This window comes from Haemaphysalis longicornis, unplaced genomic scaffold (genome assembly GCF_048455015.1).
Source record: "Haemaphysalis longicornis isolate Haplotype H1 unplaced genomic scaffold, Haemaphysalis longicornis Haplotype H1 scaffold_1, whole genome shotgun sequence".
Lineage (NCBI taxonomy): Eukaryota > Metazoa > Arthropoda > Arachnida > Ixodida > Ixodidae > Haemaphysalis > Haemaphysalis longicornis.
Window position 1 is genome coordinate 135795059 of NW_027526203.1, and position 144179 is coordinate 135939237.

Genomic DNA, 144179 nt, shown 5'->3' on the forward strand with positions numbered 1-144179 from the left:
CGCTTCTTCACAAAGCCGGCCTCAAGACCACCCCACCTCAAAGAAGTGGACACCGGTCCCCGTCTTCCACCACCTTAACCCACTTTATTTCTGCCGAAGTGGTTTTAACCTGTTATATGCAGAAATAAAAACGTACAAAAAATATTTCGGCTATTCGTCGTTTTATTTTTGGCCCTGAGTAACGTAGTTTTATTTTTATTAGCGGAATTTGTTGAGACATATTGTCCGTATGAAAATATTGTACTATTTGGTAGATTACTTTCCAAACGAAAGATATAGAATAGAATAATATTTAAAAACTCAAATAATTTACATACAGCTATTTTTACGGAAAATAATTACTGAAAATGGGTATTTTCTTCAAATAGTCAAGGCCTACAGCGAGTGCCCCCCCCCCCCGAAACAAATTCCTGGCTACGGGCCTGAAATGCACGTTGTCGGGTGGGGAATACTGCGACTCTTCTGACAGGAGTACCGCTGTTCTATACACGAGGGTAGCCGAATGCCCGAAAAAGGAGTGAAATATGGGACAGAAGTTTTTCTCTTAGCAAAGTGCCCAGCACTCCTCGACTTCGAACAGTGTTGGTACAAAGCGAGTCCACTGGAGCGTTTTGCTTAGGGCGGAAACAAATGGGGCGCCCAGCCCACACGGAGAAATGCTTTGTCCACGCTCGAACAGTGGGTACACAAAGACAAGCAGCACTGGGCCTGTTCACGGCAGGGTCGGCCAGTGCAGTGCTGCGCAGCTGCTGCTCCAACGGTTTGCGAAGGCAATAGTGGTCACTGTTGACCTCCCACTGGACCCCTTTCGTATGCTAGGGTGTGGTGCAGCCTCACATGGCTGTCGAGCTGTGGCTACTTGTGAACCCTGCTTGGGCCCCTACATGGGGGATCTGGTGCTCGAACACGATCTTTGCTCCATTACACCGCACTGTCATTGTCATAATCGCCCACTAACCAAAATCCCTGCTAAGACCTCATTAGAGACAAATGGGAAGAATGACATGCCCCTCTGGGGAGAGAATGGTAGCATTTTGGCTGGCGTACCCCCAAAATTTTTCCGCCGATCTGCCATGGTAACCAGATCAGGAATGTTCTACACTAAAAGGGCGATGGCAAGTGGTTTCCAGTGTATGTGACACCTTCGTCTAATGTACACAGGATTTTTTTTCTTTCTCTCTTCGTTCTCTTCCTCCTTCCCCTCCATCCCTCCCTTTCTTTCTGTCGTCCCGTCGCTGCCCATTCCTCTCCGCCCGACTCGCCGTGCGAAATGCGCGGGAACTTGAGGCCTGCGTCCGTGGCACTCACACTGTTTATTTTTTTGTTTGTTTGTTTCCATCCCATTCGCGGGTACGAAAGAGGCATGCACGCCGGTTCCAGCAGCGGCTTTGTTGATTAGCTCACATCATACATTCGCGAGTACTACAAACATATTGGGGCCCTTAAATGCTGCGGATCTGTCAGTATGCTCTGGCAACAAACCCCTCCGCGCTGGCGCCGCGGCTCAAGCCCGGGGGTGTTTTTTCTTTCGCTTCATCCCCAGGGGAGGCTGCGCACTTGTTGATGTTAAAGTTCCAAGAACGCAATTTATACCCATTCATTACAGATCTTCGTGTTCTGAATTCTGAGTTATTTTAGGCCAACGAGTGGTTGTGAGTAGATACCGGACTTAAAGGGGCCCTGAAAGGCGTTTTGAGCACACTAAATGAAGTAGCGCAATCGTTAGATTGGGTCGTCAACGTCATCTGCGCCAAGTATTACTCTTTTACGCGCAGCGGAAAGCTCACACTTTTGTCGCAAAGTTTGTCGCTTTTTTCTCACCCTTCCCTTCGTGTTTTTGGACGCCGCCATCTTCACATGTCTACATCATCGATTCCCAGATGTTCGTCATGAGCTAGACATCCTGCTATTGGGCGGCATTTTAACGCACTTCCGGCAAAGAGATGAGTCGTCTGCTCAGCGTCGGCTCGCCGGCTGATCTGCCGCCGGAGTGCCGGAGTGTTTGGACATTTTACGATAAACGAAACAAGTGCAAACAAACGCTTAACCGTTTGTATTGAATGCAACACGGCCATAACACGACATGGATATTCTCTTACCTGAGTACGTTCCATAAAGAAAGCGTTGAAACCCCGCGGCACTTCTTTCGTGCAATCGCAGAGAACGCCCTGAGCCGAATACCCGGGTTTGACGCATACATTTTATTCAATTTCAAAACAATCCATAGATTCGTTTCGAACGAACACAACGTCACAACATGCGTTGCAAGTCTGAACCGCGATTGACAGACGATGGGTTGCCTCCTCCTGCCCGTCGTAAATTCGGCACTCACCTCGCGCGCGGTTTGCGGGGACGAACAGCAAGTCACTTAACTCTGGCGCACAAGCCGAGATGGCTTTTAGCCACGCACACTGCACATACCCCATGCGAGGTTCAGTCGCACGTCACTCGAGAAAGATAATCCAGACCATGTGAAGCACTATCCACCCGCAGAAGCACAACGTCGCATTTCATCGCGAAACAAAGGCGTCCACAACACATACACACCATCGCCTCCTGTAATATCAAACGCATCTCGCACTTCCGAGCTTTTGGCCGCTAGGGGGCCGACACGGCCTCACACGCCCCGGCTTGGCTCTGGTACCTTGCATCGCCACTAGCGAACCAGCAGTGCCTGCTACCCGTTTTCCACACCAATGGTTCCGGCATGATGTAAGGACTCTCCTGACACCGCTTTCGTCAAGTTCGACCCAACAGGCGAGTCAAACTGTCCACTCAAAAATCTAACCCTAACGCCACAGCGTAAAACAGCATCGACCACACCTCGCGCCGAAGCTGTGCGCGGCCGCCGGCTGCATTCCACAGCACGTGCCGTCAGCCTTCACTCCGCTGCACGAGCGCGCCGGCCGTGTTCAGCGTGTCGGCAGCAGCATGATGGAGGTTACCGTCGAAGGAGATGACATCGCCCCGGAGGACCTCGACCACCCCTCTTGGGTGATTATTCGTCGCCGCCAACAATCCCTTCGTGGACAATCGCTGCAGGCCAATTCTGCCATCGCATCTTCTTCTCAAAATGCCTCTTCCAGCCGACGCCGCCGTCGACCGGTGCGATCGATTCCGCCGGTGCTCCCCTTGCCGGAGGACGACATTAAAGTGATCCTTCGACCGAGAGGTGGCCTAGCCCTCACCCAAGTCCCTCTGGCTACTCTGGCTGACACCGTGCAGTAGCAAGCGGGACTACCTCCCCATGAAGAAGATCAAATCCGCATTCACGCGAGGGCGAATTTCATCATCGCTAGCACCCCGGACGAAAGCCGAGCGCAGAAGTATGCGAAGCTCGAGGCGTTAACTTTGAATGGCAAAGAATACCCGCTGTCCACGCACGTACCCGCCCCATCTAATACAGCGACGGGCGTCATTTTCAATATCCCAGCCGACGAAACCCCAGAACAAATACTCCATAGTATCTGCCACTTCAACCCTGGACTCGGAGTCCTCGACGCCAGGAGGCTGAGTGACTCTAACATAGTCCAAATTCTCTTCGATGGAACTACCGTCCCTTACTGGGTTCGGTATCGCGCCGCAACATACCGCTGCAAGCCGTTTCGCAAGAAATCAGAAGCCTGCACTTTATGGTGGCGGCCAGGACATCGACGCGACGTCTGCCCAACTGGACAAGCCCTCTCTTGGTGCTCAACCTGCGGAATCGTCAATGCCCCCGAAAATCACCCATGTGTTCCGAAATGCATCGTTTGTGAGGGCCCTCATGCTATTGGAACGGCGGCGTGTCCCAAGCGCTACCAACCGCGCCGACCTGCCGTGTCATACGCTAAGGCTGCAACTTCTTCAGGGACTCTTTGTGCCACGGACTTTACACCGCTACAACCTGCCAAGGCCTCAGGAACTCTTTCCTGTGGACGACCAGATCTTCCGTGTCGCGCCGGCGCTGCACAGCTCCCTCCATCGGGCATCGACAAGACAAAGGTGAGCTGCCAGCGCTCGCCTCTCAGTGCTCCATCGCCATCATCATTGCCCTCGTACGTTACCTCCTCTAATACGCAAGCTGAAATCCTTAAAGAATTACACGCTATCAGGGCAGAAATACTAACCTTGAAGCAAGAAAATGCAGCATTGAGACGCGAAAACAGCCTCCTAAAACAACAACTGCACAATAGTCCCGCTATCCCCTCTGTGCAATCAGAGCAGCAATCAACTCCGGCCTCCCAGGAGGTTTCCACTCCCCCACCAATTAAGCGGAAAGCCACGGCTAACCCTACTACCTCCGACACTACACCCACCCTAACAGACGATCGTTTCGCAGGGATCGAGGCGGCATGCAAGACAGCTCTCGCGCAGCAGAAAGAAGAATACTTACAGCTCCACCAAATTCTCTTAGCCAACCAGGCAGCCATGCAGGCCACCATTGAATCTCTTCGTGCTGAAATACACAACTGCATGCGGGGAATCGTCGCCACTACCAGCGACCACACTTTGCCGCAAAATACCCTCCTTCCACCTAGTGAGTTTTACGATTAATAAGCGGGACGCCGAGTGTTCTGTTTGGCAGTGGAATTGCAGAGGCTTTACCCGCAAACGCCCCAACCTGCAGTTACTTCTCTCCACTGAACAAAAAGCCCCTGGTGCGATAGCACTACAAGAACCTGGACCTAACGTCAAGTTGATGGGCTATCAGGCCTTCCAATCTACGGATAACCCATTAACTGCAGTATTGGTTCAACGTAATATTCCCGGTGAACGCTCACAATTTGACAGCATTGATATTCCACATGATTTGTTTGTCCTCTACCCCCCCCCCCCCCAAGCGCAAAACCTCCCGATTGTATATTCTCAACGTGTACAGTAGCCCCCGTGCGCACTCACACAAATTCAAGCAACTTTTTCACCTTGCTATTCAGGCTTCGCAACCTCACCCTTTGCTCGTATTAGGTGATTTCAATGCCCCCCACACAGCCTGGGGTTACACACACACTACCCGCAAGGGCGCGCGCGTCTCTTATGGGAGCTCACCCAGGGTCAGCGCTTTACAATCGAGTCCGACCCCTCCACCCCTACAAGAATTGGCAATAGCGTGCAAAAAGATACTTCCCCGGACCTTACTTTCTCACGCGGGATCCCAGAAGTTAAATGGCTCTGCACACCACATACGCTCGGCAGCGACCACTTCATAATACGACTCGATCTACGCCTCCAATCTGAAATCTTGCGCCGACCCCGACAGAAATACCTGACAGATTGGGATGCCTTTAGGAAAACCTGTGCAGTGTCAGAGTCCCCTGAAATATCCTCTGAATCGTATCATACCTGGGTCAGCCAAATTCTCGATAACAAACGCACTCACGACAATCCTGTAGACCCCGAAATACCCGCTGAATTAGTAGATGCCCACCTGTATCATCTGTGGGACGCTTATCGCAGCATACAGCGTAGATGGCGTAAGCAGAAACATAATAAGCGCCTTAAAGTTAGGTTAGCCTCTCTCGCTGCAACGATAGAGACTTATACCTCTGAACTTGCTCGTGCTCAATGGGGCTAGGTATGTGAACAGATGAAAGGTAATCTCAGCATGAGGCGTACTTAGTCCCTCCTTAAACACATGTTGGATCCCAGTCACTCGCGAATAGCTACTAATAATCGGCTCATGAAAATTATTCAACAATTTCCCGGTGAAGATATACAACTCCTACACCGCCTTCGTACTCTCTACATAGCTGACGGGGATACCATGGAGCTGCCGTCATACACGGGCGATAATAATCCGGACTTAGACAGAGAAATCTCCGAAACGGAGGTCAGAGCGGCACTCATGAAGATTAGGCCTGGATCAGCTCCTGGGCAAGATGGTGTAACCAATAAACTCCTTAGAAATTTAGACGACAACTCCATCTACATCCTCACACAGTACTATAATCTCTATTGGACCACAGGCACTTTGCCTCCTTTATGGAAGCGCGCTAAAATAACTCTAATACCTAAACCGGGCAAACCATTGAAATTGGAGTATCTCCGCCCAATATCCCTCACTTCATGCGTAGGGAAAGTTCTTGAGCACATGCATGCCCGCTTAGTTCAACATCTTACCAAAACCAATGCACTTCCCCACACCATGCTAGGCTTCAGGCAGGGTCTTTCGACACAGGATCTCCTTTTGCAACTTCAACATGAGATCATTATCCCGGCGTCCAAAGTAGATACAGCTGATATTCTAGCACTAGATCTCACCAAAGCCTTCGACAGAGTTTCACACCGAGCTATACTCCAAAATCTGGCAATGTGTAACCCCGGGCAACGGGTTTATACTTATATTAAAGAATTCCTTACTAATCGTACTGCCGTGATTCACATCAGTGATTTAGTATCGGACACCATTCACATGCCCTCCTTTGGTACCCCTCAAGGTGCAGTCCTTTCTCTTCTCCTCTTTAATCTGGCCCTCCTTAATCTCCCTAAGCGTTTAGCTCAAATTCCACATCTTAGACATAGTCTATATGCTGATGACATTACTCTGTGGTGCGCCGGAGGTAGTGATGCACAAATTGAGGAGGCGCTTCAGTCAGGCACAGACATCGTCGTAGCAGAAGCGGCACTGGCCGGTCTTGAATGCTCCCCAAGTAAGTCGGAGCTCCTGACCCTCCCTGCCCCCCGCCGGTCACGATCCACTCCAGACGTAACTATACGAATACAAAATAATCCCATACCATGTGTCCCTATTCTTAAAGTCCTCGGTTTGACGATACAGCTCAACAGAGCCAATACGCGATATATCTCTCAACTCACCTCACATGTCAACCAAACTATTGGCCTCATCCATCGCATAACAGCTCGAAACAAAGGAATGACGGAATTTGAGCGCCTCCGGCTGGTTCAAGCATTCGTGCTCATCGCCTGACATACGCCCTCCCGTAGCTTAACCCAAGTAAAACGGAGCTGTCTAAAATCAACTGCCTCATACGAAAAATATACAAAGCGGCGCTTTTACTTCCTCAAAGTACTTCCACTGCCAAACTGGAACTCCTCGGCATTTACAACACAGCGGAGGAGCTCATAGAAGCCCATTCTGTCAGTCAACTTTCCCGCCTTTCTACCACTTCTACTGGCAGATACATCCTATAGTTCATCTCACAAGCTAGCTGCAGCACTGTGGAGGCTACATTGTTATCAATAGTGCGCCCACTGAAGGCGCCTAATCCGCCGTGAAGGGAGTCCTGAAAGGACACTCCCTTCTCCCCTCTCGGCAAGTGGCACCGCACGGCCCCGGCGCCTTTTGTCGCTTCCTTCGCGGTGAGTTAGGCGCCCTGAGGGGGACAACAATGTAGCCTCCACAGTGCTGCAGCTAGCTTGTGAGATGAACTATAGAGTCGCTCGGGCTTCATGCACCGATTGTTACTGACTCCAAAGTCTACATCCCACCCGACTTGCACAATCTCCTGCTTGTGCGGCCGATTCCCCGCAATATGCACCCGGAGCACAATATTAAACGCCGTGAACATCGCGCACGCGTCCTAGCCCGCAAATACCCCATGGGCCAGTCCACCGCCTATGTGGATGCCGCGGGTTATACCCATCACAACGCCTACGCAGTCACCGCCATATTTGATCCAAAAGCAACCTCTTACCATTCACTCACTATCCGAACGCGCTCCCCTGCCACTGCGGAAGAGGCGGCTATTGCACTAGCGCTCACTCATCGGCCTACCCCAACAATTGTTATCTCCGATTCGAAAACGGCCATTCGAAATTTCGCCCGGGGGATTATTTCCCCGCAGGCTCTCAAAATTCTCCTTCAAAATCCTCCCACTTCCCATGCGGAATTGATTTGGACTCCTGCCCATGCGGGGCTGGAAGGAAACGAAGCGGCTAACTTTGGAGCTCGAGAGCTAACCCACCGAGCTGCGCCAGGTCGCACCCCTTCCCATGGAGCCCAATCAACCCGCGACAGCCTCCTGACTTTCCAGGAAATTACCTGCCACTACCGCCTCTCTCGCCGGCGCTACCCTCCACCCCATTGGTCACTCTCTATTACCGAGGGACGGTACTGGCCATAGAGATAATATACTGTACTGGCGCCTTCTCCAAACCAACACCCTCCCCTGTCGCGCCAGACTACATGCAATTTATCCATCTGTATTTCCCTCTCCCCAATGTCCCGACTGTGGAGCCCACGAAACAGTTGCTCATATAATTTGGCAATGCCCTCAAACTAATTCCCTCTCATCTCTTGTGTGGAGCACTGGGAGGCGGCGTTAGGCAGTTCCGATCCGCGGGTCCAACAAGGACTCGCTGAACGAGCAGCCCAGGTCACCGGCGCCCTCCAAGCGCTGGTCACCACTCGTCGTTGAACCAACAGCTCAAGAATAAAGTGCTTTCTCTCTCTCTCTCGCACTTCCCGATGGGAGTGAGTGGTACGCCTGCAGTGCCCACATGTCGCGAGGTGGGGCCCCAAGCTGAACCGTGATCACGCAACCGTAACTGATTTCTGGAGCGGTTTGTGCCTTGTTGCCAAGGCAACCGATGTTTGAGATTGCCAAAGAAATGGCGCTCGATCCAGCGCTAGAAAGCTCAGAGCCGCGCCGGAGCATGTTTTGCCAACGTTGCCGCTCTCCACCACGCGTCGCCTCAAGCTGAACTGGTCTAAGCCTTAAACTGGTCAGATGATTGAAGCGTTTTGTGCACGGGTTCTGTATCGGTTTAAAATGTCGTTTTCACATGCCGCCGGCAGAAATTACCACCGCCGCAAAATAAGACCCGGCACCAGCGGGGCCACATCTGATACGGCGCTTTCTGGATAAACAGTGTGCAGTGCATGAAAGGGACCGAGCGCACAATCCTCCCCGAGCGGCTGCGAGTTCGCCGCCGATAAAAAGTCACGTGCCGCCGATAACTGCAGCAACGTACACCGCGAAAGGGCAAGGCCAGGCCGACTCACAAATGTGGCCAGATTTTTCGTTCGCTTTTCCAGCCTTGAGCGGAGTGCGGGATTCATGGTGTCAACAAAGCTTGTCCGTAGCAGACAGCAGTCTTAGGAGCGCCATAGCGGAAGTACGGCACCGCTGACGAGCGCAGCATCATGGGAGGGAAGGCTCTCGCGCCGTCAACAGCGAAAGGAGGAGGAAACGCGGCGCGACGATAATGCGCGGTTTTTGATTCACGATTTCTCAGCTAATACTCATCGCTTTAACAAAATTCTTGCGGGAGGAGATTGCTAATACATTGCTTTATTTGGCTACATGTACTCCATGCATCGGCGAAAGGTATTTCAGGACCCCTTTAAGGCAAATGCCTATTCTGTTCCTTCTGCTCCTATCGCAGTGTGGTATATGAGCATGAATTAGAAAATAATAACTTTTAGGGTGCCTTTATAGTGCCTATCCATGCCTATTTCGGCATGGGTGCCTAAATTACTCTAAATGGCCATAAATGCCTATTTTCAAAGCCTATTTCAATACTGTCGCCTATGTGAACACTACATTGTCTCAAGTTTCTCTTCCATGTGTGGTTTGAGATCGTTATTTACGTTACCTGGCAACATTACCTGTTCAAAACTCTCTAGGGTTCACCCTAGTGGTCTAGTTCAATCAACTCCCGGATAACAACCGCTGGCACCAGTACAACGGGACGCTCATTCTCAATGAAAGCAGGCACAATTTCAATTAAAAATATCTGGAGGTAATTATTGTTTTTTGTTGTTTCCACAAATTTTCGGTGATTCTTAGATTATTTTCCGCATGCTGTCCAAACAAATTTCTTCGAACATGTGCAATTGCATCCTCGTTTCTAGAAGCAACTCGAATCCAGCTCAATTTTCAACGCAACAAGTCAGCATCGAACACGCCTTTGTTAGCAAATCACTGCCATATTGAACAGCCAAAGGCAAAACACCACTGCGAAGATGCATTAATCCTTACACCTTAAAATTCCCGCTGCCAATGGGCTCTAACACATGATTTTCCAACGAAAATCTGTTGGGCTACTAAACATTTTTTAACGATTTATTTACAAAAATTTCAGCATTTTTGTAAAAATTTATGGTGCCTATATTTCCGATGGAGGACGCCTAAAACGCTGTTTTTCCTGCCCGTTTTTGGCGCAATCCGGCCTCTAATTATGAGGCCTTGCCAAAAAAACATGTTTATTGTCGGAATCCAACCAAATTTCAAGAACGCAAGAATATAAAGAAAAAAATTATGGAAACGAACCAACCAAATAAAAAATATGTCTCTTATACAGCTCCTACAATTCAGCCATAAAGACAAGTAAAAAATTGGGAAAACGGGCGAACTGTATAGCGCCTTGCATTTACATAAAAATGTGTAATTGGCGGAAGGAACCCAGTTAATCGTTATAAAGCATAAGTGTAAATCATGGACACAAAGAAAGATAAGGGAATTTTTGAAAACTCCAAAAACACTCAAGGTATTAGCTACTCATAACAAATTCTGGTTCTAAAAGATAAAGCCAAGCTGCCAGTAAAGATCCGTTTCCCCCAGAGTCCGGTGTCGATCAGGAACCCAATCGCCCGGGCTCCGGTTGATTTGGCAGGAGGCTGGCTGGGCGATGGTGTTGAAGTTCTTGGAGATGGCGGTCGAATGACGAACTCGAGGCGTTGGGGTTGATTAAGTGAACCGAAGAGTTTATATACTGCTATTTACAGTACGAAAACTGGGTACATGAGAAATAAAAAGAAAAACTTCAAACTTCAGCTAGACGCTAGCTCCGAGTGCGCACAAATCACTCGAGCTCCTCAGCTTCGTCTAACTCTCCTAATCTCGGAGCGTACACAAACCGCTCGAGAAACCACGGCCGAGACTCTGTCTCGCCGCAAGACCCGTCTAGTTGCCCGGTGCGGCGCTGCACCCTAAACCTCCGACGCGATCTTAACCTCAACTAGGGGGCTCACAACTCCCAACCTAGCGTTAACGGTCGAGACTCCTTGTCTCGCCGGGAACTGCCAGCTCAGCGCTCAGACAAGAACGATTTCCAACGGCCAAGTTCGGCCTTTTAAAACGATCGAGATCACCCTCTCTCGGGAACGCCCCTGTAGCGTTCGTACACGCGTATGGGAGTGCCCGAATTCACGTAGACAGCTGTCACTCAGCACGTCACGGAATATTCAATGAGGCGCCGCTATCTCAGGTCAACGGACCGCCCGCGGGCCAGAAAACGCGTACGACCCCGAGGGATGAGCGCGAAAGACGCGACTGTGCGTCATGCTGACCGGGACGTGTTAACAATAGAGACTCGTGCGGCGCTTGTCCGGACGCCGGTAATCCCACCACCTCCGCGCGTCAAGTAGACATTCCTGGAATCCGGCGCCGCAGTCTGCCTTCTCAATGGGGGATCATCCTTGTGGCATGCGGTGGGCCAGACAATCCGTCTCCCGCGCACGCCGTGACCAATTGGCGTCGACTGCAGCGCAGTGTCGGCAGTGCTACGTCGCCAGACAGAGCGGCGGGTTCTCACGCGCAGCCCGGGCGCCCGGCTGCTAATCTCGTGGACCTTACACTGCCCATTAGTAAACAGTTCTCCGAATTTCTTCACATTTTTAACCTCGTTATTTCTGTCCCCTATGAACCAGCTCAGGCAGTGGTTATGTTAATTTGGTGCTTTGCGTTTTTTTAAGAATGCTTTGAAATTAAATCTGTTCGCGCTAATAGTGCGTTCCATGTGACTGACTTTTGTACTTCTTTTAAGTTTCTTTTACTGTAAGGATCGTCATATTACAATTGGCACTATAAATAGAGGCTGCTCGCAAAGAAATGTATAGTTAGCGGACAGAAGTTATTATTGCCAGAGTATATACGGGGGGCTTTGGGCACAGCGAGCCACTGGAGTGGCGCTCGCTGGGCCGAGCGCCACAAAAACCTGGGCCGAGCTGCAGCGCTAGTGCAAAGAGGTTTGTAACCAGAGCGTACTAACAAATCCGCGGCCTTTATGGGCCCCACTACGTTTGTAGTACCCGCCAATGTATGATGCGAGCTAATCAACACAGCTGCTGCTGAAACCGGTGCCCATGCTTCTTTTGTACATTTTTTTTATTGTAGGGTTTAACGCGCCGACACAATGCAGGCGATAAGGCGTTCCGTAGTGGAGGGCTCCGGAATAATTCCGACTACCTGGGGATCATTAACATGCGCCGAAATCTATGATCATACACACAGGCGTTTTTGCTTTTTGCCTCCATCAGAAAAGCATGCCTCTTTTGTACCCGCAAATGTAATGACAAACAAACAAACAAATAAAGCGAATGCTGCAGAGTGCAGCTGTATGACTGCAAATTTGTGAGTACGCCAGCCAAAATGCTACCGAGAGAACTGTGTCGCATCTTCGGCTTCAGTGACGAGCCAAGTGCGCAGGAGGTTGAGCTTGTTCACCCCTTCCATCATTTCCTTTGCTCTTAGCCAATTCTTCGGAAGAGTGATAAAGCCGGAATTTTGGAAGTTCAGCTTTTATACAGCACCACCCATTTAATGAGACCAGTCTTTGAGCCATTCCCGTTACTCTTTCATTTTCGTGCAGAAATGTCCCTTGGCACGCGGAGAATAAATACGCAACCAGCTTTTGCCCACATGCCACTAATTTGCAGTCATTTCACTGCATTCAGCCCAAACATCTTCCCTCTCATCAACAGCCCATCCGTGCCCACAGATTTTCCAGCACTCCTCTAGTGCCATTCTAAGCACCCAAGCTCTCGTATTTCGTTCCACTATGTACTGTGTCTTTTATATTCCCCTTTGTAGGCACTCCATTAAACGGAGGGTCCACAGTTGCACCACACGAACTGCCCAATCCCACTTCTTCGCTTCATTTTACCCTCAATGTCACCGCCCCGACACAGTTTTCTCGTGCACAAGTATTATCCCCAGCTTACTCCGTTCCATAGCTCACTAAGGTTTCTTTCAAGGTAAGATCCCAAATTTGAATCCCCCAATAAACATTCGTTGTACAGTAGCAATCTTTTTAGTCACACACAATTTAATCACTCATAATGCAGTCCACCTCATCCTTGGAATCTGCACTGGATTACCTTCTCGTCATTTGAATTCGCACTAATAACTTGCCCAGGGTGGTAGTATTTGTTCATCTACCTTGCAAAGGCGTTTTGCTGCATGTTTGCTTAACATTACTACGAGAAGTTTACAAACGTCATCAGAAATGGCCATTTTGTGGACTTTGGAATCTGACAGCTGAGCAAGTATTCATGATAGAACAGTAACATTTTCCTCGTATTTTCTTTAAAACGTGCAGGTTATGAATAAAAAATGCGATGGGTAAAATTGATGTCTTGGGGCTCTTTTTTTCTACCCTGGAGGCGAGCATCTCTCCCTGCTTTGAGAGCTTGTTGCAATGGCAAGGTGCAATGTTCGCAAGAGTTGTGTCAGCTGTGACAGGGCTTCGGACTCCACCAGTGGACAGAGCCCCTCGTGCTGACATGGTGCTGCTGAATTTGCCAGTGGGCCAGGCAGTGGCCAATGAGACACACTACCAGCCAGGGAGTTGGAAAGAAAATGGGAAAAAAAAAACCAACACAGAGCAAATTACCTCGTCCTTCTCCAAACACGTTGCTGACCGTAGAAAGCCACAGCAAGGCATGCTGGCAAGCCTTCCAGGCTCAGGGGCTGACTACATTCAGAGCCACCAATGCCCCGCACACTGGTGGGACACTGTTGGGTTCTTGAACAGATGCTCAATTACCACCACTTCCACATCTGCCATGCTCTCGATTAAATTTTATTGCACTGAAACTTGTGTCTTACAACAGTGGGCAAACATTGTGTAAAAATTCGTGCTACAACTCACCTGGCAGCCGATTTCCTAGCTGCCAAATGGCTACCAAAGCAGTGGCATCACCTCATTCATTTTAAAACTGCAACTGCTAATTGCCTACCACGGCGAGTGATACAAAACTCAGTACAGTTATAAAATTGTCTCAAAAATCAAATGCAGTACACTCAAACCTCATTATAACGAAGTTGAAGGGGAGCTTTAATTACTTCATTATATCCATTATAACAGCTAACAGCAGTGCATGCTTAGTTGGGCCCACAACTATAAGCATGCAATGAAGGAAACCACTTCGTGGCCCACTGCTCGGCTACACAACCACACATGCTATGAAAATTGAATTGAAGACGAATACCTTGCTTGCTCAATGAACACACTTTCTGTTTTATTGTCCACTAGACATAGCTGGAAAAAAGTCTGCAATGCCCCTTTGTTTCGGACATCGCAAGCAAAAGACTCCCTTTCCAGTGGTGCCCACCGCATTGATGCCATTTTCACCGTCGCCATGGGCGCCAAATAAACGACACAGAAGGTCAATCACATTGATTGTACGGGTTTAACGCGCCGACGCAACGCAGGCGATGAGGCGCGCCGTAGTGGAGGGCTCCGGATTAATTTTGACCACCTGGGGATCTAACGCGCGCCGAAATCTCGTACACAGGTGTTTTTGCTTTTCGCCTCCATCAGAAAAGCGGCCGCCACAGCCAGGAATCGAACCCGCGACCTCGTGCTCAGCAGCGCAAAGCCTTAGCCACTGAGCCACCACGGCGAGTAGGTCAATCACATCGAGTGCCTGCGGTGACATTGGACCATTGAGCGTGTGTGCATGAGAGACCGTGTCTTTGTCGTCGCTTGCATCGGCTTGTCCGGAGACATCTGCGACAATAGCATCATAAGTCGGCTACTCTGTAGTGACCACGTCGGCATCGGCATCGAGGGAAACCACCTTGCATTAGTGCTCACTGTCGCCCCCAGGCCCACCTGCCTGTTCGCCCTGCCCCGCTGGCTGAGCGACGAGGATGGCTTGCTTGGCCGCACGTGGTGTGGTTGCGCATGGCCATGAGGCCAACGCGGGAGTTGTAGAACAGCCACGTCAAACGACTCCGCGGAATACTTCACGCACTGTCGTCAGGTTCTTTTTAAAGAAAAGCTTTCTACCTCTACCAGCCAACGGTTTCGCCGTGGCGGGCGTGACAAGAAACTCCGAACCAGGTTAAATAAAGCTACTGGCACCGCCAGACATCGAGCCTGGGCCCGAAAAGAAGCGGAGCGAGAGCCCGACGTCTTAGCAACTAAGCTATGCCCGCACGTGTGAGATGGGGGTACAGACGCTGGTTTTCATTCAGCCGCTGCGGAGGGGGAGGGCGCTTTGGAGGCGACACATGAAACAAGAGTGACGGGGAGGCAGTGAGAGATGATGCAGTAGCTGGCCTCCTCCTCACCCTTTGAAAGATGCTCCTCTCCATTTTCTCTGTGCCGATGCATGGCCGGGCTACAGTGGCGGCGTCCGCCGCTCTAGCTTGGTCGTGGCTGACGCTGCTGCGTTCGGCACGCCGCCCCTGCGAATTCCATGGCAACGGCTGCCAGAATCTCTGGTTTGACTCTTTGTAGAGCCACATGTGAGAATTCAAGTGACGTCGCATGGGCAATTGTTGTGGGTGTCATTTACAGCTTTGCTTTCCAACCACCTTCACCGGGTGGATTGGAGCGAATTTTTGGGGGGGAGACTAATGTAGTTCGTTATGCCCATTGGCACGTCAATTTCACTTCTCTCCAACAAGGTTTGAAATGTATGGTTCTCTGTGGAGATTTTAAGGGGAATTTCATTTACTTCGTTATATCCAATTACGTTATAACGAGGTTTCAGTGTAGCATCATTCAGCTTTAAGGCACGCATCAGGATGCAAGTGACGGCCATTTATTTCTGCGATGCAAGCTCTTGCCGGTTCGTACACACAGCCACAAGCTTGAGAATGCCTTCAGTGTCCCTTTGAAATTTAGCGCACTGTGAGCAATGCACTTTGCACGGGGAATTTTTAATCGTAGCATCGTCCAGACACTCGCAGCAGCCAAGAGCGCGTCGTCGAGATCATGCAGTGCACCCTGCTAGCTGCACAGTGCTTGGAATGGACCAAACAAAGGTGCCCACAGGCTGCATACTGGAATGGGTGCGAGAGAAGTGTGCATTTCCCTCTTTTGCAAGGCGACAAAACACAACCACTGTTGCCACTCTGCAGGAGCTCGGAAAGCCCTCCTCAGGGGGCGGCCTTGCGCAGCAGGCAGGCGACGTAGCCCTTGCTCTGCAGGAAACCCCGGCACTTGACGAGCACCGAGTAGCGGGCCACCCAGGGCGCCCACCAATGGCCCAGCTCCTCGTCCACAGCATAGCCCCGCAGCAGCCGCGCCATGCCTGCCTGGTCCAGCAGCACTGCGTACACACGGGGATGCTAGCTTACTTTCGCCCAGGCACAATGCGCTCCCTTTACTACAGCAAGGAAACTCGACAGGCAGCGACCAGCTTGGTTGAGCGCACACTTGGTCAGATCCACTAATGGAAACTGTCCCAGTCCACACCCGCTTTCCAGATCAACGAATCAAAATCAGCTTCGTGTTACCTGTATGGTCGATATGAGAGGGTGCAGGGATGCTGAACACACATTGTTCCACAACTGTGGAAAACTTTGCGAAAAGGGCACAATCATGAGACGCAGCGCCGAGTAGTAAGCTGATGCATTTGTCAGCGTGACTTGCGCTGTTTAGTTGGTGAACAAAGCGTGCAGCTCCAAGTTGTTGCGTCAACCACCAGGAATGCACGTGAGCAGTGCCCCACAGAAACTTGCTTCAGTTGCTTCTGCCGCAGAGTTCTTTTGTCAACCATCGAGAGTGAGCAGAGGTTCCATTCCATGAACACCGAAAGCTCGCTCATCTGAAGAATGCTGGCGCCTCTTTCGACCACAAACCCCACAGCCACCCCTGGGGCCATTCGAGGTAACTACGAGACACAAAACACTGTCCCACTCTTGCGAGCATACATGCCAAAGAAGTGTCAGTCTCGTGTTGACACGTGAAAGGCTCATTTTGTTCCTGCCCTGAAAATGAAACTCGTAGCAAAACCTCGATTGCGCGACTTTCTCGGGAATTGTGATCGGTGTTTCAAAACCGGTGGGCTAGGAACTACCCCATTTACTGTGCAACTAGTGTATGCTAGTTGTATAGTGTATGCCTAACTGAAATCCCAAGTTTGCAAAAGCAAAAAAAAAAAATTACTCATATTTTGCACATCCCCACGGCGAAAAAAAAAAAAAGAAAGAAAGATGGCATCCTGCAAACAGTTGTCTGAAGCTGCATCAGGAACAGCGACCCATACCTCGCTTTTCCTTTGCCTCGGCATACAGGCATGAAGCTAGAATGAAAAAAGGCCCGCAAAGGAAAACCGCAGCGGAAGGTTCGCTTGCGACGGGTGGCTGCACAACACCCGAGTTGTCCTATCCTTCACACACTCTCCATGTACGTGGGACAAGGCAGCCAGCTAGGCACATGAGAGAGTGGTAGGCGCATCGCCTACTGGCGAGAAGAACAGCAGTGGCGGGAAGTGACAAGACTTCACTGCTGTTGGAGGTGAACTGCTAAAGATTATCGCCACACATATTTCAACCTGTTGACAATTGTGTGAGCACCTTCCTTCTGGAGGCCAAAATGGCACACATTTTGAAAACAAACAAGCCATGGCTGGGAGCCAAAGTGATACGAGACATGCAGTGCCAGCCTCACACTCAGTTTGTCCTACTGCACACCAGAGGTGACTCAGATGTAGTCAAATTGATGAAAGTCAGCGGTTGAAAGTAAGCGGTTACATTATAAATGGTTTACACTGTACAATAACGACTGGTGTAGCCCGACCGATGAGGAGTCGGTGCGACAAATGCAGTGCATCGTTGACCTTGAAAACTAACCAGGCTGCGGCATGCGTATGCCGCTACGTTCAAATGGCGCCCTCGATGCGTGCAGCTACAGTGCGCACCAGTCGGGACCGCCCATCGCACCACCGCTATCCCCAAGGGTGTTGCGGGAAAGCTCGCCGCCTGTCAACAGAGCGCGAGCGGTCTGGGGTGGCAGAGTTCGATATAGGGGGTATTCGACCAGATATAGGGGAAATCCCCAAGGTGGAGCGAGTTTCTGCGAACAAAGCTTGACATCCACCTCAATGCAGCCGTACGGCTACGAAGGAAAGCTATACAGCTTCCTCAGAAACTTCGCAGTTGAAGACAAATGCGTCCTGGTTCAGGATTCGAACCCGGGACTACCGCTTAACCGGAGCAGTCGCTCTACCAAGTGAGCTAACCAGGAGGCTAGTCGTTTGTACAGTTAAACCTCGATGTAACGAAACCCTCGATGTAATGAACCACAGAATTTTTCGTAACTTCAAGTGTATGCACACCATGTATTTTCACCCTCTGTGTAACGAAGTCCCGTTCGCCGGAATTTCAATGTAACGAAGTTTCATGGAGAACTAGGCATGAAATTTAAGTTGTAGAGGTATATTTTGGGATACGCATGCGCCAAAATGGGGTCTCAATAAAAAGCGAACGGCAACACGGGCCACCCAATGCCGCGGAAGCAGCGAGCCACGGAGTCTGTGAGCGAGCCCCTTGCGTACAAACTGCACGGCGTGCATACACGGCTGCCGCACTGTTTTCTGTTTCTGCCGGAGCTTAGTCGTCTACGCGGGCATCAGCATGAACCATTTTCTCCCCGCAAAAACTCAAAACACTCCCCGCAAGCCACAGGCGCGCTGACGCAGCCACGGAGACAAGTCGCGCGATGTGGGTAGCTCCAGCGACCGCTTCTAACCGCTCGCTGAAACGCAACTCGAGGGGCAAACGAGAGGGGCACGCGAAAAAAAACGCGGATAATGTGGGCGAAATTTTCACAGTAAAACGTCATACATACGCGCCGTTTACTAAAGCGCCCATCAAATATCCTCCACAGTGCTAAGCCTAATCGCCTCTGGCGGGGCCGCCGCCGCCGCATGCCACCGCTTTGCCCTTCGTTCGAGTTCACTCATGCTTGTTGGGTTTCATCGTTCCAGCAAGCATTTCTGAATCCTTATGAGCCTTGCGCGCGTGTTTTTTTCACACCCGCATTTCTTTCACTGCGAAGTTTGATTGATCGTAGGGTTTAACGCGCCGACGCAACGCAGGTGATGAGGCGCGCCGTAGTGGAAGGCTCCGGATTAATTTTGACCACCTGGGGATCTTTAATGTGCGCCGAAATCTCGCACACATGGGCGTTTTTGCTTTTCGCCTCCATCAGAAAAGCGGCCGTCACGGCCGGGAATCCACTGCTAAGTTTCTGAGGAAGCTGTATAGCCTTCCTTTTTAGCCTAACGGCTGCATTGGGGGGGATGTCATTCTTTCCTTCATAGGTGGTACAGTCGAACCCCGCTACAACGAACGCCGCTTCAACGAAATTTCCGCTTCAACGAAATATTTCCAATTCCCCGTCAGTTAGCCATAGAAGTCAATGCAACAAAGTCCTCGCCACAACGAACCATTTGTCAGGCTTGCTTTCGCTTCAACAAAATTTTCGATGATTTGGGCTGGGTTCGAACAATTATTTTACAATAAAATAAGCATAGCGCCAGCTATCTGTAACTTTTTATACATTCAGGACGCTTAGTTTCACCGAAAATGCGCGTTGCGACCACACCGCCACCCAAAACAAAACAAAAAATAACTCATAGGCGCACGCCATTGCTTGATGGTGATAACGATGTGGCTGGCCATCTTTACACGAGGCGCAGGCCCGCTTCGCCAAGGCGGAGCCCCAGAGCTACAGCCAATCCGTATCCAGTTGAAATTGCATGAATGTGCTCCGCTGCTGGCGCGGTGCCGTCATGTATGCGTTGTGAGCAGCTGTCCTTGCCGTTTTCCTTCTACCATTCTTCATAGCCAAGAGCGAAAATCATGTTTGCGCGTTTGGTCTTGAAGCCTAGTCATCCTATCTTAGTCGGGAGCGCGCGGTCATGTTAAATGCAAGCGCGCGCATCTTGCCTGCCAAGGTCAGTAGATGACGTGCCCTGTCAGAGGATAAGATAACGGCACTGCTCCTGCCACAAGCGAGAGGGGGGCTTCCCATGGCCTAGCAGCTATCTGCAAGTAATCAGCTCGGTGGACACGCCTTGTTGTACAGCGATACGTTTTGCGCCTGCATATCTTCACACCCCTCGTAACGAGTTCTTTGGGTGGTGAAAAAACAGATAACCATTGGTATGTTTGTTATCCGAATAAACATGAGTTATTGCGCGTCACTCCTTTTTCTAAACATTGTATTATGCTGCCAATGTTGCGGAAACGCACGGGGCTATTTTTCTGGCCTTTCCGTGGTGTGTTGGGGCAGATTTCGCCTCAATGAATTTTCGCTTCAACGAAATTTTTCGCACGTCGCGTCAATTTCGTTGTAGCGGGATTCAACTGTATTCATTGAAAAGTTTAGCTGTCAATTTCTCGCTTGACAACACTGGAAACGGTCACAGACATGGCCGCTGCGCCGGGGACATGGCGCGGCTTGCGCCACTGCGCTCGCACACAGAATAAAAAAAAACACCGGCGTGCATCGTCTGCTCTGTTTCAACCCGATTCTCAACAGTCATGCCAACAGAGATGTTATTAATCGCACTCACATTGGACTCGACGCATTACTTTACGCTCGGTTAATTACAGTTTGGAACGTCCAACACAAATCATGTGCTTAGCACGGACAAGTACCGTCATCCCGCGAAGCCTGACTTAACCAGTGACGGCAGACTCACAGGGTTGCCTGAATGCGTGCCTCGCCAGCGAATACAAGGTATACCCATTTTATGTCCATCCACATTGAAAATAATCTAAAAATGCTTGCAATTTTCCAAGTGACATACAAAGCGTTCGATATAGGCAATAATTCAATGTACCTGTATTTGATATATCGACACCCTGAAAAACAGTGCAAAAAACACGGCCGTAGAGAGGTTACACAGACACGAGCGCTGACGAGCCTCGTGTCTGTGTAACCTTTCTACGTCCGTGGTTTTTGCACTGTTTTTCAAGGTGTCATGCATACCCAGCTAGCCCAAAGTCAAGCTTTATTGTGATGTATCGAGGTTTGACAGTAAATGGTCTACGCTGTGTGACTTTTTGGTATGTGCGTGCAAATAGATTTTTGTAATCGAAGCAAATAATCATTTTTGTTCCATTAGTTGTGAATCGAAGCAAAATTTAATTATCTCCAAAAAGAAAACGATTTGCAATTTCACAAGCACGCTTCAGTAACTAGCCCGTAGAAAAATAAAAGGCTCGTTTAAAATGTCTCGCAATATTTTCATGTAGCATAAAACAAACACAAAGAAGCTATTCTGCCGTCCCTAGCTTCATTGGTTATGTTCTTTATACAGGGGCAACTCTCACCTAATGTAGTGGCCTCAACCACAAGCGCTTCAGTGCCGTAAGGCTACATACATATGTCATGCTGCGATTAACGCCCTTCTCCTCAAAAAAGACAAATGTAAGCAGCTGTTCTGTGAACGTTGATGTCCATTCAAGTAAGGGAACTCAACGAATAGGGCAATACATGGCGTGAATACTTAGCCCAATTCTTAACCCTCATGGCATGGTGGTGTGATCCCCACTTTGCACTTCCCGGCACTAACAATGCCTGAATTTCATTTTCAAAAAGCACTTGTGCGCTGGCATCTGAAATACGCATTCCACAAAGGGCATTTTGCGCCCAATACAAAGAAGTGAGGCCCAAGACTGGGGACGGTGGTGAGAAACGTGATCGTTCGGCAGGCCACCTTGGTGAGGGTCAACGCCTTCTTGTCTAGAAAGCAGTTCTGGGAGCAAAAATGTCAGCATGCAGCTCTGAGCAGAAACCTGATCAGGAAGCGAAAAGAGAAGCAGGGGGAGACCAGTGGACTCCAGCGGTGCACTGTGGTATAGCCTGTCGCTGCTAGCAGAGCCCATTTGTTGCAGCCAATCACAGGCGTCTAAAGTGTGATGTATACAGCCCCCAACTACCGTATTCACTCGATTGTAACGAGAGTTGCTTTCTAGATTATGGCCGCCTAAAGCAAACCCTCGCGTTAAAATCCAAAATTGAAATTAAAGTTGTCTAAAAAGCGCAACAATACGCCCAGTTCTCATTGACGGCACCAGCTTTGGGCACCCCACGATTTATGTTGGCAACATGTGCCTGCCAAAAGCCACTTGGATCCACTGCAAGCCAATAACTCTGTTTCCACTCTGTTTCCGCCTTTTTTTTTCTCTGTAACGGTGTGCACGTTGCGTTCTTCGTGTGGGGAGGCATTGGCGACTTTGGCTGCCTTGTGTTTCGTCTCCCATCGGCTACCCTTACAATGGCAGCGTGTCGTGCATAGTACGCCCAACGCCTGCTTCAAGAGGCGTGCCATTTTATTGGCCGAAGAAATTGGCAATTCAGCCGCTGCCCGAAACCTCGACGTAAATGAGTAAACTATTCGTGGATGGCGGCCCCAGCGGGAGCAACCTTTCATGTGCAAGCCGGGCCGAAAAGGTTTCTGTGGGCCTCGCCACGGCCGCTACTTGGAATTGGAGCAGCATGTTGCTGATTTCGTCATAGAACAGCGCAACCGCCTCATGGCCGTCAGCGCTGAACTGATACAGTTCAAAGCGAGTGATGTTGAAAGGCAGATGGGCATCCCGCAAACGGAGTTCAAAGCGTCACTTGGATGGCCGCAGAGGTTTATGTGGAGGAACAGGTTTTCCCTCTGCCGGACCACCTCCATCCGGCAAAAGTTGCCACAGGAATTTGAAGGAAAATTACTCGAATTTCAGCACTTTGTGATTAATTTGCGCCGTTCTTCAAACACGCCATTGGGGCATATTGGCAACACAGATCAGACTGCTGCGTATCTTGATATGCCTGTGTCAAGAACTGTGAACAGCATTGGTGCCCCAGAAGTCCGCATTAGTACAACTGGGAAACAGGATAACAGTAATGCTGGCATGCTTGGCAGATGGCCACAAGCTGCCCCCTTACATCATTTTTCACTGAAAGACGAAAAGAAAATGTTCCCAAAGGAACATCAGTGTGCTTGATTTGATTGATTGATTGTAGGGGTTTAACGCGCCAACGCAACGCAGGCGATGAGGCGCGCCGTAGTGGAGGGCTCCGGATTAATTTCGACCACCTGGGGATCTTTAACGTGCGCCGAAATCTCGTACACACGGGCGTTTTTGCTTTTCGCCTCCATCAGAAAAGCGGCCGCCGCGGCCGGGAATCGAACCCGCGACCTTGTGCTCAGCAGCGCAACGCCTTAGCCACTGAGCCACCGCGGCGGGTGAACATCAGTGTGCATTGGCAGGAGACGGGATGGATGGAAGCATTTTTAGTTGGACTGGATTAACACAGTGTGGTGTCGGCGACCAGGTGCTTTTCTACACCTGTCATCAATCCTCGTACTGGATTCGTTCCGTGGACACCTCGCCTCCGAGGTCAAGAAGAAGTTGGCAGACACTGAAACACACGTTGCTGTCATTCCCAGCAGAATGACCTCAATTCCGCAACCACTATGTGTGCTTAACCAAGCGTTTAAGGACAGAATCCGCAAGCTGTACAACGATTGGATCCAAGAAGATCAAACCCTGACACGCTCAGGAAGAATCAAATGACCGAGCGCTTCGCTCATTGCCGAGTGGGTGTCTGCTGCTTGGTGCGACCTCCCACGCAGCATGGTAGTTCGTGCTTTCAAAAAGTGTTCGCTTTCAAATGCCCTCGATGGCATGGAAGACGACATTCTCTGGCAGGACGAGAGTGCGAAGGAGGACTCGGATTCCGAGAACTCGTCCGACAACCACTAGCAAGAACACAACATCTTGAGGCAGGTGATTACTTCTAGTCAACATTTGAAAACTAAATGCAATTTTTCATGCATGCGCTAGTGTCACGTTAGTTCGGCAGTTTTTATTTGGCCTTTTTTTTTGCCGAACGCATCTACAAGTCGCCCCTCGCATTACATTCGCGATTTATTTTTTCTTGCTGGAAGCAATGAAAAGTCACCCCTCGCGTTGCAATCATGGTCGCGTTACAATCGAGTAAATACAGTAGTTCAAAACTTTGTAAAGAATACACCTGCAATGTGTTTTAAAGGGGGCACTGCTCTTTTTCAACGAGAAGTAATTTTGCATACACCAGTCCATTGAAACAACAGACCCGTTGCATGTTAAAATAGTTAGAAATTGTTCCAAATATTTTAAGTGTTGCTCAATTGAAAGCCAAATCAAAAATCATGTCATCTGTTTCAATATTTGAAAATCTAAAACGTCCCTGCACCTCCCTGTTCCAGGTCCAAAATGACAGTGTACGGCACAACAGCCGCAATTAAGCCAAAATAACCTTAGATTGCCTGCGAAACGTAACAATTGATCTGCACATGGGCCCTCAACATGAGCCACCACTGTGTGCCCAGAACAAGGCATCCTTGCAGCTCCACACTGCAATGGCACGAACCGTGGGAAAGGAGGGCTCACATGTCAAAAAACAGTTTGGACAGCAACATTGCCCCATGGCCGCAGGTCACAGCCTGGAGTGCATTCAAACATGTACTCTTCCTGCCACATGCAGTGAGCCCTCAGGGGCAAAGGTCTTGTACTGTACAGCATCAGGCTGCATGCGTGTGGCTGGAAATGCACCCCCATCAAGTACAAGGCAGGGCAAATGCTTCGCTTGCTCGACACGCAATAAAATACCCCCAAAAAACCAGTGGACATACGGGTGCTCGTCACATTTCTGCATATAACGCTACACCTGTGCGACACACGTCATTTGCATAAACATGTCCGCTCTACACACACCCAGAAAACCAGTTTCCAGTATGAGAAGTTATCTAACCCGCGCGGTACCCAGGCTCAATGGGTCAAATCCACAACCACACTGATAAGGATCAGATTGCAGGCAGAAACTCCCTCAGAGCTGCTCACAGGGACACTGAAAGCACCTAGCAAGTTTGGTTCAGACGAAAGTCCAACTGCCCCGTAGCCCTCTCAGTGTTTATTTGGTGGAGAAAGACGCTTCAACAATAGAGAAATTAGCAGCTGAAAAACGCGTTTCTCTCTCTCTCCGTTCCCTCGCATTACTTCATGATGTTTCGCACAACAAAAACAGCAACCGGCAGCGAGTGAGGCAGTGGTTGTGGTCTAGGAGGAAAACTAAAACCTAGCAAGTGAAGCATCGGGGCCGCTGGCTACTGTAATGGCACCCAAAGGTGCATTCCACATTTCTTGGGTCTCACTCGTACCATAGCCTGAACGTACATATCGCCTGACTCTGAGGCGCACTACACTGTCTCCGTTACGCCCATGAGCAACGCTTGGTAGGCGCGCGAGCGCAACCTTTTCCTGCAAGCATTTCCCGAAGGCAGCCCGAGCCCTTGGGAAGCGGTAGGAGCAGCTCACGAGAGCGTGCCCCCCTGTCGACAGGCCGCCCACCTTTTGGGTCGCTGTGTGTCAGCAGCTGGATGTTGTTGGCCTTGGCAAACTCCTGCATCTCCTGGGGGATGACGCAGCACGAGTCCAGGTTCACCTGGTTCACGCTCGGCTTCACCTGCGGGCAGGGCATCCACAGCTGCACGTGCCGCCTCCCCCAGCCACACTACGGCACAGAGCCGCACTGTGTCAATCAACCGGGAACGCAAGTCCCCGTGCTCGGACAGCCGTCCGCCCTCATTTGGACGGGGCCAGACAGTATCGGCCAACATAAACACTCCTCTTGGGAGATCTGTGATGATGATGATGATTTCGGGCTTAATGGCTCAAGGCCGACAAAGGCAAAGAGCATCGTGACGATGTTGGAATGAGATGAGAAGGATCTGTAACAAAGGAACTAGTTCAAAAAACTTTACTAAGGGAGTCTGTGTATAGGGCCATAATGAAAACACGAGTACAGGCAACTAAGGTAAAGCCTCACATTACGCCACTGTTTTGCAACAGGTCATGAACACAGGTGAGGTTATGGGCTGTACAATATGTATTTTAAAAAGTCAACATCTGCAAGGTAACGAAAAACTTTTTCGTAAGAGAACATGCGATGGTCTGATAGGAATAACGGAGGGTGCAAGGGAATGGTATACGTGTAAGCTTCATGACGTTTCCTTTCGATGTTGCACATATCACATTCAATAAGCACATGAAGGACTTGAGAACCAGTTGGGCTTGTTGGTACATAGTTAAAATGGTTGCAGCGCAAAAACGACGACGGACGAGTGAGGAACAAACGGGATAGCGCTCGTCCCGTTTGTTCCTCACTCGTCCGTCGTCGTTTTTGCGCTGCAACCATTTTAACATGAAGGACAGATAGCTGCGTCCACATCGATGGCACTGAGGCTTGTTTTGTGTCATTTAACAAGTATGAATGTGTGATGTGTGTGTGGCCAATTCTAAGCCTGCATAAGGACACCTCTATGGATCTGGCATGTTTCTCGGCAGGTTTTTCTATTTTCGGTTTAATGATGTGTAATTTACCATCTATTGCTTTATCCCACTGTTGCAGCCAGTGGTCTCACAGCTTCCTCCTCACAAAAGGTTTTAGGTTCTGATATGAAACAAGGTTTATATCTACGGTGTCATGAAGGGCACCAGCTGCAGCACTTTGGTCAGCGGCTTCATTCCCAACAATTTCACAATGGCCTGGAACCCAGCACACTGTGACCGCAAGCTTGTGGCTATGAGCCGAGTAAAGAGCTCTTAGAACAGCATTAAAAGTTAGGTTTCTACTAGCCTTCAGAGATGAAAGCTTTGAAACAACACTCATACAGTCTGCATTTATGACTGAGCAGTCAATTTCATTTTGGAGACTGGTACAAAGCTAACCAGATACCATATGCCTCTGCAGTAAATATACAGCCAAAACTCTATTTAACGAAGTTGAGGGGAGTCTCAAATTATTTACTTAGTGCCTGCGTCTCTCTTGTCGCTTTCCTCCTTGCTCTGTCTTCACTGCTTAGCAGACCATCCAGCACTGCATCTGCTGAGATGCTATGAACCCATATTACGGTAGCTTCATGCAGCCAGCATGGCACACCCACGATGTAGCAGGAAAGAGGCCGTGGACAAGTGTCGCCACAAGGCATGCCAAGCTTGTCAGCACACTGCGTGGCACCTGAACATTGTCCGAAGTGGGTCAGAGTGCTCAAGGATTTGAGCAGCCAGTGTGAATGACGGGATAGTGCAAGCCCAAGGGAAGTGCAGAGGTACCATTTCCCAGAAAGGCACACCTAGCCAGCCAAAGGAGGTTGCTCGCATGTCGGTGACAATATGAGACCCACCGTGTTCGCAATTGACCAGCAGGAGGCATTCGCAGTATTTGATAAGCAGGAACGATCTAGTATCAGGTGTGCATCCAAGCTGAGTCAAGGCAAGGGAAGGCTCCCTCTTAGCTCGAGGTGGGACCAGGTTAGGGCACGGTGTAAGACATACTTTTAGGCAAGGACACAGCTTGAAAAACAAACGTTTACTCGTCCTAATAAAGTCACCAAACAGAAGCCACTGAGACTGTTGACTGCAGCGCCCTCTAGTGCGAGAGAAAAGAAGCTGCCCAAGTGCCAGCCATTCGGAGGTGTTCAGATCTTTTCGGCTCCTCATCAGGCCTTCTCAGCAGCTTTCGTAACCGGTCGTCAACTCGCCGTGGCTTGGCTGATACCATTGGCCGATGGCGCAGACGATAATTTGGAGAAACCTGTTGGAAAGCATTTGCCCTCACCGCAGTGTTTCAACATATTCTGTGCAGGTGTTTTGAGATGGTAACAATCAATAGAATATATAAAACACTAAACCGAGGTGAATGTATGCCGTGGTAGCCGTTGAACACTCACGCAAGTGAAATTTAATGCTTGTGAAATGAAAAAATGCGGTGTGAATGCTTTATAGAGGACTGCAATGCCAGTACACACAGCTGACAAGAAAACGTGACATTATTTAAGGTTCCCTGTGACCTTAATGAATGAATGCGTGCTCCACAGCAGTCCCCTGCAGGCAACCATGCTACTTGCAGTCGTAATTTCTGTGAGAGTGTGGCTGTGCGAAATGGTACTTTTCAGAGCTTGGAGGGGAAGTACTACTGGATGCCGAAGAAGTGCACGCTCACAAACAATGCAGTGCAATCAATTTTACCGTTGGGCTACAGCGACCCAGCTACTCAGTACAAGCAGCAGCAAAAAAGAAGCATCTGCTGGTGGAACAGCGCCCCGTAAAACAAGGAAGGCAGCTGAATCGCTGGAATGGATTAAACTAGCAGCAAGTATGCTGATGTTTCTTCACTGTTGATGATGATGATGATGGTTGTTTTTTTGGCGCAAGGCCGACTATGGGCAAAGAGCGCCAAAGAAGAAGTTATTTATTGGTTGATGAGACTACCTAAATACTAAAACCTGTGAGTAGAAGTAAGAGTCATGCAATACAAAACACGATGGAGATGGCTGGTGTATAGGGCTAGGATGATTACACGTGATATGATAAGAGCTGCAGAAAGTTTACTTCCGCTAAAAACTTAGCATGTTGAGTAGAAAACGTTGGTTCGTCGGCTAAAAAGTATGATGGGTGCAAAGGAATGTGTCATCTGTATAATTCAGGGAAATATTTGTGTCGTGTTGTGTCAAGTGCCTTGCATGTGATTAGTATGTGGTCTACGCATAGATCCCTTTCACACCTGCTACACATGGGTCGCGAAGATCCAGTGAGCAGGTGGGAGTGCGTTACATGTGTGTGACCTATCCGCAGCCTACCCAGAGCGGCTTCAGTGTATCTGTTGTGCGAGTCCGTTATGTAGCATCCCAGTTGTGGTTTTATTACGTGTAGTTTGTTGTCTGTTTGTTGACTCCAGTGTAATTGCCATGTGTTACGAAGCTGTCGTCTGATGTGTGTCTTTAGGTCGGTGTAAGGTACCGTTGTAATGTCCACTGTAGTCATGAGAGCAGCATCACCAGCCATTTGATCGGCGGCCTCATTGCCAGGGATTCCACAGTGCCTTGGTACCCAGCATATAGTTATTTCAAGATTTGAGGCATATGCAGTCATTAGTACCTTGAAAATAGCATTGATCACATAGTTTTTAGATGACGTCCCTAATGACAGTGCCTGCACAATGCTCAGAGAGTCTGTGTACATGATGGACTTGGGAATTTTATGTTTGATGATGTGGTTTGAAATGAGTAAAATGCCATACGCTACTGCAGTGTAAATTCATTGTTTTGATAACTCTAAAATTTGGTCCATGCGCTGCACAAGAGACAGTAGAACCAGTTTTCGACGCGTCGCTATAGAATTCTGCGCACCTGTATTTGTCCTGCAGGAACAGGAAGTGCTGCAGAATCGCACTCCTGGGTAGCCTATTTTTTTCTACTAGTGTGAATGACAGGTCGCATGATACGGGACAAAGATGCCATGGTGGAATGAAGTTATGAGTGGGTGTCTTGTGCGCGTCTGAAAGGGGGACATGAGTGCAGAAGCCTCCTCTCTAACTCTGAGCGAGAACGGTAAGGAAATAGATGGCCTGTTTAAAAAGAGTTGCAAATTTGATGAATCGTTGATGATGGGATTAAAAGGATGGTTGGTGAGAGACACGATCTTAGATGCATACAACAGGTCAACATACTCCCGCTGATGCCCTAGGCACTATTTGTCGCACTCAACATAAAGACTTTCGGCAGGGCTAGTGCGGAATGCGCCGCATGAGAGGCGAAGGCCAAGATGCAGCACTGGGTCGAGCATTTTCAGTGCTGTTTTTGTAGCCGACCCATACACAACACTGCCATAGTCGAGCCGAGACCCCACCAAGGCTGTGTAAAGGCGCAGGAGGAGTTGTTTGCCGGCCCCATAAGATTGATGTGAGAGGACCTTAAGAATATTCATTGTTTTTAAGCATTTGCATTTCAGTTGTCTGATATGCGGGATGAATGTAAGCTTTTCGTCGAATAAAATACCTAAAAACTTGTGCTCCTTGTTCACAGGAATCGGCACATTCGCAAGAGTGATGTCTGGGTCCGGGTGGACCCCGCGCCTCCTGGAGAACAGAACACAATAGCTCTTTGCGGGATTAAAATTAAAACCATTCTTGTCAGCCCAGCCGGCAAGTTTCTTGACGCCGAGTTGGACTTGACATTCGCAGATGGACAGGTTACACGATTTAAAGGATATCTGCACGTCATCTACATACATAGAATAGGAGATTGTAGGTGGCAATGCCTTTCCAAGAGAGTTCATCTTTACTATGAAGAGAGTGCAGCTCAACACTCCACCTTGCGGCACGCCATTTTCTTGCACGTGAACCTTTGACAGTACACAACCAACTCTGATGCGAAAGGTTCTCTCCAACATATAACTACGAAGGATGTTCAATATGTTGCCCACAATACCGATTGACTTCAGGTCACTAAGGATCCCGTACTGCCAAGCTGTGTCATAGGCTTTCTCGATTTTGAAAAACACCGTAAGACAAAATTGTTTATGCACAAACGCATCCTTTATAAATGATTCAAGAGCGACAAGTTGGTCGTTCGTAGATCGCCCCACCCTCAAGCCTGCCTGGCAGCTCTCGAGAAGACCGTTGTACTCCAAGAAGTACACGAGTCTTCTGTTGATCATCTTCTCAAGAAGCTTGCACAGGCAGCTGGTCAGGGCAATGGGTCGATAGCTAACAGGAGAGGAAGGGTCCTTCCCTTCCTTCAAGAATGCTACAACTATGGCCTCCCTCCAAGACTTTGGAATGTGCCAAGAAAGAAATATGTTGTTGTAAAGGTGAAGGAGTGTAACAAGAGTGTCTGCGTGTTGTATCATTGTATATGTGATGTTGTCTGGAGCTGAGGGTTTACAGGTACTCAGAGCACCTCTCAACTCATGAAGCGAAAACACGGAGCTATAGGATGTGGTTGATCTGTCGCTGTCATGTAAAGGCTTCTTTTTGGCTGAGACTGTATTTCATGAAACTGTTTGTGTAGTGTGCTGAACTAGACACGTGTTGGAAGTGTTGTGCGAGTGTGTCAGCCTGGTCTTCCAGTGTGTCCCCTGTTGTACAGACTAGGGGCAGGCTGTGTGTTTGTTGTCCTTTGAGCTTGCGTATACGTGTCCATACCTTGCGTGTGTGTGTATGAGTTTATAGATGTTATGAATGAGCGCCAACTATCTCTTTTTGCCTCACAGCGCACACGTTTTCCGAATGCCTTGGCCCGTTTGAACAAGAGGAGGTTTCCCGACTTGGGGTACCAACGGAGGATACCCCACGCCTTGTTCTGGGCCTCTCGCGCTCACCTACAGTCCTCATTCCACCATGGCCGCCGCTGCTTGCGCGGGGCACCAGAGGCGTGGGGAATGGACTTTTCGGCGGTGGCGAGGATGTGCGCAGTGAGGAGTTGAGCGGCTTCATCTACGTGTAGGTGTCTTATGGTTGTGTAGTGTAGTTTCGATGTCTCTGTAAATGTGTTCCAGTTAGCTCGTGCTTCATTGAACCTATTATGGGAAGATGAACTGCTTGGGCCTTTACCTATATATGTTAGTGAGGTGGGGAAGTGGTCCCTGCCATATGGGTCAGTGCCCACACCCCACTCGAAAAGAGGAAAGAGAACTGCGGAGCCAATAGCCAAGTCAAGATATGAGTATGTGTTGTGTCCTATGTTATGGTATGTAGGCTGTTTATTGTTGAAAAGGCATGCTCCAGAGGATGTAAGAAACCTCTCTATCAGGTGACCCCGGGCATCCGTACGAGAAGAGCCCCAAAGAGAATAGTGAGCATTAAGGTCGCCTGTTAAGATGTATGGTTTGGGCAGCTGGTCAACCAGCGCCTCGAAGTCAGTGCTCGAAAGTGCAAGATCACGAGGAATATATATGCAGCATACTGTTATCAACCTATTAAATATTATTGTTCGAATTGCTACAGCCTCAAGGACTGTGTTCAGAATGACAGGGTGGCAGGCTAAGGATTTCCGGGCAATTATGGCCACACCGCCAGAAGAGTGTGTGCAGCCATCCCAGTCCTTTCTGAAGACCATGTAACTATTCAAGAAATTTGTGTGCTTGGAATTCAAATATGTTTCCTGAACACACATTACACTTGGCTTATTAGCATGCAGTATTTCGTATACATCGTCAAGATTTTTAACTCTTTCGGGACCGCTCCATAGGCCTTCGATCACATATGATCGATGGTTTCGCGAGCCTGCAGAATACAAATTTTCGCTCGATGGAACACCTAGCGACATCTAGGAGATAGTTTGAAAACTGGAGTTTTCTCTTTTGTGAAGTTTCTTTTTTTATCGCCAGGCGGCAACGCGTCAGATATTTTATTCTGACGGGCAGTGGTTTCAAATGTAAACACACATGGCGTCATACTCGTGCGAGCGCGATAAGGAATCCGCCTCATCTCGTCTCGCATATCTTCGCCTTCTACTGTGGATTTTAACGATGAGAGAGGCAGTGAAGAGTCGGAATGTGGCTTTAGAGATTGGATTTCAGCTCGAGTGAGGATTCGGGTGTCGATCAGCCTGGAACATCAAATCGCGCTCAAAGGTGGGTGTTGGTTTCGGTTTCAATTGGCTCTGGAGTAAATATATGCGCTCGAAATATGTCCTGGCTGGTTTATATTTGTTCGCTAGGGTGTTAACTACCTATGGTGGTGATCTCCTGCCACCAGTGCAGAAACGGATGAAGTTTTCGCCGATACGAGAGCCCGGCGTGTACCTGGGCGACGACGTAGCCATGGCCTTAGTGCCAAAAAGATCACACACAAAACAAAAAACCAGTTACACCTAGCCGCATCAAACTTTTGCGATGAAGAAACAAAGCATTGTGTTAGATTTTGTATATCCTGAAATAATTTTATTATGTTTTAATATTTTTATATTTACGCTTTTTTCTATCTTTTTCTGTAGTTTTTTTACGAAGTTCTTACTTTCAGATTTTTTCATGGTTCTATCGTCAGTGTTGAAGTAAAACTTGGTATTGTATGTCAAAGAGCATATAATTAGCTGCATTTTGGTATATGCTAAGGCAGGATGGTGCCTTTGCTTTATGTAATAAAAAATTTGTACCGCGACCTCCCTTTTTCATCACTTTTTCCGGTGGTCCCGAAAGAGTTAAGAAGGCCTCTGCAGTTCCATTGGACTATGTTTTTTCTTCCAATTAGGAAGTGTTCGGAGCTACTGGACTGTGTTGTTTATGTGTCGTCTTTCGGGGCTGTTATTCTCGTCTTTTTTGTCTTGTCGGGAGGCTTTGGCATCGGGACGCGTTCCTTGCGGTGCACCACAGGCAAGAACGGTCCGACGTCCATTTCATCCTCGGATGTCCTCGGAGCACCTGAGGGATCAGGCTCCTTGGACCGCGGACACTTTTGGGAGCGCCTTTCCTTGCCCGCAACCGCCGAGGGTTTCAAAAAACGCCTCGGATGGCACCGGCAGTGCGGTGGGGGTGGGAGCTGCCGCTGGCTTCCCCATTTCCATCTCCGTGCCCTCGCATGTGGTTTGGGACAGTGGAGCGGAAGTGGAGGATGCAGCATCATTCGCACCAGACGTATCCACAATCGCTGCTGGCTCAGCGAGCGGTGCGGAGGCGGGTTGGGCTGCGCGAGGCAACCCAGGAGGGGGGGGGGGGGGGGGGGAGTCCGACTCGCGGTACTGGGTCCCCGCCGAAACCAGACACCACTCCGCCCCCCCCGCGAGCAGCGTCGGCGTACCTCCCCAGGGAGAAAGAGGCGAACCTCTTCCGCGCCTCTGGGTAGGTGATGTTCTCGGTGATCTTAACATTGATTATCTGCTTCTCCTCTTTGAACTTTTCACATTTTCGCGAGTACGCTGCATGGGGTCCCTGGCAGTTGGCACAGGTGAAGGTTTCTGATTCGCAGTTGTCTGAAGGATGGTCATGCTGGCCACACTTAGCACAGGTAAGCCGGCCACGGCAAGAGTTTGTGCCATGCCCGAACCGTTGGCACTTGAAGCAGCGCTGTGGGTTCGGGATGTATGGGTGGACAGAACAATGTATGTAACCGGTATTTATGGATTCTGGAAGGGTGGATCAATCGAAGGTCAGGATAATGTGTCTAGTTGCTACCTGTTTGTCATCGCGGCGTATTGATATCCGCTTTACAGCCGTGACGCCCTGATCCCTTAAGCCTTCCAAAAGGTCAGCCTGAGTCTCGGACATGAGATCAACCTCAGAGATCACACCCTGACAACTGCTGAGGCTGCGGTGGGGTGTGACCCTGATCTCCAGATCTTCCATGCGGGTTTGTTTCAGGAGGATTGTGGATTGCTGCGGAGTTTTTACTTCAACTAGCACTTCACCAGTTCTGAGCTTTTTGGCGTCGTATGTTTTGCTAATGATACCTTCAAGATATTTCAAAACAAGAAATACAGATTGAGAGGAAACTGGCTTCGATTTGTCCACAGAATCAATGATAAAAAAACGAGGGCAATTATCTGACTTTGGGAGCGAGATAGAAGGCAAAGAAGGAAAGGATACTGCGGTGTGGCCCCTTTTCAGGGACCGATTCCGTTTGGGGGGTGGTTTAGAAAATGCCATATGATATAGAAAAAAGCAGGGAACGGGGGTACTTTCTTCGTCAGCCTTACTCTGATAGCTGAAAAGGTCCCGGAGCTCCCTGCCTGGTAAACAGACAGGAAGCCCATCCGCCGGAGCTTGACCTGGGCTCCGACGGCCACCGTTTGTGGTTTCTACCCTTCACGATACCGCACATCACCACGGTTGGATCCAGCTTATGTTTGGGGGCTCGGGGTCCGCGGTGTCACCAACACCGTCACCAAGATTGCTCAAGGTGCCCTGTGCGGGGTGTTTCTTCATTGTAAATGACGTTGCACAACTTCGGTAAGTTCACGTACCAAGCAACGGAAACGAAGCAACGTTGTCGAAGTCATTGGCAGTGCCCACTGTTCAGAGGAGCTTTGGCGGAAGTTTAAATAAACTTAAAATGCCTGCACTCTCACAGATGTTTTAACAATGCGGTAAAATTATGTGTTAAGATTGCGTTGTGTGAGCCCACATGGTGAGCTTACAAAAAACAACTTTGCTTTATACGCATGCCGCTGGTGCTTTATACCACCTTGCTCCGGACAGTCATCGGTAAAGCCACGGAAGTTTACAACGCTGCAAAGTTACAAGTTCTGCCCCCAGATGACCTTCTAATCAAAGGTTTAGCGTAGCACCGCCAACTTGATTTGGCAGCTTTTTGGGCTGCTGTGTCCCCACCTAAAAGTATGTCTCACACGGTGGCTTAGGGCCAGTAGAACTCCACTTACAAAAGGCTAGCTGGCAGTAGCAAATATGTCAAGGTGAGATTCAAGTACTTTTGAGTTATCTGAATGAATTAGCACTGGGATAAGTTGGGTACCATTAGCCAAAAAGAAAATCAGCTTTTCATCATGTTGAAGTTGTTTTGTAGCAGAATCAGGTCCTGAACACTGTGTATGCAAGGATACTTGATGAAATGCCAGATGGAAGGTCATTGATAAAGAAGAAAAAGCAGTGGGCCCAGAACTAAGCTTTGTAAAGAGTGACATCACTTTAGTAGCAGCTGAATGATGGCCAGCAGCAGCGGTGAACTGGCTAGATTGATGAGAAAAGATTTTTCATGAAAGCCTTTGCAGATGGAAACAGGAGGAAGAATCAACTTTACTGAATGGACACAAAAGACGAACAATTCTGTTTAAACTGTTAGGCGACGCATTGTGTAGCTTTCCTGGCTTCTGTTCAATGACCAGCGGTGTCGTACTTGCTGAGCAATAAATAATGCAGGCTCTCTCCCCAACTTTTTCGTGAAGTCACAAAGTGCCAAGTGTGAGCCGCGGCCTATTCCCTCCACCGTCCTGACAGCCAGTGCTCATCGCAATGATTGGAAGCTGATCAAATGGACACCTGGACAAGCATATGCCACCCACGGCCAAGTGTTCCTGTGAGGCGCTGCCAGTGGGAGAAGGCACGGGAAGTTAGCGGCCGCCCCGCCCGAGCCAACTGCCCTAGCCACTTTTTGCCCCTGGCTGCTGTATACTGATACACTGGTGGACTTCACCCGCATGCCCCTCTGGGCTGTGTCGCAAGGCGATACATTTCCGCAAAACCAAGAGCGATACAACGTCCATGAGCCACCCTGGATGTGTGCCTTGCGGCATGCAGCTGGCAAGTTGGTGAGTACAGTCACACAGTAGTCTGCACATTGTCGGCTATTTCTGTGGATGGTGTAGGGAGCCCCGACTGTAGTTGATCCTTTAGGGAAGGCGAGGAGCACGGCTGGAGGCCTTTGAAAAAGCTAAAAAGGTGGTATCGGTTGGAACAAGGACACAGCACATGCATATTGGGTGGTGATGACAGTGCAGTAAGTGCGCGACGGATTACCAGCAATTTACGTTGCTTGGGTGCTGGCGTTACTATTTCGTCGGGCAGACCCAGGCTCATGTAACTGGAAGGCAGTTCCTCCAGCTCCCCTCGAGTGTTCAACCCACTGCACCTCTGGGGATCGCCAGAAGCTGGCCCTCCAGTGGACACACATACAAGAGCCCTGTGCATGGCAGCTGGTGCAGATGGGCTACAGCGATTGGACTCTGCATGAGCCACAGGCATGATGGAGCTCTCAGCACTTGAGAAAGAGAGGAGCACTCACGTGCGCCCACGAGTGGAGGTGGCGCAGCTGCGCCGTGTCCAGGTCGCTGACGCCAACCGAGAGCGCCACGCCACGCCGGCAGAGCTCCTCGGCGGCCGCCCACAGGGGCCGCACCTGCTGCTCATCCGCACCGGAGGGGAAGGCCACGATCAGAGAGTCCAGCTCCGACACGCCCAGCTCCTGCAGCACTGCAGCAGCGCCACCACCCAGCACAGTCTTGCCTTCAGCCCGCTATGGAGCATACGCCACTCCCACCAAGGTCCCTCAGGGGCCGAGGAGGAGGCACAAGAGCTCCCCACGTCTGCCCTTCCTCACTATGTGGCCAAAGTGCACAAACATCGGGCCACTCAACTCCCAGCGCCCTCTAGAAAGGCACCGTAGCAGGCCAGCACAAATCAGTGGCGTCCTGTTGCCCTCTCGTTCTCGTGGCCCTTCACGCTCGTAAGCCAATACCAACCTGCCCAAACGTCCTCAATTTAGTTGAATTTTCTCTGATTTCAATAGCATTGTAAGTTAGTTAGGCATTATTCACACTGATGAGTAAAACTGAACAAAAAATTTACGATACCTTTGTCTACAGCACTCTCCAAGGCGGCTGCATCATAGCCCCCCAGGAAGACTTTGACTGCAAGAAAAAAAAAAGTAAACGCTTGTTCATTCAAACCACAAGGGGCAGCCAACTCGGTTCGAATGAATGAAAGTTTAAAGTAACGACAGAACCGCTCTGGCTCGGAGGCAGCAGCAGGGCACGTCAACAAGTGTAGTAACGCTTGACACAGCAGTGCACGACTGCAGCTGCGGTTTGCTGTCCCTGAAGGCCAGCAGCACTTGTGGGTGCAACGCGCCTGCTCCCCAGTGGAGGAGAAGGCAGCCATGCAGCCATGACTGCGCAGCACCTGGCGACACCCCTCATACAGCAAAAGCTCATTATAGGAGGCATGGATGTAAGAGACAATCGGGTATAAGAGACACTATTCACCCAAAGGGATGGCCGCCCTATCTTTCCCTTTAAATCAAGGTCTTTTTATAACAGACATCAGATGAGAAGACAGTTGGTTATAAAGGACAAGTTATCCTTGAATTTTGGTCAACAATCTTGCTTGTAACTGACATTTTAACTTTAGATGTAGTGCCACCAGTCACTAACTGTAGTAGCTTCCGTTGTGGAAACACAGGGGGACAACAGACGCGTGCAATCGCTATTTATTATAGCTTCAGCAAACACACGCTGGTTCAGCCAGCTATGAAACAACAACCAGAAGCCCTGCCAAATGTGCAGAAGTGGTTAAAGCTTACCACCATGTACAAGTACAACCCCGCATGTGGGTTTCTGTGCAAGCCAAGAATACTGGCTGTGCCCAGTGGGCTCTCCCAATTTTGTAGCTCCCAATAAAGAAGCATCGCAGATGCTGAGTCCTGCAAGCGTGATGAATAGCCAGAGCACAGTGGAAGAAGCTGTGCGCTCTGGCTATTCATCAGGTTTGCAAAGTCGACATCTACAATTCATCTTCGCAAAAGATTGTAGAAGCTGTTGTAAAAAACAGTGTACATACAGTCACAAAGCAAACAAAGACCCGTAACTAGTACATGTATTTCATTAATTCTGGGGGCAAAACAAATTATAATAAACCTTTTGCAACATGATGTAGGGCTCCTTTGTGCTTATTTTAGTCGTACGGTGCCTACACTGAACTAGGGCTTGATAAGTTAGCGAAAACATGGTACCCTGCTTATAAGAGACCTCTCATATAAGAGACAGAAACTGCTCCCCGGTATGCGTCTCTTAGAAAGGGATTCAACGTCCCTGGCAGAGAGAGGTTCTGCACTTGGGACCTGAGAAATGATCTGTGAGCGAACCACAGACCCCTGCACTTGCCTCCACATCGACACTGTAGCACCCCAAGGAGACCAGCCGGGATGTTAACCGGAAAACCATGCTTGGCCCATTTCACCTTCCCCCTCCAATGTACTCTCCCTTGCCAAGGCAATGCTGTCTCGTGTGTAGGCAGTGGGCATGTTTCTTTGGTAGTGTGCCAGGCGCCAGGCCACTGGCACGGTGGCATGCAGTGCAAATTATTCGTCGCAGAAACCACTCGAATTAACGGGCTTGATTAGAGACAGACTTCTACGGGGCTTGGCCAGACACAATTGTACAGTTTTAATTGTCCACAAATACAAATTGGTCAAGTCTGAATTAACGAGCTTTCACTGTATGTCAAATCACACATAAAATTATCGGCTGCACCCACCATTACCCGTAAAAAAAAAACAAATTTTTGCATCACATTAACAACACTTGCAAACAAGCTTTGCCAGTTGTACAACATAACACATGCAAGCTTTTCAGTTAAAACGGACCTTCAGACAACAGGCACCCTTGGCTTCACTAAAATGTTTTGCCTCTGTTTAACGGAAACAATGCCGCAATAGCCGAGGAAAATGCGACTGAAAAAGGCCACTCCGAATCCCCCCATTCACTCAGCATAGCCGCGCAGAAGCACTGGGCGGCGACGATTCCCGAGGGCAGCCAGTGTTGGCACACATTCTGGGCCACACGCGAGGTGGCCCTCGGTCGTCCCGCTGCCGCAAGGGGAGCCCCAGCACTGGTCAGGCCGAGAACAGGAAGTACCTGTGATCTTCAGGGTCGACCGCTCGTTTTCGGCCACTCGACACGGCAGCTCCCGGTTGACGTACTGGAGCACCTTGCCGTCCTGAAACAGGCCACACTGCTGCAGCTCCTCGCACGAGAGTGCGCCCGCGGCCCCACTGAGGTGGGCCGCCGCAACAGGGCGCCCTCCCACTTGGCAACACAGCTGCTTCACCACCCACAGCGAGCCCTTCTACTCCTCCTTCAGACCCACATGGCCAGCTGCTGACTGCTCGCTCACTTACGGGGCTGCACACAGGCTCTAATGGATACGGGGTCCTTAACTTCCGTGCTGCATGTTTTCTTTGACTGGGGCCGTGGGCGGTGCAGGGGTGTGCAAAAGGTGCACTTGCCCATCCCCCCCCCTGACAGCCCAGCATAATTGCCCCGCCCCCTCACCCTCTCCCCCCTCAATACAAAGGGTGTATCTTCCTCAAGACAAAATCCTGCTGACGCCCCTGATTGGGGCCAATATTCTGGCCTCATTCTCAGCCAGAAATACAGGCTTTATTGCTTCCACCCAAACACAACATTCAGTGGCACTGACATCAATGAAGCTGCAAAAAGCTCTTGCACAGGTAATGCTAACAAGATAACTGGCAACCACTTAGTCATGTCACGACTGAAAGCCGCTTAATTTTATTCACATTATCTACGCTCAGGGAGCAAGGCATCACCAAAAGGGTTGTTCTGAAACAGCGAACAGCTACACAAGCAGTGCAGCAGGAGTCACCTAGTACACAGTTGGAAACGGCCAGTCAGCAATAATTAGGTAACGAAAGGAAAACTAAAGTGTGCTTAGTGCACTTGCCAAGAACGCTGGAAAGTGAGCAACAAAAAAAAAAAAAAAAAACAATCCCCCAACGTGACCAGACATTTCTTTCAACCACCATTCCAATCTTCTTAGGGATCAGCAAAATGAGCCAGTGTGGCTGTTGGGGTCATTGGCATGGATGGAGCGGAAAATACAATGGGAAAGGCAGTGATAGTCGAAGCATCTGGTTGGCACGACACAGCCCATGGGAAAGATAAGGACGTGATACTTTCGGGCGCACAGATAAGTGGACCACATTTTCATGGATGTGATGCTAGCAATGCACACGCAGCTTGACAATACAAAATGCTCGAATGCTAAGAAGGAGTGAGGGTCCCCAGTAAATGGTGATGCACACCCCACCTTAGGTCGCACTAATGTTTTGTACAATGAAGCATTCCATCTGACGAAGCAAGAGCAAAATTTCACCACGGAAAACCAAGTGTGCCATCAATGTTATTTGTTACTTGATATATGGATGCCAAGATATTTGTAACGAGACACTTTGGTTTGGGGAATGTGGCTGAGCACACACTCACTATATTTCTACAAGTTATTTGCATTGCTTTGCATTTAGCTGCATTAACACCAGGTTGCACCAAGGTCAGATTGATTGATTATGCAGTTTAACGCCCCGATGTACACAGGCAATGGGGCGTGCCGTAGTGGAAGGCTCTGGATCAATTTCGACCCCCTGGGGATCTTTAACGTGTGCCAAAATCTCGACACGCGGGCGTTTTTGCTTTTCGCCTCCAAGGTCAGATTGTAAAGCACCGTGATCAGTGGGACTTAAACATCCGTGACATATAACACAGTCCACGAAACACCTCATGGTAGAGGAAGTTGTATTCGGTAACCTGGTGTTGTGAGTGAAGAATAAGATGTGTCCCAGAATGGCACCATATCTTTGACCCTCACGGGGAATGACTATCACTAGCTCAGCTGAGAAATGTTTTATAACATTCACATGTGGGTTAAGTCAGCTTAAGTTTGCATCGATTTGGCCTTTGCCAAATCGATGCAAATACAGCTAACAAGTGAAGAACGACTGATGGTGCCACATTAGCCATGCTAAGAGGCCGTTTCCCCACGAGTAATTTTTTATGAATCCAAGTTGACAACTGCTAAAGAAGAATACCTTCCCAGTAGATAATGTGCTGCTTGCGAATTCTGCAAAGCATGCTGGTGAGTGACATGGGTCTCTAATGCACAGCACTATGACTCCTGCCAAGGCACCACCTTCCAAAGACAGACCTGCCATGAAAAATATATATGGTATTTTGGGGATTATTATTATCACCACCGGGAGAACAAGGTCTCAAACTTGTAAACTTGGCCAGTGGCGTACGCAGGATTTTATTCCGTGGGGGCACGCGCACACACACACATCAACGGAAAAAAAAAAAGCAACAAAGAAAAAAAACTTGGGTGTCTACTCTTTTTCCCGTCAGACATGCTGTTTTCTTTTGCAGAAAAAATAAAAAGCCCCAGCAAGGAATTTACACAAATTAAAAATACAAAGACCTTTGTTGTTGTTTTTTTTTCCTTCGGCTTAAGTACACGTCTTCTCACTCACTCAAAGACTTCAATATGACGTTGTACTCCACATAGCTGACTGACTGGCTCACTGTTTCCCCCACGGAAACTGCAGAATGTCTCATCTTCGTGGTGAGGACGTCCATCGAAGCCACATGTGCTTGCTGCCTCGCTTATCCGCCCAAAAGCAATTACCAGCAAGTCATCACTTGTTGACAGGCAGAGTTAGTTTTGTCCCCCCCCGCACATGCCAGTGAACTTGGCTATGCGAATCCATTTAATTGCTATTCCATCCTCGGGTTAAAAAGTTGCAAGCAGCAAGACTAGTTACGGACGTCGATGAAAATACACCACCTAAACGGACCACGAAGGCCACACACAACCCATCAAAAGACTGCCCCGTCAGAGTAACACTCATGCTGCTTCTAACGTAAGCTCTGGTCAAGTAAATCATACACTTCCTTTAAAGTCGGGATGTGCAAATTGTGATTTTTGGATTCAAATTGAACCCGAAATGAATACGGATTGTTTAAATAGTTGACGAATTGAAGCAAACATTTAGCGCTTTCCAATAAGCAAGCTAAAACTTGCACTTTCTCAAGCATGCTTCCGTAGCACCCCTGCAGAAAAAGAAAGGTTCCCTTCAAAGGGTTTGCAAAATTTTTCCCCGGTGCAACACAACCTACAGAAGCTACCCTGCTCCTTTTGGCTGCCCTGATGACACTTATTTTATACGAGGGCAGCCTTCCCTCAAAGTGGGGACCTCAACAACGAGTGTTTCAGTATGAGTGCAATAATGGTATATGTACTATATTCTGACAAGCCGACATTAACTCGTTTGCATTTCATGCCCAATATACAGACGTCTAGAAGGAGTTGAGACAAAAATTTGGGCAAGTGCGTGATAGCAGACTTGCATGGTCACAATTAGCTTTGCGAGTGCCACAGCGTCAATCCCTTCCTGTCAGAAAAGCCCTGTCATGGATTCTAGCAACGCCAAGCTAGACAAGTCCATCATTTCTCCTATGTGATACGTAGAAAAAAAAAATGGGACACTGTGCGTATAAGCAAAATGCCATCACCTTTGTTGGACATGACTTATCAGGAAGCAGAGACTTATCAGTGCGCAGCTAGGTAAAAGAGGGCTGACCGCAGCGACCACGCCATCAGATGCTCAGTGCTAAGGAGGCCAGCCCCTCCCTCCCGCCGCTCGGCCACACATCACAGGTGCCCTGCGGCGAAGCCTGCCACAGCGGAGACAGCCTCCGAGGGTGATACTGCCCCATTACTTCAAACTTGTAACAAAATATAGCATCTTGCGAACATTTCTAGCGCCATATATAGTTTCATGTATCCGAGTTCATTGAAACAACTGTCCCTTTGTGTTTTAAAACTTCAAAAATATTCGAAATTTTCAAATGGCACTACATGATCAAAAGGTAACATACTGCGTTATTCGCTTCAATATTCAAAAACCTCGAATATTTAATGCGTTAAATCTTCTACATTAATAAACTCTGCACAGAAGCTGCTACATTCAGTGCTTCCTTTGACGCTCCAAGTGATGATCCGGAACATACCGGCTGGGCCCCCTAATAATATTTTAATTTTTTAGGCAAACAAAATGCACAAAAAGCAGAAGCACGCCAATTTTTCTTTAATTTCTTCATTTTCTATTATTTTACCTTTGTGACGCACACGCATACCAGGGGACAGGCTGGGGCTGCCGCTTGCCCAAAGTTTTGTCTCGCATGTGTGCAGCCATGCAGTCAGATAGCAGCGCTATCATTGAAACCAGCCGCACGTTTCAATGGGGCCCAATCGGCATTGGCGTATTTTCAATGGCACCAGGACATCACAGCCAAACAGAGTGCCAAGTACACCTCGTGAGGTCGGTGCAAATTAAAGTAGTGCCACTACCAGACTGCGCGTACAGAAGAACTGCGACCAAGGCATGTGACCACAAAACATGAAGTGCTGGCGTAATACACCCAACCTCAGTAACCACAAGTCGTGTTTAGTGGTCCACGGTTATTTTTAACGCAATCCCTCGAACAGAGCAAAACGCTAGTGCAGTTAGGAGTGACCCCAAAAAGAGATGCGTGACCGCTGCGTAAGCAACAGCAAAATGGGCCCCAAGCACGGCACTCCCTTCAGGGGTGAGACGGGCAGGGTTCAAAGATGGCCACACGCTCAAAGACCAACAGTATCGGGGAGGGAGCGGACAACGAAGAGGCACGTGGCACAAGTGTGCCACTGGAGCCCACTACAGCTTCTGTAGCTGCAGCTTCTTGGCCTTACACTGGGACACACATTCCCGATCAGCGCTGCCAAAAACTGCTCAAGCGGGATTCCACTCACGTGAAAATGGTTGTCATTGCTCGAGGTCTTCCACTTGACGAGCGACAGGGCCAGGCTTTGTATGAGCTGCAACACCAGGCCAAGCACAGTCACGCCGCGAAGGAGCTTCAAACAGAGCCCACTCAAGGGACAGAGTAGCCCAACATGCAGCAGTTGCGGAACGCTCCATAGGCCCCACCATGCATCAAAAGCCAGTCCGCAGTTTGCCCCCTATGGTGGGGCAAATGGACACGCAGGGAGCAAGTCGACGAGCCCGTTGGCAGAAAGCTGAAGTAGTAATCAGCCGTGCTTGCGGCTGCTGCCATGAGTAAGTTGTGCTGTTAGGTAAACAGTTGGCAAGGTCCAGTTTTTGCCATTACACCTGCCCCTCAGCTTCAACAACAAAGCAGGGATACTCGTGCCGCCCAGATTCTGAAGCAGCAGGTTTTCGCGACGCGTGTATGTGGAAGAACTTTGGACCAAGTTCAGTGATTCGCAGTGGAGAAGCAGGCACTGCCAACAACAAGAGAAGGTAGTCACACCAAAAAACGGGCAAGTTTGTAAGTGTCCACTTTCACAGCACAAAACAGGCAGGACTAAGGAAGGGGGTGTCCCCTCTGCGTTGTGAAGATGAACCAGAGAAGCTGACACTGGAACAGCCATGTAACGGCCCAATGGCCACAGTATCGTTTTGCGCTAGGCCCCACAGTATGGGGGGCCTAGCGCAAGAAAGACGAGGACGGTGGCAGACGAGACAGGCGCTAGTGACAACTTCAAAATCCACAGTACCATTCTTCGCTACACTTGTGGTGGGGCTGCTCTTCCCTCGTTTGTGAGCACTTCGGTTCACCTGTTTGCAAATTGTCAGTGACAGCACATTGCTGAGGCCCCAGAAAATATCTCGTTTGGATTTGTGTAAACATACTTTCTATTGCCCCATCAAGGACGGATATATTTGTCCAAGAGCCCACTCATGATCTCAGTGTGTGCCGCATAGCTGCTGCTAAGTTGATTGCTACAATGGCCCATCTGTAACTCTTCCCTCACTGCTGATGACAGAGGTATGGATACCGTACTCTGAAGGGTGCTATTTCAGCTGAAAGTTGGTGCTTTTTCATACCCCCTTTCTCGCCCCTGCATGAAGCGGTAGGAACCAAAAGCACCACTCAGAATAGTGAAGCACCAAGCCCGCTCGAAACAAACAGTTACTCTCCAGGGGTGTGCTAACTGTTCCATACCACCGTAAATGCCTCAAATGTGGCAACACAAACAGTGAATACTGAACAAACCAGTTTGCATTACATACACAACACAAAGTGAGATGCCAAGTCTCCCTGTGCTCACCCGTCCAAAGGCACCACTGCACGAGGAAAAAGCAAAAAGCTTTGGTACCACTAAAAACTATGCCTGGTGGCACGTGTGTTGCAGCCTTTCACAAGCAGCAATGAGAGGTTGGCCTGCGTGACTGGGCGCAATGCAGGGAGGCTTTTTGAGGGAGCAGTAGAAGACGGGCACACCCAACAAGCGGGCATGAATGCCTTTGAAATATTTTTGTTCACCCAGGGGTCACGCTTTTGGTAGATGCCCCTTTATTATTACAGCTGCCCAGTGTACCCAGCAATTTCACAGAGGTCGACAGGAAGCAGCAAATTTGCCTGTTTCGTTTGTGCTTCCTTCACTGCTGACGGTTGAAATCAGCTTCCCACACATGCCAAAAATGTCAAATTTGGCTACACTGCTCAAGATGTGCTTTTCAAGTGCGAGCGAGCCAAGAACTTTAGAAGCGAGCACAGCCCGTGGCCAATGAACGCCTCCCAGGGGCACTGTTGGAGCCACGGTGATGAGCTCCCTGGAACGGTGTACCGGCCCGTATGGCACAGCTCTGGCTGTGCCTTCATTTGCAGCCACTACCTGTGAGGCCACCCGCTAGAGTCACTGTACAGCACTCAGTGCAAATACCGAGCGGGACTCCGGAAGCCTTGCATCTGTGCAGGTGCTTTCCCAGCTGCTCTTACCCGACACTGTGTTTAGACTCCCCCCCCCCCCTTCCTAGTGTGGCCCCGTAAGAAACGTTTTGCACTGTGCAGGGATTTCTGCCGGTGATGAAAGAGGCTGAAAGGCCAGAAGGCCTGTGATTGCCCTCCGCAGGCCAATGCAAGCTTAGCTCGTAACACGCACGCATAAGCAAACGTGGAATGCTTTAGTGCTGAAACTGTGGCGGTTTCCACTGCATTAGGAGGCATGACACACCCCAGGTCCAGCTTATGAAACACTGCACGGATCATTTCACTCGCTTAAGACGGCTCCATACATCGCGCGAGATCACGTGCGCGTCACCCGTACTCGCGACGGAATGAATGAACACACTGGGCGGCTCTTGCTGCGTTCTTCCCACTTGGGGCAGCCAAAGCATGCGTGTTATGCACCGACAATTCTTACGAAACTCGAATGGAGGGATCCCAGCCACGGTCGACCGCCGTTTCACAACACCCCAGAGCAGGAAAGAGCGCGATCATCCGTTGCTGCCGCCCCTCAGCGGTGCTGCCGCAGTTGATAAAAGAGAACGGGCACTCGCCTCTTCCCCGAGGGATTGAAACACTTTCTTGGTGAGGTCCTTGCATCCGAGGATGTTGCCGGTGTTCAGCACAACCTTCTGCACGGACGCCGGCAGAGCAGCCGAGCACTCGTTGTTCATGGTTACGTCGAGCAGCGCGGCTCCCGTCGTGCGTCGAGCCAGCTGGCAATAATCTCTGCTTCCGATGTGCTCAATACCAGCCTACGTGCATGGTACGTCACGCCCTGCGACTACAACCGTAAAGGAAGCGCCCGCTACGTTCCTTCGCGCGATCACGTGCAAGGCAGGCGATTACAGGCGAATGAAAAAGCGTGACGTTCATTCGCCCCACTCGAGACAGCTGACAAGAAGCTTCACCAGGGCGACAGTCCAAACAAACCCAAAAATAACAGAAGTGACGTCACTTCAACTAACTCCCCCCTTTCTCTCTGCGCGTGGGGCCGTTGCTATAACAACAGGAGCGCGTTTTCTGTTTCCAGGACGCCACGGCGCCAAATTCAAACTGGAGGGCTCGGTGGTGTCGCACGCCGCCCGTCGAAACGCGCCGTCGGCAGCAAGAAGCGCCGTAGCCTCATATATATGATCGTGATAAATATATGCGAACGTAAAGTGCGAGGTATTCGGCGCATTTACCTCATCCTAGCGAAGAACAGCTGATCTGACTATTCGTTTCACATTTCGATGTGCGCTGGCTGTGCCTAGGCTAAGCGGCGCTTGCATGAGCTTTTTAGGGTTGAACATCGATTAAGAAATTAATCCGATTAATTGACCGGCATTAATCAATAATTGATCGGTGCCAAAAAATACATTTCGAGTTCGAAGACTCCTTTTTTTTTTTCTTTTGCTATGGGGTCTTCCCCACGGAAGAGTCAAAATGCTATACATCCTTGAATTTTAAATCATACAGGGTGTTACGACGATAACTGGAAAACTTGAAAATTTTTTTCCTAAGCGAACCGCTGCTCGGTTCACGCTCAAACTTCACACGTAGGTCGCATTTTGTGGTCTATTTTGTTTGACACCGGAAACAACGACGGTACTTACCTATTTATTCTGAAAATAAATAAAAATGATTTCGCCTATCGGCCTGAATGGCGGCCGATTTGGACGTGCGAGCCAGAGCAAGCAGAGCGGTTTGAGATAGGTGGCGGGACAGTGGAAGTGGTAAGCGAATATATCTTTTTAGGCCAAGTATTGACCCCGGATCCCAACCACGAGGCCCCGATAATTAGAAAGATAAGAATGGGGTGGAGTGCATTCGGCGGGCAATCTCAGATAATGAATGGCTGCCTACCATTTTCCCTCAAAACAAAGTGTATGGCAGCTGCATCTTACCGGTACTCACCTACGGGGCAGAAACTTGGAGGCTCACTAAAAGAGTTCATCGTAAAATAAGGACGGCTCAGCGAGCAATGGAACGGAAGATGAGAAGTGTAACGTTAAGGGACAACAAGAGAGCGGAGTGGGACAGGGGACACATGCGTGTTAAGGACTTATTAGTGGAAGTTACGAAGAATAAATGGGTGTGGGCAGGCATGTTGTGTGAAGGAAAGATAACCGTTGCTCACAAAGGATAGCAGAGTGGATCCCTAGAGAAAGCAAGCGCGGCAGGGGGTTGTAGAAAGTTAGATAAGCAGATGAGATCAAGAAGTTTGCGCAGAACTTGGTCGCAGTTAGCATACGACCGGGATAATTGGAGATCTATGGGAGAGGCCTTTGACCTACAGTGGGTGTAGGTAGGATGATGATGATGATGATGATGATGAAGTTAATCAGTGGAGTAATGTATCAATCGCCTAAGAAGACGCCGTTCGGAACGACTGTGTCTTTTTATGGTCTCAGCTGGAAACAGCGCATTGGTCACTGACCGAGGGACTATTTCGTCTGAATCTAATATGAATAACTACAAGATCATTCTTCCTCGTCTCCCAACGGGTAACGTTGTCTTGAATACCGTTTTCCTGCATGCGGACTTGAAAGGCCATCCTTACCGGGCTCCTGAGCTTAGGGATTCGTTGGCTCGCGTTGTCAACCTCCGTGATGTGTTGCGCATCGGACAATATCAAATGAGTCACGTTTGGATGCTTACCTGCGTCTCAACAGTGTCAAGCAAAGGCTAGCCCAGCTCGGGCACATCACCGTCAAGGGACTAAAGTGCATGGTGTTTGACCCGGAAACTAGAAACATCAAAATGAAGCTACTTTGGGTCCCACACCATATGGACAACCGGAGGATTACCGAAGCACTGGAACCATTCGGCACTACCCAGTCTGTTGCTAGAGAGATGTGGAGGTGTCCAGGAATGGACCACGTGGAGACCGGAGCTCGGGAGGTGTCCCTCATATTGAAGGATGGCGTCTCGGTCGGTGACATACCGCACATGATGGACATTTATGGGAGCCAGTGCTTTGTACTGGTCCCTGGCAGACCACCTCTTTGCGTTGCAGCAGGATTGGGCACGTACGGCGACAGTGTCCAACACCGCGGTGCAGCGAGTGTCGTCGGTATGGCCACACCGCAGAAAGGTGCGTCATGACATATGCGGACAGGCTCCGACAAGGTCAGAAATTACCAACTGACGAAGATGTGTCCGCTCTAGTCATGGATGTCATGGAGGCCAGCCAGTGTTGGTGGGACCTCCCGAGGCTGTTCCAACAAATCCTGCAGCGGGGTAGAGTGAGCAAGTGTAGCCCCATACAGTGCCACCTGATCATGTGCGGTGTGGTGATCCTAATCATGAGCAGTCACCTGGATCGTCAAGTTATAAGCAGGGGGAGCCGATTGGCATGGATTCCACAACTCCCATTGAAGCCTTGGAGGAAGACCATGCTTCAGCGATGATGAGAGGAGCGATTTGTCTCCCTGTGATGTTGGGGGCGATGCTTCCGTTACTTTCCCCATGGAGGTTGCTTCATCATCTTGGGCGGATGCTGTGGCTCTGCCTGACGACGTTCCGGTTGGTAGCAGCGGACCGATGAAAAGGCCTGCTCCTGTGGAAGGCGAGAAGTCATCTATCGCAGGCAAAAAGCAGGCGTCCACCGAACTGGACTCCTCCGACGCTGCTGTTCTGGCTAGTGGTCTTGTGCCGCTGGCTGGTTTCAAGAATCCAGGAAAGATACTGTCATCCAAGGCCATCCGCAAGGGTGGTTTGTCTGGAGGTGACAAGTACACGTAAAATGCTCCCACAGAATGGCAAGTGTTACAGCACTGCACGCTGCCACACCTAATGTGAGAGGCCTGAGGAACAGGAGACGACAGTACCAGCTTTTGCGCCTCCTTAAACGGATGGACGTGAACATTGCGACCATTCAGGAGACAAAATCTGCGGAGATGAGAACATATCGGCTGCATTATAGCCTTTTTTAGAGTATCGCCGCGAGCTCGACATGTAGGTGGCGACACCGTCGCGCTGCTAGTGTGGATGCCCGCTGAGCGGCCCGTAAGAATGCACACTGTGGGCGCGCTTCGTGCTTTTTTCTCGCAGTATGTGCGCACGAAAGGTGCAAACAAGAGTGGTATGCTGTAGTTCGGTTCCTCAACGTTCAATGTATAGCATGGAAGCGGCAGTCAGTTTTCATTACTACGCCAAAAAAAGCGACGGCTCATCGGGAATCTCAGAATTGCCGTAATTGTGACAATGAACTTGTACGCTGTGGCTCGTAGCAACCTCGATCTTTCCAGACTATGGCTTTGAGCCTTCAATAAAAGCATAATTAGAAACAAATCAGGAATCCTCGATCTCTGAAATTCAGTTTACAACGGCAATCTCAATCGCTTTCACTGGTAGCGTGACGCATTCTTGCATTTGTGGGATGCCAAGAAATGGTAACACTACTTAACTGCCCCGAAATTCTTTCTAAGAGCTTACGATATTTTTTGTGGGTTCAAAAGGCAACATAAAATTACTGAATTTTGATCAACGCAGAGATATAAATGTAACCGCTCTAACGGGTCTTTTAAATTAAATTTTAGCGACTCTGAAGGTTTGATGAATAACGGGTTCGATTCCCGGCCGCGGCGGCCGCTTTTCTGATGGAGGCGAAAAGCAAAAACGCCCGTGTGTACGAGATTTCGGCGCACGTTAAAGATCCCAAGGTGGTCAAAATTAATCCGGAGCCCTCCACTACGGCGCGCCTCATCGCCTGCGTTGCGTCGGCGCGTTAAAACCTACAATCAATCAATCAAATTGATGAATAACGGTTTCAGATCACTTATTTACGGCTTTCGTCGCAAGTGAACTTGCGAATTGAATTGTCAACGCACGCAGTACAATCAACATCTCATGTTTAGCTAGGTTTTAGCAAAGTGACAAGCAGGTTTACAGTGTGCAAACCAAGCTTCTGGGACCTCACAGTGAGCACAAATTTTCTGTTACGGCTGCTCTGTTGACCATCGTTCCTTTTAAAATCTAACAGGTGCCTGCAACAGCGAGATGTGTTTGCATTCTTGCGTATAAGGTCACTTACGAACCCTAAAGATGGCAATAAATGATCGAAGTTGCGCTTTTGCAGATGTAGTAAAACATTTCCTTTTTATTTCTCGTTGCGAATCAGCGCAACGGGTTCCCGGTAACTACTTTGTTTTGTAAACTGAATATCGCCTTTGGCTTGGCATTTAATTCTTGAGGATTGGTTAAAAAATGAAATTCTGTGCATTTCTTTTTTTTGTTTTTTTTCTGGAAGAGGGGGTGGGGGGGTCCTGCCAACGTTGCAAGAACAGAGAGAAGAGAACGCATGTAACGCGAAAAGCCAAACTATGGTTATCAATACTGACAATCGAAACTACACTAGGAGTTGTGTTCTGTAGCGGTGAAAAAGCAGTACTTTAACACGTATTTTCAAAATTAATTAACCCCCCTTTGGTCCGAGATTGTCCAGAAATTGTGGTTCGCCTTTTTCAAAAATGTATTGAAAGCAAGCATTGTGGGAAAAAATTAAGAAAAAATCAGCGAGTCAAGGCACACACCCCTCACACATGTGGGCAACAACGTGCATTATATTACACGTTTTCTCCTCTTTCTTTAAACTTAGGTCCACCTTAAAGGTTAAGACGTGACCATATTAGGCATTTGGTTATGCTGAGTGAGACACGTTTCTGGACAAGGTGATTCATGTCGGATTTGAAAATGATATATATGAAAATGACACACGAAATGCCACATGACAGACGCAAACTCACAACTGCTTAATTTTACCAAAAATCCCCCCTAAATACTCTAGCGCATCCATAGAAACGTATTTTAAATAATACGTAAAATTAGCAACTCGATACAGTTGAATAAATGTTTATTCCTCCTCCTCAGTATAAACACGACTAATGGTATTTATTTTAGAAATATACGGGAAGGACACGATCACACAGGCGCTTGCTGGTGTAAAATACGTGTCCGGTAATGTATGGGCGATAGCTCAGGGGTCGTGTGCAGTGTAAATGTTTTTGTTTGTTTCTTCTATAAGGACACAGCGCAGTTTTACAAGGGTGTGGAATTTGCACGCGTATGCACAGGTCTTGTCGCTTCTTACCCGTTTCGCGTACTAAACTTTTATCCTTTAAATAATCGCCCCGCCACCTTCAAAAAGCACCCTTCGACGTTCCCGAAACGGCAGACGACTGCACTCAGCAATAGGAAAAGTGCAATGTGTGGAAGCAATTGATGTTCACACTCAAGCCGCGGTGACCACGGCGAAGATGTTTCGCGGAATTAAACCAGCGCATTATCCCGCAACGGCCGCTGATTATTGCGTTTCTAGAGGAAATGCACAAGCAGAGGTAACTATGTCATTGCTTACTGCCAAACGAGCACACATATTGGTTGTTTCGTCGTGTGCAGCACGCGTCTTGCGCCGCACGCAACGTGAAAAAGCAGACGACGCGAGAGCGCCATCCACACTAGGAGCGGTTCGTCCCGCCGCCGCCAGGGGCCGACTCTGTTCGCGCTCGGGGCGAATAGTGTTTGTGTTAGCCACTCCGCAGGCTTGTCCGGGGGATGCTTTGTCTTCATCAGCAAGGGCATAGGGTTTTTCTTTCTCTCGTGTAGCACCCATACTTCAGGGCGTTTTATTTGTTGTGACCTTGTCATTGCGTGTGTCGAGTGGCGCATCATTTGCCTCTACGCACCCGTGAACTGTCATGAGTGTACGTCGTTTTTTCTGTCGCTTAGGAATTTTCTACGCACGCAAAGAAAAGTCCTCCTCACGAGGGACTTCAATTGTGTCTGTAGTGTGCAGGATCGTTCTAGGCCAAGCATGCAATATGACCGCAGCGCAGCCACCTTGGCTGATCTAGTGCACGAGCATGGTCTTGTTAATGTTGGAGAGAGGAAAGGGAGTTCCGTGCACTTCACTCACTTTCAGTGTACGTCGAATGCACGCCTGGATCGAATTTACATTTCTGCAGAAGTATCTGGGATTTCTGACTATAATGGGCGCCCTATTTTTTTCACCGACCACTGTATGGTATTTGTTTGCTTCGGTAGCTGAAAGCCGCGTGGTGTGCTGCCTCAGTGGGATCTATGGAAGCTCAGTGTCTCGTTACTGGCCGATGAAATCTTTTGCAGAAGTATTTCGGAGTGTTTACACAACACTTTTGCAACAGCTGAGCTTTCATTATATCAACAATGGGATCTTTTTAAGCAAGAGGTGAGAAACTCGGCTAACGCTTTCATGTTCTTGAACTTTCCCATACATTGGTGGACCTTCATGAACTGGAGGCAGTAATGCCTGGATTAAGTATAGATGAAATTGGCGTAACTTAATGGCAATTGCAGCAATATGTTAGTGAAAAATACAATGGTGCTTTAATTCGTTCCAGCACACGAAGGTTTTTTGGCAGTTATATCCCACTCGCCGTTCGCTTTGTTATGAGCGCCAATCGGCTCTCGCAAAGGAGATAGTTGAGATTAATTATAATGGTACTAGGTATACCGAGTCAGGTTATATTACCGGTGCATTCTATGCTCATTACAGCAGGTTATTTGGTGGGTCCAATGTCGTGGGTCAAGAGCTTGGCTTTCATTCTCTCATTGGTGCACTTCCAAAGGCTTGCGGGTGATGAGTGTGCTGGGGTTTCCGGCCCTATTACACTGGAAGAGGTTAAGATTGCCATCTCTTCGCTTAAGACAAACAAGACCCCTGGACCGGATGGACTGAGCGGGGAATTTGATCAGATGTTTTCTGATATCCTTGCTTCAGTCCTCTTGGACATATTCATAGCCGCATACGATCACGCTGTTTTGCCACCAACCTTTTACTTAGGGCACACAGTTTTAATACCCAAAACTGCGTATGAACACAAGCTGAGATCTGTAGAGGGCTATCGGCCAATCTCCCTCGGCAATGTTGGCTATAAAATATTTGCAAAAGTTTTATCTAACCAACTTTAACAGGTAATTTCTAGTTTAGTTGGCTCTCACCATACGTGCGGCATTCGGAAGAGAAGTATTCAAACGAATATACATATCGCTCGTTCTATATGGGAATGCGTGTCTGATTCGGTTGAACAGGTGGCCCTTATCCAAACTGACCTTGCAAAAGCATTTGATCGGGTGTCTCACGATTTTTTATTCGCACTTTTGTAACCGGCTAATGTGGGTGATGTGCTGTATCGGGGCATTCAGCTTTGCTACAAGAATTGTACTACACAACTTGTCGTCAATCGCGCTATCTCGAAGCCAGTTCAGATCAGGTCGTCTGCTAGACAGGGCTGTCCTCTATTGCCTCTACTGTTTGCACTGTACATAGAGCCTCTTTGCCTTAGCATACAACAGACCCAAAGGGTACGTGGTTTTTCGTTAGCGTCATTTGAACTTTGCGTATGCTGATGACATCGCCTATTTTTGTGCTGACAAGCGTAGTGTTCACGAAGCCCTTATATTGACTAAGGAGTTTTGTGACGTGTATGGAGCGGCCATGAATATAGAGAAAACTGAGGGGGTTTGGTTTGGCCAGTGGGGAACCAAACCTTCCAAATTTGCAGTTATTAATTGGGACAACACGCCGCTTGAGTACCTTGGCGTGTCTTTGCACCAAATAACGAACTCAGGACCACACTGGTCTTCAGCACTCACGCATGTCAAGCGCGCCTCGCAGGCATGGATGGGGCGAGAACTTTCTGTATTTGCCCGTGCGCAAGTCTGCAATGTCTTCTTGGTAGCAAAGCTTGTTTATGTGCTTCAGGTACTGCACTGTGCGCGTGCGAACGTCCAGGCTTTACACAGAGTATTTGCTACCTTCGTGTGGGGATCTGAATGGGAGCCAATGCGCAGGGATAATTTGTTTTTCCTTTAGGGTCTCGTGGTGTTGGGTTAATGCATTTGTTTGTGCACCAACTTGTGTCTCGGTTTTTCTTCTACAAGTTGGCGGAGCATCCACTTTTACTTACTGTACTTCAAGAGCGCATAAGTTACCATTTCCCTTTTCTCTTTGTTTCTACGGGTGAGGTCAACAAGAAGCCGCCATGGGGTTTTCTAAAAGAAGTTGTGGATACTTTTCATTTCCTTACTGCGCCGTTTTCTCTGGAGTACCTGTTTGGTCTTTCAAGGAAGGCTATGACGAACACTTTAATTCATAATCTGTTCCCCGTGACTCTTTTATCGCCAGCCATACTTGCGGGACCACAAGAATAATGTTTTAGACCGTGTCAAGAGTATGTGCGGGCCGCCAAATGCCAAACCGTTTTTCTTTAAGCTTCATTCGCAAATACTTCGAATTAAAACATGGCTGCGCGAAAAAGGAATGTCGATCCCTTGGTCACACAAGTGCCGCTTATGCAATCAACCAGAGGCTATTGACCATTGTTTTGTGCTGGGCCGTGACGCGGTGTTTTTCTGGGGCGTTTTGCAACGGACACTAAAAAAGGACATTGACATCACCCCCTACACAATTCGCTTCTTGCCATTTGAGGACGTTAATCGGGTGCCATATTACGTTTTTGTTCTCCTAGGATTGTTTAGCTTGTGGAAGTGCCGCATGACTGATCGGCCTGCGGAACCCCCTAGGCCAACCAAGTGCATTTTTCGGGAACTGTCGGCGTTGGTACGGAGCGTTTATGCAGCGCAGAGTGATCCACCGGAGTGGCTGCATCTTTTGGATGCGTGCGTCTGCTTGCCTGAGTCTTGAAATGGTGCCGACCTTTGTTAGACTGACGTGCTTACCCTTTGCTGTCTGTTAGTGTTTATATTGTGTGTTAATTGTCTGGTCTGAGTTTTTTCTAAAATTTCCATGCATTAAAGAAAAAAATCAAGCTTTCTCCACAATGGTCACTCCATACCATCGACGTCTTTGGCTGTCCATGCTACGCTGGTAGCGTGTGCTTCAGAAACCGACTCCACGATGCAAGCACAATATTGACATTTGCAAGGTCTGTGTGCTTTGTTTTTCTTCTCCTGTTTTTATTTGATGCAGATATTCTGTTACACGAGAATTGTATAATGGAAAGGAGTTGTGAGAGGCTCAACAAGCAGGTTTTTATGTGTGTTGAGGGTCATGGAGACAATCCACGTGCCTATGGCTGTTCTTGTTTACCAAGAGAAGCAGCTTCCTGTTGTGATACATTTGCGTGCACTCTGCACCCCACATATCTATATTCAACAAAACTGGTCTTATTTATCACATGTAATGAATGTGTGCCGTGCTTTGCTCTTTGCAGTTTTATCTGCCATAAATTTTGGTGCAACGCTCCTGTTACTGAGAAACTGGCGTCCCACTAGAGTGGCCGTTCTGGTAGGTAGAACAAGCGCGCTTTCAGTGTAAGTGATGTTGAGGTGTCTCCAAAGGACGTCTACATGCCCTTAAAAACAAAGTGGATTGGCGTTTTGGTGAGAGTCAGTAGCAGCAGCTGTGTTCCATGTGGATAAATATAGATAAATTTAGCCATTGGTCGTGCTTCTGCAGAGGTCACAAACGTGGGGGGGTGTGCCTGCATTCTACTCATGTAAATGTCTGAATCCTTTTTTCAACAAGTTGCCCTGCTAGACATCTCATTTTTCCTCTTTCAGATTTTCCTGGTGAGTACAAGTTGTTGAACTGGCTTGGGATATTGTTTTGCAAGTTTTTTTGTAAATAAATGCACTGCAAAAAATGCAACATCAAAAAAGAAATTGTCTCTTGTCAAATCGCCCTCTCCTGATGTCAATTAAATTTAATGGGGAATTTAATCCTTGCTGATTTTTTTTTCTTGTTTGACATTTAAGGATGAGATGTTTTTTTGGATACCCGTCCTCCTACCTTACACGTACAAAATGTGGAAAAATGAAATCAGGCAATCATCAATCGCGTTACCTCTGATCATTTAAATTCATCATAAGACGCCACATCGCAGGCTTGTGCGAATACATTTTTTAAAGAAATGGATATTTCATGAATCCCGGGCTATACCCAGCCATCTTTTGTCATTCAAGCATTTTGTTATTGATTAGAAAAATCCAGCTCAGTCAATGTGTGTCTGAACCAAAAAGAAATGCTTAAGTCCCCTCACTGTTTTATCGACAATAGCAGCACGTATATTATTTTTTGTGACTGCGGTGCTTTTGGCAATTCAAATTTACGACGTAAACACGCATTGGGGGGGGGGGGGGGGACGCGTATGCTTGAGAGCGTTCGTGTGAATTGGTGCCGCATGCTTCTTGGCGGAGTTCATGAAGGAGCCGAAAGGCAACCGCGTGATGAAGCGTATCTTCATTGCCAACAGCCACACATTATTTCGCTTTCCATAAGCATATTTCCTGGCCGAATAATAAAAAAGAAGAATGCGCGCATGGCGAAAAGCGCGCGCAACGCCTTGGACCCAGGGTATACGTTTGCCTTTTGCATTGTGTTTTGTTTTAATTAATTAATGTAGAAATAATGAATTCATCTGTCTATATATTATTTATTCGTTTATTTGTACAGCAGGCCACTATATAGGCGCAGGCAGGAGGGGCAGGAAAACAGCAAAAAAAGGGCTAAGCAACACGAGACTAGCATCGTTTCCGACAAAGCAGGAAGTGCATCAACTACAGAATACATCAAAGTACATCTTTTCCATAAACAACATCATGCTTGCATAGTGGAGTCGGTTTCTGAAGTACGTGCTACAACAATATGGTGCACAGTCAAGGACGTCGATGGTATCAAGGACCATCGTGATGATCGCTGAGTCGGCAGTCTCTGTCTGTGCAGTCTCTGTCAATATCGTCTATGGTTTCCCAAACTCTGCCGCAGAACACGTTTCATCCTGCTGCCTGCAGATACCCGTGTATGCCCGGCTTCTCAGACACCCCGCCCATGCTTCAAAGAGCAATGGACTGCCTCGCGTATTTCCATATATAGAAACATTCCTTCCCGATTTCCAGTTTTTCTGTCGTATAAATCTCCAGGTTTTTTTTTTCTCACTCCCATTCTCTGCGCCAAATTCGTCGTTTCTGCTGTCTTTAACTGCTTTTTTAACTGTTGCGTAAACCCCACTTTCCCCTACCGACTTTCCGCACCGATTGGTCAGCTGCCTGTCCTCCGTCTCCACCGCGTGTCCATGCTCCTCATATACAGGTACTTAAACACTATGGCGGCCCATTTTTCTTCCTCGATGTCACGTGGTCTCTCCTCAAACTATGTCTTGCTTTGCGCTTCCCTTGCCTCGAAGGACGACAGCTTCGTTCGTAGCTTTGCTGTGGGCCCGTGGGGCCAGTCTGCATACTGCCTTCTGATTTACCTCCAGGCCCGCTTGGGTCTGGTTTCGTGCACAAAACTGCATTTCCGTAAGTCAATCCTGGTACCATGACCCTTCTTCAGACTCCCCTTACCATCTCGTATTTGTTGTAGCCCCAGAGGGTTCTATGCTTCATTACAGCCGCGTTCCATCTTCCTTTCGTCTTAAAAAAATCGTACAATCGTCTGGCTACTTCGGAAAGAGAAGCTGCATTTCCGGGGTCTAAGATTATTTTAAAGCTCGTGTTGGTTTTACTTTAAGAGAAGCAAAGAGAATAAATCTTCATTTATCGAGCAGAGGTTGATGTTATGGGCTTCGCCCCGTGGAAGGCACCCCTGGGATTATTTGGCTTCGATTGAAATCTCCTCCCTCCCGTGTTGCAAACAAACTCAACAAAAACTTTATTACAGCAACCCGTGGGTACAGCTGTCTCCTCTTACGCGCATTTCTTAGCAGGGGTGTTCAGTGTTAATTAAAGAAAAGAAAGAAAGAAATTCTTAAATTACTGGCGTGAGATGAACGTTTTAAAGAGGAACCGAAATAACTAAAGAATGCCCTTCAAAGCACAAGAGAAAGCCCAATCTTCGTATTGGGCTAACTAACCTGATCTACCCTGACAAACCTCGGACGGTCTACAACATTACTTGAGGAGGATGTCCTCATATTCACAGCAATCATTTGGTCCCAATTTTCGCGCAGGTGTGTGAGGAAAAGTGGTGCGCCAGCCCCAGACCACAGCCGAAACACTTCTACACAACCCCGAATAAATTCAGGATTATAAAAATAATATATGTGCATTTTCTATGTAAAAGCCACGAGATGCCCCCACTCCACTGTCATCAAGTTTACCGCTGAAACTTTGTCCTTCTGTCAATATGTCACCTGGGGTGTCTACCTGAAGCTATCGCACCCATTGTTTTAGTTATTCAGTACTAAGATCACCACTTCCGCATTTCGACGACGTTTCCTTGTCTGGTCCTCTGCGCAGCACACTTAACCAATGAGGAGGCTCGGGCGCGTGGTACGGCAGAAAAATCTGCAGTTTTCGGGCGTATTCTACGAAAAAAAAAAAAAAAAAAAACAACGGACGCTTTATTGGTCCCTTCAGTACTCACACCTTATTCGTGCTCCTGCTATTTGAGAGTAGCTGTAGCCCTACTTGTTTCGCTTTAATGCCCGCCGTATTCGTGCTTCTGACACTGGTTGGTTGCTTATATAGGCTTAAAATCAGACAGTCAACAGAAGGTTTAAAATCAGACATACAAAATGAGGCCGTCAATCAGAAAATATTGGGGCTTCGCTAGTGCGCGCTATCGCTTCCGGATGAATAACTGCAGTTTGGAATTTTGGTTAATACAAAAACCTTTTTTTTTTTACTGGCAAGTCTCTTTTCGTTTGTGCATTTTAAGCGGCATTATCTGCTTGAAATGCACATGGTCTGTGACCGGGTCGGACCGTAGGCGGCGTCAGAGCCTATTTCTGGCTGGCGCATTGATTCGCGGTCCCCATTGCAGACTTCACTTACCCAAATACGTAGCCCGCGCGCGTGGATGAACTCTCAAACGCAATTTTGTTTTACGATAAGACATCCTACTAAAAAACGAAAAGAATCAATCGCAAAAAGCTAATTATAAGAAATTTACCATCTTCTAATAAAGAAAGTTGAAAGAAGTGCGAAAGCGACAATGTTTGGCGCACTAAAACGCATTTACGAACAATATGAATGTATACCGATACGTTATGTATGAGATATATACTATTGTATTCCTGCTTAATGATCGATGCATGTATTGTATTATCCAGAACCGTTCCTTTTTTGCGATTTTCAGCTGACCGTTTTAATCGAATAGAAACTCGGTTTCACGCATGTAGATTCGTCATAGCGTTTAATTGTCATGTAACTTGTATCGGGATATTTCTGTTAACACAAGAGTTCGAGCCGTTTTTTGTCATGATACTCCTTCTGTAGATGGCCATGCTTCTCTGCAGAACTGACTTAGTGGGGAATCCAGCTTACACCGATGACTTGAAAGTCGGCTTCACCTCTGAACACAAATGCATTGCTGGACAGTCAATTTTTCAGGAGCAATTTAAGCCGCCTAATCAAAATATGTAGGAGACCACTTTTTTTATGGGAGCTTTTCGGTCCGCCAACTGTCGGTGGGGAAATGCATTAGATTTTTGACAGGACACCATCGGTCCCACTAAGGAAGTTTTCGCTTTAAAATAAATGCAGTGTTCTTCTTGATCTCTGAAGAAGGATGACTAACAAAGGTGCGGTGCCGAGCCTCAGCGTGGGCGACCATGTGCTTCTACCGGGCCGCAGTCCAAGGAGTGCACGAAACAACACACGTTTGCTTGCAATTTGCGACTGAGCATACTTCTTGGTTAACTACCTGAATGAAACTTATACGGACTAGTTTTATTCCAGCGGACGAACATGGTCTGCCCGTTTCCCTCCCGTAGAAGCCCATGTATTGACCAGAGGCGGGAATTCCCCAATATTTACAACTTCACTGTGAAGTGTGTGGTTTTGAAGCGCGAATGAAATTTCGCGTAATGGTAGAGTCAGTGCTTCCCGGTCCCCCACCTCACCCTCTCCCGTGAAGCCGCATCTGTGGTCCGGAAAGAATAGACCTCCTCTCTTCTCACTCTACCCCCTATCCATCGCATTCAAGGCATCCTCTCGCGTCCCACTTGCTCTACACCCAACTGCCCTTCCTACCCATCACTACGACACCTTTACTGGGAGTGCCATCCACCAGACCTACCACCACACCCGCGTTCCTGCATCGCTTCCTGGGAGGACTGGTTGAACCCGGTACCTGGCGTGAATGTCAAGTAGACGCAAGAACTCCTGGCGGCCCACTGAATTCGTGTTAGTGGGGACCTTTGGGAGTTCTACGGACCAGCCGTCTCTTACTAATGAAGAGTGTTGAATCCCCCTCTGGGGTATGCTCGATCACCATCGTCGTGTACATAATCACGTTATTAAAGCTGAGAACCCCGTTCCGGTCAACCATGACACCGAACCTTGCTGCCTGTCTCCTCTTGCCCTAACATTTGGTGCCGACAACCAAGAAGAAGACAAGGGACCGGCGGGGAGAGCAGCAGGGATTCCAGTGGCTGCAGGCGTGTGGGGCCCAGAACCGTTCGCCGCCGACCCACCCTGAGCCAGCTGGCTCCATGGCTGACTATGACCGAACTGATACGACCGAACCCCTCGAGGACGCCGACTCCAACACCGGCGTACCTACCCTCTGCCTCGAGGGTCACCAAGTTACCCATACTCGACCAACACCGACAGCGAAGACCAACCGCAACTTTCGCATCGACGCAGACAAGCCACTTCCCGTCCAGACCTTCATGCTTGGCACGAACGCTATATACAGCTACGGAGGAGTAAGCAGGTGAGCTGGACGCTCTGCATTCGTTGCGGAATCATATCCGTACCGACTTTAAGAGAATTTTGGCTACAAGCGACCGACTGTTAATTTCAGCGTTGCGAGACGTACCGGAACTGGACGCTATCTTAAAAAACCTGCACGAAATTAAAAATGACCTAATCGAATTGGATTCTGATATTTTCAACTTAATCGAAGACGAGATTGATCAGGACGTTGAGGAGGCGGATCGATACACGCTCTGCTTTTTCCGAGCGAGCGCTTATACCTCAACCACTGGATAATTTGACCCAGGGACCATCAACCTCTAAAATTGAAATCCTCATCCTTTTCGGACATGGCCATCTTCCTGGAAACCCAACGAGAGTTCTTGTACTCGTCCGCCAAAACCGAGCGTAATCATGTCGAAGAAGACGGCGAGAACTTTTCATCGACTGTGGAACTTGGGGAAATGCAACTGCCTCCTATCGAACCGAACGTAGCGCAAGCTCCTGAAGAAACACGCATTGAGCAGCCTTCGCTGTACTTTGAGTACATCTGGGTTCCAGACTTCATGAAGGGCGAATCCTTCCCGCAGCTTTCCGAAAACCGGCTGGCATCAATCGACAAAGTGTAGGAGGTTGCACCAGTGCGCCAGCTGGAGTGGTTGCATCAAGTTAGAGTTGGAACGCCTGAGCAACCACAGCTCATCGCTGCTGATCAACTTGAGGCAATAGCGATGCCTGATCGAGAAAAGGCAGCATCACTTTTTTCCGTTGGCTATCATCGCAGAAATAACGTCGTCCAAATTGGAGACCACCGAAAAGAAAACAGGGCAAATATTGGCAGACGAAAGACCAATCAGCGAGCTTCATACAACTCTGGCAGCAAGACACACCGCAAGATAGCCAACCTGTCGACCGCTGTTCGAGGCCGTCTTCACTATTCGTTCACGATAGAAGCTGGAAACAAGGTGTGGTTCAGCCGAACATCACGCTGGCCTTGCTCGGCGCTTCTGAGATTGAGACGCCGGCTTCAGCACCGCTGGAAGCGGAAGACGGGACACGCCTTTACGCCCGTATACAAGGATCTAAATTACGGACTGAACCCAGAAGTTAGGACTGCGGATTTATTACTTGCGTGTTGGGGATCTCGCGGACGGTAGAAAATGAACTTAGAGGCCATTTTGAGCCATTTCGATCTGACGAAGAATTCACCGACCTCTGGGTACTACGACGACTATCAACAGAGCCACGCGTGCTTGCTACTGACATCAGTCCCATTCGTTGCTTGCAACGCGAGCCTTTGATCGTGACGTGGCGCACCTGAGAGAAATGTCAACTGCCAGCAGGTTCAGTGTCATCGTGTGGTTGGTGCATCAACTTTCTAGCGGCAGACATGCGAACTGCGGCGGCGGGAGGATGTTGAATCCCCCGCTGGGGTATGCTTGATAATCATCGTGTACATAATCACGTTATTAAAGCTGAGAATCCCGTTGCGGCCAGCCATGACACCGAACCCTGCTTCCTGTCTCCTCTTGCCTCAACAAAGAGACTGTGGCACTACGGCCAGGACTAGGGCTATTTATAGAATAAAGGTTTCTCTCTCCCTCTCTCTCTCTCTCTGTCTCTCTCTCCCCCTATCTCTATCTCTCGCGCTCTCTCTCTCTCTATCTCTCTCTCGCCCTCTCCCTCTCTATCACAGCGACTAATTGTCATATAATTGATTTTGGGAAAGAAACAGGAGTTATAGCCATTTGGTATAATCATACCCCCTCCGTCGACGGACGTGCTTCACTGTACAACTGACAGTGTGGAAAAGCCAGCTTACAATTAAAGGCCGATAAAGTCGTCTTCACCTCTAGGAGGAGGAGGAATAAACGTTTATTGTGCACACCACGATGTGCTCAGCCTCCCAAGTCCAGGAGGCCGTGAGTCCGAGCTGCGTCCAGAGCTCGTTGCACCAGGGCTTGCTGTCGCTCTGGTGCTGAGCTGGCTCTAAGCACAAATTTATTGCTGAGAAGTCATCTCTTCAGGGAGGCCAAAAGCAAGAACGCCCGTGTGCACGAGAATAATGCGCACGTTCAAGATCCCCACGTGGGCAAAATTAATCCGGAGCCCTCCACTACGGCGCGCCTCATCGCCTGTGTAGCGTCGGCGCGTTCAACCCGACAAACAATCAATCATCTCTTCAGGGGCAATATAAGCCGTGTTATATCAAAATATGTAGGCCCTAGACGTTTTTCATTATTTTTATAATTTTTCCCTTACGCTAAAGGTGCGGCACGCAGTTTGAAGATTCCAGGGATTTGAGCGGGCACCGCAATGTGGCGCAACGCTCGACTAAAATAGATCCTAGTCATAAACAGCTTCGTTGTAAAAATGAGTTTGACAAGAAAGGAGGGGGGGAGGGGGGGGAGGGGGGGGGGGCGTCTTGGCAGCAGTTCGCATAGAGCGCCGAATTAGGTAAGGCCGGCCCTAGCCATCAGCAGTATATCGTCTGCGTACTTAAATCCTGGGACCCATTGTTGCACCAGGCTGCCAGATTTTCATGTATGATAAGTCGAATCTCAGCGTACTGCCCTCTAGCTTCCTTTCTAACCTTGCCATCTAGATCACGAACAGCAGTGGAGAGACGGAACCATCGCTGCGCAGTCATGCGCCCGATTATTATTTTTTTTTTTCATGCCCACAATTAGTGTGGCTGGAATCACAATCACGACCGCTGGATGAGAGCGCACGCAAGGTGCGGCCTGCCGCCACTAGACTCCCTCGCGGTGCTAGCGTTCGGGGACGGGTTTCGTGAAGGAGCGGAGCGACCCCTTGGGAGAGCCCCTGCGGTGACTGAAAGGGACAGCCAGCGCACGTGTTTTAAGGACGGTATCGTCTTTCTTGGGCTACTAAAACGCGATAGTTGTCTGTCTCTCCCTAAATACAGCCGCCCGGCCAGTACTTAAAGTAATTGTTGAGTGAGACGTTTGTCAATCTTATAAAGCCGCTCCATATTCGGAAACATTGTCCAACAAAAAGGTAATATTCAACAAAAAGGTAAGATTACCCGATAGCCTTAATTTGTCTGAAAACATCTCCCACCCATAGCACGTAAACCGCGTTGCACAGTTTGCAGCCGACAGTTGATTAGTTACAGCTGAGGCGGCGCGTATATATTTGTTAAGATTTGAAGCAGCATCAACAAGGGCGTACGCGAGTGGACGCGCTGCTGTCTCGTATGCCAGCAGTCAAAGGTTAACCGGCACACCAAGGCCCCTCTCGGCTTGTTTACGGCACCAACTGAGCGTTTCGACAAGGTGCACGTAGACATTTTGGGGCCCTGGCCTCCTTCAAAAGGCAACACATACCTACTAACCTGCGTGGATCGGTTCCGCGTTGGCCCGAGGCGTTCCCTCGTCCCGACATCCAAAGTGAAACCACCGCCAACGCCTTCGTTGCCGGCTGGGTTTCCCGCTATGGTGTCCCGTCAACTATCACCACCGACCGCGGTCGCCAGTTCGAGTCGGCACTCTTCAATAACCTTCTGACCCTTCTTGGCACTTCCCGCATTCGGACCACAGCGTACCACCCCATTGCAAACGGGCTTGTTGAGCGTTTTCACCGCTCCGTCAAGACTGCACTCAGGGCACAGCCGGACGCTACCCATTGGTCCACCTCTCTTCCGTTGGTTCTACTGAGTCTTCGGGCTACTTTGAAGCAGGATCTGCACTGCACGCCCGCAGAGACGGTCTTTGGTGCGCCGCTACGCCTGCCGGGAGAGTTCTTCACTGATTCCGGATCATCACCGTGCCCTGATCCCACCGACTACGTGACCAAACTACGAGGTTCGTTTCGCTCACTTTGCGCGCCAGCACCACGCTGCCAACAGCGTGCGGATGCTCATGTTCCCAGCGAGCTGACAACGACCCCCTACGTTTTTGTCCGCCGTGACGCCATGCACAAACCACTTCAGCGCCCGCATGACGGACCCTACGGCGTCATCCACCGTGCTGATAAGCATTTCAACGTGGATTTAGATGGCAGACAGGACACTATTTCTGTTGATAGCTTCAAACCAGCGTTTATTGAGAAGCCGCTCTCTACACAACAAGACGAATCCACAATACTAAATGCGGATCACCCTCCCCAGCCCCCCCAGTCGCAACAGACAACAAAGCCCACACGACGACCTCCAAAAGTATCCTCCCGGCTCACTCCATGGCTCCGCCACTAGAGGTGGGGCCTCCTGTAGCAGCATCAACGAAGACGAAGACGACGAAGCACCACTCTGAGGCTCACTGCGCGAGCGTCGTGGCGCAAGCGGTCAGTGCTCCCAGTTCTCCGGGCGTTCGGCCAGGCATAGCTGCCGCTGGCCCGTCAGCTGCTGACGTGTTCAAAATATATGTGTTGTTTTGTGGCTCGGTATTTTCATCGCCTCGTGTTGCCACATACTTTGAACATCCAAAATGTCGAGAATGTCACCCCTTCTCGGGAAACGCGTAGCCGACAAACAAGAGAGCGAAAAATATTTGCGGGTTACACGGAGGTTGGTTACATTTAGAAATCTTATCCGCAAATATCCGCATTGCCCTCTGCTTTCGCGGGGCAAATGCATTGTGGCTAAAAACGGCCTGCGCGCCCCGGCTGGCGCATTATTTTGCGACGATGCTTTCGTTAGGACCCTGTTCGCCCGGCAAGTGCTTTAGAATCAGGATACAAAATAGAAAATATGTTTTTGAGGCGGTCTAAACGGAACGCAGACACGAAGCGATGTTCGACAAATTGAGCTCTTTAATGCAGCGAGGTTGCCGTTGATTGCCTTGCTTGCGAGTTTCGGCGTGCGCTCGATGGTGTTGCAGGAGCCAGTAGAAGACGAAGGTCGCGTCGAAAATCGGGCTGTCCGCCTCGGCCCCCAAGGGCAGCCCGTCCCGAGAGTCATCACTCCCGGACCGTCCTCCCGGTTCCCCAGGAAGACGTGCTCCAAAGTGCGGTTCAGCACCCGGAGGTGGTAGGCAATCCAGCAGTCCGGAACTGCAGGCCCTCCAAACTGCTCTTCCTTGGCCGCAAGCCGTTGGGGCTGCAGGCGCGGCTCCGCTTCGACGAAGTCGTGCAGGAGGCGCTCGAGAGGACCTGCGCTGGCTGCCGCTATGGCCTCGGGCAGCTGCGGAATAAGCGACGAAAGAGAAATGCTTTACGTTGTCACCCGGTCAGTCAGGTGTTGATGCGTATGCGACAACGTCCAAGATGTGAGTGAGCGCAGTTATTGTGTCCTATTTGCATGGGTTTCCGTCCGGCGCTGTTCATGTTTGGAGATACACTACATCGCTTCTCTAAATCCGGTTTTGTGCACCAGGCATTATACCTCAGTGAAGAACAAGGCAATTAAAGATATCCAAATTAAGTGCTTATATAGGCCTTTGGTAGTACACCACACCTGCTGTAATAATGTCGTTGCTGTCCCACACACTGTCAAGGGTGACGAAATTATTTTCCATTTTTCGGGTAATGTGTAGACGGCGCAGTCACCGAAGCGGCGTCTCTCGATCGGGTCAGTGTGATGATATGCAAATGACATTTTCCAATTTTGTTTTAACGTTTTCATTCGCGCCAGTACATCGCGCCAGCGTTTCTCGAGACGTGTTGGCAGCTGGAAAAGAAACGGTTCAAAGCGCAACGTCTAATAGCTAATCCTCGAGTAATCGAGAATAGCAGGGCTCAGGCCCCAGCCCCGTAAGGGGTGCGTACAGCTCGTATACTTTTACCTTCATGGCGGGCTCCGGACGTTGTTCAGACGACAGCCACCGTTGGGGCGGCACATCGGGACGAGCACGGCGCAACGGCCCCCGCCCAGAGAGCTGCGGCTGTCTCATGCCGGCTACCGATGGGGCAGCGGAGGCGGCGGGGGAGGCCGCGTCGCCAGAAGCCGAACACGACAAGGACGGCGCTGCACGAGAGATGAGGCGATGACATGCGTCCGTTCCAACGACAGAAAAGGAGAAGAAAAAAACTCTCGTGCTCGGGCTGTCAGCGCTAGAGCGTAGAGCAAAAAAAAAAAAAAAAAAAAAAAAAAAGACCGCCGAGCTTTCGTCGCGTGCAGAAGCTGCGAACGTCGATCGCATACACATGAAAGCGGCATTTGAGGTTGGCGATAAGGTGTTTTTTTTTTTTTTTTTTTCGGCTGCTGCCGTTCAGTATAAAAAGGAAACATGCATCAACCCAATACTGCGGTAACGGTAGACATCATAGCTGCGAAGTATTTGCGCTCTAGCTCTGGCGAATGACTCCTGCCTGGCGTTCGCTGAGAGACCGGTACGGGGCCAAGGCAAGAGCGAGTCGGCTGTTGGCCTTGCGAAGAATCAGCGAGAACGTATGTACAGGCGGATAATACGGGGGGTGGAGCGAGAACGACCATAACTCACCAGAGTGCCAGACGACGCTGACTGGAAGGCTGCGAGGCGGTGGACAGACGTGGCTCGCGTCGGTTTGCACTCCACTCTGCATGGGAGGCTGTGCTGACGTGGATCGCAGTATCCCGAGTGGAGAAGGTTCCTCTACGGCCGCCTGGCGACGCTGCTGTCGGTGGCGCTGCGACACGTTGCATGCCGAAATATAGGTGAAAGAAAACAGTAGTTGGCCTATAAGGCCGTCTCCTTTCTTTTGCAGCACTCTAATTAACGTGCTCCAGTACGAAACGGAGTAAATCCCTTGGCCGTTGCCGATTCCTCTGGAGTACGACGAGCGTAAGATTTTGATGGGGGCCCCATCATCATCATCTCTCGTCAATGCATAATCAGGCTTATGAAACTCAACCTTTCAACAAACGCGAGGTACGGTAGATGAAGGACCCGTGGCCCCAAGAGTAGCTACAGTAGCACCGACCGCCCACTCCACTCTCTTTTACTTCCTTCTCCCTCGGCGCCGCGGGGCCCTTAAAGGGACACTGAAGGGTCCCGCAGACATCATGTGGTTACTTTTTCAGATTAAAGTCTGGTGTTCCCAAGCCACGTTACGACGACGCTGGGTGCGTTTACGCGAATTTAGTCACCCTTCCCTTCGGCTGCAACACTTCTCCCACGCTCTCTATCGACCGCTATTTTAAATGAGTACCTATCCAAATATCCTACTTCGTCTGTGATTTATACAGATGCATCTCAAAATGGCGAAAAAGCTGGAATTGGTATTTTTTCACAATCTCTAGATTTGAGTTATTCGTTACGAATCCGGGACTACGCACCCATTTTTATGGCAGAAGTTTTAGCAATATCTCTCGCTCTATGTAAACTACCACTACATCTATCACAAATCACCCTATTCTCCGATTCGATGACAGTTATATCGGCATTAACTTCCTCTTCCGGCTCTGCCTTGTAACCCACACTGTTGTTTTTTTAAATGCGAATGCATTTCTTAGTCGGGGGTTGTCGTGCTCCGTCGGCGTGCGCCCGCAGGTGTACCTTGCGCGAGAGAACACGAGATGCCGCGAGCAAGCTCGCCTTCTTCTTCTTCTTCTCAACTTCCTCCTCGTTCAAAGCGCGTGCAAGTTCCTCTTTCTCCTCCTCTGCTTTTAAATGCGGATGCATTTCTTAGTCGGGGGTTGTCGTGCTCCGTCGGCGTGCGCCCGCAGGTGTTATCTCTCCGCGCTCCTCATCGCCCCTAGCAACAGCTGTGGCGCGCCTAGCAACCGGAGCAGGTGGTAGCTCGGGCGGGAGTAGCGGAGGGCAAGGGGAGAGGAGGAGCGCGCTCGGGTGTGTGAGGGCGCTCGCATCGCGGAGCTCGGGCGGAGTAGCGGAGAGTGAGTGGAGAGGAGGAGCGCGCTCGGGCGTGTGAGGGCGCTCGCATCGCGGAGCTCGGCGGGCTCTCTCTCCTCTCCGCGTACCCTCTCTCCGCTCGCTGCGCTCGGAATCTATATAATGCAGTGGAGCGCGCGCCTGGTGCCTTGATGGCGATTCTTCATTAAGTACGCCATTAATAATAATTACTAGCACCGCACTCATCGGTGCACCCAATGCATTCGCATTTCCGCACGATCTCCTTCGGGGAGGTGGGGGGATTTTTTTTGTTCCAAGGCACTTGAAGGAGGTACGTCTTGCCTTGGGTCCCTGGCCATGCGGACATCAGGGGCAGCGAGCTAGCGGACCTTTGGCTAATCTTGCTGTCACAGCTCCCGTTCAATTCGGCATAGCTAATTTTGATCTTTTTTGCATCTTCAAGACTAAGACGATATTCGCATTCAGACGCTACACGTTCCGATGCACTCTTCTCCTTTGAAGAGTATCAACATTTGAATTCCCGTTGGAATGCTCATTTTTGTGGTTCTCGGCAATGCGAAGTGACCTTCACCGAGCTGCACGGCAAAATTCCAAGGCTAAATTTCTATCTGTATAGAACAGGGCTTTCACCTGTTGTGTGCGGTGCCAGGTCCCTGACAGGTCCCTGAAACAATAAAACATTTTTTTCTCGCCTGTAACCGCTTCTCGGCCGCTACAGAACTGCTTTTGAAGGACCCTATTGAGCGTTTGGAGTTGACTTTATCGGTCTCACTTATATTATCTATTGGGGCAACAAATTTGGGGTATGCAAAAATGGATATAAATATATAAATGTATTCAAGCTTTTCCTTCTGCTTGAGGTCGCTTGAATTGCTGAAGGGTACTAACTAATGGGTAATTCGGGCTTTAACTATCAATAACTTTCATTTTACGGCCTCTGTCTTTCAAGATATAAACGTATTTTGAGGGCCTCATGAATTACAGTAAGGAATAAACCGCTGGCCACTTCCCCCTTGTGAGTACGTGGCAAAAACTTTGAAGACATCATCGCCATCTTCAAAAAGAACACAAAAGGGCTGTTTCCCTTTCTTTATCTTCCTCACTCGATTCGGCGATGCCTCCTGTGACGCATTAGGGCATAGAGAGAGAAAGCTAAAACTTTATTTGAAGCGACCTATGTCCGGGCTGCTGAAAAGGGTTTGTTTGGCCTGGAATGTGCTTAAGCGGATACTCCACACTAGTCAGGGCCCCGCACGTGGGAAATCAGTAGGGCGAGGGAATGTGGGCTGGTCAAGGTATCGATGTAGAAAGTAGGGTGACCTACGGGTGCCAGGACAAATCCAGTACTATAGGTGTGCTTGATTTCACTAGAGGCGCACATTACGTGTTTTTTCCACATAGGCTTGACCGCGTGTCCCACGATCAGGTGAGCCCTGGGCACTGTCTTTTCGGGGTAGACGCTCTACTTTGTGGGGCCGTCAAGCGTCATGCTCCCGCTCGCAATTACCCACCTATATGTATATATATATATATATATATATATATATATATATATATATATATATATATATATATATATATATATATATATATATATATATATATATATATATATATATATATATATATATATATATATATATAAGACAGAAATAAGAATTGGCAGTCAAGAAGACCTCGGAAAGCAAAGGGGAGGATGTAGTAGCTCAAGATAAAGAATTTGGAAAATAAGAAAGTGGCGCTGGCTACCATCCCCAAGCGCAGGAAATAAAAACACGTGAACACAAATATAAAAACCCGCGTATAATACGAGGTTTTTTTTCCAAATTTTACTATGTGAAATTTGTGCCTCGTATTATATGTGGATCCCAATGTTTTCAGCCGAAAATTTGCACTTTCGGTTTCAGCGGAGGGTGCGCCACCTTGCGGTGGCGTAAGCTGACTGCTGCTTCTCTCAGCCGGCGCCATATTGATTGTTTTGACCACGCGAAGGATCTCGGCTCGTTCACCGCAGGTCTGTCACGATGTCGGGTGCACGAAAACAGTATTCGGCTGCAATTAAAAGAAAAGTTATTTTATGTGCCGAGACCATCAGGAATTGCGCCGCAGGACGGCAGTTCGGCGTCACCGAAGGCAGCATTCGTGGGTGGAGAATGCAACTGGTGCTTGACTGGATAAAGTCTGTGTGGTGTCGGCGGCCTGGAGCACTGTTGGGGATTCCCGTCAGTGCTCGTGTTGGACGCAATTCGCTGTCACCTGGCCGATTCCGTGAAGAAGTTGTTGCGCGAACCCCGCACCAAACTCATTGTCATGCCAGGAGGAATGACATCCCAGCTGCAACCGCTAGACGTTTCCATCAACAAGCCTTTCAAAGACTGCATCAGGTCCTGCTACGAAGAGTGGATGAGGTCAGGAGACCCGTAAGTGAGAGCTACCGAATGGCTGACGCGGGTTTCTCCAGCGGTGCTCTGTGGCTGGATCGCAGATGAGTGGGCCAGCATCCCAGAGGAGCGCGTCAGTCGCTCTTTTAAGAAATGCGGCATTTCGAACGCCCTTGATGGCACTGAGGACCACTTTCTGTGGGAAGACATTCCCGACAAGGCGACTTCAGGAGAAAGCGGCAGTGAACCTGACGATGACTAAACGAAAGTCGAGCGACAGTTCCAGCGAAACCTGACAATGGCTGAGCGGTAACTACAGTTTCAATAAATGTTTTCTGTGCTCTTTACCTCGCATTATATGCGGATGCAAACTTTTTTTCTGATTTTGCTGTCCCCGAATTACACCTCGTATTATACGCGGGTCCATATTATACGCGGGTTTTTACGGTACCCCAGAAAGTGGAGGCTAAAGTAGCCCAGCCGGTAGCGTAGTGGTTATTGCACCAGACCGGTATTCTGGAGTTCGTGGGTTCGGATCCCACCTGGCGGGCATTTTTTCTCCACTTTCTTATTTTCCAAATTCTTTATCTTGAGCTACTACATCCTACCCTTTGCTTTCCGAGGTCTTCTTGACTGCCAATTCTTATTTCTGTCTTATTTTCAACGAGCCCCTCATTTCCTATTCTGATTCGCTACATGCATAGCGAGGGCCTCTGTAGTGGCAGTCTTGGTGCCATATGGAGCTTAAGAGGGTTCAACGCTTGTCGACCACTCTCGACATGTCGTAGACGTTCGAGTCACGGCCCGGGGGTTAAAAAGAAGGTCCCCTTCACCCCGAGTAGTCCGAGTGGCGCTGGCTACCACCCCCAAGCGCAGGAAACAAAAACACCTGAACATAAATCCCCCAGAAAGTGTACGCTAAAGTAGCCCCTCCTGTAGCGTAGTGGTTATCGCACCAGACCGGTATTCTGGAGGTCGTGGGTTCGGATCCTACCTGGCGGGCATTTTTTCTCCACTTTCTTATTTTCCAAATTCTTTATCTTGAGCTACTACATCCTCCCCTTTGCTTTCCGAGGTCTTCTTGACTGCCAATTCTTATTTCTGTCTTGTTTCAACGAGCCCCTCATTTCCTATTCTTATTCGCTATATATATATATATATGTATATATATATATATATATATATATATATATATATATATATATATATATATATATATATATATATATATATATATATATATATATATATATATATATATATATATATATATATATAGAGAGAGAGAGAGAGAGAGAAAGATAAAACTTACAAAGCGCGCAGAAATAGTAAAAGTAAAGAGTCGGATACACAGCAAGAACAATAACAAACAAGGTTTACTTACGTAGCGGCAACGGGACTTGCCTTCATCAGAGTACAGTTACATGATTTTGCTGTCACAAACATTTGGAACACATTTCTTATATAGCTTTGCAGAAAACTGTGAGAAGGAGCGGAAGATGTTTCGGAAACGGAGAGTATGCATGCAGTCGGGCTACGCTTATGTTACATCAACAACAACCAAAAAAATGGGGGGGGGGGAGGAGCGAGAGAGAGAAAGGGGTCGTGTTAACAAAGCAGCGTTCAAGGTTGCACCATGACGGGGCAACGTATGCGGCGTGGGCTGCAAGTTCAGACCATGCGGGAAACTGGACAATCGCGGTTTCAAAAGAAAGGGAAGAGTGTACAGTAAGGTATTCAGTGGCTGGGAAGACTGGTTGGGGCGGAAGCGAAGATGGGTGTGCCCCCCGCGGATGAAGAGAATAGATATGGGGCAGAAAAGAGCATTTCACAGAAGCAACTGAACAGGAAATAGGTATACGGTCACAAAGGGTTAAACATAAGTAGATCACAAAGGGTTTAAACATTCTTAAGTGGTGGTGGGAACGAGGCCTCCTTCCCCAGGACAAATGGCATTGTTGAGCCGCATTAGGCTAATAAAGCTGCTGTATTTGGAGAGTTTCTGCGAATTCTGATGGGAAACTCAAGGGTAGGAATAATGAACATAGTTATATAAATTATGAGGCCGCCAATTTTAATCGAGGGATAAGCACGTTAGTTTTCTGTAACTTTCATTAATCCCCCGTGTGGCTGACCCAAACTTATAAATGAGATAAGATTCCCGAACCTCGCGGTCGTGGTGCGTTTTGAAGGAGGATTCTAAAATCGTTGCTTTAAGATGTTCAAATGCATGCCCGGGACTGTTCACATGTCTTGACAGGGGCAAATAAGAGCAGCTTTTTGCATGAGAGCGGTGATTATTGAACCGTATTCGGAAGGGCGTTTCAGTTTGACCGATATATTGTTGCCTACAAACAGTGCACTCTAGAAGGTATACGACATTAGCGGAGTCACAGTTAAAGTTATCTTTTATATTTACGTTGTAGTCTGAAGCCGCTGGTGGCGCGCTGTGTAGTGCATACTTTACATCGGGGTGTATTACACGGCATGCAGCCAGTAGTTTCCGGTCGGTTGATACGAAAGTTAGTAAGAAAGTCGCCTAAATTCTTATTACGCCGTTAGACAACGCGTGGTGGTTCGGGGAATATGCTTTTTAAGCGGTCACTTTGCATTAGGATATTGTGATGTTTTTTTAGTACGGTTGACACTCTTGAACTGGAGGATGAGTGGGTTAAAACTAAGTTATGGCGAATTCCATTGGGAGAACAGGAGCAAGTGGAGCGAAAAGCCAGAGCAGCACTCGGGAGTAACGGGGACGTGTGCTTTCGTCCCGCGAATGAAACATTCGCGCTGCTCCGGGAGCAGTGATAAGAGGGGGAGGGCGTGATATCAAGAGTCATGTGACCAAACTTTTCCCGCTCTCGCTTCCCGGAGCATTTCGCGCGCTCGTGTTGTCCGCACACGGTTCCTCGCCAGTTTTGCCAGATACGTGCCGGTGGTTTTGTGTCTGCCTTCCGCATGGCGACGAATGAAGAAGCCGAGCGGATGTTCATGTTCATGATAGGGTCACCATCGTATCTCCCAAAAATTAGCTGCGAACGATAACAGCATCCGCCGTCTTTTCCAGATACGACTCTACCTTTGGTCGCTGCTCCGGCGGGGTGAACAGGTGCTCGAACATAAACTCATGCAATGTCAAATCGTCGTCGTCGTCGCTGCTGCTGCTGCTGTCCGACGATGAGTTTGCGCTTGAATCTGTGGTGCTTTCATCATCTAAAAGTAGCAGCATCGTCCAGACGGCCGCGCTTAGCTGCTGCCGTACGCACTGAGCGACTATCGCGGCTGCTGGATTCCGCCATTTTTCCTCCGCCACCCGGGGATAAAACCAGAAATGACGTAAAAGAGGTCATGTGACTTCCTCGGCGTTCCCTGTTACTCCGCCGCTGGCGACGGAGCACCGAGAACTGCTCTCGGCTGCTCTTGGCGCCAAAAAAGTGCTGCTCCTCGACCAATGAAACATAACGCCCCTGCTCCTGCCCGACCAGTGGAAGACGCCAGAACTCGCGAGAGCACTTTGGGTGCAGTTAGAAGTGCTCCTGTTCGCCCAATGGAAAGCGCTAGTTACCGTTCGGGGCTTTTTTCTTACAGATTTCGTTAGGGTCTAATTGGTTGGCTCACACAATAGCGTCGTCGATAACTTTTTCCGGGTATTTTTTATTCAGGAGGGCGGTCTTGAGTTCTCGACAGTTTGAGTCAAAGTCGGCTTGGTTTGAGCAAATTCTCCTAAATCGGTGGGCTTGGCTGTAAGGTATTGCTGTCTTGCAGTGTCTGACATGGCTACTTCGGAAGCGCAAATACTGCCGCGTGTCTGTCGGTTTTCTATACAGTTTAGTTTGAAGCCGACCTTGGGAGGTAGTAACGGTGACGTACAGAAAGTTTACACTGTGTTCCGAATAGGAATGAGCAAGGGAAATACTAGGATGGGCTAGGTTAAATGCCTCAATGAAGGTGAGGAGCTCCGCCTCACCGTGTTGGCAGATCATGAATATGTCATCAATATACCTTTTATAGTACATTCATTGGCTTTAAATTTTGGGTGTCAAGAAAGTTTGATTCGAGGTGAGCCATAAAGATATTGGCGTAGTTAGGTCCGATTCGAGTTCCCATTGACGTTCCGCTGACTTGCACGTAATGAACTCCGTCGAACTCAAAATTGTTAAGTTCAAGAATAAGCCTAAGGAAGATTTGGAGAGCAGAAGAATCGATAGGTTTGTCGCACGATGACTGCTCATACGCAAGGGATACAGCGGCTATGCCATCTTCATGGGGGATGTTAGTATACAGCGACGCAACATCGAGGGTGACTAGAAGGCAGTTATCAGGAATTTCAATGTTTGAGATGTCTGAGAGAAAGTCATTGGTATCCTTAATGAAGGAGGGAAAGCTGGGCGGAATGTCGCAAATGAGATTATCCAGATAGCGCGAGAGGTTTTGTCCTAATCACTGTCCTAATCACTAAAGTGTCAATGAGGCACTTGTAGGTAACCACGAGGGGCATCTAACTGCGGTATTTTCAGCGATGAACTAATTGCGTACACATTTATTTTGACTGATAAAGGAAACCCGCGAAATATGAAAAATACCACGTGACGGCGCCTCCGCGCGCACCGTAAAGCAACGCCCTCAAACAGGCTGCCTCTGAGTTAGCCAGAATGAAATGGACAAAAGAAAGAAAGAAGAAATCGCGACCGAGTTTGTTCCTTATCTGCACACGCGTCCCGCGAATCTTGCTGCTGCTGCTCCTTCCATGCATGCTATTATCAAGGTGATGCGCTGTCTCTTCGGGCGGCTAACAGGCGAAGCAGTTGCTTTCAATCAGCTTTGTTTGGGGACGCTGCTTTACAATGCGCGCGTAAGCGTCGTCACGTGGTATTTTTCATATTTCGCGGGTTTCCTTTATCAGTCAGAATAAATGAGTACGCAATTAGTTTGTCGCTGAAAATAGCGCAGTTAGATGCCCCTCGTGGTTACCTACAAGTGCCTCATTGACACTTTATTGATTAGGACAGTATTTCTCGAGTTAGAGAATTAATTACAATTAATTAATTAAGTATCATTAACGAAAAAATTACTCTCCGCTTCTTCACAGTACTGCAAACATTATGCACTAGGTTTTCTTCGAGTTATGCTATTTCTCTTTTTTTAAATCTTGGTGCATGATAGCTGGGACACCCTGTATATATACATATATATATATATATATATATATATATATATATATATATATATATATATATATATATATAGCGAATCAGAAATGGGAAATGAGGGGCCCGGTAAATTAAGACAGAATAAGGGTTGGCAGTCAATAAAACCTCGGAAAGCAAAGCGGGGAATGCGGTAGGTCATAGAAACAGATGAAGAATTTTTTGAGTCAGAAAGAAAGTGGTGAAAAAATTCCCGCAGGGTGGCATCCGAACCCACGACCTCCTTTCTGACTCAAAAAATTCTTCATCTGTTTCTATGACCTACCGCATTCCCCCCTTTGCTTTCCGAGATTTTCTTGACTGCCAACCCTTATTGTCTCTCTCTCTCTCTCTCTCTCTCTATATATATATATATATATATATATAAAAATATACCACCCCCAAGCAGAGGAAAAAAAATTACATTGACATAAATACCCCAGAAAGTGGAGGGGAAAAATAGCCCCGCCGGTAGCGTGGGGGTTATCGCACCAGACCGGTATTCTGGAGGTCGCGGGTTCGGATCCCACCTGGCGGGCATTTTTTCTTTACTTTCTTTCCCAATTCTTTATCTGTTTCTATGACCTACTATATCCTCCCCTTTGGTTTCCGAGGTTTTCTTGACTGCCAACCCTTATTTCTGTCTTATTTCAACGCGCCCCTCATTTGCTATTCTGATTCGCTATATATATACAGGGTGTTTCAGTGAACACTTTCAAAAATTCCTGAAGGTAGGCTTTTCAAGAAAAATAGGAATTCTCTTAAGGAACAAGCTATCAGGTTCAGCGGACGTCAGCAGTTATAAGAAACATGCGAATTACATAGTTAATTAACTAAAATTGTCTAATTAACTTTTTAATTAGTGAAGTTTGGCCGTTATTGCCAATGGCGAGTTTGTAGCCACGGAAACGACGATAACCGATCAGTTTTCAAAGCAAAGAAAAAGGCACTCTGTAAAGCCCTGCAGCCCGCAAAAAATCGAGCATTTTTCCCCCATGAAACCGAAACTCAGCGCACATGGTGCGCCGGAAGTGTAGTGCAAACGCAACATCCGCTGATGACGTGTTGCTGTGACTGTGTCGCCCAATTCAAGAAGGGGCTGGTGATTCCCCACGCTAGGGAACCAGCTGATATCAACGCCATCGCCTCCTGTATTTTTTCAGCGTTATCTTTTCTTTCGTTGGTAGGCGCAAGAAACAAAGGCCATCGCCCACTACACGGTCGCCCGTTTCGGCAGCCCTAGTGGACGTTGCCGACAGTTTTGCTTTTATTTTTTTTTATTGTCTTGACCACATCTTAAGTGGCTACCAGACGTGCAAAGTGCGAAACGTCACCATCCGTTCATTTTTTCGTTAGCTTTATCTGCTGCTCGTTTATAATCGCTGCGTGTTAGAAAGCGCCTCAGATAAAGGAAAGGCTTGTTTGCTGAGCCAGGAGGGATTTCGCGGCTATAGCTTGCGGCCTTGCGTAGTGCTTGCGGCTTTTCGCTTTAAAATGCTTCTTTACGCAGTGTGCGTGCGACATAGCCAAGACCGTACCACTGGTGTCACCTCTTCCATTTGAGGATCAAGGTTTCAAAGCCACCGCGTTATTGTGAAAATGGCTGCGCCAGCTCAACTCCAGTACTCCGTTGCCGAGAAAGTGGACATTTTACTGGCTTATGTGAGCGCGCAAAAGGACGCGCAACTGGCATCGATGCTGTATGCTGCCCAACATCCTGGCCGTCGTGTGCCAGCTCGCGCCACATTTGTATCGATATTTAATCGGTTTAGAACCACTGGATCAGTCCATGCTCAGAGAAGGAAGCGGCCAGCCAGTGCAACCGAAGATTTTGACATCGATGTGCTGGCATACGTCGCTGTCAGGCCGGAAGCAAGCGTCAGGGAAATTGCCAGCGCATATGGAGCGAGCCCAGCTTCAGTTTGGAGGTCACTTTCAAGACACAGCTACCACCCATATCATGTGTGTCTTCACCAAGAGCTCAGACCAAGCGACTTTCAAAAACGGCTTGATTTTTGCAACTGGTGCCTTATTCAATGCGACGAAGATCGGGAATTCCTCAACAGAGTGCTTTGGACTGACGAGGCCCAATTTTGTAGGAATTCGAATGTCAATTTGCACAACGCACATTATTGGTCTGATCAGAACCCCCACTGGCTCCGTGAGCATAAGCACCAGGTAAGGTGGTCAGTAAACGTATGGTGTGGTATTTATAACGGCTGTATTGTTGGTCCTTACTTCATTGACGGAAACCTTACCGGAAAGAAGTACACAGAGTGCGTCTTAAAGGGCGTTGTCTCCGAGTTTGCCTCAGAGTTGCCACTGGCTGCGCTGAAAAAAATGTGGTTCCAGCACGACGGAGCCCCGCCGCATTTTTCCTCACTGGCTCGTAAATTCGTCGATGAGTCCTTTCCCAACCAGTGGATTGGGCGTGGTGGAACCACACCATGGCCGCCTAGGTCACCCGATTTGTCACCTTTGGACTTCTTCCTCTGGGGATATGTTAAAAATGAGGTTTTCAAGACTGAGCCGGCCAACCTCGAGGATATGAAGCAACGTGTGAGGAGCTCCATCGACAACATTCCCAGACAGATGATTTTATCCACTATGAACTCCATGAAAGAGCGCCTTCGTCTGTGCATTGCAATGGACGGAAAACAATTTGAGCACATCATGTAAAATATTCTGTGCAGTCGTCCAAAATATTACTGTTGTGGAGCGCCCAAATAGGCCTACAACCAAATGAAACATTGAAATAAACCATTTTTGTTCATTGATATTTGTTACATGACTCAAAACAGCTAAAAAAAGTATGAGGTCAGGATTTACTAATCCTATGTCAGCACTTCTTACAACAAATGGAACGGAAGCTGGTACAAAACAATGTCGCGCTGCAATTCCAAAAAGTTGTCAGCTACGATTTTAGCCGTCAAGCCGATACCACGTAAAAATAACTCGAGTGTTGCATTCCGCAATACCGGCGCCGCAAAACAAGCTCTCCACTGGCACAAAAGTGTGCCTTTATTCTTTGAACAAAGCTAGTGCATTGTAAATGGTAATTAAAGGCTGCTTCCGGAGGTAAGTGCACTGGCGGAGCCCCAGGTTGGCTCCTAACAGCATTTCAAAATCCGCAGCTACGTAGTTGGCGATTACTAGACTTTGGCTTCCGCCCAGTGAGTAAGCAAAAGTTGCGCATGATGCACTGCTGCCTATGCCTCGCATCGAGGCTCCCTAGCTAGGGAAAATTGCACTTACATTTCGAATTGGCCGCCAAATCTATTGAAACACGTCACCAGCGGACGTTGCGTTCGCTCAGCACTTCCAGCGCTCATCGAGCGGCGAGTTTCGTTTTTGAGCGCAAAACAAACGCAGGTTTCCTCGCGCTACAGGGCTTTAAACACCGACTTTTTCGTTGTTTTAAAACCTGATATGAAATCGTCTTCCCCGGGGCTACAAAATCACCATTGACAATAACCACCAAACTCTGCTAATTAAGAAGTTAATTAGTAGAGTTTAATTACCCACCTAACTAATGTGCACACCCTTGATACTATCTGGCGTCCGCCGCAGCTAGCAATCTCCTTCTGAAGAGGGTTTCTTTTTTTCTCGAAGAGCCTATTTTTAAGAATTTTTGGCAGTGTTCGCTGAAACACCCTGTATATAAATATATATATATATATATATATATATATATATATATATATATATATATATATATATATATATATATATATATATATATATATATATATATATATATATATATATATATATATATATATATATATACAGTCAAACGCCGCTACAACGAACGCTTCTACTACGAAATGGCCTGTACAACGAAGCATGCCATATGGCCTGGCCAGATTCCGGTGTTTCCTATGTATAGTGAACGCCACTACAGCGAATACCACTACAGTGAATTTGCCTGTTTAACGAAGAAAATCATGCGTTCCCAATCGCTGAATTGTTGTTTGATAACGAATACTGCTAGCCGCACACGTGGTAACGCGCAGCAGCGAACCGAATCCGAGAAACCGGGCTGCTCTGTATAGGCTCGGGGCTGTGTCGCCGCGGCCCGCTGCCGCCGCCGATGGCACTCGCTAATGCAAACGGCCAGACTAAGGTCACCCCGGGCTATCATTTAAAGAACTATAAAAATAAAAAAATGCCGATAATGCCGCTGCACTGCTGCTGAGGGATGTAGCCAGCGGGAGGAGGGAGTTCGGCCCCCCCGCCTTTCCCCCTCCTTCCGAAATATTTTCCCAGCAGCGCGCGTAAGCGAGCGCTAGTGTTTCCTCCCACAAAACTCCTCCCCGGTAAGCCCACATGTTTCCTTTTACGCAGCCAGAGGTGACGGTTCACCTAATTGCGCCTTTGGCCCTCGGGGCGAAGAACACAATCACTGAGGGGGCGCAAACGCCTGCACAGAATGGCGACGTGGCCCGACGGCGGGTACTCGCTCTTTTTAAGGCGTTGGCCTGTAGCTGAACTAGTTGTACCTTCGGCCGTTCTTGTGTCGACAGACGCAGAATAGACAAAATAGGAGCGCGGAAGACATCGACAAACAATTTCCATGTCGCCTCGGAACTTCCAGGCTGGGTGGCCTTCCTTTTCTTCCGCTCCCTCCACTGTTTTCCTGCCCGCGGGAAAGCAGTCTGGACCGAGTTTCGTCGTCGCAGCAGGGTCTACAGTGTAATAAATAAAATGAGAAATGGCACAAAACAAGCACGGTACGTCGGCGTGGTTCCAAGTCCTGACTGGCTGTTCTGCTGTTCCCGGAGCACTTGCACTTTTTAACCGAGGATCCTGATGCAGTCTCGACTATGGGACCCTCGTCTGTATAATTTTGCTTTGTAACCTTCATCTTCTTGTAAGATGGAAAAAACTTCTGCTTCTTATATATGCTTATCTGCTTTATAGGGTGTCAATTTAGTGCGCGATGCATATAGCGAAGTGACGTGTATAACGAACAATTTCCATGGTCCCGCAAGCTTCGTTATACAAACGTTTGACTGTATAGCATTACTAGAATACCCGCCGCGGTGGTTCAGTGGCTAAGGCGTTGCACTGCTGAGCACGAGGTCGCGGGTTCGTTTCCCGCCCGCGGCGGCCGCTTTTCTGATGGAGGCGAAAAGCTAAAATGCCCGTGTGTACGAGATTTCGGCGCACGTTAAAAATCCCCAGGTGGTCAAAATTAATCCGGAGCCCTCCACTACGGCGCGCCTCATCGCCTGCGTTGCGTCGGCGCGTTAAACCCTACAATCAATCAATCAATCAATCAAATATATATATATGCGGTGAACTCGACGCGGCTATAGGAGAAATGTTTTAGTACATTGATCGGGCGGAGAGATTCCAAGGCAACGCTATCGACATGTCCTTGCGACGTAAGCATTTTCACTTTTAGCTGTCGCTTTTTAACAACCGGCAGCCGTTCAAGTATTCAGGTGCTTTAACTGAAGTGTGTGCTCGCGTCACAACGGTCCTAAAGGCGATGTTCGAAATGGCCTCGCGAGCAGCGGCCCATTCATACGTCCTAACATTGCTAATATTCACTGGCCGGCTCGACGCCATCGGCAACAAGCGCTTCTACTGGAAGAAGGCCGGCGGCAGCTGGAGAAGCAGCAAGCCTTGCTTGAGTTGCTCAGCCCGCTGGACGGGTTCACCTCGAGTGCCGACATCAGTGATGGTGGCAACAGACCAGTCTGGAGATCCTCGCTCGGCCCTGCTGAGTTGGGGCTGACTGGACAGGACAATGGACTTCCCGCGCGCCGATAATTAAGACAACAGGGCGCGCATCATGCACATTCACTCACGCAAGATGAAATACAACACGGACGCTAATTTCGAAGATCTGGAGCTTTACATCGACGAAGTTCAACGAAACGCAGTGCAAGGCAGTCTGCCTCGAGGCCGGCAAGATAGCCATGCGGAGTAACTGCGGCAAGGTTACCCACAAGGGCTATATCAACGCCGCCATGCCAGCGCGGGACATTGAGTATATTATAATTCAGTTAACTCAAGTAACTTGCTCTAATTAATTAAACCGTTTTATTTGGTGACTGGCTGTCATCTTGTGGTGCTTTTTCGGGGCGATGTTCTTGGGCTACTTATAAACGAAAAAAATTTGGTATGTTGGTCTGTCTGTCCATCGATTAAGCATTGCAGGCAACAGTTGAAACGATCCGTCAAAAATAAGTCTATGTAGGCAGAACCTTCTTAAACTACTAAAACTTCTGGCGTAAGTAATAAATGTGTCTATTATTTAATGCGAAGGAAACCTCGGTCATATTGGAGGCAAAAAGTAAATACATACTCGGGAGTAGCCGGGTTCTTTTAGTTAAATATACACGTTGCGTTGGTTTTTAAGATAACAAGTGAATAAAATCTGAAGATTATCCCCATCCCGTGGTGTTTAAGTTATCTAGTATGGCCTGATGTGTAACATTGTCAAAGGCACCCTTGGCGTCTAATGTGAGAATGGTCTTCAGGGTGGTGCGGCTGAGGTGGTCAAGCACCTCTTCCTTGATCTGGATGAGCGCATCTTGCGTGGAAAGGTGTTGGCGAAAACCAAACATAGAGAATCGTGCTCGTACTATAGGGGAAGAAAAGCTAATACCACTCCCGATCCCCAGGTCAGCATATCCGGCGATGCCATCCCACAAGTTCCCACGCTTCGCATCTTGGGTGTTCCTTCCCATCAAAACGGATCCGGGTCAGCTCTCCTACCACAGCTACACAAGGCAGTCACCCAGCTGACGCATCTCATTCGTCGTATCCGGCCTCCTTATATGGACTGCGAAAGTCCGACACTCGCAGGCTCGTACAAGCCTTCCTCACCAGCCGTATCACTTACGGGACCCCCTTCGTTAATCTGAAACCCCAAGAGACTAACAAGTTGACGCCCTCATAAGAAAGACGTAGAAATCGGCCCTCAGCCTGCCAACTTACACCGCGAACGAACGCCTCATGAAACTTGACCTGCACAACACCCTGAATGGACCCATCGAAGCCCAGCGCGGGTCTCAACTGCAAAGACTTTCCCTCACCCCCACAGCCCATCAGGTTCTTCATAATATAGGCCCAACCCCGCCCCCTGCTCGTCTTTACCTACAGCGCATCCCCCTTTCCATTCGGCAACTCAGAACAGCTCCCATACCCAGGCACATGCACCCCATTTACAACCGGGCGCGAAGAGAAGCTCGAGTACGCCGCCTCGAGAAGAGTTACGGCAACGACCCGCAGACCCGCTACACGGATATTGCACATCCCTCCCCCATTCTCCGGCGACATTAGTCACCCTGGACACTTCTGGCAGCATCCTTGCTGTGGCCACTTACCGAAATATCCCTACACCCGAAGCCGAAGCCCTGGCCATCGCCCATGTCATTACTACACATCGAAATCAGCCTTATTTCACCGTCATTACAGATTCACAGCAAGCCTGCCGCCTTACCAGGCCGGTCTCGCCCCACAGCAAGCCTTACCCATGCTACGCTACCTGCCTCCGGGCCTAGAAGTGACCATTGTATGGACTCCTGGCCATGCCGGCCTGGTTGGGAATGAAGCGGCTCATGCCGCAGCCCAGGATCTGCACTACCGGGCACTCCCAACCTCAAGGACCGACACCGGGTGCTACTCTCCCACCACTGAAGACACGCTCCCTCCCCTTGATTCCACCTTCTGTTCCATACTGTCTTACTACAGACACACACGGAGAATATACCCCCCGCCCCACCCCTCCCTCCCAACACACCACGCCGCCCCTTTACTGCCGCCTGCATTCCGAAACCTTCTATAATCACCCCATCCTACACCACATCTCGCCGTCCCTTTTCCCCTACGACTGCCCGCACTGTTACATACCTCTCACCACTGACCACCTTGTTTTCTCTTGTCTTCACCACCCTAACCCCATCCCATCCCCCAACCCTGAGCAGTGGGAGGCCAAGCTGACCAGCTCAGCACCGGGGCGACACCAAGCCCTGGTGCAACGAGCTCTGGACGCACCTCGGACTCGCGGCCTCCTGGACTTAGGAAGTGGTGGGGGTGCTGGCCAAAAAAATGGCGCATACCCGCTTAGGGGGATTGGCCAAGAAGAGTTTTATTTTCATTACAATCAATCATGCGAGGCAAAATAATGGAGCAGAAGAAAGAATTTGGTCTAGGTTAATGAGAGAGAGAGAGAGAGAGAGAGAGAGAGAGAGAAGAGAGAGAGAGAGAGAGAGAGAGAGAGAGAGAGAGAGAGAGAGAGAGAGAGAGAGAGAGAGAGAGAGAGAGAGAGAGAGAGAGAGAGAGAGAGAAAAACACGAAAAAAACAACAGACAGAAGAGTAGGAAAACTATAGTAAAAGTCAGCCTAATCGGAATGTTTTTAACACTGCAGACGAGCTGTCTCCGAAATGAAGGCGTGGATGGCGTTGCACACGTCCTTATGGCATCGGCCCAGCCTAGTCCCCCCAAACGACAAAAGCACCGGTACAGTCAAAGGCAGTCCAAGACGTAGCAGGGGAATCTCCAGCAGCCTTCTCCGATGGTTAGAAAATCGGCGGCAAAAAAGAAAGAAATGCTCTTCGGATTCAATTTCTTGGCAAAAGTGGCACAAAGGTGAGGTTATCAGATTTGCCCTGTATAAATACCGATTAAGTGGCGGCACACCACAACGAAAAGAAGTTAGCAATACTTCGCACAAGCGAGTTTGGCATAAACTTCTCTCCCAGCGGTAGCTCAGGTGTTCAAGTTCAGAAGAAGTGTTCAGACCATGATCGGAGGCATCTTGATTGAACAGGTATTGGCGATAACGTGCCAACAACACGCAAGAAAACGGGGGAAAAACCTCGACGATCGGTAAAGCCAAAGCTGTTTTAGCTAATATGTCAGCGGTTTCATTGAGGGTGAACCCACAGTGGCCGGGCAGCCAAACGAGCCGAATCTCGCGCACGTGAGTGGGGACGCAGGAATAAAAAGTTTTGGCATTAGGATGTAAAGTTTCTGAGGAGAGAGCCATGCACACGGACAAGGAGTCGGTGAGTAGCATCACGGAAGAATTCGCCGGATCAAGTTTCAGGATTGCAAGGAGTAGAGCAAGCAATTCTGCATAAAAAGTGGGGATTAAATCTGGTAATCGCAATGAAAAAGACCAGTTCAATGTCGTTGAGAAAATGTCCACCACAACCTTTTCGTCTTTTTTCGAAGCGTCAGTTGCAATGACCACGTGGTATGGGTATTCGGACTGGTGAGCCAGGAGAATGTTATTGAGTATGTTAGGCGGGACAAGCTTAGCGTTTTGGGGGAAAATATTATCAAACGAAATCATTACTACTGTGGATGGTAACTGCAAGGCGGGAACTGAAAGGAGGGTGGTGTTTAATGGAGTAAGCAACGAGTTGGCAAAAATGACCTGTGGGCGCCGGAGACGAGACCAATATATACCAAAAAAGGACATTGCATGCTGGAGGAAAACAGCCTGTGGTCTGGCCAGCGGGGACTCAAAGAACTTTGCGAATGCATTAACTGTTAGGTATTTGAACCTGGAGTTCAGCGTTAGGACTCCGGCTTCTAAGTACAACACCCTAATCGGGACGTAAACGGGCAGGCCTAAGCAGCAGCGCAATGCTTGACGTTCAAGCTTCACCAAAGGCAAGAGCTTATAGGTCGCAGAGCCAGAGAACAACACGCACCCAAATTCTAAGACTGGGCGAACATACATGCGGTAAATCATCAAGAGTGTATCTGCTCTCAGACCTGATCGCTTGTGGCTAAGGCCCCTCAAAAGAGCGACAGCGCGGGAGCCTTTCACTGCAATGTGCTCAATGTGGAGACGCCAATTCAATTTACTGTCACATATAACTCAAAGGTATTTTAGTGAATCAACCTGCCGAATGGATTGTTGACGATAGGATAACGAAATTGATATTGGGTCCGTAGGGGGGAACACGAGAATGGCACACTTATTAATATTTAACGAAAATTTCAGAGTGTCCAGCCATAATTCTAGAGCATTCAGGTACGACTGAAGAGAATGAAACAGGGAATGAATATTCTGCGAAGAAGAGAAAAAGGCAATGTCATCTGCATAAACGTGTTTGTACATCAGGCTGACTAGGTATGGATCTCAAGAGCACATTAAATATCACTGGGGAGATGACAGACCCCTGGGGGACTCCTCGCGTCTGATTATAACGAGAAGAGGCGTAGCCATGTTGGTAACAAAAGAACTCTCTGCTTTCTAGAAAAGCCGCTATCCACGCAGTGATGTACTCCGGGAATGAATAATAAGCCAGGAGATCTAGGAGGATGCCATATTCCACGCTGTCGTAAGCTTTTGAAATATCCAGAGTGACCAATGCTGCAACCTGCTTATTCCGTCGTGCCCACTGAATGCGACTTTCAAAGTGTATATGTGCCAGTAAATGGAGCATCCTTCTCTGAAGCCAATTTGGCTGCAGTTTAGGATATTTATTATCAATCACAAACTTGTTAATCTGGGGAAGCAAAACGCGCTCAATCACTTTAACTAGAGTAGATGTTAGAGCTATCGGCCTAACGTTATCAATCGAATAACCGAGCTCCGGCTTCTTGGGGAAAGGCAGAATTTTGGCCAAACGCCATTCAGGTAGTATCCATGCGTTTCTAAGTGAAACGTTAACTACATTTAGCAAATCTGCCGGAGCTTCATTATACAACAATTTTATCATTGCGGTGGTAATACTATTCGGCCCTGGCGCAGACGCTGGGAGGTATGAAATCACTTTACCCAGTTCGCCGACCTCTTCAAAATCAGCTGAGCCTAGAGTTTGAGTGCTTGTAGGAGGAATCCTCGTTGCAAATCGCAGCTGTAGGTCACCAGCAATATTCTCTAGGAAGTGTACGATTTCTTCCGGCGTACGAACCAGTGAAGGTGCGTTCAGAGAGGGGGGACAGGATTTCCTAGACCTCATAAACTTGAATAATGCTTTTTTACGATGTGGTTCTGATAGGGCTGAAAATCGGCCAATGTTAAAGGATTCCTTTGCATACAGTTCGCTTGAAAGTTGCGCGGTAAAATTTAAAATTAACCCAGTTAGCCCGAATCTGATTGTGAAGAAACTCCTTTTAAGCGGCTTTCCTACGTCGGAAATCTCTGGTACATTCTTCATTCCACCAAGGACTACACGAGTTGTTGTTGACTGATGCAACAGTAAATTTTGCTTTACATATGGAATCATTAATAGCTGGGATCACGCTTTCAGCCCTGCAGGTTAGTTCCATAGGTGGAAAAGTAGAGAGTGCATTGCCCAACGCCAAGGAAAATTTAGTTATATTGATGAATGAATGTACTCTGTGGCTAGGTATTTTCGCGGAGCAAACTATTTCGAAAAGAATAGGGATATGATCACTGTTCGTCTCGCAATCAACTGTTGACCACGAAGATACCAGCCCTGATGTTGCAAAAGTGAGGTCAAGGACAGACCGCGACTGACCGCTGAGCACATCCTGGTGTTGGTTGGTTGGTGCCAAAAGAATGCTCATACCCATTGAGGGGGCTTGGCCAGGAAAGGGGTGCTAACTGGGAGAAAAAAACTGAACTCGGGATTAAAAGAAATAAAGTGAATGCACGAAGTCCTCGGTAAGGAAAGAATTGTAAATAAACGGGGATAAAAAATAATAAGTAGACTGCCAGATAATGAGGTGCGGCAGCAGAGAGGACACACCAACTATAAAATTAACACTAATGAATAAGGAAAGAATAGACAGAAGGACCGCCGTGAAAAGTACGTATGAAGAGGTTTATTTTGTCCATCGAAGCAGATACATAACATGCCTCGATGGAACTACTCATCGGGTAACAAATATACATTACAAAAGGGAAACACAGACAAACAACAATTCAGAAGTGGCTGCCACTGGCCTACACACAAGTTGCAACATTTTGTACCACGCAGGGTACAACATAAACAGAGTAGAAAGTCGAGTTGTTGGCAAACGCGAAAAGTAGTTTCAGGGTCGAAACACAATGAATGTGGGTAGAAGTGCTACAGTCTTACATAGTTACGGATACACACATGGTAAAGTGAACACTGCAGATAACTATGTATCGTATTTAGTCTGATTACAAGGCTAATATTCTAACTTGTTTTAGTATAGTTACAGGGCTAATATTCAACTATTCTTATTTCCAAACGTGCGTTGTTGACCTTGATGAAGCGGCACGACCAACGCAGGAGGAACGCCTCTTCCCCCAGCGTGGCGAGCTCCGCTTCCAGGTGTTCGAACAGACGCGTGCGCATGCGCAGCAACATTGGGAACATAGCCTTGTGAGGCCGGGACCGGAGTGCCGCGACACCACGACGCCTCCACACAACCAGGGCCCCCACACATAACAGAAAAGTTACGAGGGCATCGCGCGATTTTGTGCGCTCCCCTAGGCGTACTTTAAACATCCTAGACATCAGCGTCCAAAACGTCCTCGCAACAGAACACTGAAAGATTGCGTGTCGCAAAGTTTCATTTTGTCCGCATTGAGGGCACCGCGCTGACGGAGTTACGCCCCACGCTGTCAAGCGGTCTCTAGTGGGCAGAACGCCCCAACCACGCTCCCACCCGAAATCTTTGACGTCCGCTGGGAGGACCGAAGAAGTCAGCTGCCTCCAGCGCGCCTTTTTAGAGCGCGCTTTCTGCTCCGCAGTGAGTTTCGCCACAGCAAGTTGCTCGCAAAGTTCGCTTGGGGCAATGTCCGAAATTTCCAAGTCGGGGATCTGTGCTATCAGTTCTCGAAAGGTTTTCGTGACATAGGTGTAGAACGACGGCGGTTCCTCTGCCAAAGGGCCGATGTAAGGGTCACTGTAAAAAACACCTCGCGATGTGCCCAGGAAGTAGTTTAGAAAGCTGCTTCCTATGTAGTCCGGGTTTCGCGTCAAATCTACAAACCTACGCAACGCGAGGACGCTGCACATTGTCGACATGCATGGAAGGCTGTATCCCCCCATGCTGGTTGGGAGCCGCATGAAAGCCCGAGCTACCCTCTCCGTCTTTCCTCCCCAAAAGAAAGAGAAGAACTTGCTCTCCAGCTTCCGCACTACATTTCGGGGTGGACGAGCTATGCGCGCAACGTAATAAAGAGCGGAAGAAACGCATGCCTTAATTACGAAGCTGCGCTCCGCGAAAGACAGTTTAAATTGCGCAGCCACCGACAGGCGCTTTTTGACCTTCTTCACAATTCCCGTCCATGTCTCACGCGCCACCTCCCCCGAGGCGTGGTACGTTACACCAAGGACTTTGACGGCGGCGATCCACTCCACTTCTCCCCAAAGGTCTGACGTGAATGCTCCGAATCGCAGTGCCTTACTCTTACCCCTGTTTATTTGCGCACCAGACAGCTCGCTGTAGATGAAATAGAGGCGCGAGAACGCGGTGAAGCTGCTGTCGTCCCGCAAAAACAGGGACACGTCATCTGCGTACGCTGACACTTTTACCTGGGCCTGTCCGGGAAGGGGAAAGCCGCGTATGCCAGGAGAGTTCGCCACGCGTCTAAGTAGAGGGTCGATTGCCAGGACAAAAAGTAGGGGGGAGAGTGGGCACCCCTGCCTGATCCCTCGCTCAACTTGGAAAGGGGCGCTAAGTTGTCCGTTTACGAGGAGTCGGGAAGTGAGGCCACGGTACAAGAGGTTTAACCTCGTAATAAGTTCCATTGGAAAGCCGAAGCTGCGAAGAACGGCCATCAAATAACGATGTTCCACTCGATCAAAGGCTTTGGCTTGATCCAGAGATACAAAGCAGCCTGGAATGCCTGTTCAAGTGGAGAATGCGAACAAGTCCCTGGTGAGAGACAGGGCCGAAAAAATCGAGCGCCCCGGCACGCTACATGTCTGGGCAGGGCTCATTACGTGCGGCAACACTTTGGAGAGGCGCCTTGAAATTATGGTGGCTACGATCTTATAGTCAGTATTCAGCAAAGTAATAGGCCTATATGCTCGCGGGTCTGACGGCTCCCCTCCAGGTTTCGTTATAAGGACTATGTTGCCCTCTTTAAAAGAAAGTGGCCGCACACCATGGGTGAAAAAGGCGTTCACCATCTCTAACAATGGGTCCTTCAGGCACGAAAAGAAGGCTTTGTAAAAGCTCAATGGGATGCCGTCTGGCCCCGGGGCTGAGGACTGGTTCATGCTTCCGACTGCATCCCACAGCTCCTCGTAAGAGACAGGAGCGGTCAAAGTGTCAGCTAAGGAACTGGGAACTTGTGGAAGTTCACCGCAAAAGTTTCGAACATTCTCCTCAAATTCCGGGGAAGATTCGCGCTCTCCTGACGCCTTAAAAAAATCCCTGAAGTGGTGAGTGAACACTTCACTTATGTCGGCTGGACGGGAACTGGCGGCGCCGTTCGGCAACACAACGTGGGGCACGTGCGCTCGGCCGACGTCATCTACCGAACCTGCCCTAATATACCTTAGTGCCGACGGGTCTGACAAAGGCCTGCCTTGCACGAATGCGCGACCCGCTGCGCTAGACGACTGACGCAAAAGCCTCTCGTAGCGCGCCCTCAACAGACCCTCATAGTCGCGCATGGCAAATGTCATTTGCCCGCTCTTTATGATGCGCAACCTCCTCAAAGCCTCATCCAGTTCTCGTGAGATGCGCGCTTTACGTTTGCGTCCCGCCTCCATAAGTATCTTGCGCCAACTCGACTTGAAGTCTTCCCACTCGTTCCTCTGCGGCCCGGGTTTCAGCTGGTCCTTAAGAGAAGCAACGCTATCAGGATCCGCTAGCAGGCAGATGTCCATACGCCACATGTCATGGCTGGAGATGGTTCCGCGTTGCACCAACTTTACGGAGACGGGTGAATGGTCGGAAATACGGGGTGTGCCAGACGGAAACACCAGCACCTCGCAGCTTTCGAGGCATCGACTGAGTTCTGGGGGCAGATAGAATTTGTCCAGCCGGCTGGCGGACGCTCCTCTCGCCCAAGTTGCAGCGAAGGTGCCGCCGTGGGTCTGCACCCAAGCGTCACTCAGTCTAAATTGATCTACCAAGTCACCAAGAGCGCACGCGCCGCGCCGCGGTCTTCCCTGACCCGGCCCCCGAAGGTCTCGAACAGGGTCTAAAACGCAGTTAAAATCACCCACTAAAAATGTGGGGTAACTGTCGAGTAAGTAAACATCCAGCGATGCAAAGAAATTTGTAGAAAGGTGACGCTGTGCCGGCGCGTACACGTTTACAGCACGTACTCGGCGAGAAAAAAGGTAAAAATCGACCGCGATCGTTCGGCCGTAAAGATATAAAGCAAGAAGATACGGCAGTGAAGGGGAGGCAGTGAGTACAGGCGCTGACGTGTTTTATATCAGCCCGCCATCTTGATCTAGTGGCTAGCACGGTAGACGGCGAGATTCCGAAATAAATTAATGTACAGCGCGGCAAAAATCCCCGCGAAAAAAAAACCCAGGACTTTCCCCCCAATTATAATATTAGAGCAACAGAGATTGAGTGGGCCAATTGATTAAAAGTGTTTTCCAGATATCTTTTTCGTATGGAGGTGAACCATCGGCAAAAGAGGAAAAAATGTTCTATTGTCTCTAATTCCTTACAAAATGCACAAAGGGGTGAGGGGGCCAGATCACAGCAGGGCAAATAATAATTTAAATTTGGTACGCCACAGCGAAAGTTAGTTAGGCTAACTTCACATTCTCGTGATTGACTAATCCGCCACTTCCATGAGTACCGGAGGGGCCCAAGCTCTGAACCTACTTAAAGAAAGAAGAAAACGTGGTGGAAACTAGACGTGGACGAAGAAAAAAGGTAAGACATATACAGGCGCCAACTCCAAGTTGGTTGGTTGGTTGGTTGCCTCAGATTATGGCACATATCCACGCGGGGGATTGTCCAAGAAGCTTTGTACCTAATCAGGATGTGACCTATATTATTTTACATCTCAAAATTTAGAAAAGGAAATACAGAACAGAAATTTTTAATATGTATAATATGAATGCAGAGTCAGGAAGAAAAATAAAATAAATGTGAACGCTTAGCTGGCTAGCAGGAAAACCGGCCTGTCGCCGCAACATAGGAGTGCAGGGCAGACACAACATCCCTGTGGCAGACTCCTAGGGCGGAAGCGCCTAGTGACAGGACCTCGGAACTAGATAGCGGAAGGTGAAGGCGTCTAAAGGTTGACTCCAGATGCGTGCGTCGCATTCGGGAGAAGCTGCGGTAATTAAACAGGAAATGTTCTATATTTTCCAGCTCGTCGCAAAAAGGGCATTGCGGGTATGGGGCCATACCAGCTTTACAAAAAAAAATTTAATGGGGGAATTTTGCACCGAAGTTTAGTGATTGCTACCTCTCATAGCCTTGATTCACACATCATCGGCTTCCATGCATGACGAAGGTGGCTATAATCTCTAGAAGAGAGAAGGGCGTCTTGCCGATAAGTCTGGAGTAGTTGTAAACGTCCAAATCTCGCCCCCGATAGAAAGCTATCATTTGGACATTGCACGACCACAGGGCCACCAAGAGACATACTGGCTAATTGATCAGCCACTTCATTGTATGAGATTCCTGCATGTACTGGAACCCACACTAATCTAACCTCAGAGAGCTGATGAGGAACAAATGACCGGAATGTGCGGATAGCTGAAGAATCTTTTTCGAATGTTAATGCGGAACACACAGAGAGGACGTCAGAAAGAATAACAAGATGCGAAAATATATGCTGAAGTTTTTAAAAAGCCAAAATCATTGCCAATAATTCCGCCTGGAAAATAGGTGTGTAATTAGGTAACCTAATTGAAAATGACAAATCGAGGGCCTGGGAGAAGATCCCGACTCCAGCCTTCTCACCACTTTGCGAGGTATTGGTAGCAATGACAATATGGGAATGAAGGGTTGACAGGTGATCCTCCAGCAATCCATTGAGGATTCGGGCCGGCAACATCTTTGCATTCGGAGGAAAGATATTATCAAAGGTTATTTCCACAGATGACACACTAATACAAGGAAGGGGGGGCCGAAAAAGGTCTGCGTGAAGTGGCTGAAGCCATGACTGAACTAGATCCATCTGGGGGCTCTAGAACCGCTGCCACTGAATGCCTTGAAAAAGATCAGGCCTCAGACGGAAAATGAACTGCGTGTCTTGCAGTGGGGAGTCAAATAATTTGATAAAAGATAATACGGTCAATAATTGAAATCTAGACTTCAGTGGAGGAAATCGTGCCTCAAGGTGTAAAATAGGGTTAGCGACATATTTTGGTAATCCCAAGTATAGTCACAAGGCCATTCTCTCAACGATAAATAGGGGATGTAATTTGTACGTCGCACAACCAGAACACAGGATGCAGCCAAACTCTAATACCGGGTGAACGTAACTCCGATATATCATTAACAGCGTGGCTCTACGCAACCCGATCGAATTTGTGGTTAGATCGCCGGCGGAGCACGCCGACAGCTCTTTCTCCTTTAGCAGCAACATGTTTGATATGAGGACGCCATGTAAGCTTGTCATCATAGATTATACCAAGATATTTAATTTCGTTAACTTGTAAGATGCATTGCTGTCGGTACAATAGGCATAATGATATGGGTATGGTAACCGGAAATACTAAAACAGCACAAATTTCCCACATTGAGCGATAAATGTAACCCGCTAAGCCAATTATCTAGGCAAACCAGATAGCTTTGTAAGCGTTGACACAAGTCATGAATGTCTCTGCCCGATGAGTCAAAAGCAATATCATCGGCATAAACGTAAGTTGTTATACCCTCCATAGTCGGAATTTATTTGAGAAGAATAATAAAAAGAACCGGAGAAAGGACTGACCCCTGAGGAACACCACGAAACTGCTGATATTGCGAAGATGATATGCCATTTTTCGAACAGAAGAGTGTCCTTCCAGTTAAAAACGCACCAATCCAGGACTGAATGTATAGTGGAATTTCGCTACTCTGTATATGTGTCATTAAGGTAGTATACTCTACGCTGTCATAGGCCTTTGTTATATCCAGAGTAACAAGTGCGCCTACGTGTTTTAGGCTGCGAGCTAGTTTAACGCGGCTCTCAGTGTCCTGGGCGTACACTCATGTAGGGCACGGGCGCCATCCGTGAGCGGCACCGCCTTTCCGCAGATGCCGCAAAGGTCAGGTTTGGGATCGGGACAGGCGTCGGATCGATGTCCAACAGAGCCACACCGACCGCAGGATAGCACAGTTTTTTTGTACGGCTGCACCGGGATCAGCAGGGCGTCGTAGGAGACGTACCTGGGCTATACGATTGTCTATACGATTGGGCTATACGAATGTCTATACGATTTGCACTTATGGTTTCCTGACCCAAAGAACCTATCTGTTTCGTTATGGGCGCTCTATCAACCGTTCAATATATTTGCACGAAGAGCGGAGACTCGTCGTCGACTCTGATGGTATCGGGGACTGTAGCTGTTTGAGCGTTTATGTTTATCCAACGCGATATTGCATTCGAGAAATGAAGCGAAATACAAATTTTCGGTGGCGCAGACACTTACGTTATAACGCCCTCGTTTAAATCCTAGGAAATGATGAGGTAAATGTCAGATAATTTAAAAATAATCCACACTGGTAAAGCCCATAGCAACCTCCATCGTCAAATACATCAGTGATCATGCAGGGATAAAGATGAAGAAAATGGCTTACATACTTCGAGGCCTCGTTTATGTGCTGGTACTTAATAAAAGGGGCCGTGAAAGGCGTTTTGAGCACACTAAATGAACTAGCGCAATCGTTAGACTGGGTCGTCGACGTCACCTGTGCCAAGTATTACTCTTTTACGCGCAGCGGAAAGCTCACACTTTTGTTGCAAAGTTTGGCCCTGCAACAGCTCGCTTTGACGTACATGCACGAGACATACAGTGACCGAACCCATGTATACACTGATGGCTCGGTAACATCGTCGGGTTCTGCCGGAGCAGTTGTTATACCACGACTGTCACTGTGCAGCAAATTCAAGATAGCCAATCTTACGACATCCACGGCTACAGAACTTACGGCCATCCGTAGCGCTCTTCACACCATCGAGCAAAGTTCGTGCCGCAGATGGGCTATCTTCTGTGATTCGAAGCCTGCACTTCAGTCACTCCAGTCAGCGCTGTGCCGGGGACCTCACGAACAGCTCCTGACAGAAATAAGAATGGTATACGACCGTGCTGCCCAGGCGGGTCATGATGTCACCCTACAGTGGCTTCCTAGCCACTGCGGCATTGTCGGCAACGAAAGTGCGGACGCTGCCGCCCGGCTGGCGCATCAAACAGCGACAACTGTACTCATCCCATTGTCTAGGACGGACGCAGCTAGGGTCCTCCGCATTCTTGCCCGGGAAACAGCTATCTCCCAATGGTCTCCAGAAGATTTCACATGCACACGCATTGGTGACTTTGACCCGCACCTGCAACGTCCCCTTCCACTAGGCCTCCCATGGGCTGACGCAACTCTTCTTTGCCGTCTCTGGCTGGGGGTGGCGTTCACAAATGCTTACTCGTACTTAATAGGAATGGCAGCAAGGGCGGAGTGCGAAACGTGCGGCACATCGGAGACGATACGCCATGTTTTATGCGAGTGCCCACGCTACTCGGCTGAAAGAAAAAAGCTGTCGTCAGCGCTGAGGAACCTGGACTCTCGGCGGCCATTTTCGGAGGGAAAGATTCTGTGCCACTGGCCTTCTCAGTCATCCGCGCAGATGGCGACTAAGGAACTATTACGTTTTCTACGGGCGACGAACTTGAACACTAGGCTATAAACTGAGAGCCTCCAGTGTCAATCACTGTCAGTGCCTCAGTGCTGGGCATACGTGTCTGGTCCAACTTTACCTCTTTTTTTCCTCTCTCTTTTTTGCCCATTTCCCCTTTCCCACGTGCAGGATAGCAAACTAGGCTCTAGCCAGGTTAACTTTCCTGCCTTACTTCTACATTCTTTCTTCCTTCCTTGTCGCCTTTTCCTCACCCTTCCCTTCGTGTTTTTGGACGCCGCCATCTTCACATGTCTACGTCATCGATTCCCAGATGTTCGTCATGAGCTAGACATCCTGCTATTGGGCGGCTTTTTCACGCACTTCCGGCAAAGAGCTGAGTCGTCTGCTCAGCGTCGGCTCGCCGGCTGATCTGCCAGCGTAGTGCCGGAGTGCTTGGACATTTTACGACAAACGAAACAAGTGTAAACAAGCGCTTAACCGTTTGTATTGAATGCATCACGGCCATAACACGACATGGATATTCTCTTACCTGAGTACATTCCATATAAAAAGCGTTGAAGCCTCGTGGCACTTCTTTCGTGCAATCGCAGCGAACTCCCTGAGCCGAATGCCCCGGTTTCACGCACACATGTTATTCAACTTCAAAACAATCCAGAGATGCGTTTCGAACGAACACAACGTCACAACATGCGTTGCAAGTCTGAACGGCATTTGAGAGACGATGGGTTGCCTCCTCCTGCCCGTCGTAAATTCGGCACTCACCTCGCGCGCGGTTTGTGGGGACGAACAGCAAGTCACTTAACTCTGGCGCACAATGATTGATTTGATTGATTGTGGGGCTTAACGCGCCGACGCAACGCAGGCGATGAGGCGCGCCGTAGTGGAGGGCTCCGGATTAATTTTGACCACCTGGGGATCTTTAACGTGCGCCGAAATCTCGAACACACGGGCGTTTTTGCTTTTCGCCTCCATCAGAAAAGCGGCCGCCGCGGCCGGGAATCGAACCCGCGACCTCGTGCTCAGCAGCGCAACGCCTTAGCCACTGAGCCACCACGGCGGGTTAACTCTGGCGCACAAGCCGATATGGCTTTTAGCCACGCACACTGCACATACCCCATGCGAGGTTGAGTCGTACGTCGCTCGAGAAAGATAATCCAGAACATGGGAAGCACTATCCACCCGCAGAAGCACAACGTCGCATTTCATCGCGAAACAAAGGCGTCCACAACACACACACCATCGCCTCCTGTAATGCCAAACGCATCTCGCACTTCCCAATGGGAGTGAGTGGTACGCCTGCAGTGCCCACATGTCGCGAGATGGGGCCCCGAGCTGAACCGGGATCACGGAACCGTAACGGACTTCTAGAGTGGTTTGTGCCTTGTTGCCAAGGCAACCGATGTTTGAGATTGTCAAAGAAATGGCGCTCGCTCCAGTGCTAGAAAGCTCAGAGCCGCGGCGGAGCATGTTTTGCCAACGTTGCCGCTCTGCACCACGCGTTGCCCCAAGCTGAACTGGTCACATGATTGAAGCGTTTTGTGCACGGGTTCTGTATCGGTTTAAAATGTCTTTTTCACATGCCGCCGGCAGGAATTACCCCCGCCGCAAAATAAGACCCGGCACCAGCGGGGCCACATCTGATACGGCGCTTTTTGGATAAACAGTGCTCGGTGCATCAAAGAGAACGAGCGCACGATCCTCCCCGTGCGGCTGCGAGTTCACCGCCGATAAAAAGTCACGTGCCGCCGATAGCAACTGCACCAACGTACACCGCGAAAGGGCAAGGCCAGGCCACCGCACACATGCGGCCAGATTTTTCGTTCGCTTTTCCAGCCTTGAGCGGAGTGCGGGATTCATGGTGTCAACAAAGCTTGCCCGTAGCAGACGGCAGTGTTCGCAGCGCAATAGCGGAAGTACGTCACCGCTGAGGAGTGCAGCATTATGGGAGGCAAGGCTCGCGCGCTGTCAACAGCGGAGAGTAAGTCGAAAGGAGGAGGAAACGCGGAGCGACGATAATGCGCGGTTTTTTATTTACGATTTCTCAGCTAATACTCATCGCTTTAACAAAATTCTTGCGGGAGGAGATTGCGAATACATTGCTTTATTTGGTTACATGTACATCCATGCATCGGCGGAAGGTATTTCAGGACCCCTTTAATGCGAGCACGGTATCCCCACTATATAGCCAGGGGCGCTTGTACTTGCGGAATATTGCTGTTGTTGTGACTGAAGCCCTTCCATATACACTGGCCTCGTCGTCCGCCGCCCAGGAAAAAAGCGGCCGTGGACGGCACGGCTTTAGTTGTTACAGAGGCCAAAGATGGCCATGGGGCTTCCCTACTGTCGCGATCGCCGCGTGCCGGTAGTAGAGATAGGGACCGTCGTGCCTTCAGGTTTAGAATCAAGTGTGGAACCGGCTCTGATAGTGGCAGTGCGGCCCTTCTGTCCTCCCGCGGTTTCCCAGGGTCCTATAGGTCAGAGAGAAATACAGTCGAATCCACTTATAACGATACCGCTTATAACAATATATCGGATATAACGATGGACAACGATTGCACCGTCCAATTTTGTATGCTTTCTATGGTAAAATAACCCGCTTATTACGATGCTCCCGAGCCGCGATATCGGATAAAGCGATTGAATTCGGCGTGATCGCCAACTTCAAGGTGCTATATCGCCGGCGCGTCCTTGACAGGCTTTTGCTGAACGTGGGCAACGCCGCACGGGGAAGCCAGGAACCTGACCTGAAGATAACACTGCTCATGGCCACGCAGTTTATCTTCGGAGCGTGGTGCGAAACTGCTCCACGGTGCGAAACTGCTTTCGGCAGGCTGGCTTCGTTCGGCGACGTCACGAGGAGGAAGCAGGCGAGGAGGAAGCGATCCCAGGGGAGGCCACGGAAGCACCCGACGATGAAGGGGAGCCACAGTTATGGTCGGCGCTTCACGAAGACGCGTCTTGTCTCAACGATTTTCTCCACGCCGACGATGGTGTGGAAACGTCCGAGTGCCTCAGTGTCGAGGCGATCGTTGCGAGTGTGCGTGGTGCAGCGGACAGCGGTGAGGGCGAAGACGACGACGCGGCTGAGCCGCCTACCCAGGTACCGTCATCGCACGAGGCCCAAGGAATGATACAGTCCCTACGGGACTTCATTTTCGCGAAGCTATGTGGAGCAATTAGATGCTCTCGAAAAAGATGTGCGTCAGCTTCGCGTGAAGCAGTCAAAGCTGACTGACTATGGCTTTTCTGCAAACGAGTAGTTGCACTACCTCACTTGCATGCTAATAAAATGTTTTCATCTCTCTTGTGGTTTTTTTTTTCTCGACCCGCTTATAACGATTATCGGTTATAACGATGGGATTTTCTTGGCACTTGGATATTGTTATAAGTGGACTAGACTGTACAGCAAAACGAATCTGTCCAATCAAAGGGGGCGATAGTTACTCCGTCGATGGCATGCTTTCAGAAGGACCCCCCTCAAAGACACCATTCGCGCTTGACATTAATGTGAAAGGGGGGGGGGGTGACACTCAGAACAGAAGCCTTATTCACAAGGGCCCTCTCACCGCGCATGGCCCGAATTCATCTAAACCACGCATTTTGCCCAGTATGACTCAGCGTTGTCTTCCACCACCTTGAAGGTGTCTTGGATGTCCGTTGCCGCCGCTGTGCTTCACGCGGTTCTGACAGGCAGTTTCCCTTTCCTTCACCCATCAATTGCCGGCGATCCCACTTTTTCGGCTGCCTATTACTGCAGATGCTTCCCCCGCCACACCATGGATGACGAGTTATCCGCTGCGTTGAAGTCACGCGTGGTTTTCCTTTCCGGAGGAGGAGGATAAACATCGTTATTGTTGCCTCCAGGAGATGAAGTGTTTAGTCCAGCACCACATATACCTTGCCAGCCGCTACAGCCCGCTCCACCAGCCGAAGCTGGTCGAACGGGCATAAGCTGGGCAGGGCTCGCCTCCGGAGGTCGGGAGATTTGAACAACTATTGTTTGATTGGATTCGGTGTGTGGAGAGGCAGGGCGCTTTTCCGGCAGAGAACGACCCGACCGGCCAATTATTCTCCGCGTGGAGACATCGGCGATGTTATGTGGCAGTAAGCAGCGCCCCCTATGTATAACACTGTTTGTTTAGTTCTGGCAACCCTGGGTGGGCCACCAGGATAATAAACACAACATGGCCGCAGTTCATCGAAGCAGCCCATGCCACGTGCCACTCATGCGTATTCTTTGAATCTGGCATACCAACAGAACCCACGCATAACATGGTGTCAGAAGTGGTGTATACAACGAAGTGAGCGCATTCTTTCCGGCGATGGCGTCGTTTCTGCCCGCGATTCAACCATTTTCGGCGCGCTCCAACCCGGCAGAGGCATGGAGCGACTGGAAGCAAAGGCACAGGGTCTACGAGCGAGCCATGAAATACCACAAGGAAGAGGATGAAACGCGGATAGCGCTGCTGCTTCATGTCGGTGGAGAAGAGCTCCTACAGACATGCAATACCTTCGCGCTTTCTGATGAGCAGCAGAACTTCGCAGACGTCCTCAAGCGGTTTGACCTTCACTTTGAAAGGTACCAGAATACAACACATGCATCTTACGTTTTTCATAACCTGAAGCAAACAACGGATCAAACGTTTGAGATGTTCGCACAGGCTGTCGCGAAGCAAGCGGATCAATGTGCTTTTGGCGAAGCACGTGATAGAATGATCACCGACCGGCTTGTTCAGGGAATCCGGGACAATGCCCTAAGAGAGCGCTTGCTGCGCGAAAGGAAACTCACTCTCGAGAAGGTTATGGATCAGTGCATGACAGCTCAACTCTCCAGAGCTTACGCCGAGGACATGCAACCGTCGCGACCTGAAGTGCTCGCAATGTATCGCCGCGACCCGCCGAACCCACAAAACGTTCCAGTCATGCAGAACCTAGCCCAAGCAGAGGCACCCATGGGCCGCCAGCCTTCGCAGCATCAATCCTATGTGGGAAGAACATGCTCCAGGTGCGGCCAGCGACACCAGCCACGGCAGTGCCCAGCATTTGGACAACAGTGCCACAACTGCGGCAGGCCCAATCACTATGCGGCACTGTGTCAACAGCCCCGCCGGTGGCAGCCGCCGCGCCCTGCTCGTGTCGTGCGAGAGCTGCAGGAGGACGGACCCTTGTCCCTGGACGTGCTGACTGTTCGCGCTGTGCAGCGGTCCTCCTCAAGGCATCAAACAGTCACCATCAACGGTCACCCTATCTCATTTAAACTGGATACCGGATCAGATGTGAACCTTGTTTCCGCTGAGGAGTGGCAGAAGTGGAGAGACCCACCACCGCTGAGCAGCCCAGGCGCCCACGTAACCACCTACACCGGTGAGCCACTGCCATTGATTGGGGAATGCTTTCTCCAGTGCAGCACACCCGTTGCATCAGAAACATTGAAGTTCTGCATAGTTGGCATGCCAACTGCTGCTATCTTGGGTTTGGATGCCTGCCAAAGACTGAAGCTGATACAGCGACTTGACAAACTTGACTGCAACACGGTTGAGCACATCCAGGAAAAGAATGAAACTCCGGAAAGCATCATCAACGAATACAAGGATGTGTTCGAGGGGATAGGCCGTTTCCCAGGGGAGTTCACAATACCTCTGGCAGAAAATGCACAACCTGTAATCTCGGCACCTCGCAAGATTCCATCAGCCTTGGAAGATAAAGTAAAGCAGGAGCTGCAGCGACTGGAAAAAGAGCAAGTGATCGTCAAGGTCACTGAGCCCACTGACTGGGTCAGCCCTGTTGTTGTGCGCAAAAAAGATGGTTCCCTGCGAATCTGCCTCGACCCCCGGAAACTCAACGAGGCCATTAAGCGCCCTCACTACCAGATGCCGACGTTTGAAACTCTTCTCTCGAGGCGACATGGCTCTACCGTGTTTACTCTGCTGGATGCTGCCCAAGCCTTTCATCACATGCGGCTCGATGACGCCAGCTCTCGGCTGTGTACATTCACAACTCCATATGAACAGTACAGATTTCTGGTCATGCCATTTGGCTTGAGTTGTGCTCCCTAGATGTTCCAGCAAGCAATGGATCAAGTGTTTGCCTCTGAGGAAGACATTCACCCATATTTTGATGACATCCTGATCACCTCGAACTCCCTGTCCGAGCATTGCAAGCAGCTACGGAAGGTGTTGGAGAAGGCCCGCAGCGCCAACTTGAAGTTCAACAAGGACAAGCTGAAGTTGGCAGTGCCAAAGGTCAACTACCTTGGTCACGTGCTCACAGCAGAAGGAGTCAACGCAGATGCAGCAAAGTTGGAGGCCATCACACAGTACCCCCAACCAACAAATCGACAAGACCTCCAACGCTTCCTGGGCATGGCTACTTTCTTGACAAAGTTTGCCCCGCAACTAGCTCAGCAGACTCACCAACTGAGGCAGCTGTTGCGGAAGGACACTCCTTGGCTGTGGGACGCAAACACACAGAAATGCTTCGACGAGGTGAAGCTATCGCTCTCAAAAACTCCAGTCCTCGCATTTTATGATGCGACCCAGAAAACAACACTGTCAGTTGATGTCAGCTCGTATGGCTTGGGTGCGGTATTGCTGCAGCAGGGCAAGCCTGTCGCCTTTGCATCTGCAACGCTGTCAAGTGCTCAACAGAAGTACTCCCAGATCGAGAAGGAACTCTTGGCCATAGTGTATGGTGCAGAGCACTTCCACTACTTTCTGTATGGACGTCCTTTCGTCGTGGAAACTGACCATCGACCTCTTCTGGGTCTAGTACAGAAGCCGTTTGATGCTGTCTCCCCCAGACTTCAACGCCTCCTGTTACGTCTACAATCCTATGACGCACAGCTGGTGTTCGTGCCTGGTAAAGAACTTGCTACAGCAGACGCACTGTCCAGAGCACCTCTAGCTTCGGTCTCCGTCGACACATCATTGGTGGACGCTCACCAGTCAGTTTGCCTTCTCGTTATGGCCTCGTGCGACACACTGAACCTCATCCGAGCACAGACGGCAGCTGACCCTACCCTTCAGCGTGTGATCCAGTACGTGCAGGATGGTTGGCCAGCACGGCAGCAGGCACATCCATCAACACAAAAGTTCTGGGACTGTAGAGAAGAACTTCACTTTGCAGAAGGACTGCTCTGTCGAGGGCATCGGCTTGTGCTGCCAGCAGCCAGTCAACCAGCAGCGCTACAAAAGCTTCATGTGGGACACCGTGGTATGTCAGCATGCAAAGCCAGGGCTCGAGAAGCTCTTTACTGGCCAGGGATGACACAGGACGTGGAAGACATGGTGAAACATTGCATCACATGTCAGCGCCAAATGCCAGCAAACCATCATCAGCCCCTGATGGATGTCCCATTGCCATCTCTGCCATGGCAAAAACTGGGAGTGGACATTTTTCACTTTGATGGATCGTCACACCTGCTTGTGGTCGACTATTACTCTAAGTATGTGGAGGTAGAAAAGCTGTCGTCAACCTCCAGTCGCCCAGTCATCAGTAGCCTCAAGAAGATGTATGCACGGTTCGGAATTCCATATGAGGTCATTTCGGACAACGGCCCCCCATTTGACAGCAAGGAATTTGCAGACTTCAATGCGTCATGGGCTATCAAGCATGTCACATCTTCGCCTCACTACCCTCAGTCCAATGGGCAAGCGGAGCGGGCGATAAGAACACTCAAAGAGACATTCCGCAAAGCAGGATAGTGTGGAGACGACTTGGAATTGGCGCTCCTCAACTATCGGGCAACACCGACATCCACATTGCCATCTCCAGCAGAAATGTTGATGGGCCGAAAAATTCGCACGCCACTTCCAGTGCACCCAGCATTATTGGGCCCACAGTATCCGACCAAAACTCACCACCAAGGGCTGCAAGCTCGCCAGATGGCACAGCACAAGCACGGTGACCAGCACACGGCCACCCTGAAGCCGCTGAATCCTGGTCAGCAAGTATGGTTCCGGCTCAACAACAAGTGGACAAGGGGCGTCATCACAGCCTTGGCTGAAGAACCGCAGTCCTTCATTGTAGAAAGCAGCGATGGAGGGACGTACCGCAGGAACCGCTATCACCTCCGAGAGGCACACTTGCCTTTTTGGAACCCAGAGGCCCGACATCAAGTGCAAAGAAGTGCAGAGGACCTCTGCCTTGCCCAACGCAAATGAGGTTCCCACCCAACCACTGGATGTGTCCAGTAGTGCTGGCTGCGGGCTCTCACCTGTGGGCCAAACCTGTTCTCAACCAGTGAATGTGTCTAGTGGTGCTGGCTGTGGACCCTCAGCTTTGTGCCAAACCCGTTCAGGAAGAGAAGTTCGCCCTCCTAACCGAATGAACTTGTAAACAAAAAGAAAAGGGGGGGCGTGTTATGTGGCAGTAAGCAGCGCCCCCTATGTATAACACTGTTTGTTTAGTTCTGGCAACCCTGGGTGGGCCACCAGGATAATAAACACAACATTGCCGCAGTTCATCGAAGCAGCCCATGCCACGTGCCACTCATGCGTATTCTTTGAATCTGGCATACCAACAGAACCCACGCATAACAGGCGACATGTCGCCACGCATTTGAGTGTCGGGCAAGACATGGTGTATACAAAAGGACAACGCACGCGTTCGGCGTCCCCCGCTTAGCTTACCCGAGGTTGCCATTACTTTGGGCGCGTCGTTCTATGAAGGCGCCCGGGCGTTGGACAAGCATATGAATGTTTCTAATAGCGATACTTTGGAAGGATACGCGCCTTTGTTTACACGCGACGTTCCGCGCATAATAGGGAGCATGGCGCCGACCGGAAAAATGTCGGGGGTATGGGCGGCATAAGCGTAGGGTGCCTCGATGCGCACCCGCTCCGCTGAGGGTGGCGCCACTCTTGGAAGGGGTCGCTGCCGCCAAGAGCGTTCTCGGGAGGCGCCGCCGCCATTTTCTTGCATACCGCCCCCCCCCCCCCCCCGACTTTCGCGCTAGGCGCGCGAAAAGCGGCGCTCTTCCCAAAGTCTCTTTGCAGAATGCCTGGATGCTGCGTTCACCAGTGTTCAAACAGCGCTAAAAATGTCTGGGGGGATGTGTCCGTTTCCTAGAGACCCAAAAAGGCGGCTTCTGTGGACGGTGAAGATCAAGCGGGACAAGTGGCAGCCGATGAACCACTCCTGCATATTGCAGTGTAAGTGCCGGGCTTCTCAGCAGTGCCAAATCCATTCGGGGTTATTGTCAGCTTGTCTGTGTGGCTGTTTCTAGATACCAGACGTACGGTTTTATGTGTTTATGTTGGAGGTTTCATCATGCTTTTGCGGCCTTTTTATAGTTGATTGATGCAAACGGACGTGGCCTCTTAAAGCGGGGGGCCGATATGAAACGTGTGGCGCTTTGCATCTTCAGTCATTTCACTTTGTATCACAAAATAAGGCGCTCGTTGTAAGAAGGTGTGCGACCTTTCTCAGTCCAGAAGCGTCATGCCGGCGCATCACGCTTACTTCAGCAAAAGCCCATTTTTTGGCAGTGTTAATGATATATCCCGAAACGTAAAACTCCATGCGACGCGTTATGCTCGTGCTTCTCCGCGTTGTCTCAACTTAAGGTCTGTTATACATCTTGCTGTGCGCAAAAATTATGATATTTAGGACATTTATTCTCGCTTATCATGTCATAAAAGTAGCCCATGGAGGTGGAAAGAAATGTGTTAATTACACCTCTATTTTGCGAATCATGTGCGGATGTGAGCCGATACGTGTGGATGCCAGTTTGTTCGATTTGCTTCATTTCACGTCATTTATTCTTATTTCTCGGGAGAAAAGGATACCTATATTGACCATTTATCGTGCAGGCTCACTCTGAAGGATCCTGTTTTGAACAAAACCGGGCAGATGGATGGAAGAAGCTGAAGCCAAATGCTGTGCCAACGCCTCTCCCAATCAGAGGTAGGCATTTACCATTTGATTTGCTGCGTGTTTTCGTATAAGTGCGTACATTACTTAACAAACCAGTGGTGGCCGCTGGGAAACGTTCCAGTGGCATTTGAGCCGTCGGTCTGGCATGCTTCACCTATTCTGAGCATGCATGCATGTAAGTATGTATATGTATCGATGCTGTTTCTCCTGCTCTTATCGAGAGTAACTTCCACCTATTCAATTGTAATGTCGATCAGCCCACGCAACACCCTAACCTCACGCATCCACTTAATCCACTGGAAAAAGCACAAGCGCTCGACCTGGTTAATTATTACAAGTGTAAATGCTGAGACGCTTGCCATGCAGTGTTTCCGATTTATTTGTCTTTATTTACCGTTCTCTTGATTACCGCCCTTTCCCTGAACTTACTGCTTAATTTGATCATTGGTTTGCATATCTTTCTGCTTCCAGTTGCTCCAAAACAGCGAAAGCCACCCAGAGACAGAACGCAGCCTGAGCCCACATCCAACAATGAAGAACCTCACGCATCATCAGAGACAGCGGAAATGCTTCCCGAGTCAACTCACACGGTATCACAAGAGACGTCATCGGAAAATATCCAATTTAACACAGGTGTCCAAGCTTTGAATGTCGGAATTCCAAACTCGCCAAATGAAACCCTCACAGCTAGTGAGACACAAAGGGATTGTGCTGAGTTGAAAAAGCAGTTGGCAGACCGGGAAAAAAAGATACACCGTACCTCAAGAACATCAAACACATGCTAAGAACGCAATTCAAAACCTCAAAAAGCAAGTTCGAAAACATTCCAGCGTAATCATCATTACCTGTATTATAACTGCAGTGAAGTGTGTTTGTATCATTTTTTACATAATGTGTTATGTAAAAGCAGTGGAGTGTTGTTCATCATTTTGTACATAGTGTATTTGTGCTTCAAGGTATTAAATGATTATTCCTACTTCCATGTAAGTTTATATTGCAGCCCAAGGACGCTGGTTCGATTCTCGGCCGCGGCGGCCGCTTTTCTGATGGAGACGAAAATAAAAACGCCCGTGTGTTCGAGATTTCGGCGCATGCTAAACATCTCTAGGTGGTCAAAATTAATCCAGAGCCCTACGCTACGGCGCGCCTCATCGCCTATATAGCGTAGGCGCGTTAAACCTCATCAATCAACCAATCATGTTTAGATTGCAAAGTGCATGCATGACAGTTTGCCGCCAGACAATCCTATGTAAGTACCGCATAATAGTTTCAGTGGCCCTAAGCGTGCCGGACATTCGTACTTGAATATGTAGCAGTTCCCTTCCTTCGTATACTTCGCCTACTTTCTGCTATGTTTATATATAAACGCGACGACAGCAAGTTCACGGCGCCGGTATGACAACGACAGCGACAAGTTGCCCGCCGTGTCACCTATCGTAAAAAAAGAAAGGCATTCATCACACCTTCGCTAATCATCTCAAAATAGAGAATCCTTTATCAAAACTTTACTCTTCTGTTCACCTACCCTAGAAAAAGAATGTATATCAAAAGTAAAGCCAAATCAAGCCCACACTGTTAGCGAAACCCGCACTATCAAGGCGCGTCACACAGCAAAACGCGCGCCCCGCGTCCAGCGGATGCAAGAAAATGGCGGTCGCGCTAGCAGACGACGCGGTTGTCCTCACCCTCAGCGGAGAGGGCGCGCATCGAGACACTCTACCTAAGCGCGGTACCCCCCCGCCCTTCCCCCTGGCTAAGCCACTGGTGCACATGAACTTTCCCGGTGGGGGCGTCGCTCCCTACGAAGAAATTCGGGGAGGGAGGGCACGCGCCCCGCTGCCCCCACATAGTTGACGCCTATTACTGGGATACTGTACACGGCGGCGACAACCTTCTTTGTCGCCAGTGAAGGTGGCATTCAAAATTGCGAGGTTATTTTGAAAAGACAAAATATTTCGTTTCCTGACAGCCGAACTCATCACCGTCGAATCGACACCACAGATAGCAGTAGAGATGCGCGACCACATGGCGACAGTCAGGCCTATCTCCTCAAAACTTGTCTCGAACTGATACCGCAGTCACACGTGGAAACGGACGGTACTTTACGATGCGCATGAAAAAAAAGGAGTGAAGTGCAGTTTATTTCTAATACCTGGTGTGTGGTTCACGTTATACAAGCAAAAGCAGAAGTGGCTGCTACATTATCCACGGATGGCGCTAACCGCTCTGTTTATCATCATCATGAAGAATTTGGTTTTTAGGAGATTCTAGACTTTTTCGTAGCGGCTGGCTCCTTACAGTGTGGCTACTATGCGCTAAACTGGTGAATTTCTCCAGCCGATTTTTCAGTAGAAGGGCAAAAACAATTAGTGATCAGCTTAACGACTTCGTTACATCAAGGTTAACCGCCGCAATGTCTTCGTTAGGTAGACGTCAGAAACACACGGGCTTTTTTGGGGGTGGCAATGGGGAATTGAAATCTATTGTTAAATCCAGAAATTCGTCACATGGAGGTTGGTTACATCCACGTTTATTTAGGAATCTTACCCGCAAATATCCTCATTGCCAGGGACGTACCCAGAGGGGGGGCCCGGGGGGCCCGGGCCCCCCCCGAAATTTTAAGTGCGAATGCACTTCTTAAGCGACCCTGAATCACGCGTCCACCGCCGTCCGTCCGTCCGCATCACATACCCACTTAGGGCGATTGGCCAAGAAGAGTTCCTAATTTCTTCAGCACATACCCACTTAGGGCGATTGGCCAAGTAATCTGAATCACGCGTCCACCGCCGTCCGTCCGTCCGCACCACATACCCACTTAGGGCGATTGGCCAAGAAGAGTTCCTAATTTCTTTACCACATACCCACTTAGGGCGATTGGCCAAGAATCGGGCGTGAGAAGGGCTAATGCACCGGCTTAAAGGAGTACTGACACGAAATTTCAAAGCTGAGATCCGCTCTAGCAATCAAGTACAACGACAACACAAATAGGTGTCTGTGCATGGCACATACCCACGTGGGGGATTGGCCAGGAATCGGGCGTGAGAAGGGCTAATGCAACCGCTTAAAGGAGTACTGACACGAAATTTCAAAGCTGAGATCCGCTCTAGCAATCAAGTACAACGACAACACAAATAGGTGTTTGTGAATAAATGCATCTTTCTTTCTTTGTAGTTGTGTGTGTGTGTGTGATCTCTCTTTCGCGAACATTACCGAACCGCGCAAATTCAACACCTGCATTCGCACTTTCACATTCTTCCCCTCGGGGAAATGCGGGGAAATTTTTTGGGGGGCAATACCCCCTTTTCCCGCGCCACCTTTCATCGTCCCTCGCACACATTCTAAATCGGCGCCATACAAATTCTGGGCTTGATAGCTATTTGAGGCGCTTTTTTTTCGGAATGAGCCAAATCCACCTAAGGAGAATTTGAGGGGGAAAAAAAGTTTGAAACCGGACCTAAATGCAGTGCTGTCAAAACTATTAAATGACATGTTTCACATGTCAGCTATGGGAAATCTATAGCGACAAGTAATTAATAATTTGTGCAATATTTAGATAAGTTCAGATTTGGCTCGTACTCATTTGAAACAGACAAGTTGCTGCGGCATTCTTATGAAAACTTTACAATCGACTTTCAAGAACGGTACGATACAGTTTCAAGCAAAAAAGGCAATAAACATACAACAGAGCTTAAAAAACAGCTCTTTTGGAATGTTTCCGTAGGGTACTTTTTTGGACACGCCTGAAAACACTCATCAAGCTCTTCATTGCCTTGCCATAAATTTTCAAAACGCTTTACAAGAAGCCTGCTCAAATCATCTTCCACGGCTTGCCATGGCTTAGAAGAGGCAGCTAATTTCTTAGGTACGTAAATGGGAAATATAGGAGTAATAACAATAATAATAACCAGATTTACCGCGTAAAGACGAGGGAGACGAGATAAAATGATAGTATCACACCTCTCAGTTTCTTTTCGTTCACTTCCGCTTCCGTTCACGTTATCGTAGTCGTGTGTCGGCAGATCATTTGCCGATCTCCTCATTGCTGTCTGACCTCATGATAAGCCAGCTCTCAAAAGCAAAAAAAAAAAAAAAAAGTTGACGCAAAAGCGCACAAAACAGCCCGAAACGTCACACCAACGCAAAATCCCATTGGGCAAATGAATTTGGCTCATTTTGATCCATGCCACAGCAGGGTCTGGCTCATTTTCCACACGAAGTAAGATCTGCGTACACGTTTGCAGGGAATTGTCTCAACTATTTATTTGCCACCATTTTTAGGGGAAAGTTTCCAGGATTTTCTTGGCAGTGCAGTTTTATCTGACTTAGTTTTGGTTTGTGGATTAGGTTCATTTCGAAAAAAAAAGATGAATCATTTGGCGGTCAACGTGGGATAAAAAAAAAAACAGGCGAGGTATGTTTCCTTCGTTTACGCGGAAGCTAGTACCGCTGTACACTGGCTTCGTGCTCTGCTACCGGCCTGCCACTTGCAATTCGCTGCACCCCCTTTACCCTGTTCGTCTGCAATTGGTGCTTCGGTTCTCTCAGACAGCAGTAACTTATCGCTTGTTTCGCCAGGGTGGCGGTTTCAGCGGCTCGGGTCCCATATGTTTTGGTTGGGAAGAAAATGTTTGTCTTTGAACATTCAACAAATCCCTCCATCCTAGCGCGCCGTGGTGTCGGCCGATACTATCAAACATGCCTGGTGTTTGTGGCTCAACGAATTCCTTCCCTGAGCTGAACTCACAGCGCGTTTTTCACTAGTTTTCGTGGAAATGCTGCTTTTGTGTTTGTCGGTAAGAAGGGTAAGAAGTCTTCTTGCCGCAGAGAAACCCGCTGTAGGGTTTCTCTACGCAATGCCTTCCAACGTCCGGCTCGCGCACGTGTGCCGTCTGCCGAACAAGCCAAGGCGACACAAGGGCTTGGAACTGGATGGCGACGAGCGGAGTGGCGCGAGGGGATGCTTGACCGCACCGTCCGGCGCCTCTAACATTACGCCCGCTTAGGGAAAGCTACCATGGGAGTATAAAAGCCTTGTTCCACAGTCGGTGCGTCCGTCTGGACAAGAAGGATCGCTCAAAAAGGAAGCGCAACAACGTTACCAAGCCCGGCGACGGCAGGGTGACAAAGTGAAGGCCCGCATCGCAGTTGTGCGGCGGCAAGAGACACCGGCGGCATTCCTTTGGACAACTAAAGGCAGTGACAGCGGCACTGTTGATTGACAGCCATTGTGGTTAATGGCTGCTATGCACAACGGCGGTGTAGTGATGCCAGCGCCAGTGGACGCCGTCGGGGCGATGACCCACCTCCCTTCCCGCCGCTTTGCCGTGTCCCCCAAGCCGTCGGCGGAGTGGCAGCCCTTTGGGACGGCCTAGCCGGCGACCTTCTACGCGGCTTTTGGGAAGACTCGTTTCCCCCCGACTTTCTGGGGCGTCGGACAGGGGGGAGCGGGGATCAAAATCCTAATTGGTACGTGTGTTGCTGTGTGGAGGCTGCTTCTCTTGCGACTGCATGCGCAATTTTTCTGAGCTTGTCCGGAGCTGCGGCCAAGAGCGGTCGCATGAGGACTTGCTCTCGTGGCAGTTTCTGGGCGCTAGAGCCCCACGAATTTCTCGCCAACCGAGCGGCGGTTCGGCACCCGTTTTGGCCCCCGGGCCCCCATCAGGGATCATGCCGCGATACCCTTTTTGTGCGCTGCTGCACCTGTTAATTGTAATCCAGTTTTCATTATCATGTGTTATCTTATGTTCATGCTTCGTCGTCTCCTGTAAATAAGTGTAAATAGACTTTTTCTTCATCATCTACTTGCCTCGTCTCATCATCGGGTCCTTCACGACGACACCACCCACCTCAACAACGAACCAAACTTTACTGGCGGGTTTACGGACCCCGAGCTGCATTCCTATGAACAGACCTCGAGAACACCGGGCTTCAGCGGGGAAGGGCACGGAGTCTAAGTGGCCAGTGGTCAACATGAGAGAGACGGGGTGCCGCGGGTGAACGGTGAAAATGAACCCGGGCCGGACATCTCGACGGGCCAAACCAGACTTTTGGCCGAGAGAAATTTCGGCTTGAAAATTGGACTGCGAACTGTGTCTTTGTATTAGAGAGGTTATGAAACCCCGGGTACATATGATAGCTTAGTCTCGCGATGTCGGAATATCGTCAAGGTGTCGGCAGAGAGCAACGAGTTTACTTCGCCAACGGGCCGAACGAGAGGACAGAGGAGAAGCTCATTCCCGCCTTGCAGGACAAGCCACGCTGCGACGTCAAGGAAGCGACAAGGAGCATCCCAGGTTCTTTACAAAACTGCCAGAGGTAAGTGCTGACGCGCTGGCGCTTGCCACCGTTTTTTTATCTACATTTCCTGCAGTCCAGTGCGTCCCGATACTGCAATTTCCGAGGCCCGAATCATTGGTGCTTTGAATGGCAGACCGTTAAACGTCGAATTCGGAGGCTGTTCAGGGTAATAACACACGGAATTAGGCGTATGATATCTCCGATTTACCTATAGCATTTTGTTTCCTTCCTTCATAACTAGTAGCTACAGATTTTGTTTGGAGAAAAATATGGAAGCGCAAGAGGGTTGCCACGCAGATCTGAACTCTCGAGTGCCTATGCACTTCCGTTTTTGCCGACTTCGATTGCGTATAACGTGTGGCATGCTCCGGAAATGTATAGTTAATGTGCAGTTCGCGTATTTATTCCCGTAAATATTGTAATTACTACCGTTCTTTTTTTTTTTAATTTTGCAAACTTCGCGTAGGATCTTTGACGTGCTCAGAAATCTTGAACATACGACTGTTTTTGATATCCGCCCACATCACATGGGCGGATACAGTTAATTTCATTTCTCTATGCAGGTTTACGCGCATTTATGGTAAACGCTGCGCCTTTATCGTGTTTGTACTAGTAACGGCGGATACCCTCGCCCTCTCGCCTAATTTGCATAGAAAAATTACCTTGGGTTGCCCCCCCCCCCCCCCCCCCCCCCCGAAAAAAAATCCTGGGTACGTGCCTGCTCATTGCCCACTGCTTTCGCGGGGCAAATGCATTGTGTCTAAAGACGGCCTGCGCGCCCCGGCTGACGCATTATTTTGCAACGCTGCTTTCGTTAAGGGCCTGTTCGCCCGGCAAGTGCTTTAGAGTCAGGATGCAAAATGGAAAATGTGTTTTTGAGGCGGTCAAAAGGGAACGCAGACATGAACCGATGTTAGACAAATTGAGCTCTTTAATTCAGCGAAGTTGCCGTTGATTGACTTGCTGGCAAGTGTCGGCGTGCGCTCGATGGTGTTGCAGGAGCCAGTAGAAGACGAAGGCCGCGTCGAAAATCGGGCTGTCCGCCTCGGCCCCCAAGGGCAGCCCGTCGCGAGAGTCATCACTCCCGGACCGTCCTCCCGGTTCTCCAGGAAGACGTGCTCCAAAGTGCGCTTCAGCACCCGGAGGTGGTAGGCAATCCAGCAGTCCGGAACTGGAGGCCCTCCAAACTGCTCCCCCTTCGCCGCAAGCCGTTGGGGCTGCAGGCGCGGCTCCGCTTTGACGAAGTCGTGCAGGGGGCGCTCGAGAGGACCTGCGCTGGCTGCCGCTATGGCCTCGGGCAGCTGCGGAATAAGCGACGAAAGAGAAATGCTTCACGTTGTCACCCGGTCAGTCAGGTATTGATGCGTATGCGACAACGTCCCAGATGTGAGTGAGCGCAGTTATTGCGTCCCATCAGCATGGGTCTCCCTCCTGTGCTGTTCACGTTTGGAGATGCACTACATCGCTTCTGTAAATCGGGTTTTGTGCACCAGACATTATACCTCAGTGAAGAACAAGGCAGTGAAAGATATCCCAATTAAGTGCTTATATATGCCTTGTAGGCCTATATAGGCCTATATGGCCTATATAGGCCTATATAGGCTTTATATAGACCCACTGTAATAATGTCGTTGATGTCCCACACGCTGCCAAGGGTGACGAAATTATTTTCTATTTTTCGGGGAATGAGGAGATGGCGCAGTCACCGAAGTGGCGCCTCTCGATCGGGTCAGTGTGGTGATATGCAAATGACGTTTTCCAATTTTGTTTTAACGTTTGCATTCGCTCCAGTACATTGCGCCAGCGTTTCTCTAGACGTGTTGGCAGCTGGAAAAGAAACGGTTCAAAGCGCAACGTCCAATAGCCAATCCTCGAGTTATCGAGAATAGCAGGGCTCAGGCCACAGCCCCGTAAGGGGTGCCTACAGCTCGTATACCTTTACCTTCATGGCGGGCTCCAGACGCTGTTCAGACGACAGCCACCGTTGGGGCGGCAGGTCGGGACGAGCACGGCGCAACGGCCCCCGCTCAGACGGCTGGGCCTGTCTCACGCCGGCTACCGATGGGGCAGCGGGGGAGGCCGCGTCGCCAGAAGCCGAAGAGGACGGCGCTGCACGAGAGATGAGGAGGTGACGATGCGGCCGTTCCAACGACAAAAAAGGAGAAGGAAAAAATACCTCTCGTGCTCGAGCCGTTAGCGCCAGAGCGTGCGAGCAAAAATATTAAAAAATAAGACCACGGAGCTTTCGTCGCGTGCAGAAACTGCGAACGTCGATCGCATACGCATGAAAGCGGCATTTGTTTTTGGCGATAAGGTGTTTTTTTTTCTTCTTCTTTTCAGCTGCTGCCTTTCAATATAAAAAGGCAACAAGCATCAACCCAATGCTGCGGTAGCGGTAGACACCATAGCTGCGAAGTCTTTGCTCTCTACATCTGGCGAATGATGCCTGCCTGGCGTTCGCTGCGAGATCGGTACAAGGCGAATCGGCTGTTGTCCTTGCGCAGAATCAGCTAGAACATATGTACAGGCGGATAATACGGGGGTGGAGAGAGAACGACCATAACTCACCAGTGTGCCAGGAGACGCAGACTGGAAGGCAGCGAGGCGCTGGACAGACGTGGCTCGCGGCGTCGGTTTACACTCCACTTGGCATGGGCGGCTGTGCTGACGTGGATCGCAGTATGCCGAGAGGAAAAGGTTCCTCTACGGCCGCCTAGTGACGCTGCTGTCGGTGGCGCTGCGACGCGTGGCATGCCGAAATATGGGCGAACGAAAACAGTAGTTCGCCTATAAGGCCGTCTCCTTTCTTTTGCAGCACTCTAATTAACGTGCTCCAATACGAAAAGGAGTAAATCCCTTGTCCGTTGCCGATTCCCCAGGGGTACGACGGGCGTAATATTTTGATGAGGGCACCATCATCATCATCCTCCTCAATGCATAATCAGGCTTATGAAACTCAACCTTTCACAAACGCGATCGAGCCATGATAGATGAAGGACTGTGGCCCCAAGACTGACTACGGTAGCGCCGACCGCCCACTCCGCTCTCTTTTACTTCCTTCTTCCTCGGCGCCGCAGGGTCTTTAAAGGGACACGGAAGGGTCCCGCAGACGTCGTGTGGTTTCTTTTGCAGATTAAATTCTGGTATTTCCAAGCGATGTTACGACTACTCTGGGTGCGTTTGCGCGAATTTAGTGACCATAAAAAATGAATCCAAAGAGGCTGTTTCACTTTCTTTATGCCCCTCGCTTGATTCGGCGATGCCTCCTGTGAAGCGTTAGGGCAGAGAAAGAGAGAAAGATAACACTTGAAAGCGGCCTATGTGCGGACTGCCGAAATGGGGTTCTGGTGGCCGGGAATGTGCTTAAACGGATACTACGCAGGAGTCAGGGCCCCGCACCTGGGCAATCTGCAGTGCGACGGAATGGGGGCTGGTAAAGGTGTCGACGTAGACACTGGGGTGACCTCCTGGTGCGAGGACCGGTAAGTACAGTACTAAAGGCGTGCTTGACGTCACAAGAGGCACGCATTACGAGTTTTTTCCACGTAGGCTTGACCGCGTGTCCCACGATCAGTCGAGCCCTGGTCACTGTCTTTGCGGGGTGGACGCTCTACTGCGTGGGGCCGTCAGGCGTCATTCTCCCGGTCGTAAGTACCAACCTATATATATCTCCTTGAGTTCTTATCAGACCTTCCGTCCGGTGAACGCGACACGGCTATAGGAGGAATGTTGTAGTGCATTGAACGGGCGGAGAAATTTCAAGGCGACGCTTTCGGGATGTCTTTGCGACGTAAGTATTTGCAATTTTAGCTATCGATTTTTAAGAACCGGGACACGTTCAAGCATTGAAGTACCTGAACTCAAGTGTGTGCTCGCGTCGCAACTGTCCTGAAGCCGATGTTAGAAATCTGCCTCGCGAGCAACGGCCAATTCATACGTCCTAACATTGCTTGCTTCGGTCCTGAAGCAGTGTGCTATGTATGTGCGTGCTTACTCACTGCGTAATTTTTCACGGCGTAGACTGTCTGCTCGGTTGCGTAAAGTTGCCGCGCCACAGCGGTTAACTTTACTCAAATTTCCGATTGCATTGGCCCCATTAACCCGCCCCATTCGTAGTGTTTGTTCTGATTGCTGTTGTATTTGCAGACCTTTTTTTCAATAAAAAAATACACGTCTTAAGACGACCCCGTTACACGAAAAGGTTTACCCAGCATTGTCCTGCGCATGGCCCACGTGCGGGCCCCAGGCTCCTGCGGGGTACGTGTTTAAACGGACCATGAAGACAAAGTTTGAAGTTTGTTTTATTCGAAATATTTGTGTTTTATAGTGCCGACATCCGCGCAATTCCGACATCGCGTTGATATCGGTCGAGATGAAGTAGTCCGTTCGACGGTCATTTTTGCACCAGAATAACAACCGCAGTAGCAATCCTTAGTATTGCGAGTAAAAAAGAGGGTCCAGATTTACAGAGCTGCTTGCTCGTGCGGTATCAAAAATCAGCTTTGCTTAGCCGGCGCCTCGGCTATGATATCGCTCTTTTTGAAAGGAACAAACCACGCCGGGGCGAATATCATTCGCTAACAATTTTTACTATTTCAAAACGTGCAAACAGCTTTGTGAGTATCGGCCCAGTATTTTTCACCTCGCTGCACATGTGCGCAAAACCGTCCCGTAGAAAGCTGCGGAAGACACATGACCCAAGTCTTGTTGGTCCTGAAGCCTCCCCCGTAGTATTCTCGTCCGCCGCCGTGAAAGTGGTCCTGGGAGTGATGAAATGGCTTTCTTTGCCCCGCTGTCTCGCCAGTGAAGAACAAGCTTGCTCGCTACATCCCTCCGCAAGTCGCCGTCATACCGAGAGTGCCGCCTCTCCAGGCATCGTTCCCTCTTCGCCTCCGCTGGAAAAAGACCGCTAAGGGGCCGTGGGTTGCACTCGCACTGCACATCGGCTCTAACTTCTGGTCCCTGTCCCGCAGGCAAATCGCCTGCCCTGCCGACGAATTGTGTCCTACGGAGCTCGGTACCTCACTGGGACCCCCTGGTACACCGGGTCAATCTGAGTCACACACAAGACCAGTAGGAGAAACAAGCCTCGACGTCCGTGCCTCCGGGTGGACTTTCTCGACGATCCGACCGATCGCCAGGACCCGCGACCTGCGCACACGCGGGCCTTCCACTGAAGCCCCCTCCCAGACGTACATGGTCATGATCACTGATGTGTTGTGGCGTTAGGGGTTGCATTGGGACTTAAAGGCCAACTGGACTCAAATTTTTCTTTGCCAAAATTTGATCAAAATTAATACTTTATGCTTCAAAATTCATCATGGCGAAGTTCTACGCCCGAGACCCCAATAGCACAATGACTGCAAGCGATCAAAGTATCCGCAGCAGACGACGTTTGCACCTGGCGGGGAGTCGCCGAAACAAGTTCCGAATGGCCTGGGACAGACAAGAGGCACCTGCCCCGTGGTGCTCGTCCCCTCTGGCGACCCGCACGGCGCACTGCCAGGAGCAGGGATGCCTTCGCGTGCGGTTTCTCTGCTACACTGCGTCACTGTACCACCATCGACATCCCACGTTTAACTCTAACCGCATAAGTAGCGATATCCGCAATTGTTTCAATGCAATAACAGAGATTAGAAGCGATTGCGCGCGATTGAGATAGTTCTGGAGCTGGCAAAACGTTTTTACTTAAAAATAATATTTTTACTCCGAATAATAGCACGAAACGCACACTTTCCTGTACATTTGTCATTCCAATTGCTTCTGGCACAAAAAAACATATTTTATAAATCCCTGGCCACTTAGACTTCGGCGTCTAATATTAGCCGTATATGGGTAGGCCCAGCGCACCCTCCACCCTTTGGACCTCTCCAAAAGTTTGCAAATATAAATTGAGCTGTTCTACGCGTGGGTATAAACATTTATGCAACGTATGCCTCGCTCGCTTTGTGAACCAAAATCAGCCTTAAGCCAGTTCTACATGGGGCGAATTCGCTTGCGAATTCGCAGCTGCGGCGCCGCTCGTGCACCAAAACGATCTATTCTCGTTGCTGTGGCGAATTTCCAAATGTTTGGAAGAGCCTAACTTCTCTTGTGAACGCCGCTTAGCACTTTGCAATATGTCGCAGCAGTGAAAATAGGAAAATAAATCGTATTGCCGCACGGGCGGCGCCGCAACTGCGAATTCGCATGCGAAATTCGCCCCATGCAGAACGGGCTTTCCCCGCACAAAGATCGGCCGTCGTGTTCGCGAAGCCCCCACCATGACTGGTTTGGAACCCGCTGAAAGGTCTCAAATGCCCGCTTGTGTTCAGGACGCACTCCCTCCGGGTAAAGCCCAGCAGGCGAAATCGGCAACTGTGCACCATAATGCATATGACATTGTTATGAGCAAGGGGGACGAGCCAAAGTTTGCACAAATCTGCAACATTGTTAGTGCACAGAATGAAGTAGTGCTGTTGCTGGAAAAATTGGAGGTTGTGGAATTCCGGAGGCACCGGTTTGCGTTTAAGCTGTCCACGATAGCCTTGACTTGTACTTTGGAGGTGAGGTAGTGCCCAAGTGTGAAATCGTATTGTTAGATTAGAATGTACCATGCTTTCAAGAAATCATGTTAGCTCAGCCGATTCAATCACTCTTACCCTTTCTCATCAAGATTTATTTTTTCCCGCTCATTCTTGTTCCTCCATGTAGTGACCATAAGTCATGCTGCCCAGTTGCTGACATCATTTATGTTTTCTTTTTTCTACCATATTTCGGAATTGCACAGTTTTTTTTAAGTATATACCAACTAATTCACACATTTGATGCTCCTGTTTGATCATTTGTTTTGTCATTACGTCAGCATTGAATTTTCTTTGCATTGTGTAGCAATATCTCTCTTGACCAAGGTATAGCTCATGACGTTTGTAAACTATTTTGCTGGGGCTGAAAATTCCAAATGTTCATTGTCTTGTGATTTTAATTTTTGGTCATTATCTCTCGTCTGATGAACCGAGGTGTGTGGGTTATGCTTTTGAAATTGGATTCATGTACCCATTGTCTTGAATTCCAATTTCCTTGTGCCTGCATTTGTTCGAAGATTTTTTTTTTGCTTTTATGTCCTATATATATGGCATTGCTGCCCTATTTCGTTTTTTTTTTCTTTTTGCTGCTTCACCCTGACGCTGCCTTAGTTTCTGGATTTTAGGGCCCATCCAGTTGTTGACGTGCAGCGTTTTTCTCAGCATATCCACGAAATGTTTTGTAAATTCTATTGGACTCAGCCCAGTTTAGTACTAATCCCATGTTAAATTACTCATTTCACTATTAATGTGGTAAAGCTTATGCCAGTCTTTTACATCGTATGGCTTCCCAAGAGGTCAGTGAATTACGAATTTATCTCTTGTATGTGCGAGTGCCAGAAGTATGCACTCACTGGAAACAATCAATTTCAGTTGCGCACAGTAAACCGCTGTACACCACTTGCTCGTGTTCCTGATTGCACACCATGCAATCATGATTTGTTTGACTATGTATATACATATCTCATGGTCTGGATCAGTGCTGACAATTTGCGCAAGACTTCAGTGTCATTTAGGTCCTTCAGTGTTTAATTGGCTGAAAGGCGGTTCCTCAACATGTTTTGTATCACGATATGCCTTTTAAGGTTTTTTAGGGAGTTCCCGATTAATTTTTTTCTCTTAATGTCTAATAGTGGACTGAATAAACGTTGTAAGTCTTTTTCTAGTTTAACAATTGTATAAGCTGTTTGAGTGTTTGAGTGTTTGAGTGTTTGCACATGTAGCTGTTTGAGTGTTTGCACATGTATTGAGAACAATGTAGAGCACTTCAGAAGACGCTCTAAGTAATGGCCTTATGTGTCGCCCCCTTTCTGACAGTTTTTGTGGCATCATATTTAATGAATGTGGAGTTTGATCGTTCCCCATCATACGTAAGCTCACCCACTTCTTTCCCATTCTTGGCCATCTTTTTCGGGGACCTGTTTCCTACTTCACAACAATCTGCAGGGAAGCTAGATTATTGTAAATAATGGCAACAGTGCTTTTTTTTTCAATAAACAGCAATGTGTATCTTCCTCCCTAAATCATCTGTGAAATGTGTATTGAAATGCACAGTATGATTGGAAACAGTCTACGACGTTGATCAAAGCATGAGAATTTTACTGCTCTGATTTTTTTTTCAATAAAGTTTACCTTTTGGAGTGTTAGGAAAGAAAGTGTTGGAAAACGCACGGTCAGAGTTCTTGGTGCAATGCTGCCTACCATCCTGTGTAGTAAGGTGTAAGTTACATCAACATAAATACCTCAAAAAGAGGCTGAGTGCACATTCACCCAGATACCATGATCGTTAAGGCGTCAGACGTAATCTAAAGGCACAAATTCGGTCCCCACTAACACTGACATGTAATTCGCTGCCCTCAAAAAAAGAAAAATTGGTCAAATTATTCTTATATGCTTTCTTGGATGTTTTACACTGCTGGCTTTTCTCTCTCTCTCTATCTCTCTCTCTCTCTCTATCTCTCTCTCTATCTATCTATCTATCTATATGTGTGTGTGTGTGTGTGTGTGTGTGTGTGTGTGTGTGTGTGTGTGTGTGTGTGTGTGTGTGTGTGTGTGTGTGTGTGTGTGTGTGTGTGTGTGTGTGCGTGTGCGTGTGTGTGTAAGTGTGTGTGTGTGTATCGGAGGACGCCAGCATGGAGACAAGGTTGCGTACATATAACCAAATTTAGGCTTAACGCACTAGGGCAGTGGTTCTCAACCGGGAGTGTGCTGGAGACCCCATTTAGGGCTTGCTAAATTGGTGGAGGACCCCACAATGAATTGTGTTGATTGTGTCAGATGCCAAAAAATTTGCTCTGACACCTCAAGGCTCCAACATACTTATTCGGTGCCCACTTTTTGTCTCACTTTTATGCTTATCCGCATCATATGTCCGACCAATCTGCAAAAGTCACCCACGCTCAAGTGTGGTGCCACTTGTGTGTCTGGCTTTTCCGCATAGCTGGCGTGTTGTGCAAAAAGCCAACGTGAAAAGATGGGCTGGCCGGGGAAATTTGTGAAAATCGTGCACCGAATACACTTTTTCGTATAAAATGCTATTACAGCAGGAACGTATGCAATCTGACGAACAAAATTTTACATACCGAAAAAATACGAAGATATAAAATAGTTGTAAAAGTGAACCAACAAAATTAAAAGCATGCATCTTGTGCATCTCCTCCAAAATAAAGGGCTAAATTAAAACAAAAATCACGCACCCCTCCGTCTAACGACGGCGATGGCTAAACGCGAAACTTTCTCGTGGTGGATTTATTGGTTGGCCAAACCACACTGCGAGTATGTGTAGAATACCCACAGCAACTCCCGGGTGTGCACTCCGTAGGCCTATCGTTTGGGTTTACAGGGGCTGCTTTGCGTTCAGTGAGCAACTTTTTGAGTGGGTTGTAGTTTGAGGGGTTAAACGCCAAGATGTCTCGTGGCTAACATCCTTACGGCATGCAGCGCAACGCCATTCATCCCGTGACGTACTCTTTGGTTATCGTCTGAGTTTTTTCCAAACCGCTTCTACTATATATGCCGAAATATAACAATAAGATAGACGCCGGCTTCACAACGCGAGAGACTCGACGTTTGATTCCGTCGACGGGAAGCATTTTTTTTTCTTTCACTTCAACCACGACCACTCATCATCATCGTTAGAGAAAGTTGGCTTTCCTGCAGGGCGTATTGGCGTACAACGGCATCAGTGAGGGCACTGAGGCTTCGCTTTCAAAAAGTCTCGACAACACTGGAAACACGAATAAAAAATCGTGAAAGCGAACCAACTGCGTAATGTCCTTTCGCACAAAAAATACGCAGTTCGCGGAGTTAACAGGTGTAATCGTGATAATAACGTAACTGCAGATCATTAATGGAATCATCCGCAAATAAGATTCTAAAAAACAAAAGATACGAGAACATAAAAATGAAATGATAACAGTGGAGTAACGAAGTAACTGTATGCATATCTAATACACGTGTAACCCAATGTACGTCGAAGCTCTAAAACATGCATATTATATGTATGCCGCAAAGTATGCATGCATGCGAGATTCTTTCGGAAGCAAACGAGTCAAAAAAGAGTCGATGAAACGACGACTCTGTTGTGTGACTACCTTTAATCGTTTGCCGGAGTCAGCAAGTTCCAAGAAGAGTCGTCGTCGCTTTGACTCACTTTTGACCACCTTTTTTCTTAGAGTGCGTTATAACGGAGTAGTATCACGACAGCAAATTAGTTTGTTATAAGCTACATTCGTTGCAACAGTAGAGGTAAAAAGCGTCTATAACCAATCTACAATCTGACTCGCGCAAAAAATACTTGACACCAAAAAGCCATTTTTAAGGCTTCGAAAACACTATAAAGAAGGAAATCCTTATCTTTCTCCTTATTGCATTTCAAGCTCAATGAACCGGAACGTTAGCACGTGAAATTAAAGGAGGACAAATTTCACGTGACAAAACAGGCCTACGTCCTTATTCATTTGACGAAGGATGTGATCTTCGTCTGGTGGCTACTCACGGCACTGAGCAGGATTAAGTTTTTCACGAGTGTGCACGAACAAAAGAGCCTTTATTTTCTGTAGTTTCTGACTACGGGGGTTTTTCCAAGTAGCTTCTCAGCCTCCTGGTCAAACATTTCTTCGTTATATCAGATATCGCGGGCGGCTCTCGCGATTTCAATTTTATTATAAAAGAATAAGTGTCATTGAAATAAAGCGTGACCAACCATAGTTTATATTTAGTCACTATAGCCGATAAATTGTTACATCACTGTTCGTTATAACGAGGTTTAATGCGAAACGCGACGTTACGACGCCCATTTGGAGGCTGCGGTGAGCAACCGCCGGTACTGGCGCGCCCGCTTCCGTTTTATCACCTACGTCACTCCCAGCCGCCTCCGGTAATGGCCGCCTTTTTTATTCAGTATCGGTTCCGAAAACGCAATCTTCACGAGCCGTTTGTGAAATGCGCAATCGTGTTTGAAATGCAGTATTTGGCATTTCACAATCTTGGCATTTCACAATCTTACTTCTACGTTGTCGAAAATATGAGTGCTGTTGGCCTTGAGCTGAGCGGTGTAGATCAATTATCAATTCCCTGATATTTAAATAATCAGTTCCGAATACAGCCAAAACTCGATATAACGAAACCCGACCTTCCGAATTTATCGATCTAACGAGCAGATTCGGATTACCCCACAGGGGACTACACGGCTCAATGCTTTTATGAACTCAAATTAACGAACTAGATTCAGTGCCATTACCGATTTAACGAAGTATTTCCAAAAGCATGCACATTTAAAAAAGGATCAATTTGGAAAATCAGAGCATCCATGACTATCTGAGCACCGACCCAGACGCAGACGCCGACACGACGGGGTTTTGCACGATGGCGAAATTGTACAGCTAGTTTCGGGCGCACAAGAGGTCTCATAAAATGCTGACAACCCAGAAACTTCTGAAGCTCCTGTGCACGCTCCAGGCCAGGCCAGGTGTTCGACGCTTTTGACTTGCTCAGGCGCTTTGCTGGGGCTCACGATGGAACCAAGGGCGCGTTGAATGCGCTTGCGTGCTACCAAAAGTCTGTCCGCCAAACGATAACGAAGTGCGCGCAGGCCGAAAACACAGGATTTTTTGGCCCAGGAAATAAATTCGTTCCCCCAGTACCCCCAGCGTGTTGTTATTATACCCCATTTCAGAAGCTGCGTGCAGCACTGTAGCGGCTACATTGTTTCTCGTCCGGCAAAACCACCTTTTTTCGTTGCTGCGGCAAAGTGCCAAACATTTGAAGCGGTCGGGCAAACGCCGCTCGTGCGGCGTGTGCGGCGTAGAGGGGCCGGACCTGCGGCCAATAGGAGCACAGCTCGGCACCACTTGCACGCTTGGAAACCAGAAACCAGGAACCCGATCGAGGTGGGCCCGCCGCACAAGATCACGGAGAAGGTGCGCTCCAGGGTGAAAGAAGAGGAACGCGCTCACTGGCAGTCCGCAATGCACCAAAAGTCTACCCTGGAACTATACCGCAACCACAGGCAAGATATAGGCCGGATGCGTGTCTACGACAACAGCAGCGGCAGCACACTCCTCTTCGAGGCCCGTGCGGGGACACTGCGCACGCTGCTGTACTGCCGGCACTACGACAGCACACCAGAGGTTCAAGCAGCAAAGTGCATGGCATGCGGGGACCACGAGGAAAGCATGGAGCACCTGGTGCTGCACTGCCACAAGCTGCGCCCACCCGCCAGAGTCAACGCCACTATACAACAGGCGCTAGGGTTCGAGGACGGCGTCGACAATGCCATGGACGTACACACGACGAAAGAGCGACTGCAACTCTGGCAGCGATCGGTTCGGCTGGGTGCGGCTGTGGTGACGGTGCAGTGAACGCACGAGTGAACTGCAGTGAATGGTGATAGTGCAGTGGACGTACATACGCATGCAGTGTACCATATGCACAAGACTGCAGGAGAACTGCTATCTTTAGTTTTCTCGCTGGTGGGAACGGTGCAATTACTTTAGGCATTCAGTCGTTTTTTTTTTTCTTTTTGTATGTATTTTGTTAACTTTTTCACCTGGCTTGGACATTTCGGTGTCCGCCCGATACAAAGGGTTTCTGGCCACAATGATGATCATCATCATCATCGACAAAAGCGCGGGCACACCAAAACTAAGGTGGCCACCTTACCAAAACGTTTGTCTTCTCTGCTGTGTGCGCGTATATTGATAAAGAATGGGCGATTCTTATATAAAACCGCAAATAAACTTATATTTACCGCAAACCAGGCAGAAACAACTTGCCAAGAAAGTAAAATAAAACCACCCTTGTTAAAATCACAACAACCTTTGCTGGTGGCAAATTTAATTCAGTCTGCAAACAAGGCGCATCTGAAATGCGAAAATCACGGCGTTCGCAGGCCCCATGTAGACGACAATTCCAGGCATTGCGAACTTCGCAAGTGCGAATGTTCGTTCGGGCGGTTTCGCAGGCGAACTTCGCTCCATGTAGAACGGGCTTAACCCACCTTGCAGGGGGCCTTGAAAGGACATTTCCGTCTCTCCCCTGGGCAGGTGCAACCAGTGGCGTCGCTAGGGGGTGGGGGGGTGGGGGGGGGCGTTGGTTTCCGGGTACCAGCCCCTCGGTAAAGGGAGGGGTGTGCCACTTGTGCCCCTTTAATGTGTAATGCGGACGTCGAAAACTGGGAGATGACAGTAACGAAACCGCAGCTTTGACCTGTTCAAGTTACGTCCCCACCAGCATATATCAGATTTGCTTTATGGAAGAAAGCGAGGGGAATTTCGGCCTCCAGGAATGTCGCGGGAGTCGACGATGTGAGCGGAGGAGAACAAGGAACGATTCCTCCGGAGGGGGTGCCGTCGGTATGACGGCGACATTCGGAGGTGTGTAGCGAGCGAGCTTGTTTTGTAGCATAAGCTACACTGGCCTAGGTTCAGCAGTTTGAGCACCTTGAAGGCCCGTGCTGCGCAAGCGCGAGGAGCATTGGGTTGGATTGGATTGGATTTGGATTCGATTAGATTGGATTGGACTGAATTTGGATTGGACTGGATTGGATTAAATTGGATTAGATTAGATAGGAAATCCAATCCAATTGGAGTACGGGTGTGTAGAGAATTGGGTATGCACATTCGCCTGTCTGCGCATTCCGGAGGAGTGACGTCATAGCCGTGGCAGACGCACTGGCGCCGGCGCGTGCTCAGCTGTGCGCCTCCGTTGCGCAGTAGCCAAGTCTGACGGTGCGCCTTGGCTACTTGTTAGCCGTTTCCCGTGGCTCCTGGAGAGCCGTGCTGCGCATGCGCGAGGAGCAGTGACTGGACTGGACTGGACTGGACGGGATTGGATTGAATTGGAAATGTTTTAGCAGCAGTAAGCGTGATAATCAGCTAATGCTGGACAACCAGGAAACCTAAGAATAACCAGCTGAACCTTAGCTCACGCTACGTATATTTTGGCATAGCCGAGTTAAGCCACTGCTAATTGTTTTCAGTGGGGCGACAGTGGGGAGCCCCTTCATCACGTCCAAGACCACTGTTAGGGCGGAAAACGAGAAGAGTACGGAGCGAGGCATCAGGGCCAACGAGACTCTCGTCATGGGTCCTCGGCGGCTTTCCACGTGGCTTTTTTTTTTGTTTGTTTTGTTTTTGCGCACATGAGGTGATGTGTACGGGCCATGGTAAATGGTGAAACGAATCGCGAAGAAACTACGACAACACCAGGAGGGACAAATACAACGGCACGGAGCGCTGATTTGTTCCTCTGTACTGGTGTTTGTTCCTCCTGGTTGTCGTTGTTTCTTCGCGCTTCGCTTTACCATGAACCCTTACCAACTCGCCCAGTTTTCTTTGTTAGTTCATGGTAAATGTGTAGGCTTTTCTGACGTCTTTGCGGTGACGCGTCGGAGACCGTGTACCCCGGTCCGCTTGACATATTTTCAGAAGGAAACCAAGGTGAAAATGACTTGAAATGCAATATGTGGGGAAGAATGAATCTTGAGGAAGAGGGGACTACGAATTTAAAACGAAATGGAAGTGGGAAACATGCAACGAATGTTGGTGCGGAGAAGCTAACTGTACAGATTAAGCCTGTGTTAAGGGGAAGGGGTAGCAGCTCAGGTGTCCAACAATAGGCGAGACAGTTAAGCCGCCACGATTTCTCTTGGTTGCCCCAGAGTCCTTGAATGGTTGCACTAACCAACCAATTCGCGATTGAAGCAATCGCGAAGGATCTGAAATCGGGTGTTGATAGCTCATATTTTTTTAAGTCGTTTGCTTTCGTTCATTGTGCCCAGAGACGCCGTCAGTGCATGGCGATTGCACGGAGATAGCGATATATGTAAGGGGCGTATCTTATGTAGCCCCATGCAATTAAACAGAAAAAAAGCAACCACAACGGTCGAGTAGCTTGTCGAACAAGTTATGCAAGAAATTATGCAACAGTTATGCAGGAATTTATTGTATTTATGTAACTGTTAATCAGATGAATCTACGTTTTTTTTATTTCATTCTCCTGTGAGTTAAAAGCAAAATAAATGAGTATTTGCGTGTTTCCTGTGTTGGGCACATAAATGAAGCGGATAGCCTTGTGCTCATTTTTGTCTATTTTATAATGATTTTCGTGGTGAAGGGGTCGGGGGTCCCACGGAGCTTCTAAGTAAAGAAATATTTCAAGCTGATTACCTAAATATTTTGCTCTGGCAGGCGCATTTTCAAGGTAGCGGTCTAGTAAAAAAAAAAATTCCCGCGCCTTCCCGCGAGGGGAACACGAGTAAATGCAGAGCATTGGGGGTCGTTAACGCCGCGTAAAGTCGCGTTAGGGTGGGTAGTTGGGTCGTAGTTGCGTTGGTGTTGGTTTGGGGTAGAGAGAGGAGAGTAAAGTCGCGTTTGGGTGGAGCGGGCGTCAACCAAGGAAGGAAGGAGCAACGCAGTGACTGAAGCACGAGCGACCGCTAGCCGCTTTATATTTGCAGCGCGCGCAGTAGAGGGAGAGCAGTACGGGGGGGAGAGCGCGCATGCGCAAGCAGCGCGCGCCCTTCCACGCCCCACCGCGCTGCTATCACGCACCTGTTACGCCGAGACCGCGACGGAACGAACGGGCTGACTACGACGCATGCGCGCGCCAGCTGCTGTTGAGAGAGAGGAGGGAAGGAGGAGAGGCGCACCTGCTGCGGACGCGGAGCTGTGGACGCCGTACGACGCAGGAAGAGGCGAGGCTAAGAAATGCTCTGCATTTAAAAAGAACAGGGCAACAAAATTAACTCCATAACAAAAACATAAACACCTGGCTAGTCCCCCCCCTTTCCATCATTATCCATTCGATCCGCTGAGTGTTGCCCCTCTCTGAAGATGATGGGGAGAGAGAGATGAAACATTTATTGTGCTCATCCTTAATTGAGGAAGCCGCCTGTTGAACGTGGTGTCGTAGCCCGGGTGACAAGAAGTGCTTGGTCCTCCAGGCGGCCGCTATATATCTATATATCTCCCACTCATCAGGGGGAAGGGCATTTGGAAGGGGTGGCAGGTCGGGGTTTTTCTTGCAGTCCACAATGATATGGCGGACCTACAGAATTTGCATTCGGCTGCGTACTGGGTCGGTAACAACAGATGCATTCTTACGGTGTGTACGAAAGTGCCTGGGGTCATACGACAATTGAGGTGGGCGAGAGGGGCAGTTTCTGTGCCAGGCGAAGCGTTCTACCGAGTGCTCTTTGAACGTTACTAGAAAGAAAATGTCAAAGACTGTGCGAAAAAGGACCGGATGACCGTGTCGCACACAAAATTTTTGGGCTGAGTGCCCCTCCTCATGCATTGGGGAGAGGAAAAATCTACTGGAACGAGTCTGGCAGCGCAACAACGACGTCCGGCTGCAAAACCGTCGCCCAGTACTGCGAAACATCAGACCGCAGAGGCAGTGGCGTAACTAAGGGTGGACAAGGGGGTACAAGTGCCCCGGGCGCCACTTGGGAAAGGGCGCTGAGCCGAGTCTGGCCAACTTGTGTCCGACGGGGAAAAACGGCCGCGGGGCTATCGTTCAGTAGCAGGGCGGCGCAGCTGCAGAAGTCACTGTTGGAGAGAGTTCTTGTTTGGGGTTATTGGTACGGCATTGTAACACAAGGATAGCCCTGCGGAAGACGAGGACGAAGAGGCGGGGCACACACGAGGCGCCGGCGCCCCCAGCATCCCCCGGAAAAGAACCCCGGGAGTGTCCCCCTCTCTTCGTCCTCGTCTTCCGCACAGCTATCATTGTGTTACAATGCCGCTGTTGAAGCAGTTAAACTGTTCTCCTTGTCCGGAAGCGCCGCACACATGTATGAATACTTAGGTACGCCCGGATTAGGGAGCTCGGGAGGCAACACGGGATGATATCCAGTGTGCTTGCGTGCGAGCTGTTCGCATGTATTTTCATGTGTTCTCGTTTGTATTCCAGGAGCGAGGAGAGGGGGGGGGGGTGCTTAAAATTTGGGCCTTTATATTTCGATTAATTAGCCCTTTGCAGGTATTCTTACAAGGCGAGGTGAACAACGTTCAGGGCATTGTAGAGATCCTGCTATTTAAAAGTCGTGGTGCCTATTGTTGTTGAGTGGGAGTCGGAGATGGAGTGCAAGTGTCCCTGAAGTTTTACAAGTTATGGCAAATAACGACAATGAAACGAGTAAAACTAGAAGTGATCGCACACTAGCATAACCAGCGGATATTAAGATATGATGTATTTATTTTTCTCGGCTTTTGGAACAGAATACTGGTTCGAATAGATCCTGTTTAAAGACTGCAAGACTCAACAATGAACTTTTACGAGGCTGCTTTAGGCGTGAACGCTTTTAGAGAACAGTTTCGTGACGAAAGGGAAACGCTGGTGAGTGAGTCACTCGATGAAGGGCTTGGTGTCTGTGAGTCATGGGATGTCATCATGAAAGGCGTTCGAGACGAAAAAACAAAAACAAATGGCTGGTGAAAAGCGGAAAGGAGAGGCGCGAACGGCTAAGCAGAAAATACAAAGGGTCATGAAATCCACATTCGACAGTCTTCATGCTGAAATGGACGAGAGGTTTACTCGCCAGCAGGATACCGATGCCAAGTTTGGCTTTCTCCTGGACGTAAACAAGCTGTGCTACGGTGGTGACGAGAACGAACTAAGAACAAATTGTTACACCTTTGACGAGTTTTATCGTTCCGACGCTAGCGCGCAGAACCTCTATGAAGAGACTTTAGATAGCGGGAAACAAACATGCTGACAGCTTAGCCGAGGACGCCTTATCATCTACAAGGACGGTGCAAACGCGGTGCGATTTCCAACGCATACAGAAACAGACCATTCGTGAGCACTTTAGGCAGCTGTGGCGACCAGTACATCAACCAGTCGTGACGAAAGGCCTGAAGAGAGCCGAAGCCTGTCTGCTCCACCGAGTAAGAACAGACTCAGCCCATACACCAGCTTGGCTAGATAAAATCAGCATTGTTTCATCTCCTTTGTGCCCCTCGTGCAGTGTGACTGGTGACATTGATCACTTCATTATGAACTGCTCCAAAACCAACCCTGAGCGGACGAACTTTTTTCGTGATCTCCAGAAGCTAGGAGTGCCCCATGCTACATCGGAGGGCATTGTTTTTCCTGGGGACCACTGGATTGTGCGAAGAGAGGTGTCTCATCTCCTACTCGGATTCTTGCAGTCCACCAGACTAAGTGAGGTGTGGTGACATTGTGTGTCTGTTATTTTAGGACTAAGTGAGATGTGACTTTGAGAGTCTCTGATATTGTATTGGGGACGATTAGGCGGAGCAATTGCCGGCAGCTATGCAAGGCTAAGTCCGCCTCATTCAGCAATACTTACTACTACTACTTCCCACTGCTGTTTTCACGGCGTGTTGACCGGAGGTTATCAAAACCTGAAGAACTTCTGAAATTTATCATACAGCATGGGGAAGACAACGTATTTCCCAACCTTCGCGTCGCGATTCAGATAAAGTTAGCCATAGCCGTTTCCATATCGCTGGTTGTGAAAAGTCCTTCAGCTAAAACTAATACTTTCCTATTTGTGGGCCACAGGGGCCTACGACAGACTTTCTTATGTTGCTCTGCTGAGTGTGGAAAGAGAAGAAACTGTAAAAACAAACTTTGATGACATTATAGAACAGTTTTCTTTATCGAAAGCAAGAAAAGTGCTTCTCTAGTTGTTACGGACTGCCGTAGTGTATAGTATTTTTCATATTTGTGTTATTAATAACTGATCTAATTAAAGCGTTTCAAACTCAACGAATGCGTTCCTCGACAACTTATTCACGATGAACATCAGCACTGGCGTCACAAAAGGAAATGATATGCTACCAAGAGACAACAGTGATTGCAGGAACGAGTTTTTGAATGCATTAACAATGATAACAAAATGTGGGCATACTATGCAGATTTGAAGTATGATTAAATATTCTGAGCAATCCTATTAACGGTAAGGCAGCGAAAAACGATAACAACTGTGTACATGCGTTCTTGGTCGTTTTCCTCTGTGCGTTTAGAGATAATTTATGAGCGTCGCCTTATTCGTGTCATGCGAGGCCACAACACCCAACCAGCAAGCTCCATTTCTTCTTTCTCTTTTTTTTCTACGCAGTGTCTAAAATTACCTCCGAGGACCCCGAAAGGGACAATGAAATATGCCGTAACAACCACCCTGTCTGCCCATAGTAGTTCCCGCTTTCATAATATACATTTTTCGTTAGTCAGCCAGCTATAATAACTAACTTTCTTGAGATTTCTTCTTTCCTGGAAAGAATAAGAGAGTACCAAGGCATTCCCTTCTCTAACCCTCATCAATTATTAATTGCATTTGTAAAAAACTCTTGGCCCATGTAAACTTTGTTCTCGGCACGAGCTGCAGACGCTATGAACTGGAACTCCGCAGCCCTCGACAAGAGGTTCTATTTTGTAATTCCCGACTTCTCCTTTACTTTCGTATGTTGGATATGAAAAGAAGTGTACGTGCTTTTGTGTAAAAGAAATTTTAAAGGGACCCAGAAAAGCCTTTTGTAAAAGTTACAAAAGGCCTGTATTGTCGCGTAGCACCAATACAGCGATACAATGCCGTTGGAATTATTTATCTACATTCAGTATTAGCTGCAACAGAAGCAATTAAATGCACCTCTCCCTCCTTGACGATCGATTCCTCGTCCCTCTCTGCTTCTTTCAAAGCAGCTGGAAACACTGGGAAAGCCATGTGACATCGCGACGCTCGACTTCCGTCCTTGCGCTTGCGATCCTATCATCATGGGGGCTTGCGTCCTGGGAGCTTGCGATCTGATGCAGCTGTGAGCCAATGTGTGAAGTGTGCGGGCAAGCCATATGGTGAACATTCCTGCCTTACAACCGATAGGCACGCGTCAATCGCTGCGGACCCGCCTTCGCCTCGGGATCGCGCAGAAAGGAGGAAGAGCAGCCGGAAGTCAATGGCAGTGACGTTGCCGGCGGCCGACCTCGCCGGCGATTGGGCGAATCAGGGGGCGGCTCGCCGTTGCGTCAGCCGCGATCGCCGTTGCGTCAGCAACGATCGGCTCACCGCGGCGTCGCGCTCATCGGCTGAGAAAGGCTATCTTCAAAATTTTTTTACAAATTATCCGTAGAACGTATGGGGCTCACACTTGGCTCAAAAATCTCCCGTTATGTCTTCTACCACCTGAATGCATTTGATTGCCATCTTCGCAAAGCTTTCCTGGGTCGCTTTAAGGGAGAACTCCAATGACCCAGGTGGGATTCTAACGCACATCACCTCATTGTACGGCTGCAAGTAACACGCTCCAAACCGCTCGACCAAATGGGATTTTTTTTCTCATTATTGCATGAAAAACTATTCCTAAAATCTCAACCTAAGTATCTACGATGACAGGACGAACCGACGTAAGCGTTTCAACTATTATTTACCAATTCCGCAACGGTTAGGCCGTATATCAGCAACATTCGTGTTGTTGGTCAATTTAACGCCACCTATCGTACAATGGACCCTTGCAATAATGTTGCGTAGATTTCATTGAACCTGGCGGTATTTAGTACCGACAGCTGTAAACGTTTTCCAGTGCTTACCTCACGTCGAACGTCGATTTAATTTTCATTTCGGACTTAAATTTTTACTGTGGCATACGTCGGACGTAAGTTCAATTTCATTTACAGGCAGTTACGCCGGAGGTAACTCAAAACACTGGCATGAAGTTCTGTCGCACATAATTTTAAGTTTCAATTTTGGGTTCGTATGACATAACTCAACACGTTGGCTGAGTGTTTTGTCGGTTGTAAATTTAATTTTAATTTTTTGGTTCCATCGGAAGTAACTCTAAATAATATCCTAAAGTTCCGTAGGACATAACTTTAGTTTTCAATTTTATTTTCCGTCGAATGTAACTCTAGACAGTGCGGTTTTTAAAACCTTGCGGACATCTAGGGCATTGTACCAGCATTGATGCGCTGTAGGGAACACTCAATCAAGTAATCGCTGATTCGCTTGCCCAAAACATCCAAATGGCCATTATTGGATAATAATCAATCAATCAATCAATCAATCAATCAATCAATCAATCAATCAATCAATCATTTATTTAACGTGCTCAGGAACAACCGAGAGGTCTTGATGCTGGCGCACAAAAAAAAGAAACAAAAAAACTAAGAATAACACAATAGAACAAGATGACTGTTCAGAAGAAAACTATCAGAGATACAATGCGCACAGAAATATTAGGATGACAGGACAAAAGTAGATTAACACAGTATGAGAAATAGCTAATGATAATGACGAAAAGTCAGATAATATACATACATATATACATAGATACATACAACAATGCGCCAGATAAACTAAAAGAGAAGGATAGAGCAAATTGCACATGTGCTGTTATCTTATAACGGTAGAAACCTTGGAGGAAAACGATGACTGTGACCCATCAAAAACATCAAGGTCAAGAAAATAAAAATTATAAAGACTTTGTATCCTGTTGAGGGTTGAGTGCTGAGAGAGGCGCGCAGAAACGGCCTGCTCTCTCTTGTTTGCTTCCGCGGAATCCGAAAATTAATACTATTGAGCAGCATAGGACAGGATATAGTACCGTGAACGAGCTTGAAAAGAAAGAAGAGATCGGCGCGATTTCGCCGGCAGCGAAGTGAAGGCAGTGACAATAGTTGAACGGTGTTAGAACACGAGCCAGAGTCATTTTTAGCGAAGCGATGGTTGTAAACGCTTAGAAATTTTTTCTGGACACGCTCAACTACGTTACTTAAGGAATTAGAGATGCCATTCCAGATCACAGATGCATACTCAAGTTGAGGAAGACATATTGCGGTGTACAATTTGCGGAGTGGCTTAGGAGAATTGAATTCTCTCGATATTCTACAAACACAGCCGAGAGAACGAAGACCCCGCATAGCAACACGCTTAGTATGAGCTGAAAAATGCAAGGTGCTATCAAAGAGAACGCCGAGATCATTGATCTCACAAACCCTACATAAAGACACAGAATTGACAGAGTATAAAAAAGATACGCTAGATGATTTGCGAGTGAAACTCATGACTTTTGTCTTTGAAATATTGAGAGAAAGGTTATTGTTTTTACACCATTCTGAAAAAGAACACAAATCAGACTGCAACAAGCGACAGTCGTTAAATGAATGAATTTCCCTAAATATCTTTATATCATCTGCATACAAAAGGAAAGAAGAATTGCGAATGGCAGAAGAAACGTCGTTAACATACATTAAAAAGAGGAGTGGGCCTAATACCGAACCCTGAGGTACACCACTGGTCACTTTGTAAAAGGAGGACGTTTGGCCATTGACGGCAACATAACATGATCTGTCACGAAGGTAGCTATGCAATAGATTCACAACAGCGGTGTCAACGTCAAAATGAGCAAGTTTAACCATAAGCATTGAGTGACTGACTACATCGAACGCTTTGCTGAGGTCACAGTAAATGGTGTCGACCTGTCCTCTCTGGAATACAGGTGTAGATATTTGCGTCATGAAACTGGCAAGATTAGTGACGGTTGAGCGGCCAGGGACAAATCCATATTGATTATTATTCAATGCGTTTTTCACATTAAAAGACAGTATGTGGTGAAGGGCCAGCTCAAAAATCTTTGACATGGCACAGAGAAGAGAAATCGGTCGATAATTCGAGACATCAGTTTTAGAGCCAGACTTAAATACTGGAAAAACACGAGCAATTTTCCACATGCTAGGAAATGTGGAAGTAATCAGACAGTTATTAAATATGCTAGTCAGTACTGGGACCAATATACTGCTATAAGCTTTTAGTATGGCTGAGGGGATACCATCTGGACCACATGATAAGGATGGTTTCAAGCGCTTAATGCATTCGCTGATGAGATTTTAATCTAGCGACAGAGCATTGGGTGTGTTGATTTCCAAGTGTTGTTCGATAGTAGTGCTAGAGTCAGAGGCTTTATAAACGGAAGAGAACTGCGTGGCAAAACAGACAGCGACGGCTTGTAGTTCTGTTCCATTGGAGTCCAGTAGTATTAAAGGCTCTTCACTTTTGTTAGACCGTTTGCGTACATACTTCCAGAACTCAGCCCGCCTGTCAGAGGCGCTTTTTTCTAAGTGTGCAATATATGAACTGTGATCCCGTTTATATAGGCGTTTACAAAGAGTTCGAAAGCATCGGAAATCTTCCTTGCGCTCGAGAGATGGAGTGCTTTTAAGCTTTCTGTGTGCGCGATCTTTATGCTTTAGAGCACTTATAAGTTCAGACGAGAACCAGGGGGGATATTTATGGAGTTTAGGAGTATATTGTGGAATATATTTGCGCATACTGCTTAAGATAAGTTCCGTAAGCTGATCTACTTGGTCATCAACATTGGTTTTTTCAGTTACCATAGACCAGTCAATGGAGGATAAGTCATGGTGTAAGCCAACGTAGTCACCTTTTTTGAAAGCAAATCTGGACGATTTGTTGATGCTATTTTGAAAGCTCTGTTTTTCCCCTGACAGAGAGAGTGTTAGTTTAAGTGGTGGGTGAAATTTATCGGGACGAACAAGAAAAACGTCAGAGAGTGACACTTCAATAGGCTGATTGTTCGAAATACACAGATCTAATATGTTACCGCAAGGATTGGCAATAGAATTATGTTGTTGAAGGGAATTAAAAGCAAGAAAATCTAATAGCAGGCCGCACTTATTATCTATGTATTGATGGTAATGAGAATATTTAAGTGTTCTCCAGTCGATACCAGGGGTATTAAAATCACCAATAACAACAATCCTGTGCTTCCTATGTGAAGCTATGACACTTTCAATGGAAGAGATGATGTCATTAAAAGAGATTGGGGTAATGCTAGGCGGCACATAGAAGGACCCAATAATAATAATAATAATAATAATAATAATAATAATAATTGAAATCATTATCATCATGTGGGGCGCGAATATATATTTGCCATGGGCGCCGTCCTAGGTACGCCACTGTCTCTAAACCAAGCTCGTGTAGCTATTATGACTTAGTTTGCACAAATAACACACGGCTTCTTATGTTGCTGCGTACTTTCCTGATATATATGCGGGTATGCGGGTATGTAAAGAAATATGATCTTGTGTGAATGCTCTTCAAAAACTTCATGTGGCACTGTATATCTCCTTTTTTCTATGTGTTTTTAGCCTTATGTCCATTTATTTTTCTGTATTGATGTGATCAAACCTAAATTAGCGTTACTTTGCATTGTATTGTCCTTGCATTGCATGACCTCGTGGACGCCTCGTGGACGGCTGCCACGTTTTACGCAGAAAACGTTTCCGCGATTTCACGTCATGCGAAACCACGTGTCGCTTGGGTCTTTTCTTCGAACCTTTTTCATCCCCGCATTCCCCCCCCCCCCTGCGGTTTCCGCGCCCCTCCCACTAATATCAATCCCCCTCTTCCTTCCTTCGCTTTCTTTTTTCTTTTTTTCCCTTGTATGTGTGTGTGTATGTTAACGCTTGCACTAGCCATCCGTAATTACCGTAAATATTTTCTGTATTTTTGAAACTCCCACACCCTGCAGGTTGCCCTACCAGGCACCTCCCGCCAGAAACAGGTCAACAAACGAGCAGGAAACGAGCCCCTCCTTAGTTCTCACCTTGCTTTCCCGTCGTGACTTCAGTACCTTGTAATGCTCTTATCCTATAGCTTCACCTGCCTTGATTAGGCCCCCTTTCCCCTCTGTTCCCCGGCACCACTCCAACGGCCCCCCTTTTCCCCCCACCCCTTGCGTTCTGCGGCTTCGTATGCTTTTGTGTCGCGTAGAGCCTACGTTTTTGCTTGATACATCTTGCCCCGCCCACAACTGAAATGTATTTAAACCTAACTGATCTGCACTATTTGTATCTTTGAAAAAGACCGGCCCCCAGTCGAAACGTTAGAATAAATATTGTTATGTTTTTTAATGTGACTTCTCTATCGTGCAGTTAACCTTAGAGCCAGGAACCTTTTCTGTTAACTATATATATATATATATATATATAGGGAGTAGTCGAACTTTGAAGATGGTAGAGAACACAAGAGAAGAAAAACTTCGAACAAGGTAAAAGCACGATTGTGGCCTACGTTTCAGCAAAGGGAACTTGCTTTCCTCAGGCTTTGCTGAAACGTAGGCCACAATCGTGCTTTTACCTTGTTCGAAGTTTTTCTTCTCTTATATATATATATACATATATATATATATATATATATATATATATATATATATATATATATATATATATATATATATATATATATATATATATATATATATATATATATATATACAGAAAGAAATGCCGGCAGTCTACAACGCCAAAGAAGTCATAGGGGAAGGTTAGACTATTTTTTTACCGTTAGTGACGTTACATTATTATTAATTTTTATTAATTACGTGAGAAAGAAAGAAAGAAAAACACGCGCCCAGAGTGGGGACCGAACCCACGCCTTTCGATTAGATCTCGAATGCCTTACCAATTCGGCTATCTGGGCGACTGTGTTCTGCTTCACTTTCTGGGGTATTTATATTTACTACAACTGTGTCTGACGCTTGAGGGTGGTAGCCAGCGCCACTCAGACTACACGGGGAGAAGGGGACCTTCTTTTTCAACCCCCGGGGCGTGACGCGAACGTCTACAGCCTGTCATGAGCGGTCAACTGGCGGGAAACCCTCTTATGCTACCTTGGCATCAACGCTGCCAGAACCGAGGCCCTCGCTAAGCTTTCGCGCGATAATATGGTTTGGAAATGTTAGGGCTCGTTAGGAAACACAGAAAGAAATGCCGGCAGTCTACAACGCCAAAGAAGTCATAGGGGAAGGTTAGACTATTTTTTTACCGTTAGTGACGTTACATTATTATTAATTTTTATTAATTACGTGAGAAAGAAAGAAAGAAAGAAAGAAAAACACGCGCCCAGAGTGGGGACCGAACCCACGCCTTTCGATTAGATCTCGAATGCCTTACCAATTCGGCTATCTGGGCGATTGTGTTCTGCTTCACTTTCTGGGGAATTTATATTTACTACAACTGTGTCTGACGCTTGAGGGTGGTAGCCAGCGCCACTCAGACTACACGGGGAGAAGGGGACCTTCTTTTTCAACCCCCGGGGCGTGACGCGAACGTCTACAGCCTGTCATGAGCGGTCAACTGGCGGGAAACCCTCTTATGCTACCTTGGCATCAACGCTGCCAGAACCGAGGCCCTCGCTAAGCTTTCGCGCGATAATATGGTTTGGAAATGAGGGGCTCGTTAGGAAACACAGAAAGAAATGCCGGCAGTCTACAACGCCAAAGAAGTCATAGGGGAAGGTTAGACTATTTTTTTACCGTTAGTGACGTTACATTATTATTAATTTTTATTAATTACGTGAGAAAGAAAGAAAGAAAAACACGCGCCCAAAGTGGGGACCGAACGCACGCCTTTCGATTAGATCTCGAATGCCTTACCAATTCGGCTATCTGGGCGACTGTGTTCTGCTTCACTTTCTGGGGAATTTATATTTACTACAACTGAGTCTGACGCTTGAGGGTGGTAGCCAGCGCCACTCAGACTACACGGGGAGAAGGGGACCTTCTTTTTCAACCCCCGGGACGTGACGCGAACGTCTACAGCCTGTCATGAGCGGTCAACTGGCGGGAAACCCTCTTATGCTACCTTGGCATCAAGGCTGCCAGAACCGAGGCCCTCGCTAAGCTTTCGCGCGATAATATGGTTTGGAAATGAGGGGCTCGTTAGCAAACACAGAAAGAAATGCCGGCAGTCTACAACGCCAAAGAAGTCATAGGGGAAGGTTAGACTATTTTTTTACCGTTAGTGACGTTACATTATTATTAATTTTTATTAATTACGTGAGAAAGAAAGAAAGAAAAACACGCGCCCAGAGTGGGGACCGAACCCACGCCTTTCGATTAGATCTCGAATGCCTTACCAATTCGGCTATCTGGGCGACTGTGTTCTGCTTCACTTTCTGGGGTATTTATATTTACTACAACTGTGTCTGACGCTTGAGGGTGGTAGCCAGCGCCACTCAGACTACACGGGGAGAAGGGGACCTTCTTTTTCAACCCCCGGGGCGTGACGCGAACGTCTACAGCCTGTCATGAGCGGTCAACTGGCGGGAAACCCTCTTATGCTACCTTGGCATCAACGCTGCCAGAACCGAGGCCCTCGCTAAGCTTTCGCGCGATAATATGGTTTGGAAATGTTAGGGCTCGTTAGGAAACACAGAAAGAAATGCCGGCAGTCTACAACGCCAAAGAAGTCATAGGGGAAGGTTAGACTATTTTTTTACCGTTAGTGACGTTACATTATTATTAATTTTTATTAATTACGTGAGAAAGAAAGAAAGAAAGAAAAACACGCGCCCAGAGTGGGGACCGAACCCACGCCTTTCGATTAGATCTCGAATGCCTTACCAATTCGGCTATCTGGGCGATTGTGTTCTGCTTCACTTTCTGGGGAATTTATATTTACTACAACTGTGTCTGACGCTTGAGGGTGGTAGCCAGCGCCACTCAGACTACACGGGGAGAAGGTGACCTTCTTTTTCAACCCCCGGGGCGTGACGCGAACGTCTACAGCCTGTCATGAGCGGTCAACTGGCGGGAAACCCTCTTATGCTACCTTGGCATCAAGGCTGCCAGAACCGAGGCCCTCGCTAAGCTTTCGCGCGATAATATGGTTTGGAAATGAGGGGCTCGTTAGGAAACACAGAAAGAAATGCCGGCAGTCTACAACGCCAAAGAAGTCATAGGGGAAGGTTAGACTATTTTTTTACCGTTAGTGACGTTACATTATTATTAATTTTTATTAATTACGTGAGAAAGAAAGAAAGAAAAACACGCGCCCAAAGTGGGGACCGAACGCACGCCTTTCGATTAGATCTCGAATGCCTTACCAATTCGGCTATCTGGGCGACTGTGTTCTGCTTCACTTTCTGGGGAATTTATATTTACTACAACTGAGTCTGACGCTTGAGGGTGGTAGCCAGCGCCACTCAGACTACACGGGGAGAAGGGGACCTTCTTTTTCAACCCCCGGGACGTGACGCGAACGTCTACAGCCTGTCATGAGCGGTCAACTGGCGGGAAACCCTCTTATGCTACCTTGGCATCAAGGCTGCCAGAACCGAGGCCCTCGCTAAGCTTTCGCGCGATAATATGGTTTGGAAATGAGGGGCTCGTTAGCAAACACAGAAAGAAATGCCGGCAGTCTACAACGCCAAAGAAGTCATAGGGGAAGGTTAGACTATTTTTTTACCGTTAGTGACGTTACATTATTATTAATTTTTATTAATTACGTGAGAAAGAAAGAAAGAAAAACACGCGCCCAGAGTGGGGACCGAACCCACGCCTTTCGATTAGATCTCGAATGCCTTACCAATTCGGCTATCTGGGCGACTGTGTTCTGCTTCACTTTCTGGGGTATTTATATTTACTACAACTGTGTCTGACGCTTGAGGGTGGTAGCCAGCGCCACTCAGACTACACGTGGAGAAGGGGACCTTCTTTTTCAACCCCCGGGGCGTGACGCGAACGTCTACAGCCTGTCATGAGCGGTCAACTGGCGGGAAACCCTCTTATGCTACCTTGGCATCAACGCTGCCAGAACCGAGGCCCTCGCTAAGCTTTCGCGCGATAATATGGTTTGGAAATGAGGGGCTCGTTAGGAAACACAGAAAGAAATGCCGGCAGTCTACAACGCCAAAGAAGTCATAGGGGAAGGTTAGACTATTTTTTTACCGTTAGTGACATTACATTATTATTAATTTTTATTAATTACGTGAGAAAGAAAGAAAGAAAAACACGCGCCCAGAGTGGGGACCGAACCCACGCCTTTCGATTAGATCTCGAATGCCTTACCAATTCGGCTATCTGGGCGACTGTGTTCTGCTTCACTTTCTGGGGTATTTATATTTACTACAACTGTGTCTGACGCTTGAGGGTGGTAGCCAGCGCCACTCAGACTACACGGGGAGAAGGGGACCTTCTTTTTCAACCCCCGGGGCGTGACGCGAACGTCTACAGCCTGTCATGAGCGGTCAACTGGCGGGAAACCCTCTTATGCTACCTTGGCATCAACGCTGCCAGAACCGAGGCCCTCGCTAAGCTTTCGCGCGATAATATGGTTTGGAAATGAGGGGCTCGTTAGGAAACACAGAAAGAAATGCCGGCAGTCTACAACGCCAAAGAAGTCATAGGGGAAGGTTAGACTATTTTTTTACCGTTAGTGACGTTACATTATTATTAATTTTTATTAATTACGTGAGAAAGAAAGAAAGAAAAACACGCGCCCAAAGTGGGGACCGAACGCACGCCTTTCGATTAGATCTCGAATGCCTTACCAATTCGGCTATCTGGGCGACTGTGTTCTGCTTCACTTTCTGGGGAATTTATATTTACTACAACTGTGTCTGACGCTTGAGGGTGGTAGCCAGCGCCACTCAGACTACACGGGGAGAAGGGGACCTTCTTTTTCAACCCCCGGGGCGTGACGCGAACGTCTACAGCCTGTCATGAGCGGTCAACTGGCGGGAAACCCTCTTATGCTACCTTGGCATCAACGCTGCCAGAACCGAGGCCCTCGCTAAGCTTTCGCGCGATAATATGGTTTGGAAATGTTAGGGCTCGTTAGGAAACACAGAAAGAAATGCCGGCAGTCTACAACGCCAAAGAAGTCATAGGGGAAGGTTAGACTATTTTTTTACCGTTAGTGACGTTACATTATTATTAATTTTTATTAATTACGTGAGAAAGAAAGAAAGAAAGAAAAACACGCGCCCAGAGTGGGGACCGAACCCACGCCTTTCGATTAGATCTCGAATGCCTTACCAATTCGGCTATCTGGGCGACTGTGTTCTGCTTCACTTTCTGGGGAATTTATATTTACTACAACTGTGTCTGCTTTTTTTTGTGTCTGTGTCTGCTTTCTGTGACTGCTTTCCTCCTTTGTGTCTGTGTCTGCTTTCCTCCTTTTTTTTTTTTAGGCTCTTTTTTCGCCGGCCTATGGCAGAATAAGCTCTGTATTGTGTGTGTGGTCGTTTGTGTGTTTGTTTCCCATGTGGCTTGTGTTTCGGGGCGCCGCCCCCACTCTGAGTCCGTACGATTTTACCCAAAGCTTTCATTCCTGAGGAAGACCTGTCTCAGGTCGAAACGTTGGAAATAAAGTCTCCGAAGAGCGTACTTCTACTTTGTGCGTATTCCTGCAGCAACTAAGGACTCTACTTCACGATTATATATATATATATATATATATATATATATATATATATATATATATATATATATATATATATATATATATATATATAGCAGAGAAGGAATTCTTGGCTACTGTTTAAATATTCAAAAACTTGGGTGCGACCACTTGGAAAACACTAACAAATACTTTATTTCGACAGTTTCGACCAGTGGTCTGAAGCAGACCAGACCACTGGTCGAAACTGTCGAAATAAAGTATTTGTTAGTGTTTTCCAAGTGGTCGCACCCAAGTTTTTGAATATATATATGTATATATATATATATATATATATATATATATATATATATATATATATATATATATATCTATATCTATATATATATATAGATATATATATATATATACACACATTTTTGGATACCCAGAATTTGTTGCCCCAATAGATAATATAAGTACATAAGTGGGACCGATAAAGTCAACCCCAAACGCTCAATATGGTCCTCCAAAAGCAGTTGTGTAGCGGCCGAGAAGCGGTGACAGCCGAGAAAAAATTGTTCGATTGTTTCCGGGACCTGGCACCGCACACATAGTCCGGTAGGTGAAAGCCCTGTTCTGTACAGATAGAAATTTAGGCCTTGGAATTTTGCAGTGCAGCTCGGTGAGGGTCACTTCGCATTGCCGAGAACCACAAAAAGGAGCATTCCAACCGAAATTTTATTGTTGATACTCTTCAAAGGAGAAGAGTGCATCGGAACGTGTAGCGTCTAAATGCGAATATCGTCGTAGTCTTGAAGATGCAAAAAAGAGCAAAATTAGGTATGCCGAATTGAACGGGAGCTGTGACAGCAAGATTAGCTAAAGGTCCGCTAGCTCGCTGGCCCTGATGTCCGCATGGCCAGGGACCCAAGCCAAACGTACCTCCTTCAAATGCCTTGGAACAACAACAAAAAAAACCAAATAGTGTGGGGAACAAGGCAGAGCCGGAAGAGAAAGTTAATGCCGATATAACTGACATCGAATCGGATAATAGGGTGACTTGTGATAGATGTAGTGGTAGTTTACATAGAGCGAGATCTATTGGTAAAAATTCTGCCATAAAAATGGGCCTGTAGTCCGGGATTCGTAACGAATAACTCAAATCTAGAGATTGTGAAAAAATACCAATTCCAACTTTCTCGCCATTTTGAGACGCATCTGTCTAAATCACAGACGAAGTAGGATATTTGGATAGGTACTCATTTAAAATAGAGGTCGATAGAGAGCGTGGGAGAAGTGTTGCAGCCGAAGGGACGGGTGACTAAATTCGCGTA

General features: G+C 48.5%; 3 protein-coding genes and 1 pseudogene across 3 annotated transcripts; 1 reads left to right on the forward strand and 3 right to left on the reverse strand.

Annotated features, from left to right (window-relative positions):
* Positions 1–13728: 13728 nt before the first annotated feature.
* Positions 13729–46723, reverse strand: LOC144180574 (glutamate--cysteine ligase regulatory subunit-like). The gene is made up of 7 exons (XM_077708907.1): positions 46378–46723; positions 43824–43889; positions 39095–39176; positions 37034–37090; positions 36466–36653; positions 25302–25416; positions 13729–16228 (listed from the first exon to the last, which is right to left on the reverse strand). Exons 1-7 carry the CDS (start codon positions 46495–46497, stop codon positions 16056–16058), a joined length of 801 nt encoding a protein of 266 aa, XP_077565033.1. The 5' UTR covers positions 46498–46723; the 3' UTR covers positions 13729–16055.
* Positions 46724–65643: 18920 nt separating this feature from the next.
* LOC144166084 (uncharacterized) lies at positions 65644–67954 on the reverse strand. Its single transcript, XM_077695733.1, has 3 exons — positions 67852–67954; positions 67195–67376; positions 65644–66593 (listed from the first exon to the last, which is right to left on the reverse strand). Exons 1-3 carry the CDS (start codon positions 67931–67933, stop codon positions 66141–66143), a joined length of 717 nt encoding a protein of 238 aa, XP_077551859.1. The 5' UTR covers positions 67934–67954; the 3' UTR covers positions 65644–66140.
* A 45560-nt stretch (positions 67955–113514) lies between these two features.
* Positions 113515–115303, reverse strand: LOC144152856 (uncharacterized). Its single transcript, XM_077684396.1, has 3 exons — positions 115199–115303; positions 114573–114739; positions 113515–113931 (listed from the first exon to the last, which is right to left on the reverse strand). The coding sequence occupies exons 2-3, from the start codon at positions 114576–114578 to the stop codon at positions 113515–113517; spliced, it is 423 nt and encodes a 140-aa protein (XP_077540522.1). The 5' UTR covers positions 114579–114739; positions 115199–115303.
* A 14660-nt stretch (positions 115304–129963) lies between these two features.
* On the forward strand, positions 129964–131361 carry LOC144166097 (uncharacterized; annotated as a pseudogene).
* The last annotated feature ends 12818 nt before the right edge of the window (positions 131362–144179 follow it).

Coding starts and splice junctions, on each gene's coding strand:
- LOC144180574 (XM_077708907.1), bottom strand. CDS start 46,497: ATGAACAACGAGTGCTCGGCTGCTCTGCCGGCGTCCGTGCAGAAGGTT. Junction 43,890..46,377: donor TTCAATCCCTCGGGGAAGAG/GCGAGTGCCCGT, acceptor CTGGTGTTGCAG/CTCATACAAAGCCTGGCCCT. Junction 39,177..43,823: donor GCAATGACAACCATTTTCAC/GTGAGTGGAATC, acceptor GGCCTGTTTCAG/GACGGCAAGGTGCTCCAGTA.
- LOC144166084 (XM_077695733.1), bottom strand. CDS start 67,933: ATGCAGAGTGGAGTGCAAACCGACGCGAGCCACGTCTGTCCACCGCCT. Junction 67,377..67,851: donor CAGCGTCGTCTGGCACTCTG/GTGAGTTATGGT, acceptor TCTCTCGTGCAG/CGCCGTCCTTGTCGTGTTCG. Junction 66,594..67,194: donor GTCCGGAGCCCGCCATGAAG/GTAAAAGTATAC, acceptor CTTATTCCGCAG/CTGCCCGAGGCCATAGCGGC.